Source organism: Chiloscyllium plagiosum, unplaced genomic scaffold (genome assembly GCF_037043375.1).
Source record: "Chiloscyllium plagiosum isolate Xiang-an unplaced genomic scaffold, Cpla_swu_hap1 HiC_scaffold_13, whole genome shotgun sequence".
Classification (NCBI taxonomy): Eukaryota; Metazoa; Chordata; class Chondrichthyes; order Orectolobiformes; family Hemiscylliidae; genus Chiloscyllium; species Chiloscyllium plagiosum.
The window spans coordinates 14,609,187-14,731,082 of NW_028270151.1; the positions used below are offsets into that span (position 1 = coordinate 14,609,187).

At 40.1% G+C, this 121,896-nt stretch overlaps 1 protein-coding gene across 2 annotated transcripts; it reads left to right on the forward strand.

Moving 5' to 3' along the window:
- The first annotated feature begins 32,786 nt into the window (after positions 1-32,786).
- On the forward strand, positions 32,787-121,533 carry tsc22d2 (TSC22 domain family 2). 2 transcript variants are annotated; one of them, XM_043702756.2, is made up of 4 exons: positions 32,787-36,129; positions 72,425-72,496; positions 117,256-117,307; positions 119,868-121,533. In XM_043702756.2, the coding sequence occupies exons 1-4, from the start codon at positions 34,301-34,303 to the stop codon at positions 120,141-120,143; spliced, it is 2,229 nt and encodes a 742-aa protein (XP_043558691.2). In that variant the 5' UTR covers positions 32,787-34,300; the 3' UTR covers positions 120,144-121,533. The 2 variants fall into 2 exon arrangements, with proteins under 2 accessions (XP_043558691.2, XP_043558692.2); XM_043702757.2 differs by lacking the exon at positions 72,425-72,496 and having other exon boundaries at positions 32,789-36,129.
- Positions 121,534-121,896: the final 363 nt, after the last annotated feature.

Here is a 121,896-nt window from a genome sequence, read left to right on the forward strand (position 1 = left end):
GTTTTTCTCAATATTATTGTTTTACACTGAATAATGCTGTGCATCGCCACCAACTCAAGGTCTTGCAGTTTCAGCTGTGTGTATGTTATTTCATCTTCTTCAAGCCGTTGGCCTTAATGTCTCCACCTCCAGATTGCAGATCCCCAGTCAATTCCCATTAGGGCTGACTTCGAGTGTACCACAATCCTGGGCTGATCCAGAGGGTACCCTAAAAAAGTGAATTCAATGGGAATGATGTGCCTGTCGGTTATATGTCTAATTCAAGGTACTGACATAAAAGCATTTTATGCCCATTTCTTCAACATTTTTTTTAAAAAGTCTATCAATGGAAATACAGGATTGAACTGCAATCATGTCAAAGTGATAACTTTGTAACTTGTTTGAGAGAAGGTGATTTGAGGAGAATAATTCGAATGTTGGATAAAAAATGGATTCCATAAGGAACAAGCTCTGAAGGGTTACATTCAACTTTGAGCTGTTAATATGCGAAAATAATGAAGTGATAGCATACACTTAGTTTAAATCAGAAATACACATATGGTTTTGGTTCTAGGCCACTGTTTCTACACATTAGTCATGGTCAGTTAGAACAGTTGCACCCTTTAGTACTTTTTGAGGTTTGTATTAGCCAAGGGTGTAATGGGATCAGTCTCTCTGCATCAAACCAATAAGATTGTATATGACTGTTATTCCAGAGACCCAGTTCTGTGGGCCCAGGTTTGAATCCCCCCACTGTAGGTCGTGGAATTTGAATTCAATAAAAATCTGGGATTAAGAGTCTGATGATAACCATGAACCCATTGTCGATTGTTGTAAAAACCCATCTGGTTCACTCATGCCATTTAGGGAAGGATACTGCCTCTGGGCAATTAGGGATGGACAATAATTGCTGGCTTAGACAGCAATGCCCTCATCCCATGAATTAATTAAAATAAATCCAGCCTTGCTGATCCATCACCAAGCAACAGGATTTTGCTTAAACAGGCTGAGTGGTATCAATAGTATGTCTAATTGGAAACAATGCAATGCCTATTTGGGAAATAGAAAAACCTTTTGTGGGGAGACATTGTCAGTGTGAGCACTGTGTCTCTTACAAACCGTGATGAACTTGAACACCTGTTGGGATTCTTTTATTGAATTTGGTTCTTGTCAATATTGTCATTTAACACTGAATTATACTGTGCACTCTTTGGGAGCTTGTCAACTTTGAAGTATTGATCTTTTGGCCAGTGCAATTACTGATGGGGCCCCAAAGAACAAATATAGAATAATGAATATCCAGGTCTGATTACAGTGTTGTAACTTTGCAATGGTCAGATTGCATCAGAAACTGAGATTGCAACGATTATAGCTTTAAATCACTCCCTTGCAACTGTTGATTTTTTTAAGAGTGCGTACTTTGGAACTTGTGGAAGCAATTTTACTGCTTTCTTTTAAACCAGCAGCAAATTTGTTCAGTGAAGTTGGTGGATAGGATTACTCCCATGGAGTGAATGGTATGTGTGAGTCCCGGAGCAGATGGCAGATTCAGGGAGCTTGGAAACGTGGAGAACAGACTGATCTTAGCAGCTGATATTACCATTAATTAGCTCCTCCATAGTCCTTAATCATTCACATTTTAAGAAAGTATTCTGAACTGACTTCCTTGGATTTGAAGCATATATCTTTTACACTTCTCTGTCTTAAACTTCATCTGCCACAGTTTTGCTGACTTACTTAATCTATCCACATCCCTTTATAATTTCCTGCTCCTAACCACATAATTTACTCGGCTACCTAATTTAGTTTCCTTTCCAAATTTGGAATGCTGTATGCAATCCTCTGTTTCTTCATTCAATTCATTGATAGACAGGGTGAAACGATGAGGCTTCCGTACAGCTCCCTGCTGAATACCACTATGCTTTGCCTGTTTTGGAGAGTATTAGCTATGAGGAGAGACTGGACAAACTTGGTTTGTTTTCTTATTGAACATCAGAGGCCGAGGGGTGACCTGATAGAGTTTTACACAATTATGAGAGGCATGGATATTATCGTGCTGTATTGTTCTTTGTTTTTTGTTGTCTCAAAATACAACTATTCTCGACGTACTACATACTATGCAACTTCCTGTTGGTTGAAAATGCTGAGACAGTTAGTTTTCCTTCAAACTGTACCAAAGAGCTATATTTGCATCAGCCAGCATCCACTTAGGCTCTGGAGTTTTTTTTAAAAATCCATCCACAGATTGTGAGTGTCACTGGCCAGGCATTATTTATTACATATCCCTAATCACCCAGATGGCAGTTCAAAGTCAATTACATTACTGTGGATCTGGAGTCACATGTAGGCCAGACTGGGTAAGGATGCTAGATTCAAAACGTGTGGCGCTGGAAAAGCACAGCCGGTCAGGCAGCATCCGAGGACCAGGAGAGTCGACGTTTCGAGCATAAGTCCTTCATCAAGAAAGTTGTGGTGTGGCCAAGGGGGCTGAGAGATAAATGGGAGGGGGGTGGGGTTTGGGGAAGGTAGTTGGAAATGCGATAGGTAAATGAAGGCGGGGAGGTAATGGTGATAGATCGAAACGGAGGGTGGAGCAGATAGGAGGGAAGAGAGATGGACAAGTAGGACATTTCAAGAGGGCAGTAAAGATGGTAGATTACCTTCTGAAACAACATTAGTGAACCAGATGGGTTTTTCATCACAATCAACATTGGTTACACAAGCATCATTGAGTTAACATTTTAATTCCAAATTTTTATCAATTCAAAGATTTACATTGATGTTGCCAGGGTTGGAGGATTTGAGCTGTAGGGAGAGACTGAATAAGCCAGAGCTATTTTCCCTGGAGCGTCGGAGGCTGAGGGGTAATCATACAGAATTTCATAAAATCACGAGGGGAATGGATAGGGTGAGTAGCCAAGATCTTTTTCCCAGGGTAGGGGATTCCAAACTAGAGGGCATAGGTTTAAGATGAGAGGGGAAAAGTTTAAAAGGGACCTAAGGGGCAACCTTTTCATACACAAGGTGGTGCGTGTATGGAATGAGCTGCTAGAGGAAGTGGTGGAGGCTGGTACAATGACAACATGCAAAAGATATCGAGATGGGTAGATGAATAGGAATGGTTTGAAAGGATATGGGCCAAATTCAGGCAAGTGGGACTAGATTAATTTAGGATATCTGGTCGGCATGGATGAGTTGGAGCGAAGGGTCTGTTTCCATGCTGTACAACTCTAAGACTCTATAATATTCACCAGCTGCCATGGTGGGATTGAGAAACCATGTTCCTAGAATATTAACCTAGAGTTATGATCACTAGTTTAGTAACATTACCACTAGGCCACTGCCTGCCTCAGTTAATGTATTCCTGAAACGAAACATCTCATAGAAACTTGTTGTATTGATGCCTGCAGGTGAACTTCAAGCGTTTACTTTTGAAAATGGTACAGTGAATGTGAAAAATGGAACACCTTGGAATTTTTCAGTTAATCAGATAGAGCCAGCACGGATTCATGTTACGTAGGTCATGCCTGCCAATGACCTCATTGAATGCTTTGAAGAGGTGATTGAGGGATTGAAGGAGGAGTATTGACATGGCTGGGAAATTGGTTGAATGGCAGGTGACAGAAGGTCAGTGAAGATTATGGGTAGGAACTCAAATTGGCAGATCTGATCGGTGGTGTCTGTGGATCTGTGATAGGGCTTCAATTATTCACATTATTTATTGACAACTTGGATAATGGCACAGAAAGTCATATAACCGAATTTGCTGATGACGCAAAGTTAAGAAGCATTGTAGACAGTGTAGATGATAGCAAATAAATTACAAAGGGATATTGACAGACTAAGCAAATGGGCAAACGCAGTTCAATATAGGCAAAGGTAATGTTATCCTTTTTGGATCGACAAAGCATAAATCAGGGAACTTCCTAGATGGTATGAAGTTAAATACAATGGATGTCTAAGGAGACTTGAGGGATCAAATGCATAGATATTTAACATGTCACAATCTGTGCAGAAAATAATGAAGAAAGCTAATGGAATCCTGGCCATTATATCCAGAGGATGAGAGTACAAGAATGCAGAAGTTATGCTGCAGTTATACCCTGGTTAAACCCCACTCAGAATGCGATGAGTAGATTCAGGTACCACACCGTAGGAAGGGTATATTGGCCTTGGAGGGAGGACAATGAGGGTTTACAAAAATGATACCTGGAATTTTGGAGTTGAATTTTGAGGAGAGATTATCCAAATTAGCCCTGTTTTCTCTAGAATTTAGAAGGTTAAGGGGAGATCTGATTAAAGTGTTCAAGATATTAACAGGAAAATACAGACTAGATAAAGGTAAACTGATTCCACTGGTTGGGGATTCTAGAATTAGAGGCCATAGTCTGAGAATTAAGGCCAGACTGTTCAGGCGAGATGTAAGGAAGCATTTCCACATACAAAAGGTATAAGGGTTTGGAATGCTCTTCCACAAACTGCAGTGGATGCTATGTCAATTGTTAGTTTTAAATCTGAGATAGCTAAATTGTTGTTTAGCAAAGGTACTGAAGAGAAAAAGGACAAAAGCAGGTACATGAGATTAGGCCAGAGATTAGCCATGATTTCCTTGATTGTGAAACAGGCTGGGTGGAATGAATGGACTACTCCTTTCCTATGTATTTGTTCCTACATTTGCAATTGGAGGATAGGGGAAGTTTCTTTTATATTTATTCACGGGACATGGGCATCGCTGGTTGGACCAGTATATTGCCCGTCACTAGTTGCCCTTGAGTTGGGCTGCCTTTTTGAACCATCGTAGTCCATGTGCAGTCAATTGACCCATAATGTTAGGGGGTTAATTCCACGATTTTGCTCCAGCCACAGTGAAGAACTGGCAATTTATTTCCAAGTCAGGGTGGTGAGTGGCTTAGAGGGGAACGTGAAGGTGGTGGTGTTCCCAAATATCTGCTGTCCTTGTCCACCTAGATGGAAGTGGTCATAAGTTTGGAAGGCGCTGTCTCAGGAGCTTTGGTGAATTTCTGCAGTGCATCTTGTAGATAGTACATACTGCTGCTGCTGAATGTTAGAGATGGAGGGAGTGGATGAGGTGCCTATTAAGAGGAGCTACTTTGTCCTGAATGGCATCATGCTTCTTGAGTGTTGTTGGAACTGCGCCCATCCAGGCAAGTCAGGAGTATTCCACCACATTCCTGGCTTGTGCCTTGTAGATGATGGACAGGCTTTGTGGAATCAGGAAGTGAGTTACTCAAAAGAGAGAGGGACTGAAGCATTCTATGTACCCAAACAGAAGCTCCTTTTGAGCATCAGTAAGTAACCTTGCTGTGTTCCAATACTTTTGAGGTATCAGTCTTTTAGAAGATTTGAATGAAGCAAGATTTGTGATTGCAATTTTCCTTCTTGTGCCCTTCTGTTGGAAAGAAGGAACTCCATTTTGATGCACACTCTCACTTTCCATTACATCTTGCTGTTCTTCAGCAAACTGCAAGATTGCTGATTGGAACTCCAGCATTGAGAGTCCACCCACACCTACTTAATTGGACAGAGACCCTGTGTTCATGTCAATTCAGGGACAGGACCTATGAAAATCCCAATTAGTATTTTCCCTGGATAGGAACATTCAGGACTTGGGAACAGTCCAGACTTCTGTATCCTGCACATAAATGGAAAAATCCAGCCCAGAGTGTCTAAATGGAGTAGAGTAGCAAAAGATTCTCTGGATACGGGTACATAAATCTCTGAAAACAGCAACACAGGGTAATAAGGTCTGGTAGTATTTGTGGACAGCTTCAGAACTGAAGGAAGGTCACTGGACTGGAAATGTTAACTCTATTTCTCTCTCTATAGATGCTGCCTGACCTGCTGAATTTTTCCATTAATTTCTGCATTTGTCTGTTTCAGATCTCCAGCAGTTCTTTTGTTTATTGTCATGAAAGGAAGACCTGTGCTGACTGATACCCAAGAAGATGTGTGCTTGCAGTGGTAACTCGATAAATGTATTTAAACAAAGAATGAGAATTACTCAATAATGGAACTTTTTAAATGAAAGAGTATGAGGAATAAAATGTAAAAGAAAATAAATCTCTAATTTAATTTTTAAAAAATGGTCTTAATAGAGTCATATAGTTGTCCAGCGTGAAACAGACATTTTGGTCCAACTCGTCCATGCTGACCAGATATCCCTAAATTAATCTTCTCTCATTTGCCAGCATTTGGTCCATATCCTTCTAAGTCCTTCTTATTCATGTACACATCTAGATGCCTTTTAAATGTTGTAATTGTACCAGCCTCCACCACTTCCTCTGGCAGCTCATTCCATACCCGCACTACCGTCTGTGTGAAAAAGTTACCTGTGTGTCTTGCTAGGCCATTTCTGAACGAATCTCAGGTAGGGATGGCAGACTTTCATCCCTAAAGGACATTAGTGAACCAGATGGGTGTTTACAACCATCAATAGCAGTTACATGGTTGTCCTGTTGGCTAGAGCAGCTACTGATGAGGAGATCCAGCATTGCCTCCAGAGTGCTAGCACAGCCTTCGGTCACCTGAGGAAAAGGGCTTTCGAGGATAACAACATCCGACCTGACACCAAGATCACAGTATATAGTGGTTCCCACCCTCCTATATGGCTCTGAGATGTGGACTGTCTACAGCAGACACCTCGTGGTGCTGGAGCAGTACAACCAACGTTGCCTGCACAAGATCCTATCAATCCACAGTGAAGACAGACACATCAACACCAGTGTCCTTGACCAGGCCAACATCCCCAGCATCGAGGCACTGACCCCCCCTCCCCCCCCCCCCCGATTGGCTGCCATGGGCTGGGCACATTGTCCACATGACTGACGCAAGACACTCCAAGCAGGTGCTCTGCTCCCAGCTTTGAAATGGCAGGTGAGCCCCAGCTGGACAGAAGGAAACACTTTAGTGATACCTTCAAGGCCTCACTGGCAAAGTGCAGCATTGCCACTGACACCTGGGAATCACTGGCCCAAGGCCTTCCAAAGTGGAGGAGAGGCATCCAGGAGGGTGTCAAGCACCCTGAGATTTGTCATCAGGAAAAAGCAGAAGCCAGGTGAAAACAGCATAAGGAGGGTGCTGCCACACCAATGCCCCACCCACCCTTTTCAATGATCACCACCAAGTGTAGCAGAGCCTGTCGTAGACACATCGGTATGTACAGCCATTTACAGACTCACACTGAGAGTGAGAGAGAGTCATCCTTGTCTGCGAGGGACCGGCATTGATGGCTATATATTTTATTGAATTTGGTTTCAACATCCCCATGGCACTTTCAAACTCATATCCTCAGAATATCAGCCTGGAGTTATGAATTACTAATGACAGCACCGTGTCCTTCAGGGTATAATTGTACAAATGTAAATGTTACATAACATCAGGAATAGGATCATGAAGATTATTCTATTGGAATATCACACTTCCATCATTGAGTGATTCCTACTTTCTATAATCCCAATCCTCACTGTCATTCCCACCACAATTTCTCTTCTAGTTCTTATTTTCTGGCCTGTGTGTCTCCTGGTTATTCCTTGGAAAGACATGACAAAGTCATTAATTCCCTGTTTATGAGCCACAAGTCTTTACAGTACCCTTATGTCAGTGCATGAGCAGAGAAAGATCTTTCAATGAAAGAAAGATTTACGCTTACTAAGAACTTTACACAACCTCAGAACCTCTCAAGGTGTTTGGCAGTCAGTGAAGTAATTCTGAGGCATAGTCGCTGTGTTGCAATTGGTTTGTTAATGTAAAATATAGTAGAGGTAGGTGAAATTGAGATAGCTGATTAGCCAAGATCTTATTAAAAGAGCTTTATCAAAAGATCAAATGGCTTACTCCTGTTCCAGTTCTTTAAGTTTATTGTGGCCTTATGGGTTGTAAGTTGTGAGTTATGATGAGATTTCTTCCTTTAAACTACCTTCATTCTTTAGCTTTTGATTTTATATATCTTTACATACTTCCACATTTTCAACATTCCATTTTTGTTTTCCACCATTTCTAGTCTTACTGAGCTTTAATTCCTGGCAAACCAGGTGCTTTGTGGTTTTCACTCAAATTTGTCTGTCAGCGCTCTCCACCCTGGGTGTTGATACATTAAAGTTCTTCAGACTCAGGGAGGTCTGACTGTATTGCTGTTCTCTTCAACTGTTGAACAATACTTCAGTCCAAAGTGGAAAGTTGAAGGTCCTTTTGTGGTCAATTTTCGCATCTTCTTTAGCAAATGCCTTCAATGCTGTCGGTTGTCCAGCCATATAGCATTCAGTATAATCACCCTGTCACTATGGAGTTAACTTTCAGCCCGCCATCCTGAGATTTCACAAAGGAACTGGACGTGCAAGATGAGAGATCAATGAGGGCATTGCATCAAGTTTGATCACTTCTGTGAACTATAGATTCCTCACAGTGCAGAAAGAGGACATTTGGCCCATCATGTCTAGGTGGTGCAGTTGGTCTGCGTGTTTGGATGTTAACCAGAAGCTTGGTGATTTGAGATGACCCAGAGCTAGAGCGATCTCTATCCTGAGTGGGTGGCACTGTGGCTCAGTGGTTAGCATTGCTGCCTTGCAATGCCAGGGACCTGGGTCTGATTCCAGACACGGGCGATTGTGTGTGTGGAGTTTGCACATTCTTCCTGTGCTCCATGCATTAGTCAGTGGTGAATGGAGGATTGGGGAATGGGTCTGGGTGGGTTACTCTTCAGAGTGTTGGTGTGGACCTGTTGGATCGAAAGTCTGTTTCCACACTGTAGGGATTCTATGAGTCTGCACTGACCCTCTGAAGGGTGTCCTCACACAGAGCCAGCACCAATCCCTGCCCGATAAAGCGGCACAGTGGTTGGTGCTGCTGCCTCACAGCACCAGGGACCCGAGTTCAATTCCACCCTCAGGCAACTGTCTGTGTGGAGTTTGCACATTCTCCCTGTGTCTGTGTAGGTTTCCTCTGGGTGCTCTGGTTTCCTCCCACAGTCCAAAGATGTGCAGGTTAGGTGGATTGGCCATGCTAAATTACCCATAGGGACCAGGGATATGTAGGTTAGGTGCATTAGCCATGGGGAATGCATGGTTACAAGGATAGGGTAGGGAGAGGCTTTTTGGAGAGTCACTGTGGATTTGCTGGGCTGAATGACCTGTACTGGAAATGTGTTGCTGGAAAAGTGCAGCAGGTCAGGCAGCATCTAGGGAACAGGAGAATCGACGTTTCGGGCATTAGCCCTGAAGAAGGGCTAATGCCCGAAACGTCGATTCTCCTGTTCCCTAGATGCTGCCTGACCTGCTGCGCTTTTCCAGCAACACATTTCCAGCTCTGATCTCCAGCATCTGCAGACCTCACTTTCTCCTGAATGACCTGTATCCAAATGTAGAAATTCTAAGATGAAGCCCACATTTTCCATGGTTACCCCATCTACCCTGCTCATCCCTGGACACGATGGGCAATTTAGCATGGCCAAACCACCTAACTTGCACATCTTTGGACTTAGGAGGAAACCCATGCAGACTCTGAAAACTCCCCTCAGACAGTCGCCCGAGGCTGGAATCAAACCCAGGTTCCTGACACCCTGAGGCAGCAGTGTTAACCACTAAGCCACCACGCCACCCAAATGATCCCCTGTTTTGCCATGCTTAGGAACCTAGTACAGTATGCATATGCTTGTACATGGTACCTTAACAACCAGGTGCTAAACATTATGGTCCTTGAAAGTTGCCAATATTAATATGTTTATTGGAAACATTAGAGCTATGATTCATTAATTGTCAAGAAGGCCCATTTTAGCTCCTCTGATGCATCAGTTTCCATAGAAACAGAACTTCCTAAACTTGGTCTCAGATTTGGTGTATTAGATGCGTTGCCATCAAGTTCAGGAGCAAATGAATCCTCTCCTGACAACAGGCTGGTGACTTTGGTTGAAAAGTGCACTACTACAGAAACACTGAACTGTTATGGTGCAGAAGGATGCCACTCTGCCCATTGTATCTGTACTGGTTCTCTGAGCATTTTAACTTAGAACCGATCTCCTCCCTTTTCCCCCTAACTCTTCATGTAATTTCTACTTAAACAATCAGCCTTGATTGAATCTGCCTCCTTCACATTTCCAAGCAGTGCATTCCACACTCTACTCGCTGTGTGAAAAAAGGTTTCTCTCACCTCACATTTGTTTCTTTTGCAAAATGCTTGAAAACAGTCCCCTCTGATTCCTAATCCTATTTTTTAATTTGTGGGAACTATACGCTGTTCCCTTCCAGATCCCCTCATGATTTTAAAAAGTTTTATCTGTCTAATTTCCTCTTGGCCTCCTCATTTCCAAGGAAAATAGTCCTATCTTCTCCAATCTATCCTCATAACTGAAATTTCTCATCTCTGGAACCATTCTTACAAACCTCTCCTGCACTCTCTCCAACATATTTGTATGTTTCCTGTAGTGTGGTGTTCAGAACTATACAATACCCCAGCTGAAGTCTAACCAACGTTTTATATAGGTTCAGCATAACCTCCCTGCTCTTGTATTCTTATGTGGCTATTTATGTAACTTAGAATGCTGTATGCTTTATTAAGTTTACATGTCCTGCCACATTTTAGTGATTCACATACATATAGACCAAAGTCTTTCTGCTTCTGCATAGTCTTTAGAATTGTACGCTTTCTTTATATTATCTTTCCATGTTCCTTGTACTTCAAGATTCTCCACACTGAGCTTTATCTGTCGCCTATTAAACTACACTACAAACTGCTCAGGTTCCATGAAGTTATCATAGAACCATGGAATCCCTTTCAGTGTGGAAACAGGCTATTTGGGCCAACAAGGCCACACCCAACTCTCTAAAGAGTAACCCACCCTGACCCTACCCTATTACTCTACATTTACCCTTGACTAATGCACCTAACCTACACACCTCTGAACACTATGGGCAATTTAGCATGGCCAATTCATCTAACCTGCACACCTGTGGATTGTGGGAGGAAACCAGAGCAGCTGGAGGAAACCCACATAAACACGGGGAGAATGTGCAAATTCCACACAGACAGTTGGCTGAGGGTGGAATTGAACCTGGGACCCTGGTACTAGAAGACAGCATTATTGAAGGTAAGGTCTCCATTCTTATATATTGAAGTAAAGCTCTCATTACCTGCCATGCCTATATGTTGAAAGATCTCAGTAGCTGTCATAACTCATTCAATTATACCCTCTGGCTACTCTCCGAAGAACAACTAACATTTTTTGTTCTCTCTCTTCCTCTGTTGCAAAAAAAAGACAGATTAATTTATCCCTTATGTCTCACAGCTCTGTTAAACTTGGTATTGTAATCAGAAGTTAGAATGTAACCCTCCTTTTCATGTATGTAAGGAAAGAGAACAAAGGATTCACATTGATATTCTTGCATAAAACCTGCAGGCAAATATGAGGTAAGAATGTCACAAGAAAGAGAGAACAACCACAACAAGAGAGATTCTGAAATCAAGACAGAACATTCTGGCAAGTCATCAGCACTTGAAAGAGACAGACAGGTTAACACTTTGGATGAGATCCCTTCACAACTAAACACTAAGTCTTCACCGATCTCAATTGCACTGTGTTTTATTAGTAATGCCTTTGTATTAACACCTTCCTAGAACAGTGAAAAAGATGAATGCTAACCAAGCAGATTGCCATGTTGATTACCCTTACCGCATATACTGACTTGGAAGTGCTGTTGTGGGACTGGGGTGGACAAGGCTAAAAATCACACAACACCAGGTGAGAGTCCAACAGGTTTATTTGGAAGCACTAGCATTCAGAGCACTGTTCCTTCATCAGGTGGTTAGGCAGCGCTCCGAAAGCTAGTGCTTCCAAATAAACCTGTTGGACTATAACCTGGTGTTGTGTGATTTTTAACTGTATGTTTTGATTTCAACCTGAAAATATTACAAATTATTAACAACACTTTCAGTCCAACAAATCCATGCTGGTATTTCATTCTTATAATCTCGAACATATTCTATTTTTGTTTTCTCACTTGTGTTATTTCATTAAACTTCTTAAATTTGTCTGTGCTGTTGGCTGCAGATCTTCCACATGGTAGCAAATTCTGCAGTGTAAACACTCAATGTTTGTCCTGAATTCCTGACTGGTTTAACAGTGATTATCTAATACATTTATGGCCCCTAGTTTTGGCTTCACCCAAAAGTGGAAATTTCATAAAACCCTTCCCTAATCTTCAAAGGCTCCATTAGGTCACTCCTCAAAATCTATTTTACTACGGAAAAGATTCCCTCCCCAAGCTGTACAATAAAGCTTTCATATGTTTTAAACTTTGTCTTTATCGCAGAGTCTGACTAACATCGGTACTGGGATCATTACCGAAAACTAATTGTATTGATTGATTAATCAATTCTGCGGAAGGGTCACATGACCTGAAACGTTAACTTTGATTTCTCTCCACATATGTTGCCAGACTTACTGAACTTTTCCAGCAATTTCTATTTTTATTACAGCATTTGCAGTTCTTTCCGTTCCTAATTGTATTAATGTTGGTTATGATAAATCTTGTTAATCAACTAATGAAAAATAAGTTCCAGCCTTAGTTGAATAAATCTCAGACATTCGGAGTGAATAAAAATCTAGCCACAAATTACACCATGGCAGGTGCAAGTATGCGCACTTAATATATTCATCTGAAATTCCAGCCTTTGTTATTTAAATGGAGACCTTAACCCTTTTAAAAAGAGTGCCATGGAGTGATTTCTAAGTGCAATGTTTAGAGCCTGACGAGGAGATTGCTGGGTAAACCAGCTGGTTTATAAAATGAATGATGGAGCCATTTCAATTAAGAAGGTTACAGGTTTCATTGCTGGCCATTGTTGGAAGAGTTAAACTCAGCCAATGATGTAAAAAGGTAGCCGCAGCTGGCTTCTATACTTCTACAACAGGAACTGGAACAATCAGTTAGTGTTCACACTCTTGATCATTATCCCATTGAAGGTGTTGCATGTACAACTGATGGTCAGCAACTGCATAGGACTTCGTTGTGATGCAGTTGAATAGCCAGCTCACATGAGTTGTGCAAGGACCATACATGAATAATTGACAACTGGGTGAGGCACAGGATTGGTAAACCTGGAACTATCCAGACTCACAGCAATGTAGTTGACTCTTATCTAACTTCTGGGCAATTAAGGATTGGCAATAAATGCTGGCCTCACCATTGACGCCCACATCCCATGAATGAATAGAAAATTCTTACGAACATGATAATAAAGTTTCTAATTGAAGATTTGGATAATATTCCCATTGATAGATTGTTCCAGTTTAACAGATTAGGGAAGACTGTGAATGTGTGTTTGAAATCTGCAGAAGGAGGAATGGAATGGACATTAGGTAGTTTATCTTTTTAGAGAGAACAGTGAGCTTCTGAAATGCTGTTCCCAATGGTATGATGGTGCTGATTCTATGGGTGCCTTCAACAAAGGTGTGGGGTAGGGGCTGCCTGTTGGGAAGGTAAGGAGGGAGGCTAGGAGTGAGGAAGGGATTTGTTATGATGCTTCAACCTCAATAGGCCAGTTGACTGTTCCCAGTCCATTACTTTTCAGAATGGTAGGGGAGAAATATTGAATGTTGAAGTATTAAAAGATATTTTCCTAAAGCTGGTATTAAGAAGAATGAAATTGCATTTATATAGCACCTGTTCTGCCCCAAAGTGGTTCACAGCCAAGTAAAATTTTGGTCTTAAAATTTCAGTCACTGCAATTTTTGTAGGCATTGAAAAAGTAACTGCACACGACACCAACAACAGCCATAAATGATCTGTGAATTTGTCTCTATGATGTAGTTATCAGAAGAGGTGTTGGTTAGCTCAGTTGACTGGATGGCACATAACACCAGGTTATAGTCCAACAGGTTTATTTGGAAGTACTAACTTTTGGAGCGCTGCTCCTTCATCAAGTAAATAGTGGGGCAGAATCTTAAGACACAGAATTTATAGCAAAAGATCACAGTGTCATGCAATTAAAACGATATAGGTTTGTTCAATATATTGTTTCAGTTGCCTGACACTGTGATCTTTTGCTATAAATTCTGTGTCTTATGATCCTGCTGCATAACCACATGATGAAGGAGCAGCGCTCCAAAAGCTAATACTTCCAAATAAACCTGTTGGACTATAACCTGGTGTTGTGTGATTTTTAACTTTGTCTGCCCCAGTCTAACACTGGTACCTCCACATCATGGAAAAATATTAGCCAAGTCATTGAGAAAACCAAAAGATCTGTTGATGCTGTAAATCAACAGAAAAGCTCAGTAGATCTGGCAGCATCTGTGGAGAGAAATCAGAGTTAACGTTTCAGGTCCGGTGTCCCATTCTCAGAATTTGAGAAAACCCTTTGTGTTTCTTCAACAATGCCTCAGGAAAAACAAATGGCCCCGCCTTCTAATGCCACATCTGAAAAACCGCTTCTGCAACAAAGCAGCACTCTCTCAACACTGCCCTGACATGTAAGCCAAATGCTCAGGAACACCATTAAACCTGTGATTCATTCCTGAGGAATTGCTAGTTCAACAGAATGAGAGCCCGACATCACCTCTACAAAATTAATAAAGCTTTGGTGAGGGAGAATTATATTGCTGCATTTATCATACTGATCCCAGCGTGTCCTCAAAGAGTGGTTGGCAGAAAAATCAATAAACCATTGTTATTTAATGACCTTGTTTCCAGCTTATCATAGCCTGCTGATTGAAATGAAATGGTTTGTTAGACAGGTACAGCAGTGTTGCATTGAGAACTGACTGTAACAGCTGTTTTATCATTTGATCTCCTTTGGTGCTGTTCATGGGGGGGGTCAAGACCAAGGTCGAGATTCTTTTCTTTAAGCTGGCGTTCTGCTGCTATGTGTCACCTGCTTATCTACTCTGAAGGGATTTCCGTCCTTGGCTTCCAGGCTCAGCTTGAAATTCTGTGCAATTCCCAGATCAGGCTTTGGATCAATTATACCAGCAATCCCCAGATTTTAGTACAGACCCCGCTTTCTGCAGGTCTTCTCCATGCATCTTGCTTCCAGGTTGCTCTCCACTTCATCTCTGGTCTTGAGGGCTCTGAGACCTTTATGGAAGCAGAGGGAGAGCTAAATTGGAAAGAGGCACTATAGTGGAGTTACTCTGAAATGGCATTTCTGATAGATTTAATTCTGGAGCAGATCATCTAAATTAGAAATAGAATGTCTGCCGTCTTCCCCAAAATACTTCAACGCTAATGCTGCCACTAGCCTCAAAACCAAATATTCTGTCACTTGAGGCAGAATCATGAAGGAGAATGCCAAAAATCTTAGTCTTCAGGTGAAAAAGAACAGTGAATAATATTGGGGTCATGATTTGGAGACATCGATGTTGGACTGGGGTGTACAAAGTTGAAACTCACACAACACCAGGTTATAGTCCAACAGGTTTATTTGGAAGTACTAGCTTTTGGAGCATGGCTCCTTCGTCAGGAGCTGCTCCACAATCACCTGATGAAGGAGCAGCATTCCGAAAGCTAGTGCTCCCAAACACACCTGTTGGACTACAACGTGGTGTTGCATGATTTTTAACTTAACATTGGGGTGGCACTATGGCTCAGTGGTTAGTACTGCTGCACCAGGGATCCAGGTTCAATTCCATCCTCAGGCGACTGTCTGTGTGGAGTTTGCACATTATCCCCATATCTGCATGCTCTGATTTCCTCCCACAGTTCAAAAATGTGCGGGTTATGTGGATTGGCTATGCTAAATTACTCATTGTGTCCAGGGATATGCAGGTAGGTGGATTCGCCATGAGAAATATGGGGTTATGGAGTGGATCAGGGTGGGATGCTCTTGAGAGAGTCAGTGTGGACTTGATGACTTGCTTCCACATTGTAGGGATTCTTTGTATAATCAAACTTTCCATGTAGATGTAATTCAGCCTTTTTTTATATTTCCATTATAAATTCAAATACAGAAACTATCTATGTAAACGTGCCACATTGCAATTATGCATTTCTGCCAATGATGTAATCCTGGTTAATTGATGTATTGACTTTTTATGTCTTATCTGGGTCCCTCATTAAAGTGTCTCAAATTGCAATTGATTTTCATGATCACTTATCGATTGGACACAACAATATAGGATTCACACAGAACCACTTGAATAGCAAATTACACTTGCTTCATATGGTAGTGGGGCTTGCTGCTTGCCTGTGGCGTGAATAACTAGCTAGCTTTGTGTGTAATCCAAGCATGCTACCAGATTCAGTATTAACATTTCAACCCAGAACTTTAATTCTGATTTTTCTCCACAGATGCTGCCAGACCTGCTGAGATTTTCCAGTAATTTTGTTTTGTTACAGATTTCCAACATCTGCAGCTATAGAGTCATAGACTCATAGAGATGTATAGCACAGAAACAGACCCTTTGGTCCAACCCGTCCATGCCGACTCAATCTAGTCCCACCTGCCAGCACCTGGCCCATATCCCTCCAAACCTTCCTATTCATATACACATCCAGATACCTTTTAACTGTTGCAATTGTACCAGTCTCCATCACTTCCTCTGGCAGCTCATTCCATACACGTACCACCCTCTGACTGAAAATGTTGCCCCTTCGGTCTCTTTCATATCTTTCCCCTCTCACCCTAAACCTATGCCCTCTCGTTCTGGACTCCCCCACCCCAGGGAAAAGATTTTGTCTATTTATCCTATCCATGCCCCTCATGATTTTATAAACCTCTATAAGGTCACCCCTCAGCCTCCGATGCTCCAGGGAAAACAGCCCCAGCCTAGTCAGCCTCTCCCTCTAGCTCAAATCCTCAAACCCTGGCAACACCCTTGTAAATCTTTTCTGCACCCTTTCAGGTTTCACAACATCTTTCCGATAGGCAGGAGACCAGAATTGTACGCAATATTCCAACAGTGGCCTAACCAATGTCCTGTACAGCCGCAACATGACCTCCCAACTCCTGTACTCAATACTCTGACCAATAAAGGAAAGCATACCAAACGCCTTCTTCACTATCCTCTCTACCTGCGACTCTACTTTCAATGAGCTATGAACCTGCACTCCAAGGTCTCTTTGTTCAGCAAAACTACCTAGGACCTGACCATTAAGTGTATAAGTCCTGCTAAGATTTGCTTTCCCAAAATGCAGCACCTCACATTTATCTGAATTAAACTCCATCTGCCACTTCTCAGCCCATTGGCCCATCTGGTCCAGATCCTGTTGTAATCTGAGGTAACCCTCTTCGCTGTCCACTACACCTCCAATTTTGGTGTCATCTGCAAACTTACTAACTGTACCTCTTATACTCGTATCTAAATCATTTATGTAAATGACAAAACGTAGACGACCCAGCACCGATCCTTGTGGCACTCCACTGGTCACAGGCCTCCAGTCTGAAAAACAACCCTCCACCACCACCCTCTGTCTTCTATCTTTGAGCCAGTTCTGTATCCAAATGGCTAGTTCTCCCTGTATTCCATGAGATCTAACCTTGCTAATCAGTCTCCCATGGGGAACCTTGTCGAACATAGAACATAGAACATAGAACATAGAACATAGAAGAATACAGCGCAGTACAGGCCCTTTGGCCCTCGATGTTGCGCCGATCCAAGCCCACCTAACCTAAACTAACCCACTATCCTCCATATACCTATCCAAAGCCCGCTTAAATGCCCATAAAGAGGGAGAGTCCACCACTGCTACTGGCAGGGCATTCCATGAACTTACGACTCGCTGAGTGAAGAACCTACCCCTAACTTCAGTCCTATATCTACCCCCCCCTTAATTTAAAGCTATGCCCCCTTGTAATACCCGACTCCATACGCGGGAAAAGGTTCACACTGTCAACCCTATCTAACCCCCTAATCATCTTGTACACCTCAATCAAGTCACCCCTAAACCTTCTTTTCTCTAATGAAAACAGCCCCAAGTGTCTCAGTCTTTCCTCATATGATCTTCCTTCCATACCAGGCAACATCCTGGTAAACCTCCTCTGCACCCGTTCCAGTGCCTCCACATCCTTCCTATAGTATGGCGACCAAAACTGCACACAATATTCCAGATGCGGCCGCACCAGAGTCTTATACAACTGCATCATGACCTCAGGACTCCGGAACTCAATTCCTCTACCAATAAAAGCCAGTACGCCATATGCCTTCCTCACCGCACTATTTACCTGGGTGGCAACTTTCAGAGATCTGTGTACATGGACACCAAGATCCCTCTGCTCATCCACACTACCAAGTATCCGACCATTAGCCCAGTACCCCATCTTTTTGTTATTCTTCCCAAAGTGAATCACCTCACACTTAGCTACATTGAATTCCATTTGCCACCTTTCTGCCCAGCTCTGCAGCTTCTCTATATCCTGCTGTAACCTGCCACATCCTTCCTCCCTGTCAACAACTCCTCCGACTTTCGTATCATCCGCAAACTTGCTCACCCAACCTTCTAACCCCTCTTCCAGGTCATTTATAAAAATGACAAACAGCAATGGTCCCAAAACAGATCCTTGCGGAACATCGCTAGTGACGGCACTCCATGAAGAAACTTTGCCATCAACTACTACCCTCTGTCTTCTTCCATCCAGCCAATTCCTAATCCAAACCTCCAACTCACCCTCAATGCCATGAACGCTTTACTGAAGTCCATATAGATCATGTCTACAGTTCTGCCCTCATCAATCTTCTTTGTTACTTCTTCAAAAAACTCATTCAAGTTTGTGAGACCTGATTTTCTACACACAAAACCATGTTGACTATCCCTAATCAGTCCTTGACTTTCCAAAAACTCAATCAAGTTGTTCTTTTGGTTTGTTTTTTATGCTACCAGTCTTGAGGCAATACGGTAGTGAGCAATCAAAGTAGTGAAGGTGCAGCCATGACCCCCACTTCATCAGAACTTATCAGTTGGGCATGAAATGGGCAGAGTTGTTTTCCACTCCAAGTGCCTCCAGAATGACATTAACGAAAATAAAGTGGAAGTTCGATACTTGTGGTTGCATACTTTGATGATGAATCTATGTATTTCCGCAGTCCTCAAATTCTATGATGAAATTAGTTAAAGGATTCTGTAATGTGAAAAGCTCACACAATCAAAAGCATATTTCAAATCTGATGGAGAAACTGAGCTTATGAAGAAATTAGATTTTGCAGTGGCATCTGTGGTCTTTCTTGGATCTCTGACTTAGCCTCCCTAAATAAGTTGCCTTCTCATTCATACTTTTTCATTTTGACTTAACTTTTCATTTCTTTCTGACTACATAATCTTATATATATATATATATATATATATATATATATCCTGTTTGGTTTAGGGGTTTATGATTTAAAACAGCTTTATTGTCTTTCCATGTCCAAATTCCATACAAAAATGACTAATTGAAAACCTCTTCCATGCAGAATAAAAGTTTAAAATAAGCTTTTACACTCACAACCCAATTCTCAGTGGGTGTGGACCCACAGCATAAAACCAACCACAATGTAGCACAAATTGACAGTCTCGTTCAAAAATGCCATAATGATGACTGATGTGGGAAGTACATATATTCAGACCATTAGAATATATGGTTTAGATTTCAGAATTTGACTTTACAGGAAGTTTTTGCTGGAATGTAGTCTGTAACCCTTGCTCTAATTGTCAGTAACCCCCAAGACCTCTGCCATCTAGAAGGACAAGGGCAACAGATAAATGGGAACACCATCTCAAGCAAGTTCCCCTTCAAGCCACTTGCCATCCTGACTTAGAAACATAATGTCATTCCTTCACTGTCAAAATCCTGGAATTCCCTCCCCAACAGCGTTGTAGGTCTACTTTCAGCATTCAACTGCAGCAGTTCAAGAAGGCAGCTCATCACCACCTTCTCAAGGGCAATAAATGCTGGTCCAGCCAGCAATGCTGACATCCCATTAATTGAATAAAAAAATGTGTTGGAGGCTGACACAAAATAACAAGATTTTGCTGTATTGACACAGAAATATTGATATTGTCATTTTGCTGTATTGACACAGAAATATTGATATTGTCATTTAATGAATTGAAAATTCTCTCAAAAAATAGGTACATTCAGATTCAAAAATGATTACAGAGAAAATAAATTTTTGGGAGTTGGTCTTTGAGAAAAAGGTGATGGTGAAAATAATGGTACTTAAGATAGAGAAGTTCCCAGGAATCAATAGTTTGCACTGTAGGGTATTAAAAGAAATAATACAGGGAGAAGTAGCCATTTGGATACAGAAATTTGGGAAATATGCATTCTGGAGTTCAGTTACTATTGAGGTACCGCAAGGATCTGTTTTGGGTCCACTATTGTTTGTCATTTATATAAATGACCTGGATGATAGGTTAGTAAATTTGTGGATGACACTAAGGTCAGTAGAGTTGTGGATAGTGTCAAAGCATGTTGTCGGTTACAGAGAGACATAAATAAGCTGCATAGCTGTGCTGAGAGGTGGAAAATGGAGTTTAATGCGGAAAAGTGTGAGGTGATTCACTTGGGAAGGAGTAACAGGAATGCAGAGTACTGGGCTAATGGTAAGATTCTTGGTAGTGTAGATGAGCAGAGAGTTCTTCGTATTCAGGTACCTGCCACCCAGGTTGATAGGGTTGTTAAGAAGGCATACAGTGTGTTAGCTTTTATTGGTAGAGGGATTGAGTTTTGGAACCATGAGTTCATGCTGCAGCTGTACAAAACTCTGGAGTGGCCACATTTGGGGTATTGCGTCAAGTTCTGGCCACCGCATTATAGGAAGAATGTGGAAATTTTGGAAAGGGTTCGAAGGAGATTTACTAGGATGTTACCTGGTATGGAGGGAAGGTCTTACGAGGAAAGGCTGCGGGACTTGAGGCTGTTTTCATTAGAAAGAAGAAGGTTGAGAGGTGACTTAATTGAGACGTATAAGATAATCAGAGGGTTAGATAGGGTGGACAGGGAGAGCCTTTTTCCTTGGATGGTGATGGCTAGCATGAGGGGACATAGCTTCAAATGGAGGGGTGATAGATATAGGACAGATATCAGAGGCAATTTTCTTTTACTCAGTGAGTGGTAGGGGCATGGAACGCACAGGCTGCAACAGTCGCGGACTCACCAACTTTAAGGACATTTAAATGGTCATGGGATAGGCATATGCACAAGAATGGAATAGTGTAAGTTAGGTGGGCTTCAGATCGGGTCCACAGGTCAGTGCAACATCAAGGTCTGAAGGACCAGTACTGCTCTGTGGGGTTCTATGTTCTAGAACTGGCTCAAAGGTAGAAGAAAGAGGGTGGTGGCGGAGGGTTGCTTTTCAGACTGGAGGCCTGTGACCAGTGGAGTGCCAAAAGAATCAGTGATGGGTCGACTGCTTGTCATCATTTATGTAAATGATTTGGATGTGAACATAGGAGGTATAGTTAGTAAGTTTGCAAATGACACCAAAATTGAAAGTGGAGTGGACAGCGAAGAAGGTTACCTCCGAGTACAATGGGATCTTGGGCTAGTGGGCTGGGAAATGGCAGATGGAACTTAGTTTAGATAAATGGGAGGTGCTGCCTTTTAGAAAAGCAAATCGGAGCAGGGGGACTTATACACTTAATGGTAAGGTCCTGGGGAGTGTTGCTGAACAAAGAGATCTTGGAGTGCAAGTTCATGGTTCCTTGAAAGTAGAGACGCAGGTAGATAGGATAGTGAAGAAGGCATTTGGTATGCTTTCCTTTATTATTCAGAGCACTGAGATTAGGAGTTGGGAGATCATGTTGTGGCTGTACAGGACATTGGGGAGGCAACTTTTGGAATATTGCATGCAATTCTGGTCTCCTTCCTTTCAAAAGGATGTTGTGAAACTTGAAAGGGTTCAGAAAAGATTCACAAGGATGTTGCTAGGGATGGAGGCTTTGAGCTATAGGGAGAAGCTGAATTGGCTGAGGCTGTTTTCCCTGCAGCATCGGAAGCTGAGGGGTGACCTTATAGGTGTTTATAAAATCATGAGGAGCATGGATTGGATAAATAGACCCTGGGATGTGCAAGTCGAGAACTAGAGGGCATAGGTTTAGGATGAGAGTGGAAAGATATATATGGGGCAACTTTTTCACACAGAGGGTGTTGTATGTATGGAATGAGCTGCCAAAGGAAGTGGTGGAGGCAGGTACAATTACAGCATTTAAAAGGTTTAGAGGGATATGGGCCAAGTGCTGATAAATGGGACTAGATTAGGTTAGGATATCTGGTTGGCATGGACCAAAGGGTCTGTTTCCATCTGTTTCTATGACTCTAAGTGAATTAGACACAGTTTTCCAATTTTTTTTGGATATAAGAATTGTATCATTGGATTGAAAATTAACATTACTATTTAAAAAGGAAGGCAGGATAAAATAGAGATATGTCACTGTGGGGAAGCTATTAGAAACTATTATTAGGGATATGAGGACTTCAATAAGTATGGTTGATTAAAAAGAGTTATTGTAAATTTGAACAGGGTAGGTGATTTCTGACTAATATATGCACATGTAAACATGAAAGCAAAAGATAGATATTCCTCTTTGGTAGTGGGACATAAAATCTAGTGTAGTGGAAGTCCTAGTGGCAGGTCAACAGCTGTCAATTTACAAAGGTTTCCTATTAAGTATTTTGAGGGGACTTAAATTTGAAGGATTGTGAATACCTCGATACTTTTATGAGGACAACAAAAGGACATTGGAATTTTTGTTTTAAACAAGGCACTTCCTGGTCATCACACGTCTTGTGAAGATTATTGGTTTACTGGAGACCCCTACCAGGGTCAGGTTGCAGTATCTGCTTTGGATAGAAGAGTTGGCGGCCATCCTGCTGAAGGAAAGGAGCTGTCCAATTTAGCTCCCCTATTTCTAGGGAATAAATACTTGCTGTCAGTCCAATGTGGCACTTGGATTCCTGGTCAACTGTTCTCACATGAGAAGCCTCTGAAAGAGTGTGTTGTTACTTCCTGAACAATTGCATCTGCAAATATCCCCATTGATACGATACATTTTTTTCAGCAACATCCATCTTTGTGCTCTGGAATGCCAGACTGACAGCTATCTGAACTTTTCAATCTTACTTATTTTGTCATCAAGAACTAATCACATTGGCCAAAACTTTGGAAAAAAATGCAACGTTTCCTCCTTTACCCTAATGAGTGCATGTTTTAGGTAATTGCTAGCTTATTAACTGTGTATATTAATCAGCTTCAATGAATAACTTTTATTTTGTAATAAGTCAATAATAGTGTTTAATAAACAAACATATTTGATGGATCCTTTTATTTTAAATACAATATCGAGAAAGTATGTAATCATTTATATTGGGAACCAGGTAAAACGATTTCATTTGCATAGTAACCAAAGACATAGTGGAACAAGAGAAGGATGGTACATTTCTCCCATCTCCCATTTTATCCAACAAAACAGACTTAAGAATATGAGCAACATATGCCAAGTCTTGAAAATAAAAGTCTTTGCCCTATGTGAAGCATCTATAACTGCATAGAACAGTAAATAGAACATTAAAGTTACAGTGGTAAGTGTAGATTTGATTGAATTGACCGTAATACTCAGCACTGCAATGGATAGTTTTGGCCACTGAATTTGGGTTGAAGGACTGAAGGATACTGAGGGACCTCTGCATTCTTTGAGTTCTGTAATTTAAACAATAATGACTTGTCACAGATCTTCGGAAATATGTTTCAATATAAAAGCTGCTGAATAATTTGAATCCTCCTCAGCTCATACTTGTGCATACATTTTATATACCTGTTTGACCCAGAGGAGAGAGAGGCAAGGAACTTGCTACAACAGTCAAAGCAACTGGTATAGATAAATTGAAGGAAACTCTGGACAAGCATGTGAGGGGAGAAGGAAATAGATCGTTACAGTGGTGGATTTAGGAGAAGATAGATGGGAGAAGGCTCAAGCCTACATTATTAGGTCAAATGGTATGTCTCTGTGACATATATCCGATGCAGTCCTATTTCTCACAGTGTATGCCTTTACTTTGTTGGTTGTATTGAGTCAAACCCCAATAATTGTTTGCTTCTTCATATGCTACTGTACAGAAGTGAAGTGCTTTAGTGAGTATATCTGTACATAAAGGTGCTTTTATGAATAAAGTATTATTTTGAAATATAAAAATTCTACCAGTGTACATGTTCAATCATGTTTGTGAATGTGTATACTAATGCATACTAATGTGTAAATATGGATATAGAAACTTGTATATGTGCAGACCTGGCTGTTAGTTATGTGTCTATGTTGTTATGATCCCAGCTTTGAGAATATTGAACAAGCTAGACCTTTATGATGATCTGACTTGACAGACCATAATCTTCTGAAGAACAGAATGAATGGAAGAACGGAAGGTTTTTAAAAAGGCAACAGGGTTCCAGGGTTGAAGTGAAATATCAAAAAGAAGTTTTGATTGCACAATAAAAACAGAAAGTGCTGGAGAAACTCAGCAGGATTAGCAGCATCTGTGGAGATGAAGAAGAGTCGTATCAGACTTGAAATGTTAATGCTGTTTTTCTCTCCACAGGTGCTGCCAGACCTACTGAGTTTCTCAAGCACTTGCTGTTTATATTTTAGATTTTCCAGCATTCACAGTATTTTGCCTTTATTTTTAAGATACAAATATGAATAAAGCAAACATAAGTAATAATGACTAAACAGATAAGCTAACAATTCCTAACAGGTATACTGAACAGGTAAGCTAATAATTCCTAGCCACATCATTGATATAGCTTACACTCAAACTATACAGTTTATACTGTAACAATCAGGATTAACATGAAGTAAATGTGAGTTTACAGACAAACTGCCGTTGAACCCCCCACAGCCTAAGCTTTAAATGGTTGATGTGGTCAAGATAAATCCCAATCCAACATCCGTGGCACTGAAAGTCACCAAATCTAATTAAAACTCTGTCCCTTTTACAAGGGATTGCAATTCTTTATTTTTGAACATTGAACCTTTGTCTCAGACTGACTCAATGACTGCTCCAGTCAAGATAACTGATCTCTCTTCCCAAGACTGAATTCTCCTGGACACTTAAGATTGCTCCCAAGCAACTAATTATCAGCTTTTATCAACACTCGGCTACACTGAACTGCTGCTGAGTTTTTCCTTGTTGCAATCGTCCTCAGCTGCACCAAGCAAATACTGCTTGTGGACTTCCTTCATGTGATTCCCAGTTGCATTGAACTATCAGTGGCTCAAAAGACTTTAGTTTAGCGTCAACTTTATTTCCATACCACATGGACATCACTTCCTGGGAGTTCTCCTGATCCCTAACTGTTTGAGGCCTAACTGTTTGAAGTCTGCCAGCTGCTGCCTGGAACTACTTATTCATCTTTAGCACTGTCCCAACTCCAAACCACAAATCACTTTTTCCAGGAAACACACATTGAGGTGTACACAGTTTTCAGGGTTTCTTGAATATTTTTAACCAAAGCTTTAACTTCTCCTGGAAGGTAATTACTGCATGTTTTGCAGACAGCCACATCTCCAGCTATGTAAGCCCACTTGCTGTTTTGTAGCTCCACCTCTTCCAATACAATTCATTTTCGATCAAACATGGATAACTTTCCGAACTGTCATTTGTTTTTGTGTTCTGGCAAACACTAAACCCAGCATTCTAATTAATCTACCTTTGCAGCTGTTAACCTCTTATAAGAACATGACCCCAAACTTTCAAGTCTCATAGAGTCATAGAGTTTTTACAGCATAGAAAGTGGCCCTTTGGCCCATCATGCCTGCAATGATCATCAAACATCTGTCTATTCTAACCCCACTTTCCAGCACTTGGCCTACAGGCTTGTGCTATGGTGTTTCAAGTGCTCATCTAAATACTTACAGGCATAGAGTCATAGAGCTGTACAGCATGGAGACAGGGTCATTGTTGCAACCTGTCAATGCTGACCAGATATCCTAAATGCATCTAATCCCATTTGCCAGCATTTGGCCCATATCCCTCTTAAACCCTTCCTTTCATATACCCATACTGATGACTTAAAGTTGTTGTAATTGTGTCAGTCTCCACTACTTCCTCTGGCAGCTCATTCCAGACACACACGCCCTCTGTGTAAAATAGTTGCCCCTTAGGTCTCTTTTTAATCCTTGCCCTCTCATCTTAATCCTATGCTCTCTCGTTTTGAACTTTGCTATCCTGGGGAGAAAACAATGGCTATCTAGACTCTCATGATTTTACAAACCACTGTAAGGTCACCCCTCAGCCTTTGACGCTATAGAGAAAATAGGTCCAGACATTTCAACCTCTCATTATAGCTCAAACCCTCCAACCCTAGAAACATCCTTGTAAATCTTTTCTGAACCCTTTCAAGTTTCATACCATCCTTATGAAAGCAGGAAGAACAGAATTGAACACAACATTCCAAAAGTGGCCTAAACAATGTCCTGTACAGGCACAACATGACCTCCCAACTCCTATACTCAATGCACTGACCTATAAAGGCAAACATACCAAACACCTTCTTCACTATCCTATCTACCTGTGACTTTACTTTCAAGGAACTATGAACCTGCACTCCAAGGTCTGTCTATTCAGCAACACTCCCCAGACCTTATCATTGCCTTACTTCCTTACTGGGAGCTTACTTATAGAGTCATAGAGTTATAGAGATGTACAGAACGGAAACAGACTCTTCGGTCCAACTCATCTATGCCAACCAGATATTCCAACCTGATCTAGTCCCACTTGTCAGTACCTGCCCATATCTCTCCACACCCTTCCTATTCATATACCCATCTGGATGCTTTTTAAATGTTGCAATTATACCAGCCTCCACCACTTCTTCTGGCAGCTCATTCCATACACATACCACCCTCTGCATGAAAATGTTGCCCCTTAGGTCTCTTTTATATCTTTCCCCTCTCTTTCTAAACCTATGTCCTCTAGTCTGGATTACCCCACCCTAGGGAAAAGACTTTGACTATTTATCCTATCCATGCCCCTCATGATTTTATAAACCTCTATAAGGTCACCCCTCAGCTTCCACGCTCTAGGGAAAACAGCCCCACCCTATTCAACCTCTCCTTATAGCTCAAATACTCCAACCCTGGCAACATCCTTGTAAATCTTTTCTGAACCCTTTCAAGTTTCACAACATTCTTCGGATAGGAAGGAGACAGAATTGTACGCAATATTCCAAAAGTGGCCTAACCAATGTTCTGTACAGCTGCAACATTACCTCCCAATCCCAGTACTCAATACTCTGGCCAATAAACGAAAGCATACCAAACATCTTCTTCATGATCCTATCTACCTGCGAATCCACTTTCAAGGAGCTATGAACCTGTACTCCAAGGTCTCTTTGTTCAGCAACACTCCTGAGAATCTTACCATTAAGTGTATAAGTCCTGCTAAGATTTGCTTTCCCAAAATGCAGCACCTCGTATTTATCTGAATTAAACTCCATCTGCCACTTCTCAGCCCATTGGCTCATCTGGTCCAGATCCTGTTGTAATCTGAGGTAACCCTCTTCGCTGTCCATTACACCTCCAATTTTGGTGTCATCTGCAAACTTACTAACTGTAACTCTTATGCTCACATCCAAATCATTTCTTAAATGTCTGGAGGACTATTGCTTCTATCATCATTTTAGGCAGGGAGTTCCAGATCCTACAAACCTTTGGTTAATTTTTTTCCCCCAAATCCTCTCTAAAACTCTTGTTCCTCCATTCTAGTACACAAGACTTTGAGGTGCTCAATTGCATTTAACCTATTTTCTCCTGTTAAACTTCAATTTCTAACAGTAATTATTATATACTAAAATTCTGGAACCCTGAATTACATAGTGGCAATGTTTACATATGTAAATATGTTTATGTAAGCTCTCTATATAAAGATGGTATTATGTCAAAAGACATTACATTTATGACTGCATCAGTATGAAGCAGAAGTTGCTAGGAGATTTATTTCAGGTCTCCATAAACTACCACAGTATTTTGCTTTTATTTTAGTGTTTGATTCACTACCATTTCTCTTCCAGGAATACCCACCTTGACGAGATTGTTCTTCTCTCTAATGGGATTTCCATTTGTCTACTTTGTTTTGTTTACTTACATTGAAATCCTGCACCCTTCTAGCCTTTCCCGATCCTAATCTTCGGTTCCATTTTTCTGTTCCAATTTTTCCACAACATAAGACTAAACACATTTTCTCCTGTTTTCAGCTCTGAAAAAGGCATATCGGATGCGAAATGATAATTTTGTTTCTTTCTCAAAAATTGCTGCCAGACTTGCTGAATTTCTCCAGCACTTTCTGTTTTGATTTCAGATCACCTGCAGCTGCACTATTTTAAATGTATATCTGCATGTTACTTATATGTAAACACCTGCGTGCAACCTGGCTGTTGTATTTTTGACATTACAACAATGACTACATTTCTAAAGTACTTTATTGACTGTAAAGAGCTTTGGGACTGTGTTCTTTCAGCCTCCTGCTTGTTTACCTTGGGATGTTCTGTGGCCATGAAAAGTGCAATGGAAATTTGAGCCCTTTTTTCCTGAGTTGTTGCAGAATTTCACAAAAGAGTATGAAACAATTGTTCTTTTCCTTTAGTCATTCATGGGGTGTAAGCATTACTGTAAATTTCAGAATTTCTTATCCCTCTCTAACTGGCCTTGAACTAACTGGTTTATTAGGCCTTTACAAAGGGCAGTTAAGAATCAATCACATTGTTGTCGGACTGGAGTCACATGTATACCAGGTGAGGTGAGGATGGCAGATTTCCTTTCCTAAAGGATATTAGTGAACCAGATTTTTTTTAAACAACAATGAATTGTTATCACTATCAATGAGACTAGCTTTCAAGTTCAGATTTATTCATTGAACCTAACTTATACCAGCTGCCATTGTGAGAATTGAGAGGCATTGATAGGTTACATAGGTTGAAACATTTCCCCTTAGTGGAGGTAACAATATCCATTGGGCACAGCTTTAAGGTAAGGAGCAGGAGGAGACAATGACCTAGTGGTATTAACACTAGTCTATTTATGCAGAGTCCCCAGGAATAATCTAGGGACCTGGGTTTGAATCGTGCCATGCAGATGGTGGAATTTGGATTTGATTAAAGATCTAGAATTAAGTGTCTAATGATGACCATGTTACCATCGTTTTAAAAACCCACCTGGGCCACTAATGTCCTTTAGGGAAAGAAATCTGTTCGCCCACATGTGACTCCAGACCAACAGTAATGTAGTTGACCCTTTAAAATTAGGGATGGACAAAAAATGCTGACCGACCTATAAGTGGGCTAAGCAGTGGAAAATGGGATTAAAATATATGCTTGAAGGATGGCACAGACAAGATGGGCTGAACTCCCTCTCCCACTCTGCCGAGGACATGCAGGTCCTGGGCCTCCTCCATCGCTGCTCCCTTGCCACCCGACGCCTGGAGGAAGAACGCCTCATCTTCCGCCTCGGAACACTTCAACCCCAGGGCATCAATGTGGACTTCACCAGTTTCCTCATTTCCCCTCCCCCACCTTACCCCAATTCTAACTTTCCAGCTCAGCACTGTCCTCATGACCTGTCCTACCTGCCAATCTCCCTTCCCACCTATCTGCTCCACCCTCCCCTCTGACCAATCACCTCCATCCCCACCCCCATTCACCTACTGTACTCTTAGCTACCTTCCTCCACCCTCCTCTCTGACCTATCACCTCTATCCCCACACCCATTCACCTATTGTACACTTTGCTACCTTCTCCCCAGCCCCACCCACACCCCCCATTTATCTCTCCAACCTAGAGGCTCCATGCCTCCATCCCTGATGAAGGGCTTTTGCCGATTTTCCTGCTCTTTGGATGCTGCCTGACCTGCTGTGTTTTTCCAGCGCCACTCTAATCTAAACTCTGGTTTCCAGCATCTGCAGTCATCACCTTTGCCTAAAAGAAGAGCTGAAAGGCCTATTTGCTGGGCTGTAAAATCTCTCTGAGACTCTATGTCCACAGATCTTCAGCCTGGGTCTCTGGATTATCAGTGCAGCAACATTACCACTCTGCCACCATCTCAGAATCATAGACTTGTTATGGCACTGAAGGAAACTATTCACCCATCGAGTCTACACTGGTTCTATCACCTAACGCCAATCTCCTGCTTTCCTTCATATCCCTGCACATCATTTCCATTCAAATCATCATCCAATGCCCCCCTTGGGTGTCTCAATTGAACTTGCTTGCTTGAATTTCCAGCAGAGCATTCCATACCCTAACTATTCACTTTGTGAAAAAACTTGGGAGACTGGTGAACAAGGTTAGATCTCATGGAATACAGGGTCAACTAACCATTTGGATACAGAACTGGCTCAAAGGTAGGAGACAGAGGGTGGTGGTGGAGAGTTGTTTTTCAGACTGGAGGCCCATGAGCAGTGGAGTGCCACAAGGATCGGTGATGGGTCCGCTATTTTTTGTCATTTATATAAATGATTTGAATGTGAGCATAAGAAGTATAGTTTACAGATGACATCAAAATTGGACGTGTAGTGAACAACAAAGAAGGTTGCCTCAGATTACAATGGGATCTTGATCAGATGGAGTTTAATTTAGATAAATGTGAGGTGCTGCATTTTGGGAAAGCAAACCTTTGCAGGGCAGATACATTTAATGGTAAGGTCCTGGGGAGTGTTGCTGAACAAAGAGACCTTGGAGTACAGGTTTATAGTTCCTTGAATGTAGAGTCGCAGGTAGACAGAATTATGAAGGTGGTGTTTGGTATGCTTTCCTTTATTGGTCAGAGTATTGAGTACAGGAGTTGGGAGGTCATGTTGCGGCAGTACAGGACATTGGTTAGGCCACTTTTGGAATATTGCATGCAATTCTGGTCGCCTTCCTATCGGAAAGATGTTGTGAAACTTGAAAGAGTTCAGAAAAGATTGACAAGGATGTTGCCAGGGTTGGAGCATTTGAGCTAGAGGGAGAGGCTGAACAGGCTGGGGCTGTTTTTCCTGGAGCTTCGGAGGCTAAGGAGTGACCTTATAGAGGTTTACAAAATTATGAGGGGCATGGATAGGATAAATAGACAAAGACTTTTCCCTGGAGTTGGGGAGTCCAGAACTAGAGGGTATAGGTTTAGGGTGAAAGATACAAAAGAGACTTAAGGGGCAACTTTTACATGCAGAGGGTAGTACGTGTATGGAATGAGCTGGCAGAGGAAGTGGTGGAGGCTTGTGCAATTGCAACATTTAAAAGGCATCTGGATGGCTATATGAATAGGAAGGGTTTGGAGGGATATGGTCCAGTTGCTGGCAGGTGGGACTAGATTGGGTTGAGACATCTGGTCAGCATGGACGAATTGGACTGAAGAGTCTGTTTCCATGATGTACATCTCTATGACTTTATTTCCTCTCTGCCTTCTTCTTTCAAGGGAGAACAGTCTGAATGTCTTCAATCTATCCTCATAAGTTAAGTTTGGTCAGAGGAATGGAAAGGCAACTTATTATGTAAATAGAGAGAAACTTCAGGGTAGAGGGATGCAGGTGTCCTCATGCTTGAATCACAGGAAACTAGTACATATTCAGGCACAGCAGGTAATAAGGAAGACAAATAGAATTTATTGCTAACGGTATAGAATACAAAAGTAGAAAACTTTTGTTACTGCAATGTTCAAGACATTGATGCGAGGTTATCAAGACATTTATAAAGTATTCGTACAAGTTTGGTCCCCTTATTTGAGGGAACAAAAACAGAAATTGCTCGAGAAATTCAGCAGGTCTGGCAACTTCAGTGGAGAGAGAAAACAGAGTTAATATTTTGGGTCTGGTGACCTTTCTTCAGAATGGCCCAGGAGGGATGTACTTGCATTGAAGGCAGTTCAGAGATGGTTCAGTCGGTTGATTCCAGAGATGATGGGTTTATGTTATGGAGAAAGACTGAGCAATTTAGGCCTTTACGCTGGAATTTAGATGAATGAGAGAAGATCTAATTAAGGTGCATAAAATACTAAAGAGGTTCACAAAGTAGATGTAGAATGGATGTATCCTCATGTGTGGCAATCTAGAATGAGAATTCATAGTTTTAGGATAATGGATGAGGGAAAATTACTTTTGTCACATTCTCCACGTGTCTGTGTGAGTTTTTGCAAGGTGCTCCGGTTACCTTTCAAAGTACAAAGCTATGTGGGTTAGGTAGATTTGGCCATGCTAAATTTCCCTGTAGTGTTCAGGGATGTGCAGGTAAACAACGGCTTACTTGCATTAGCCGTGATATATACAGGGCTATGGGGATGGCTAGGGTTTGAATGGGATGCTGTTTGGAGGGTTGTGCAGACTCAGTGGGCTGAATGCTTCTTACTTCACTATGATTTTTAATTAGGCACAAGTTGGAAGGGTTACGGGGAGGGAAGTGAAGCTAAGGCCAAGCAATGAGATCCGCCATGAATCTTATTGCACAGTGGGCCAGGCTGAAATGCCTACTCCTTGATATTATGTTCTCCGCACTGCCCACAACTGCCCCAGGTTTTGTGCCAAGCAGAAGGCTGGAAGAACACAGCGAGCCAGGCAGCATCAGGAGTTGGGGAAGTCTACGTTTCGGGTGTAACCCTTTGCAAATTGTGCCCCGTGGTCCAGTTCATTAAGCCTCCCAACGTATGGAGCTGGATAGGAGCAAAGGGTCACTCAAGAACAGTGGGCACAACGTGCCTTTGGGGGGGGGGGGGGGGGGTTAACCACATGCTTGGTGCCCAGGTCTGGATTTCAAGTTGATACAAAGAGGGCGGCGCGGTTACGTCAGCGCGCCGTGCGTGCGGGAGCACGTTCCCAGAGTGCCGTGCGGCGGCTCGGCCGCCATCTTGGTTTGAGTGCAGTCAGAGAGAAAGTGAGAAGCTGCTGGGGCTCCGTGTGTCAGAGATAGAGAGAGTGAGAGAGCGAGAGACAGAGGCAACTGTGTCCCGACCTCTTCCCCCACCCACCTCCCTCATCCATCATAAATAAAAGAGAAAATAACCGAGCCTCCAACCCACCCCCCCCCCAACTCTCCTCCATCTTGTGGTGGTGAAGGGAAAGGGGCCCACTTGCTGCTGGGCTGAAGGCCCCGGGTCCAAACGCAGCCCTCTCCCACCCTCCTGAGCCTCTTCCGAAGGGAAGGCGGCGAATGGCAGCGCTCGGCAGCTCCGGCTTGTGAACGCACCCTCCCTCCCTCCCTCCCTCCCTCGAAGGGGGAGGCTCCCCCCTCTCCTCCCACCCCCAGCCTGAGGAGGTGCAGCGAGGAGCAGGCGGGGGAGGGGGTGCGGGGTTAATCGAGGGACCAGACAACTCACCGCTGGATCTGCGACACCGGCCTTGACTCTCCCGGCGAGCCGGTCACCCACAACCACCACCCTCCCTCCCTCTGCTTTCTCGTAGGGGAGGGAGGGCAAGGCGAACGAGAGGAGGAAGGAAGGAAGGAAGAAAGAGAGACAGAAAGGGCGAGAGTGCCACTGCCGCTTGTTCTGGACAGGACCTGACTGGGCAAAAACCCCGGGGTTTTTGCTTTCTCTATTCGACCAGAAGTAGCTCCTGTCTCCTCCCCCTCTTCTGTGTGTCTCTCTGCATTTCATCGACCTGTGTGTAAAGAGTCAGAAGAAAAGAATCTGAAGGATATAATTGGGAGTTGAGTTTTTGAGGGGAGGGAGGTAGGGATTTTTTTTCTCTCTCTTCCCTTGTAATGAACAAGAGGACCTGAGTGAGCAGCCCGCAGTGCTTGTAATTGGAAGGAAGATGGTGTGTCGTGGTGACTAATAAGAAGGAGCTTGGAGTCATCCACACGTTGCTAAAGTGCGACCGTTCCCTGCAGGAGGAGGAAAAGTAAAGCGAGGATAACGATTTTAAGTGCCAGAGTGGGAGGAAAGAAGCAGAATTCTTCATATCTCCCCTCCTCTGCCAAAGGATGTTTCGGTTGTAACCCAAGAGGAGTAGCAGACATGGCTTGCTTCAGACATTGTTCCCAACTCTGTTAATTCGTCGTTTTTTTTTCTGGGGTGTGTGTGTATGAGAGAGGTTGAAAAGGAAGGAAAGAAATAACCTCTTTACAGAACAATCTACGAACTCTGAAGATTTACGTCTATTTCCCTAATTCAAAAGCAAGATAACTTTATTTTTTCTCTCTCATTGCTCGGATATTACCACCGCAACGAGGAGAAGATGGTCTCTTCGAACTGTGAATTATTATAAAAAAAAGTTGGATTTTTTTTTAAAAGGACTTACGAGCTGAATTGCAAACTACAGACTTTATTCTCGCTGCGGCGGTGGAGGGAAGGGAGAGAGAGGCGAGAAGGTAAAAGGTTTGACGTTCTTTCCTCTCTCTCTCTCTCTCTCTGTATATCTCTATTTTTGTGAATTGTTCAAAATGCCGGTTAAAAAGAAGAGCGGTTTCCAGATCACCAGCGTGACCACGGCTCAGGTAGCGGCCAGCAGCATCACCGAGGACACTGAGAGCCTGGACGACCCGGACGAGTCCCGCACCGAGGACATCTCCTCGGAGATATTCGATGTGTCCTCCCGGGCCACCGACTACGAGCACGGCGCCGAGGTCTGCGACCGCAGCTCTTCGGACGAGACCCTCAACAACGTGGGCGAGGCCGACACCCCCGGCGCCACTTCGCCCAACATCCCTCACGACCGGGACGTGGTGGCTCAGGCTTTCGGAGGGCGGCTGCCGGCGCCCGGGGGGACGGTGGCGAGCCCCGGGCAGCCTCCGGGAGCCACCCCTCCTCCTCCTCCTCCTCCGTCCAGCTCTGGCAGCGGCACGTCCGGCGGCGGCCCGCTCACCATGCAGCCGGCGGTGGCTTGCACCTCCCGCTTCAGGGTCATCAAACTGGACCACGGCTCGGGCGAGCCTTTCCGCAGAGGCCGCTGGACCTGCACCGAGTTTTACGACCGAGACTCGGACGGTACCATGCTGGCCCGGTCCGCCGACACCATCAGGCACAACAGCACCACTGCCTTGGAGCAGCAGCAGCAGCAACAACAGCAACTGGCCGGAGACAGGGACAGCGGCCTTGGAGCCACCAACAGCTCCCTCATCCTCCCCACCCTGCACACCGCCGAGTCCCTGCCAGACGCTTCCCTCAGCGCCACTGTCACACAGTTGGCCCAAGCCGAGCTGATAGCCCAGCACCAAAGTTTCTCCAAAGGACTCCTGCCAGCAGGCGGCCTGCCGGCCTCGCAGGCTGCCTCCTCCACTCAAATCTACAGCACCCCCGCTGTGGGTGCCCAGCTCCATCAGTCACAGGTGAACCTGCACGCCGGTATCAATGGCAAGGCCCTGCATGCGCCCGGCGGCTCGCTCCCCCAGCAGACTGCTCACATCCCCGCTTCCCAGCCTCAGCAATTTCAGTTTTCTCCGAGCCAGGGTCCACACTTACTGCCGTCTCAGCCCACCGTGGCGAACAGCCACGCCGAGTATATGCAGCATCTGCCGGTCATGCAGGGTCCAGGAGCTTCACCGGGGACGGTAGCTCAGAGCTCTGCAGCGACAATCCTACCTGCCGGGCAAGCGACAAGTCATGGTCCTTCGCCAGTGTTGCAGTCTTCTGTCGGTGGAGTCCAAGTGTCAGCTCAGAGCTGTGATTTGGTCAGTCAAGGGATACAGAATATCCAGCTGGGTTCTACGCAGGGGCTGATGCTACAGCAGCAAGCCTTGGGGTCATCAGGTGTTCAGCAACAACATTTAACCCAACATCAAGCTTCTGGTCTCCAGTCTGCGATGGTCAGTCAGGTGTCTGGATTGACCACTGGATCTCTCAGTGCGGCAGCTGGCATCCAAAATGTGCCTAGTACTGGTGTTTCAAGCGTGTCTGCTGTGGTGCCCAGTGCATCGGCTACTTCTGTTACTATGCCAAGTGTTCCAGTGACCATGGGTCAATCACAGCTAAATGCCCAGACTCCGATAACTGGGAGTAGCGGCCTAATGCAGGGTTCACTCAATGTATCCTCAAACATGTCGCAGACCAACCTCTTCCAGCTACAGCAAGGTACGGTCCAGCTAGAGGAGAGGCGGAATTCGGAGCAGCTTATACCTCAGACATCACAGTCCAGTGAAAGCAGACCCTCTATGAAGCCTCTTATTCCTGAAATTCTTGGTAACCCTCTGCATTTGCAAGTGTCTAGCCCAATGAACAGCCTCTCAAATTCTGTGTTCTCTATACCTATACAGATCGATGGAGATGAAGACAGGTATGATTTATTTTTAAGATATATTGAAGAGACTTGCTCTGTTTCCATTCTGTGGACATGTAGGCTATCTGGTATTGAAAATAATATATCTCTAACTTTGTATTTGCTTGCACTTTTCTCAAAAGTGGCAACTTGTACTGCAGTATGGTTTCAAAAGTGACCATCACACTTGGTATCCTTCTGAGCAGTAGCTGATAGACTTTGAACCATAAATGTAGGTGGATCTAATGGACTCTGGGAGTCATTATAGCTGAGCATCAGCATGACCATGTGGGTACTTTCCAGCATGGATTGCTAAATAACATTTGTCAGAGTGGGAACAATGCTTTGTTTTCCTCATGGGAGTGGGAGGTGCTGAAGCAAATTTAGTAACTTTTTTGCTGCCACTGTTGACACAGCAAAGACAAGGGATCAGACATAACTGTTCTAAAATGAACTAACAGCTTTTGTGTGTGTTGATTGAAGAGACAGCCAGGAAATTGATCATGACAATGAGCCATGCTTAATGATCCACCTTTTGGAACTGCCATCAGATGGCCTGAATGAGCAGGTGGTGACATGTTACAGATCCTTGGAAAAATACTCCATTTATGATTTGAAATTAATGATGTGATTAGATTCAGTAGCTTTTTATAAACTTTTACCAACTGGAAAGCGCATATTATAAATACAGTTATCACTTTTAAACATTTAAGGATAGATTGTGGAAATGTTTTTACCACCTTTTAATATGGTTGAGGCTGAGTTTTGGTCTATTTCAGTTGTATTATGCTTCATTAAAGTCAAATTAAAATTTACCCAGGCTTAATTGTTGAATATGCCTTGGAATTCTCTGCCACAGAAAACGGTTAAAGCCATAACATTGAATGTTTTCCAGAAGGAATTAGTTATGGTTCTTGGGTCTAAATGATCGAACAGTATGGGGAGAAAGCAGGAACAGGGTACTGAGTTGCCTGATCAGCCATGCTAATAATGAATAGTGGAGCAGGCTTGAAGGGCTGAATGGCCTATTTTCTAAGTTACTATTGTATGCTAATTGAAAACCCAGTATTTAACACTTCAGTTACCAAATCTTTGAATATTATAGTTTAAATATATTTTTAAAATTCAGCTCTTAACTGCATCTGAATGCTGTATCCAACTAATTTAAAAACCCAATAACTTAATTCACATAGATGTATTTTTATTCTATACTCAATTGAACTTGAAGTGATGATGTATTGATCTTGAAATATTTGGAATTGTCCCTCTGGCCCCTCATTGGATATTGGTGTCTGTTAATGTTCTCAGTACTGATTTGCTGCTAAAAATACTAAATCCATTGTAATTGTCCATTAGTTATGATTTTATCCTGTATGATTTTTGTTGGTCTAACTAGAGCATATAACATCAGTCTTGAGCATTTTCTCCTTTCACTTGGGAGAAATATCACTGGAGAGCTTTATGGTGTAGCAAAACTGAAAATGGTTAATTTTTTTTTTAAACATTAATTACTGATTACTCAAAGTTTCCAGAGCAATTGGAATACCAAGAAATCTTGAGTTAAATGCTGTTCTTTACTTTTTCACTTTATAAACTTGTGTACAATAACAGATGATTTTATAACACTCATTTACATGAAACAACATTGGTGTTAGGTTACTTTTCTTGACTAACCACTTCACTTGAACTTAATATACCCATACAGTTCTAATGTACATTTTACAGTATGTTGAAATATTTCATATGATTACCACTTAATACAATATTCCTACTTTAATATTGTCCCAGCAACACAATTTGAGGCCTTTAAAAGTCAAATTTTAATGGTAGACTTGGCAAGAAGGTATCTTGGTTGACAATCAATAATGAAAAATCAAAACATTAGAATTTTGCACATTAGCAACCCTTATACAACATTCAGTTTTGCTGCAGTTTATTTGGGAGAGTTATCCACTTCCATAAGGTTACCCTTGACCATGATGCGTCTCTAGTCATTATTGGATTATCAGTTTGTTAACATCTCGTTATTCACTTTGTGTATTCAAATTCAATATTGTTGTCTTTCACTCCATGTGATGTACATGTGCAGAAATATGATATATTTCGTAGATCTGCCTAAAGTGTAGCCAGCGGATTTTGTGGTTAAGCAACAGTATTATTTCCATATTCAGAATGAATAAAATTGAATCTCAAACACGAGCTCATTCATAACAGGATGAACCGGAGTACAGCTGACTTTGGTTGGAACAGACCCTAATCTGTGCCAAACTATTGAGTAGTGGTAAATGAAAAGAATTGACCGTTATTGGTCAATGATTGCATGATTTATTTAAGCTACATATTGATGTATTTGTCTGTTCCCACTGAAAAAGCAGTCAGAGCTGCTGTGAACTTAATATTACTAAGTTGCATGTATACCTACATTATAGAATGAAATAATTGAAGAATTGGATCTGATTAGCTGTTTCTAGCACCTTTCAGTAGCCATTTTGTATTAAATCCACAATTTAGTGTAACTGCTACTTTTAAAAGTGAGGAACAGCTGATTATAAAAGAACAGTCCCCAATTAATTTTATAATTACTCACATTCCCTAATAAATCAGTATGGTCACCATTGTATTCTGTGTTTGCATAGACGTTAAATGTTGGGCTTGATCTACTATTGTCCCAGGTTTTCTAAATCAATTGCGACAGTTTGGTGTTTACACTGCATTTGCCAATTTATTCCAATAGAAACTTTGGGCTCTTGGAGAGAGACTGTACTAGTGTTGGGCATAGAGTGTCACTCATTTCAGGCCTTAAGCCTGCTATTGAATGAGATCAAGGTTGATTTATCTCAGCCATGCAGTTCTGCAGTATCCCTAAATCTGCCTATTTGGGAAACAACAGATACTCAACTGTACTCATTGAACTTTTGCAAGTTTTTCTTTAGAGATTTCTAAAGGTTCATAGTTGTTTAAATGAAATTTTTCATCTGTGATGTAATGACCTTCACAAGGTATGGGGACCAAAATGCATACAGCAGTCCAGGTGCAGTCTATCCAAGCTTCTATACAATTGAAGCAAGACTTTGCTACCCCTCTACTCAAATCCTCTTGCAGTAAAGAACATTGACCTTCCCAGTTTCTTACTGCGCCTATAGGTTGGCCTTCAGTGACTTATTGTGAGAACTCTTTGGGCATGTACTGATTTAAATGGAATTTGTGTAGAATGCTAATGGTAGTTTTCTTTTTGAGGATTGGAAGATGTGTCACTTTTCTGTTGCTCTTGTGCAATGTAAAGTGAGCCTTTCAAAATGTATGTCTGTGACATTCAGGTGACTTAAAGAGCATGCTTACATGTACATGTCCAATGTGCCTGCTGTTTCTTTGTGTGAGCTGAATATTTCAGTTGTGAGTATGTGCCAGCTGGTCATCACTGTCCAAATGAGGATGAAGACATGGAAGAGATAACAACTAACCCCTGTGAACACTGTGGGCTGCATTCCAGGATCAGTGATTGCAATTATGAACCCTGCAGTGCAGCAATTGGAGTCCCATGTCTTATGTATATTAGTCAGTTAGCTGTAATTGAGGGGTGTGGTTTGTATTTATTTCACTAATAAAATGCAAAATACATTGTTGCTGACCACTTTTAATGGCAGAGAGGATGTTTATAATTCTTTAAATAGATGAGTCACCTCTTGAAACTTGATATTTGGTGGTTGATTAGGAGTCTTTGAGATGTTATATGAAAGAAGGAATGTAAACATTAGTGTGTAACTCCTCTGCAAAAATCAGCAGTTAAACTTGAGTGCCCCAGGAGGTTTATCCATTTCACTGTACAATGTCCTTTTTTCTCAATTTATTGTATAGTGAGTCACATAGATGTGTGAGCTGCTTTTGGTTGTGACTTAGATGAACGAACGTTATGGTCAGTTGCCTGTTAGAAGGGAACTTGAACTTTGCAGGGATGTTACCAAGATTTTCATCTTGTTGTAATGACTGTTAAAAACGAGTGTTTCTGCGAGTTGGCTCGCTTTCAGCAATTTGGTCAGTAGTTTGCTGGACGTTTCATATAGAAACCTTGGTTCTCAGTTTGTCATTCTTTGACCCTGTCCCCTCTCCAGTTGTCACTCTCCTTTTAAAGGTACTTGAGTGCAGTTGTCTTTCAGGACTGCTTGCCCTCTGTTATCTTGCCTAGCTGTTGGATGCTAAGATAGTGTACAAGTAGCATCATGCTTGAGCTTGATACTCCCTTGTCAAACAGCTTTTGTTTGACTCCAACATTGAAAATTTCCAGACAAGCAGTTGTAGAATTAATTTGGCTCAGTTTAACTTGATACTTGGGACAACTGGGTTCCAGTGAAATAAATGCTGAATGGATATGGAAAATGAATTGCGTTCTGTGCTTAACTAGATCTTGGACAGTCAAATCACAAAATGTAGTGCAATCTTGTTACATTTCTTAACATGTATGCATAACTTCTGTGAAGGTCATAGAAATCTTTAGAAATGAATGTGGCTAAATATCATTAATGCATCAACCAATTAACTAATTTTATTCAGAATTTTTTTCTGTTAGACACTCCATTGACGTATCCTCCCCTTCATCACAAGCTAAGAAAGATGGTTCTTTTTAGATAATTATAGCATGGATTTTTACAAAGATGCATTAGCTACCACTTTGACTAATCAAAATGTCTTTTTGTTGACTTTATCAGTTAATACATTTCATTTCTGGGAAAATATAAATTCAGTGTGTAACTGTCATTGATACCAGGCTACTGGGTACCTACTGAGTTGTTTCAAAGAAGTTCACCTGTTTGTAGCTTTTTTTAAACTTTTCTAAACTGAAAAGTGATATTAGAGATGATACCTTTCACATGTTATGGAAGTTTTTAATCTTGAATTCATCACGATAGAAACGTGAATATCAAATTTGAAGCAATTGCAACAGTTTATACAGAAGGGGAAAACTGTGCTGTTTGGTTGTCAAATCAACTTGAGCCGAAATATTTCTATAGAGAAAGTAGTGGGGGACAGTTAGCTATTTACTGAGCATAAATGGGAGATATTCCAAGTTCCATTGACCTTAAATTGGTTATGTAGTTGTTAGCACATTCAGGATTGTTCAGGTATTGATCAATTGCAGCCACCAGATCTAACATAGACTTTTGGTTTTACAAGTGAAAGTTAGTTGAGCGCAATTTGTACTTTGCCTATTGAATTCAGCTGAAGGAACATGTTTGAGGCAGCACCTCAACTAGTCAACAAACTTTAGCAACGTACCTTCTTTTCAGTAATGTGCCATTTCTGCTCTGTTCTGCCAAAAGACTGAATTAAAAAATTACTTTTGGGAATCATGGCAAACATTTAAGATGTTCAAAAAGTTTTACTGTTTCCATATAGGAAGGGTTTGGAAGGATATGAGCTGGCTGCTGGCAGGTGGAACTAGATTGGGTTCGGATATCTGGTCGGCATGGACGGTTTGGACCAAAGAGTCTGTTTCCATGCTGTACATTTCTATAACTCTATGTAGGGCAGTCAAATCAGCCTCTCTAAACGAGTAGATTTCTTGTGGTGTTACTCAGTTTGGATGTTTCTCCAATGATGGCAACATGTTTTTTCCTTTCAATTTTGTAGGGATTTGTTTGTCCATTACTTTGAGTATTGGAGCCCTTGGGGTTGAACCTGGAGCATGCGAGGGGGAGATAAAATTAGATTTTATGCTCTGTAAAGTATCTTTTGGGGCTCAGGAGATTTCACCAGGTGTATTTCATTTCCCTGTCTTGGAGACACCTGGCACAAGGTTTCAAACAATAAAAACATAAAATTAACAGAAGAACACTGATTAAGCTGTGAGAGCTTAGTCAGGAGAGGTGATCCAAAAGTTTAGTTTTGAGTAGGATTTTCAGGTAGGAGCCCGAGGCAGAAAGGATGAGGTGACTTTCCACTAATGTTGAATGAAGATTGGAATACAGAAAAGCTAAACTTTGAGCAGAAGGACATGGGATTATGCTTTCAGACAGTAGGATGTTCTGGAGATAGGGTTTACAAAACCATTGAGAGATTTGAAGGAACATTATTTGAAATAAAATGTTGATGAGACTTTGTGCCATCATAAGACCATAAAATGGAGCAGAAGTAGGCCATTTGGACCATCAAACATGCTCCACAATTCCATGGTATTCATAATTGATCTGATTATTCTCAGCTCCCACTTTCCTGCCTTAATTTCCATCACCCTTGATTCCCTTACTGATTAAAAATCTGTTTTGAAAATCCTCAAAGACCCATCCTTGACAGATCTGTGTGATAAAGAATTATACAGATTTGCTACCCCCTCAGAGAAAATGTCTTCCTCATCTCTGTTCTAAACAGGCACCCAATTCATTTTGAGATCATGTCCTCTGGCCTTAGACTCTCAAACAGCCTCTCCGTGCATTACTTTTCAAAACCCCCTAGAGTCTTTTATGTTTCAATATAAAGTGTCCTCCCATTCTTCTAAATTCCAATGAGTACAGGTCAAACCTGCTCATCTCATCCTAATAAGAAAATCCTTCTATGCTGGGAACAGTCTGGTGAACTCCTCAGCACTGCATCCAATGCATCTTGTAAGAGGACCAAATTGCATAGTTTTAGCAAGACTGCTCTAATTTATATTCCATTCCCTTTTGAAATTAAGTTGTGTGTGGTGCTGGAATCCTGATGAAGGGTTTATGTCTGAAACATTGACTCTCCTGCTCCCTGGATGCTGCCTGACCACCTATGCTTTTCCAGGACCACACTCTCTACTCTGATCTGCAGCATCTGCAATCCTCACTTTTCTACCTTTTGAAATGAAGGCTGACATTCAATTTGCCTTTCCTATTATCTGCTGAACTTAGATGCCAGTTCTTTGTGATTCATACATAAAAAACCCCCAAATTCCTCAGTGTGGCAACTTTTTTTGGTGTCTCCATTGAAATAATGCATTTATGTTCAAAGTGCACAACCTCACATATTTCATCTGGAAGTTATTGCCTACACACTTAACCTATTTACATCCATCTGTAGCTCTTTAGATGGTCAGATAAGTAATGCAAATTACATATTTTTGTCATCCACAGACCTGGTGATGCTGCATTCACTTCTATCAACCAAGTCATTAATATACAATACAAGTAATATACCCAGTGCTGATCCCTGTCACACTGCACTAATTATAGAATGCAATCCTAACAATACCTCCCTTACACTGATTCTCTGCCTTCCATCAGTTAGCCATACCTCTATTCATGCAAAAATACTTCCCTAACACCATAGTTGTCTTAAGATAAGAGCTGTATGTGTGGTATCTGATCGAATACTGCTTGGTAATCCAGATATATTACATCCATTAATTCCCTTGATCTATCTCCTTAAAGATTAGATTCCCTACAGTGTGGAAACAGGCCCTTTGGCCCAACAAGTCCACACCAACCCTCCGGAAAGTAACCCACCCAGTTCCATTTCCCTCTGACTAATGCACCTAATACTATGGGCAATTTAGCATGGCCAATTCACCTGACCTGCACATCTTTGTGATTGTGGGAGAAAACCGGAGCACCCGGAGGAAACCCACACAGACAGTCGCCCGAGGCTGGAATCGAACCTGGGACCCTCGTGCTGTGAGGCAGCAATGTTAACCACTGAGCTACCGTGCCATCCAAATTTGAATGCATGGTATTCACCCCATTTGAGTCCACATCAACCCTCCAAAGAGACTTTTAATAACTTTATGATTTCCCCTACATGAAGCCATTGTGACTCTGTTTGGTTGTGTTATGTGCTTCTAATTATTCTGATATTATTTATATGATGGATTCCTAACATTTTCCCAATGAGGATATTTGGTGACTATAGGCTAGTTAGCTTGGTTTGTCTCCGTTTTTGAATACAGGTGTTACATAGGCAGTTTTCCAATTTTCCATTCCTTTGGGATTTTACCAGAATCTAAGGATTATTGGAAGGTTACAAATCTACAGTCTCTGCAGCTACTTCCTGTGCAATCTTAGCATGCAGAATTGAAAATTATTAAGCTGGAAAAGCACAGCAGGTCAGGCAGCAGCCGAAGAGCAAGCGAATCAATGCTTCAGGCATAAGCCCTTCATGAGGAATGGTAGGGTGGGGAAGGGGGCTGAGAGATAAATAAGGTGGGGTTGGGGGGGTGTGGAGTAGCTGGGCTGGCGATAGGTAGGTATGGTGGGAGGTGGTGGTGGTGGTAGGTCAGAGAGGAGGTTGGAGCGGATAGGTGGGAAGGAGGATGGACAGGTAGGACAGTCAAAGAGGACGGTGCCCTTATCAGATTCATGGGACTCAACAACCTTTAGCTTCATTAGTCTCCCGAGTACTTATTCTCTAGTGGTTGCTATTGTATTTACTTTCTCTCCTTCTCGTGCTCTCCCCTAAAAAAAGATCTTTGAGTTTTAAGTATTTTTGGAATGCTCGTAGTGAGTGGTGTCCAACAGTGTGGCAATGGAAAAGCACAGCCGGTCAGGCAGCATGTGAGGAGCAGGCGAATCGATGTTTCAGCATAAGCTCTTCATCAGGAATGTTGAATCCACTACATTCCTGATGAAGAGCTGGTGCTCACCGTTGACTCTCCTGCTCCTTGGATACTGCCTGACTGGTTGTGCTTTTCCGACTCCACACTTTTTGACACTGATCTCCAGCATCTGCAGTCCTCACTTTCTCCTATTAGTGAATGGTGAAGACTTTTGCAAAGTACTTGCTCAACTCTTTTGTAATTTCCTCATTCCCTGTTATTATTTTCCCAAACTTATTCTGTAAGGAGCATTTGTCAACTTAGGCCTCAACTCTTTTGTTTTTATATTGAAAGAAGCTCTTGCTGTCTATTTTATTATTACCGCCAACTTACCTTCATTTTAAAAAAAAAACCCTTAACTTTATTTGGAAATCTTTTGTTTGCTGTTAAAACTTTCCTGGTCATCTGGCTTGTGATTAATCTTTGCCACAAGAATGCTTTTTTCTTTCAATTTGATATTATCCATAACTTCCTTTTTTAAACGAATCCCTCCTGTTCACTGTGATATATTTTGTTGTGAGCCATGAAATATTTTGAGAATCTGCCATTGTTTCTCAATTGCCTTTTCTGTTAAACTCCTTTTCCAATCCACTCGAGTTGTAATTTGGCTATACGTAGACATGTACAGCATAAAAACAACCCTTCAATCCAACTAGTCTATGCTGACCAGATAGCCCACCTAAATCTAGTTCCATTTGCCAGATGTCATCCTGACTTGAAACTAAATTGCCATTCCAACATTGTTGTTAAGTCAAAATGTTGGAACTATCTCGTTAGCAGCACTGTGCTCACCCCCACTCTGGATTGCAGTGGTTGAAGAAGACTGCTTGCTGCCATCTTCTCGGCAACTAGGGATGGACAGTAACGCCCATATCCTGTGAACAAATGTCTAAAAATGTGAGGACCAAGGTGTAGGCAAGTAAGAATATTACTGCAAAGAATTTTGTGTGTATTAAAGAGAATCACTGCTGGAGTAATCTATATGGCATCATAAAGAAGGGGTATGTTGATATTCTGGGGCATATTGATGTGGTGGTGGTATTTGGTCTATGTGAAAACACCAAAACAGATGGGCCTGATGGGATCTATCCCAGAGTACAGAGGGAGTCGAGAGAGATGATTGCTGGGATCTTGACAGAGACCTTTGTATTCTCTTTAGCCGTAGGCAAGGTCCCAGCAGACTGGAGAATAGTCATTGTTGTAACTTTGTTTCAGAAGGGCAACAGGGATAATCCAGGAAATTATAGGCAGATGAACCTTAGATTATTAGGGAATTTAGTGAAGAAAATTGTTAGGGGCAGGAATTATTCGGAAAAGAATAGACTTATTGGGGATATTCAGCACAGCTTTGTCTGGGAAGGTCATGTTTCTCAAATTTGAGTTTTTTGAGAAAGTAATAAAAATGATGATATGTAGGGCAGTGGATGTTGTCTACATGGAATTTACTAAAGCTGTTGACAAGGTCCCTCCTAATAGGATGAAGCAGATGATTAATTCTTTGGGATCCATGGTGGGTTGGACATAAAATTGGCTTCATCACAGAAGACTATAGTTGTGAAGGGGTGTTTTTATGACTGGAGGTCTGTGACCAGTGGTCCCACAAGGATCAGAGTTGAGACTCTCTTGTTTGTAATACGTATAACTGATTCAGATGAAAATGTAGGTGATCTGATTAGTAAGTTTGTTGGCATGAAAATTGGTGGAATTGTAGATAGTGAAGAAGGTTGTCAAAAAATATAACAGGATATAGATCAATTGGAAAGTTGTGGGAGAAATAGCAGTTTAATCTAGGCAACTATGAAGTAATGCATTTTGGAAGGTCAAATTCAAAAAGAAAGTATGCATTAAAGACATTGGTTAGGCCACTTTTGGAATATTGCATGCGTTCTGGTCTCCTTCCTATTGGAAGGATGTTGTGAAATTTGAAAGGGTTCAGAAAAGATTTACAAGGATATTGCCAGCGTTGGAGGATTTGAGCTATAGGGGGTGGCTGAATAGCTGGGGCTGTTCTCCCTAAAGTGTTGGAAGCTGCGGGGTGGCCTTTACAGAGGTTTGTAAAATGAGGGGCATGGATAGGATTAATAGGCAAAGTCTCTTTCCTGGGTTGGGGGAGTCCAAAACTAGAGGGGCTTGAGTTTAAGGTGAGAGGGGAAAAATTTAAGAGATCTAAGAGGCAATGTTTTCATGCAGCGAGTGGTGCATGTATGAAATAAGTTGTCAGAAGAAGTGATGGGGGGCGGTGCAATTACAATATTTAAAAGGCATCTGTATGGGTATATGAATAGGAAGGATTTAGAGGGATATGGATCAAATGCTGGCAAATGGGACTAGATTAGGTTAGGATATCTGATTGGCATGGGCGAGTTGGACTGCAGGGTCTGTTTCTGTTCTGTACATCTATGACTCTAAATGGCAGGACTGTTAGGAACATTTATATACAGAGAGATCTTAGGGTGCAAGTCCATAGTTCCTGGATAAGGTCGTAAAGAAGACATACAACATGCGTGCCTTCAACAGTTTGGGGCCTTGAGTATAAAAGTTGGCAGGTCATGTTGCAAATGCATAAGACTATAGGCCACATTTATAGTATTGTAAGCAGTTCTGGTTACCACACTGTAGGAAGGAGGTGGATGCTTTGAAGAGGGTGTCAAAGCGGTTTATCAGGACTTGATTCTATTAGCTATAAGAAGAAATTGGACAAACTTGAGTTGTTTTCACTAGTGTGTTAGAGGTTGAAGAGTGATGTAATGGAAGTATGTAAAATGAGAGGTATGGGTAATCACTTTCCTTCTTAGGGTGAAAATGTGAAATATTAGTGGGGAAGAGGACATTGATTTAAGGTGAGGGGGGCAAGTTGAAAGTAGATGAGGCAAGTTTTTTTTTAAACATAGCATTAGGTGCCTGAAATGTGCTGCTAGGGAAGATGATAACAGATACAATAGCAATTGTTAAGGGTCATTTAAACAAGCAGGAAATAGAGGGATCAATAATCATGTGCAGGCAGATGGGATTAATTCAGAATGACAAGGTGGGCTGAAGGGCCTGTTTCTATGCTGTACTATTCTAAGTGTTGTCACATTTTAAAATGGCTGTCTGTGCTGCATCAAACCATGTGAATGTATCGGTGCTAGACTAGATGTCATCAGATTGCTTCTATTACCTCCATAACAGTGCAGGGGATTTGCTGATCCTTTCAACCTTAACAATGACTGTTGAAAACTGCTCCTTTTCAGAATTGATAGGTAGCAGAAACTGGTTTGAATAAATTATTGTGGCTGCGTTATACACTGAAATGTGGACAGAACAATCTGAAACAATGATGTCAGCATTTCTGCCCTAAGTTCCTGGAACAGTGCAAACCATTCACTATTAAATTGCAGATTTTTGGATTAAGATGGTATACCTTAAAACATTGCTCTAAAACAAATTCTACATTGCAGTCATATTGCTTGCCCAAAGCTGCTTATACTTGGAGACACTTCATTGTTAAAAATAAAATACAATTTTGCAAAGTTCATTTTTGTCTACCATCTTTCACCTTTATCTGATCGATATGATCAGCTTTCAGACAGTTTGCACCAGTTATACTGATGTAAGTGGAAGAAGAATTTATTTCTGCTTTGATATCTCCAGTGAAATATGACAGAGTTTTATTTTGTTCCTGTATTCAGTAAATTGAGTTAAAGCAAGCTATTGAAGTTCTAAAACTTTGAAAGCTATTGGATTGCAAGTTAATCAGTTTTAGTTTGTTCACTGAAATTGGCTGTAAATACAAGTGCAGCAGCAACTGTGAAGAGTGAGACAGAGTTATTGTTTCACACTTTTTTAGTCAGAGATGCAGGAGGAGAACATTAGGCCAATTGAATGCATGTCAAATCCTTGGGAGCAAACCAGGCAGTTCCCATTTAGTCCCCATAGCCATGGAAGTTTATTTCCGTCAAATGCCCATCCAGGTTTGCAACTGTCCAATAAAATACACCCAGATCAAACAATAGGATTACAGAGTTTGATGTGGACAGATATCAACCCCACTATAATAAACTCCAGGATATGTTGCACTGCAGAGTCCTATCGAGTATCCATCTCGTCTCTATTCAGCAGGCCCCAGGCATTTCCAACAATCCTCCATTTCTCGTTCCAGCCGTGGGTCTGTGAGCTTGTATCAGAATGTAGCCAGGGACACTTGGTAAAAGCGATGTGACTAAGAAGGGAAATAGAAAGCAATGAAGGCGAATGAGGTGAAAGAGACCAATTGCAATCCTGGCACGTTCAAACTGAACTTCAACATAAACATTCCTGGAAGAGAAGTGACAATGGATTAAACACTAATACTAAAATAAAATATCTATGCAGAAATAAAAACAGAAAATGATGGAAGTACTTAGGTCAGGCAGCATTTATGATCTATGTTCTAGGTCTATGTACTGTCCAAAGATTAATTCCTGGGTACAAATATTTGTTTTGATGAAAGGACATAGACATACACTTGGAACACTTATACTATGGAGGGGAAAACAGACTGTTGCTTGACCTGCTGAGGAACTAGTTTTGATATTCGCTGGTTAAAAAATTGCATGTGCCAGGCAAACTTGAAACTGACATTCCACAGGTTCCTTGCTGCAGGTTTAGTTTGAAATATTTTCTTAAGTTCTTCGGTCGAGCTTGCATAATGCCCAAACTCTTGTTCCTTCATTTTGGAATTCTGAAACCAGTTGTTCTCCAAATTTTCCACATTTGAGAAAGTTTGAGAAATAACGAAAACAGTATGTTAAGAGATTGCAGTGCCCTGAATGCAGAGTGATCTGAGTGCTTATTCATTAGTTGCAAAAGGCCTGTATGCAGGTACAGCAAGCCCTTACTAGAAATGCTAATAGAATGTTAGCATTTATTGTGAGAAGGATTGAATTAAAAAAAGAATGTGCTTCAGTTGTTCAGAGTGAGACCTCGGGAGTGCTGGATACAGTGTTGGTCACCTTATTTAAGCAAGGATGTAAGTACATTCGAAGCAGTTCAGAGAAGGTTTACCAGACCAAAACCAGATCTGCATTTGTTATCTTAAGAGGAAAGATTGGACTGTGTAGGCTTGTATCTGCTGGCATTAAGAGGAGTAAGAGAGAACTTGTTTGAAACTTTGGAAGATTCTGAGATGACGTAACAGGGTAAATGTGCAAAGGGTGCTTCCTTTGGTGAGAGAATCTAAACGAAAGGATCACGATTTTAAAAAAAAATTGTAAGCACTCACTTAAAGCATTATTGTCAATTTCTTTGCAGAAGATTCTAACTTTTGAACTCCACTCTTTGAATATCCTTAAGAGGTTGATAGATTCTGATTGAGCAAGGGGGTAATAGGCAGCAATGTGGCTTTGTGGTTATAATAGATCAGCTGTGATCTTATTAAATGGTGACACAGTTTCAAAAGGCTGAATTGCCTACTCCTTGTCCATATGTATAATTGTATGAACTGGTATTTCCCTGGTCTTTGTATTTTGGGCATTGTCCCATGTTGGCTTGTTTGCTACTCATTCACTTTAGTAGTCAGGATATTTAATCAAGCTAATTCTGAAGGAATACTTCAAAAGAATCGCAACCTTTGAATTTAGCAAGCAGGTCATCACTATTAGGTCACCACTGTAATAGACACTCAATAAAAATTGACAATGGAAACAGTCTTTTAAAAACAGCTGTGTGAACCTTTTACCAGATAGCATTCCAGTGGTCTAGCATCTTAACATTCATTAGTCTTGTTGACTTAAAGAATTGATTGGACTCTGGTTAACCACTAAAGTTTGAGCTCCATAAAATCAGTATATTTCCATTGAGTTATAAAGAATAATTGCAGGATAACTGCTTTGCTGATTATGTTAAAGCACATTTTCTGAAGTGTGCTTCTTAGAAGATTTCTTTTCAGAATTGCTCGGATGCTAGAGAAACAGTAAGGTTTCAATCTGATAGTCTACATGAACGTACAAGTTTGTGTTTCTCTGAATTGAAAATGAAATACAATTATCTGGTCGAATAACTATGCAGTTTGTTTTATTGACATTTTTATAGACTAACTGGCTTTTTTACAGTGGTTCAGTTTTTGAGATCTATAACTATTTTGGTGGTTCTTCACTGTTATCCTAACCATCCTTGTATAGAACAATTAACCTGTAAACTTTTATATTTATAAACTTTGAGTGAAATATTGCTGGTCATTTGGTTGTCTGTCAATTCACAAGTTAGAAGAATCAAAGTACAGAATTTACTAATTGATTCCAATCTGGAATGAACTGAAGCATCTATCAGAATGTTTAGTTTTGAAGAGTTTTTTTCCACCCTCAGTTGAATGCAAGAATATTATCAGTTGACTACAGCTTTTAAGTGACTCTTTTCATTACACAGTATTATTTGATAGGGCACTTTGGTTGCTGTGAATCAAGAGTCAGCTCAGTTTGACAAAAATTGTTTGCAGATGCTGGATGTTTTGAAATTGCAAATGCACATAATCAAGTAGAATTTTCAAAGTTAATAGTGAATTGTTAAGGTGCTTTTATTTCTCACTTCCTTTGAATTGAAAAGGATAAAGGCAAATGAGAAATGTATAGCCAACCTGGACATAAGTAGAATCATGATAGGAGTGAGTGGTTAGTAAGATGTAACATCTAAATGTGCAAAGGAATTGCTTTTAATTGTAGCTGTGTTGTTCCTAGAGAATGATTTGATCATATCATACCAAAATATGATGCCCAGCATTGGCCAACAAGGTCCTTGCAAAATATTTTTGGTCAAAATTGTACAGAGAAGAATTTTTGGATAATTCCTTGCTATATGATTGATTCTCTAAAAATATTTAAAACATTGGATGCTTAATACATGAAAGCAGGTAACCAGAGGACATGTTTTTAAAGGTGCATCTGAGATGAGCAGTTTATTTGAGGCTTGTGTTTGTGGTTCTTGAAAGTCGTAATCCATGCTTGAAGTGGATTTAGTTTTACATAGTGAAGTCAATTTGGATGCAATTATTTGAACGACTATGGCTTTCTACAACCTTTCATATCTGTTGTTATCTTGTGGAACTTTGTGATAGTGTCTGGGTTGGAGATTAATCAGTTAATTCAAGGTTTTCTCATGCTCTGCAGTACATGCTGTCCTCATCCTCCCAGTTTCATCTGCAATGCAGCTCAAACTCCATTCTTGGCTGTATTTTTGCTGCTGTTTGAAACTGGTAGCCTGTTTTAAAGAGGACCTGATGGATTTTTAATGTTGTATGAGCACTATTTTTGTAAAGACGTTGATGGGTTTTTCCTAGTCTTTATGCATAACCTAATATTAGATTATTTTTAGGATTCTTGCCATTAATAAAATATCAAATGATTGTTAAAAAAATTAGATTTTAACATTAAGTTTCAACACCCATGGAAATGTTTTAGCTGTATGGAATGAACTGGAATTTGAGTCCAGCAGGGTACAAATTTGGAATTGATATCCTGAGTTGAAACTGAATCTGGATTGATGACTACCCCATGACATTGATTCACCCTTATTTCACACTTTGTTACAATAAAACTTTGTTCCATCCATTCTCCACTCCCAAATTAAGTCATCAGCATTTGACAATAAAATATCTCACATTTCTATTGAAAACATTCAACAAAACTTGATTGATTATATTAACTATCCAGAAGACCTTCATAACCAAGTGCATCACTTTCTCCGTCTTTCCTGCAAACAGTGTTTTACTTCCACAGGGAGAAATAAAATGACATACCAGGTCAGGCCTTTTGGAGGTGTGGGAAGTTGGCCCTGAAACTTGATGAGCAGGTTTCTTTCTTTGAAGGGGTCAATTCAGATGCCATCACTAAGTTCAAGTGTTCTGACCTTGTGGGAATATTGGGCCCAAATCTGCTGCACCTCCTTCTGTATCATTGTTTGATCCCCAGTGTATTAAAATGCTCCATTCATTTCTATAAATGGGAAGAACATGTTATGGTATCTCACATGTTTGGTATATTCTGCTTTTACCCCCAGATATTACATGCTAAATCCATATGTTGCCTTTCTCTGAATCTTTTCCTTTATAAATATCCATATTAGAGTGAATAGATCGAATGGATATATTTATCGTCATGATTTACTGTTCTTTCTCAGCTAGTTTAACTGGATAGTTCAAATTGAATCAGTCCTCCAACTTCTGTACTGAATATGATGAACATTTTAAAATAAATCCTTGTATTTATGCAATGGCTTCTGGCAGTGCTTAAATGCCTCAATCTATTTTGTGCAGAGCGATTACTTTCAGGTCCAACTGACTACGTTGAGATGAATGACCAATCTGTTTTTGTGTTGATTTGAGGGGTAATGTTGGCTGCTAGACAGAATTCCTCACCTTTGAATAAATGCTACAAAACCTTTTCAGCAATTTGAATGGGTAGAGAGGACTTTAATACTGGCTACACTTTTTTAAATTCCTGAATGAGGGTGTCGCTGGCTAGGCCAGCATTTATTGCCCAGAGGGCAGTTAAGAGTCAACCACATTGCTGTGGGTCTGGAGTCGCATGTAGGTCAGACCAGGTAAGGATAGCATTTTCCTTCCCTAAAGGACATTAGTGAACCAGACGAAGTTTTCTGACAATTGACAGTGGATTCATGGTCATCAGTTACTCTTAATTCCGGATAATTTTTCAAAATTGATTTCAAATTCTACCATCTACAGTGGTGGGAATTGAATCCGGATACCTAGAACATTATCTGGGTGTCCGGATTAACAATCCAGTGAGACTACCACCAGCCCATCGCATGCCCATGTTGTTTTGTTGTCTTTGACATCACTGTAATAGTTGATCTATTGATTATCAATTTGTCAACTATTACCACTCTTACGTTGTCCAGCTCCACGGAACTGCTCACGCTTGTCCCGATGTGGCCAATGTATGAATAGTGACTTTTTTGCCTCCACCCTATATTACCCTATTGAGTTTTTCAGGAATCCATTCTTGTATTTTCCCAGTGCTCTTCCTTGTCTGCATGCTCTGATATTTGGTGACACTAATGACACACTTCATCTTTATAGTACATCCTGTAGACAACCACCATCTTCAAGCACTGTATGTTGCCTGTTTGTCTGACAGGGTCGTGAATGAGCTAAAGTTCCACCAAATGAAAATTGGGAAAACTAAGGCCATTTTTCTTAATGTCATTTATGTAACCCCGTTTGAAATACTTTTTCTGAATATAAACTAGTCCTTATGGACTATTGTACCCCACAGTGAGAAGGCTGTGTTCAGGTTCCACTCCAGGATTGTGTTCAAGTCACACCTATTCCAGAGATATGTCAGTGTCTCTGAACAGGTTGGCGAGAATTTTTTAAAAAAAGTCAAGGTTTTACACTTAATTGTCATACTGAGTGCATGCTATGGACATGTCATCTTTCAGATGAAATTTTACTCCTGTCTCCTCCAGATAAATGTAAAAGATCCCGTGCACCATTTTGAAGAAGTACTGTGTTTAGGATTAAAAAAAAAGAGAAGTTAAGATGACAAAAAAAATTGAAACTCAGACATGAAGGAATGGGTGAGCAGAATTAATTTAGCTTTTTAATATGTTGCAGCTCAGGTTTAATTATAATTGTCATTTTGAGTCAGATAACTTGGTTTGTTTTTGTATCGCATGAACTGAAAAACTAGACTAATATTTGACCCAGGAAGACTTTCATTCCCTAGATTTCCCAGCAATCTAAGCGCTGTGTTTATATTTTAAGGACAGGCAGGATGTGACTTACTCATTGGGTTTCACCACCACATTAGAAATTTCCTCGGTACTTCCCCCTCTGAACTCTTTGCTTGAGAACCTTCTCAGACAGCATTTTGGCCACATGTGTCGATATGGTAGGGGAGACAGCGGGGCAATGCAGTGGTCAATGATTTTCTTTCAAAAAGGATTTGTTCACATTTTCTCGCACCTTTTAAATTAAAGGTTGTACATTTTGTGCCTTTGAAGCACCGCCTCACTACTTCAACAATGTATAGATTTCTTATGGTAGCATACACGATGGACCTTAGAAAATGAGCATTTTTCCCTTAATCTTGATCTTAAATGGCAAATTGAATTTGAGATTTGAATGCTTATAAATGTCCCATGATTGACCAGAAAGTAAAGAGATTTTGTAGCTTAGCTCTACAAACTAAGAAAGACTTTGTCCATCCTGAATTGACTGATCTTTTTGAGCACTGATGGGGTATTTCAGGTATCCTCTGCCCACCAATTAAGAGCTTGATAAGTTGACCAGGTGTCTTGCTGTTGCTTATATTTCACTGCATTCAAATTAGGTGTGTTCAAATATCCATCCCTTCCTGCTCCTACTCCTCACTCCCATTCCAGTGGCCTGCTGATTAAGTCTTAAGACTCATATCTGTGTAGGTTAGTCATTTGGGCCAAGGTGTCATATACTCGATGTTGACCTTGAACTGTCCTTGCAGGAGTTGGCATTTTTATGTGATCAAATGAGAAGTTTTAATTTTCCTTTCTTTCTGCATCAATTAAGTGTCAAGGCAAGTGGTTACATTTTACAAGTTTCTTTGTTATATTGTGATTTTTTTTTTGTTTCAGAGCAGTACTTATACCCAAGCAAGCATAAAAATAATGCTCACCTGGTTGTTTATTACCTGCAGGAGATAATCATACATTGCTTTCACTTTGCCCTATTTAGAAATAAATGAGACTAATTAGATAACTCTACCAAAGAACTGGCAAAGGCATAGTGAGCTGAATATTGATATGTTCCGATTGACACCATTTGACTGAGGGAGGAAAATATTCACAGATTCTACTCCTGATTTATTTCTCCTCCACAGCCCCTCCCAAATTTGTATGTTAACACCTAATGAGAATAGAAGAGTGCAGTGCTGGTAAAGCGCAGCTGGTCAGGCAGCATCCGAGGAGCAGGAGAATTGGCGTTTCAGGCATAAGCCCTTCAGAATAGGTTGGGTTTGACAGGCTGCACACCCTTTGCATTCAGCCTCTCCTACGGATAGTACTTGTGTGTTACCACAGACAACAATGGGAAGTTGTGCATTCGGGTGATGTGTCAAATTTGGCAAAGTGGAAAAATAAAAGCTGGTAACTTATTGGGTTCCTCTATCAAAAATACAGCATGGAGCAAATGAGTTTGACTTCTGCATTTGATTACGTATGCAAATTAGCACTTTTCAATGACAGAGAGTGCAGCAAGTAGAATAATCATGTTGGTTGAATACACCACTAAAGGGGTTGATGTCAAGCTGAAATGCACCATTAATCTTCTAGAATGGCTATTCTGCGAATTAATTTTGAGCTCCCTGTTCTATGAATTCCTGAAGAAGGGCTTATGCCCGAAACATTGATTCTCCTGTTCCTTTGATGCTGCCTGACCTGCTGCGCTTTTCCAGCAACACATTTTTAAGCCCTGTTCGATGAAGGCCAAGTTCCTAAAATCTTAAATTTGACTTGTTGCACAGCAAGTCAAAATGTGCTTGAGGAGTGGAGCAGCCCTGATCTTACCTGATCTCCTGATTTATAATGAGAAGCTGTTAAATCTTTCATGAAATTTATCGACCTTTAACAGTTGAAAAGCTGGCTGACCCAGAAGCTTTGACTTTACACTAGAGTAAACCAGACCCACCTCCCACAGTTGGGATTTTATGTACTCTTTTATCTGGTTCCACAAGTCAGTTGCTGCATTCACATTATAGCATTAGATCAGAGCATAAAAATGCTTGGTATCCTCTGCAGTTGTGCACTGCTTGCAGATCTACTGGGATTATTCCTTGCCAAAGTTGTGAAATGATGACTCCAGAACCAGGTTGAGTTTTAATACTTGATCATATCAAATCCAGCAATATGGGACACTTTAATCTGAACATAAAGGCGTTTTCTGTTCTCTGCTTAAAGTACTTCTTGTTAGTGGGTAAAAGATTAATTTTTTTGTATTCCTGCTTTCTTTGGGTCTCACCAGCCCTTCAGTATACATTTTTTGTTCATATAAAAGATTGCATGGGGGTGTTTAAATTAGTCATTAACGCCTTTGTAGGTGAAATGTTTTCTGCATAGTGGGTACAGTTAAGTGGAACCAATCCATTTTTAAAATGTTAAATTGTAAGTAACTCAGCAGCAGTTTTAGCACTTGTTTTTGAAGTCGTATTTAGATTTATTGAATGTATTGTAAAATCATTCCTTTGTGAATCTTTGGTATGCAGTAAGCATGATTCATGTCCTATTGAAAGATTTGGTTCCAGGCAAAGAAATACTTAAAACTTTCTTGTTTGCAAACTGTGAACATTTAAAATGTTTTGAAGGAAGAAACAAATGGATCTCATTACACAGGAATAAAGTTAGACCATTCAGCTCCTAGGCCTATTCTGTTCTTCAGTCAAATCATGGGTGAATTATCAGTGTCTCTACTTTGTCTACCTATTATTGCTTCATATCCCTGATGCTGTTACCTAACAAAACTCTATTGGTCTCATTTCTGGTAACCCACGTTTGTGTTGTGATGGTAGAGTTCCTGATATCCACTGTCCTTTTGCGTGAAAAAATTATTTGTGATTCCACCCTTAAAATTTTGGCTGCCTCTTTGGATTTTAATCCCTGAGGAAATAGTTCACCCCTCCCCATAGCTGCCCCTGCCCTTCCTGAGGGGGCCTCCATATCCAAATGGGGGGGCAAGGCAAAGAGGCATACTTGCATGAACTACCATGGATTGGTCCCGTACTGTTAGCATCATTCTGTATTGCTGCCTAGCCATGTAACCAACTGAACTAATCACCCCACAAGAGGACAGCAATTTTGAATTAAAGTTTGTATAACTTAATCATTGAAGAGGCATCAGTTTCATTAATACCCAATCTTCCCCATGGGTTTGCAAAGGTTGTTTAGAATTTTGCTGCAATGAAGGATTAATAGGTTGAGTACAATGTAGTGTTGTTTATAGTATATGGGACAAAATGAATCAACCATATATTGGTGTGGGTTACAAGGCTTAATGCAGCATGAAAATTTTAAAAGGAATTTTGGATTTTACTAATGTATTAAGATTTTTGCAGGCTAAAGTACATTGGAGGCAACTTTGTGTTTAAATATCAAAAGCAAAATACTGCAGATGCTCGAACGCTGAAATAAAAACAAAAGTGCTGTCAGACCTGTATTTCATTGATCTTTTAATACTTTGTTACAGTTTAAATGAATTTCTGTTCTGATAAAATTATATTTATAAAACAACATTACTTACAGTTTGAAATCCAAAGCTTTTGATAAAGTGAAGTTTAGAGCTATGTAAAGGCGCCTGATATTTTCTGTAATTCTTAAGTCCATTGTACAAGACAGAGTGAATCCTGATGAATGTGCATGGTATATGGTATTCTAAATCCGACTGTACTGGTCACTTTATGTAGAGTGTGTAAAATCTTTTGATTATTTATTTTGGCATTTTTTAAATAACTGGTGAAAGTGGCATGATTGTCATCTGCATCAAAATCTTGAGCTGATGTCTCATGAGGCATTTGCTAATAATGGAAGAATTGTGTACTGCAGTTGCATCATTTGTATGCTCGATAGTAGACAAATTATTGTACCACATTCTGAGGAAGGGTCACTGGACCCGAAATGTTAACTGATTTCTCTTCACAGATGCTGCCAGACCTGCTAAGCTTTTATAGCTATTTGTTTTTGTTTCTGATTTCCAGAATCCAAAGTTCTTCCCGTTTTAAATTATTGTACGATTACATAGTTACCCATTTAATTCTAATTATAGAACATAGAAAAATACAGCGCAGTACAGGCCCTTTGGCCCTCGATGTTGCGCCGATCCAAGCCCACCTAACCTACACTAGCCCACTATTCTCCATATGCCCGTTTAAATGCCCATAAAGAGGGAGAGTCCACCACTGCTACTGGCAGGGCATTCCATGAACTCGCGACTCGCTGAGTAAAGAATCTATCCCTAACATCTGTCCTATACCTACCACCCCTTAATTTAAAGCTATGCCCCCTCGTAAAAGCTGACTCCACATGTGGAAAAAGGTTCTCACGGTCAACCCTATCTAAACCCCTAATCATCTTGTACACCTCTATCAAGTCACCCCTAAACCTTCTTTTCTCCAATGAAAACAGCCCCAAGTGCCTCAGCCTTTCCTCATACGATCTTCCTACCATACCAGGCAACATCCTGGTAAACCTCCTCTGCCCCCGTTCCAGTGCCTCCACATCCTTTCTATAGTATAGCGACCAAAACTGCACACAATACTCCAGATGCGGCCACACCAGATTCTTATACAACTGCAACATGACCTCAGGACTCCGGAACTCAATTCCTCTACCAATAAAAGCCAGTACGCAATATGCCTTCTTCACTGCACTATTTACCTGGGTGGCAACTTTCAGAGATCTGTGTACATGGACACCAAGATCCCTCTGCTCATCCACACTACCAAGTATCCGACCACTAGCCCAGTACCCCATCTTTTTGTTACTCTTACCAAAGTGAATCACATCACACTTACCTGCATTGAACTCCATTTGCCACCTTTCTGCCCAGCTCTGCAGCTTATCTATATCCCGCTGTAACCTGACACATGCTTCCCCGCTGTAACCTGACACATCCTTCCTCACTGTCAACAACTCCACCGACTTTCGTATCATCCGCAAACTTGCTCACCCAACCTTCTAGCCCCTCCTCCAGGTCATTTATAAAAATGACAAACAGCAATGGTCCCAAAACAGATCCTTGCGGAACACCGCTAGTAACTGCACTCCAAGATGAACCTTTACCATCAACTACTACCCTCTGTCGTCTTCCAGCCAGCCAATTCCTAATCCAAACCTCCAACTCTCCCCTCAATGCCATACCTCCATATTTTTTGCAGTAGCCTACCGTGGGGAACCTTATCAAATGCCTTACTAAAATCCATATACACCACATCTACCGCTTTACCCTCATCAACCTCCTTCGTCACCTTCTCAAAGAATTCCATAAGGTTTGTGAGGCACGACCTGCCCTTCACAAAACCATGCTGACTATCCTTGATCACATTATTCCTATCCAGATGTTCATAAATCCTATCCCTTACAATTCTCTCTAAGACTTTGCCCACAACAGAAGTGAGATTCACCGGCCTGTAGTTACTAGGGTTATCCCTACTCCCCTTCTTGAACAAGGGAACCATACTTGCTATCCTCCAGTCTTCTGGCACTATTCCTGTAGACAATGAGGACATAAAAATCAAAGCCAATGGCTCTGCAATCTCCTCCCTTGCTTCCCAGAGAATCCTAGGATAAATGCCATCAGGTCCAGGGGACTTATCTATTTTCACCCTTTCCAGAATTTCCAACACCTCTTCCCTACATACCTCAAAGCCGTCCATTCTAATTAATTGTGACTCAGTATTCACATCGGCAACAATGTCCTGTTCCTGAGTGAATACTGACGAAAAGTATTCATTCAGTGTCTCCCCAATCTCTTCAGCCTCCACACACAGCTTCCCACTACTATCCTTGACTGGACCTATTCCTACCCTAGTCATTCTTTTATTCCTGACATACCTATAGAAAGCCTTTGGGTTTTCCCTAATCCTACCAACTAAGGACTTTTCATGTCCCCTCCTTGCTGCTCTTAGCTCTCTCTTCAGATCCTTCCTGGCTACCTTATAACTCTCAATCGCCCCAATTGAACCTTCACGCCTCATCTTTACATAGGCCGCCCTCTTCCCTTTAACAAGGGATTCCAATTCCTTATTAAACCACGGCTCCGTCACACGACCCTTTCCTCCCTGCCTGACAGATACATACTTATCAAGGACACTCAATAGTTGCTCCTTGAATTCTATCAAGTATGTATCCTTACCAATATTTTACACTGGATAAATAATGGCTTCAGTTAACATTTGAATACCACCTCTGCAAGCATTATCCAGGACGTGAAATAAAATAACCTAAGACTGGTGTACATCTTGACCCAGGTTTTATGATCCGAGATGAAGTAATGGTGTATCACCGATCTCAAAGAAAGCCACCACAAAGATCGTGATTTGGAGATGCCGGTGTTGGACTGGGGTGTACAAAGTTTAAATTCACACAACACCAGGTTATAGTCCAACAGGTTTAATTGGAAGCTCTAGCTTTCGGATCATTGCTGACAACCTCCTGATGAAGGAGTAGCGCTCCAAAACTGGTGCTTCCAATTAAATCTGTTGGACTATAACCTGGTGTTGTGATTGTTTTAACTAACCACAAAGATCTAGTAAGTTCTGTGACGTGAATTTCACCTTTCCCGATGTTCACTTCATCGTATATAGTGTTACCAGGTGTCTTAACAAAAATGATGATACAATTAAACAGGCTGAGCAGCCAATCGTATTGAAGAATTCTCAGACAGCAAACCAGGAAGTGAGAAGCAAGTTCTATCAATCACTTTATTCCATCCTCTGAAAAAGTAATAATGGGTAGCATCTACACCTGGAATTGATATCTGGATAACTGCATTAACTGCACATCTGTGGGTGCCAGAAGTTGCCTTCAGTTTCATAGAATAATGACAATGAATGGTGATATTTTTTGCTGTCATTGCAGCCACAACATTTGAGTCTGTGTATTTCACTGACAAACCTCGGTCACTGGTTTATTGTGCAATATTTTCTATTTTTAAGAGAATTTCTGGAGCGAATGAGTTAGAGAGATTTCAAACTAAAGTTCAATACCTCAGGAAACTGAACTTGAATGTTTCAATGATCTATAATATTAAATAATCTTTAAAAAGCAAAGTTAAATAGCAAAGTTAAATGATAAAGGAGCTGTGCTGTGGCACAGTGATTAGTCACTGCTCCCTGACAGCGCCTGGAACCCAAGTTCAATTCCAGCCTCAAGCGAAAGTCCTGTGTGGAGCTTACACGATTTTCCTGTGTCTGCATTGGTTTCAACTGGGTGCTCCGAATTCTTCCCCCAGTCCGAAGATGATGTGCAGGTTAGGTGGATTGGCCGTTTGTAGATGCACATTTACAGGGAACTGGATGGGATGCTCTTCAGAGGGTTGGTGCACACTCAATGGGCTGAATGGCCTTTATCTGCACTGTAGGGATTCTATGATGTGTCTCTATAGATGCTGTCAGACTTGGTGTTTTCATCATTTTGCATTCTTTTCTCAGTTTGTTCGAGTCTGTAGTTATTTTCACTTTATGGAGCAGTTAATGTACATCAATGTATTGCAATTATGCGAAATGACTGTGACAATGAGAGGAAATTATAGTATATATTTATTTTGAATGGTTTCCTGGGGAAGAGGTTTTTTTGCTTTTTTTTAAACCTCTGTCGAGAATTGACGTTACATTTTTTGACTGATAACAAGGTGTCTAGTTTCCTGTATGCCCTTCAATCCGTGAAACTCTTTTATTTGGTGCATTGTATCAACCAAAATGGCCATATATAGACTTTAAATAGATTTTTTCCTGAGTTCTGTTTTGACTTCTTGCTAAAGCTTCACAGTTTGAACTTGCAGAATAAAATATTTCTGACCGAGTCACATGAGGAAAATGTAACTGACAGTAGTGAAAGCTGCATAAAGAAATGGCATGGCTGTAACGTTTTGAAACTTCTGTTTTGTCTAATAATTACCACAAAGCTTTAGGTCAGTATTGGACATCTGACAAAAATAATGTGGATGCTCCCATGTGTAGTCTGAGAATCTCTTTATAAGGCGTTTGCCTGTTTACAATCCACTGCCTAAATGGTTATGCAGTACAGAGGTGTAACAATATGATCCCCTAATGAGTCAGAATTGATATTGTATCTTGTGTATATATTTCCAATCTTTCTGAGCCTGTACTGAAACCCTTGATGTAGTGCTGTCATAGATATGTACAGCATCGAAACAGACCCTTCAGTCCAACTCGTCCATGCCAACCAGGTATCCTAACCCAATCTAGTCCCACCTGTCAGCACCCGGCCCAAATCCCTCCAAACCCTTCCTATTCATATACCCATCCAAATGCCTTTTAAACTTTGCAATCGTACGAGCCTCCACCACTTCCTCTGGCAGCTCATTCCATACATGTACTACCCTCTGAGTGAAAAGGTTGCCCCTTAGGTCTCTTTTATATCTTTCCCTTCTCACCCTAAACCTATGCTCTCTAATTCTGGACTCCTCCACCCCAGGATAAATAGACTTTGTCAGTTGATCCTATCAATGCCCGTCATGATTTTATAAACTTCTATAAGGTCACCCCTCAGCCTCCGATGTTCCAGGGAAAACAGCCCCAGCCTATTCAAACTCTTCCAAGAGCTCAAATCCTCCAACCCTGGCACCATCCTGTAAATCTTTTCTGAACCCTTTCAAGTTTCACAACATCTTTCCGATAGGAAGGAGACCAGAATTGCACACAATATTCCAACAGTGGCCTAACCAATGTCCTGTACAGCCACAACATGACCTCCCAACTCCTGTACTCAATACTCTAACCAATAAAGGAAAGCATTCCAAACGCCACCTTCACTATCCTATCTACCTGCGACTCCACTTTCAAGGAGCTATGAACCTGCACTTCAAGGTCTCTGTTCAGCAACACTCCCTAGGACCTTGCCATTAAGTCCTGTTAAGATTTGCTTTCCCAAAAATGCAACGCCTCACATTTATCTGAATTAAACTCATCTGCCACTTCTCAGCCCATTGGCCCACCTGGTCCAGATCCTGTTGTAATCTGAGGTAACCCTCTTCGCTGTCCACGTCACCTCCAATTTTGGTGTCATCTGCAAACTTACTAACTGTACCTCTTATGCTCGCATCCAAATCATTTATGTAAACGACAAAAAGCACATCTCAATCAGATCCTCTCTCAGCCTTCTCAACTCAAGCGTATACAAGCCCAGTGGCTCAAATCGTTCAGTGTAAGATAGTCCCGCCATTCCGGGAATTGACCTCGTGAACCTATGCTGCACTCCCTCAATAGCCAGAATGTCTTTCCTCAAATTTGGAGACCAAAATTGTGCACAATATTCCAGGTGTGGTCTCACCAGGCCCTGTACAGCTGCAGAAGGACCTCTTTGCTTCTATATTCAATTCCTCTTGTTATGAAGGCCAGCATGCTATTAGCTTTCTTCACTGCCTGCTGTACCTGCGTCTTGCTTTCATTGACTGATGTACAAGAACACCGAGATCTCGTTGTACTGCCCCTTTACCTAACTTGACTCCATTTAGGTAGTAATCTGCCTTCCTGTTCTTGCCATCAAAGTGGATAACCACGCATTTATCCACATTAAACTGCATCTGCCATGCATCTGTCCACTCACCTAGCCTGTCCAGGTCACCCTGTATTCTTCTAACGTCCTCCTCGCATTTCACCCTGCCACCCAGCTTTGTGTCATCAGCAAATTTGCTGATATTACTTTTAGTGCCTTCATCTATATCAGTAATGTACATTGTAAAAAGCTGCGGTCCCAGCACTGATCCTTGCGGCACACCACTGGTCACCGCCTGCCATTCCGGAACGGAGCCGTTTATCACTACTCTTTGTTTCCTATCAGCCAACCAATTTATAATCCATGTCAGTATTTGGCCCCTAATACCATGTGCCCTAATTTTGCTCACTAACCTCCTATGTGGGACTTTATCAAAGGCTTTCTGAAAGTCCAGGTATAGTACATCCACTGGATCTCCCTTGTCCATCTTCAGAGCTACATCCTCAAAAAATTCCAGAAGATTAGTCAAACGTGATTTCCCCTTCATAACTCCATGCTGACTCTGACCTATCGTGTTGCTGCTATCCAGATGTCACTGGTTGTTAATTATCAATGTTTAGGGCCAAATCTGAAACTTTGAAGATAACTTTGCATTAGGTTAGTCTTGCTTTCAGGAATGGTTCAGGAATTATATTTCCCCCATAAAAGGAGTTAGAGCATATAGATCTCTTAAATCTAGTGTTAATAAATATTGCATATTCCTGTAAGGCAAAAAGAGGTGGTCAAGAGCATCTGAGATTGTACTTAGTTGAGATGTCAAGCTAGATTTGACATTCCATTTATTCATCCTGCGTTGACTGAACAGATTGATCAGTTTGTCGTCTTTACTTGATGAAGTAATCGCATCCAATATGTTGGATGGTTTTAATGTCATTTTTATTTTGAAGAGAGAATTACAGAGAGAAATAAGCAGGATCAGTTTCCATTTTGGAAATGGGATTGAAGTCAAGCAGAAAAAGATTAGGAAAAGGATTGGGGAGTGGGCACTCGGAAGATAGGCAGTGGCGTTTCAGGGGTGTGGGAAGGAGTTGCAGGGGGTGTATCTCAACCACTGCTTTGTATTCATGGTCTAGATTTTTAGTGTGCAGGGGACAATTTCAAAGTTTGGTAAAGTTGGAAGTAATTTGAAAGGAGAAGCTAATGACTGACTTCACTAGGTCAGGGACTGGCAAGGAGACACATGGCAGGTAAAATTTAACACCGAGAAATGTGTAATTGTATATTTTGATGGAAGGAATGAAGAGAAGTAATGTGCAAGACTCCATCTCCTGGATCATTAACAGGGAAATGAGCACCTGAGGTTCAGCTGTTGCAAACAGGGCATTTAATTTAATCACCACGAATGAGAGGTACTCCGTTCTGACAGTATCTGTGGGGAGAGAGAGCAACAGTTAATATTTCTTTAGTTCAGTTCTGAAGAAGAGTCAATGCAGACTCAATGTTAACTTTGGGTCACTCTCCACAGATGCTGCCAGACCTGGGTTTCTCTAGCATTCTGTTTGTTTCAGATTTCCAGCGTCCATCATATTTTGTGTTATTCATTTTAATCACTTTGTTGATGAAACATGGCCAAGGTAAATATATGCTCATGAGTTAATCAAACTACCTTTTGGAATATATGAACAACGCCCTGATTTGGATCTATCCCTCCAGACAGTGGTGAGAGAATCCATGTGATACGGTATTTGTGTGTTCATAGTGCATGGGTTTTAGTGGACGAGCATCAGCAGCTGTGATGGAAAATTTGCTTGTGACTTCTTTTGCACCTTTTCCCTACCCCTCTCCCATCCATTTATTTAAGGTTATGTTTTGTTTGCTTTTCCTACAATCAGCCAAGAACTTTTCTTTATCCATAGCAGCATTTCCAGAAAAAGAGGAAATTTGAGTTGAGAACCAAAGTCTTACAGTTGGATAAGCCATCCAAGTACAGACTGAAAACTTATTTTGCTCTTATTTTAACTTTATCCTGGACTATCATTTAGCCATACTTAACGACCTCTAGTCTGTAATTTGTATTTTTGCAAAAGTATGCGCGTGCATGGGTTGCAAGATGTCAGGATATATGTTAATGCTTTTTTTAAAATCTGGGTCAGTTTATCCCATATTTGTTAAACTCAGGAAAACGTCTGACTAGTTGTTTATATTTAGCAAGTTACCTGCTTAACTACACAAAGTAAAATGGCAAGTGTTTCCTTTTTAAATTTGAAATGAGTAGGAAAAGAAGGGAGCCATCCAAAGTTGCCTTATCTGTACATGCAGAGTACATTTCTAAAATGGGTGAACCAAAGGACCATATGAAATAGGAACAGTAGATAGGCCATTTGGCCCCTTGAGCCAGCTCCACCATACAGTAGGATCATGGCTGATCTGATACTCCTCAGGTTTACTTTCTTGCATTTCCCCCATGAACCTGAGGATATATGAAACACCTTTGGAAGTGCAGGGCAGGTTGAGGAAACATTTAGTAAGTTCATGGATTCATGTGTTTTATAAATAGTGGCATGGAAGCTGTGGTGACCCTTTATAAAATACTTGTTCAGCCTTACCTGGTCTGTTGTGGTGAATTCTGAGCATCACCCTTTGGGGTAAGGATAATTGAAGATTTTACAGAGGATTCAGGAAAGTTATGAGACTGGGTCCAAGGATGTGGGACTTGGCTTGTGGAAAGAAGCTGGGATTGTTTAGATGGAGAAACACAAAGTTGAGAGGAGCTTTGACAGAGGTGTTCAAAATTGAGAGGCCTGGATAGAATAGGTAGAACCTGTTCCCATTGGTTGAGCACTAGAGGATAACTATTTAAGGTGATTTGTAAAGGAAGCAACATGACAAGATGGAAAACAACTTAAGCAGCAAGTGGTTAGAATCTGGAATGTCTGTCTGACAGAATAGTGGAGGCAACTTGAATCTTCTGTTCCAAAAGAAAATTAGATAATTTTCTGAAGAGGAAAAGAATGCATAATTACTGGGAAAGGGCAATTGTGTGGGATCAGCTGAGTTGCTCTGGCAACAAGGGCAGTCTGAACAAGGGCCTAATTGCTGTTATTCTGCTATGTTTCTATGATTGTGTGTTGTAGTACATCTTAATGAATGTGGTTGGAAAGTGTGTGTATTAGGTTATAACTTCTGTGTACCCGCCTCAACTAATGTAGTTTATCACTATCCATAGGCTTGTTTTACCAAGTGTTCAGTAGGTCTGCACTCCGATTCAAGGCAAAGATAGCAAGTAATACCAACATCCAGTCTGCATCACAAAGGGATGCTGCTGTTGAAACCACACTACCCTCCCCATGTTACATTATTGTGCAAGAGGATATCAGTTTGACACTTGACCCTTGAGAGAGATTAACTCCACTGAATCTAATAAAGGTACCTTGTGTCTGACCTGAATCTTGTTTACAGGAAAAAGAGTAATTACTGCAATTAGCTGCTTTGAAATCAATATTGTGAACGGGGAGAAGAGTGTAAATCTTTTGAGTTAATTTGCTTCAGATAATGTGTAATAAAATGGTCTGGTTGTAAGTTTGCTCGCTGAGCTGGTAGATCTGTTGTCAGATGTTTTGTCACCTTGCCAGGTAACATCATCAGTGAGCCTCCGATGAAGCGCTGGTGTTCTGTCCCGCTTACTATTTGTGACTTGGTCTGATGTGGTAGATGAAATCACTTCCAGCTCTTTTTCGGAGAGGTTGGTAAATTTGGTCCAAATCGATATGTTTGTTAACGGAGTTCCAGTCTGAATACTAGGCCTGTAGGAATTCCCGTGCGTGTCTTTGTTTAGCCCATCCCAGGATGGATCTATTGTCCCAGTCAAACTGGTGTCCCTCTTCGTCTGTGTGTATGAATACTAGTGATAGTTGGTCATGTCTTTTGGCGGCTCGTTGTCCAAATATCCTGCAAGGGCTGCAATAAACACTACACTGGACAGACGAGCAGGAAACTAGCCACCAGGATACATGAGCATCAACTAGCCACCAAAAGACATGACCAACTATCACTCGTATCCATACATACAGACGAAGAGGGGCACCAATTTGACTGGGCAATGCATCTGTCCTGAGACAGGCTAAACAAAGGCATGCACGGGAATTCCTAGAGGCCTGGCATTCAGGCCGGAACTCCATTAACAAACATCGATTTGGACTGAATTTACCAGCCCCTCAGAAAAAGAATTGGAAGTGATATCACCAACCACAACAGATCAAGATAGATAAATAGCAAGCGGGACAGAACACCAGCGTTTCATCGGAGGCTCACTGATGATGTTACCTAGCAAGGTGATGAAATGTCTGAGGACAGATCTACCAGCTCAGTGAGCAAATTTGCAACTTGAGCTACAAATCTTCTCCAAAATCATAATAAAATGGTGCTTAAGTTTCCAAATGCAGTAGCCTTTTCAGTTGATTCAGGATCTGCCACAAAAGCAGTACATATGACCATTTTAAAAATTATCATGGGTTAAACAGCTTAGATTAGGTTTTGTTATAACTGTACAGCTGTTCCCTTCAACTACCCATGACCGTAAACAATTAGAAGCCGAGGAGTGCAGCAAGGTCTTGCTGTCTTTCAGTTTTTGCACTGGTTGGTAGTTGTCACAAGAGTTTTTATTTCCTCTTGTAAAATTTTTTTTCATTTGGTTGATGGCAAGAATAATTTCTATTTGTTTCCTTTGAGAAGCATTGTATGAGATTTGCCTTTCAAGAATGAATCGCAAAGATGTGTCCTATGTGGTAACGGAAATGTAATTGTGTACAATTACGTTGGTCGGCGAGTATTCAGGAATGTCCTGGTGAACTCCTTTGCAGTTGCATAACTCATCGGTTTGCTTATCGAAAGATCAGATATGAATGTAACTTATTCCTGTTATGATAGGTGCTAGCTGCCACCATATTAGAATGGTAAAATAACCTCAACTGAAAGCAAATTCTGACTAATCAGTCAAAACATTTTTAACTACTTTTGATGGCAGTACTGAATTTAAGCCTTGATTCCTTATGCATTGAAGTGCTTTGATGCAAGCACATTTTTTTCTTTAGTTTTGTGGGTTGTGGACACTTCTGGCAAGGCTAGTATTTGTTGCCCATCCCTAATTAAAGAGAGTAGTTTAGGGCATTTCAAAGAGCAGTTAAGAGTCAGCCGTGTGCAGGCCAGATTTCATCTGTGAAAGGATATAAACTTAGTATGTCAGTGATGGTTGTTTTCATGGTCACCACCACTAGTTTTCAATTTATTGAATGAATTTAAATTCCACCAGCAGAAATGGTGGAACTTGAATCCCTTTCCCCAGAGCAATAACCTGATCCACTGAATTGTTTGCAGTGATATGACTACTCGATAAGGGATGCTCTCCTGGCACTTTTAGCGGTACTTTTTCTCAATAAACTTTGGATGACCGTCTTGTAGAAGACCACTGGTATTCACAATGAAACACCTGTCACCAAGAGTTGTTAATCCATTCTTATGTGGCACAGCTCTATCACTGATATTGTCACTTCATGACCTAATCTTAATGAGAAATGTGAAAACAACTTAATTGCTGCTGTTTATTTGAAAGGGCAGCTAGAAAATCTGACCTCAGTAAAGATCATCACATGGGATAGGGTGGTTTGGGATTAAATTTATTTTTGCTAGCTAAACTGTAAATGTTTTGAAGGAAAAATGGGATGGCATGAAAGAGGAAGGACACCTTGGTAGCCATGATGTGAAGATGGCAAACTAATTTAACCACAAATGTTTAGCTGTTCCCTGGTTTTAGTGAAAAGCAGCTCATTTTGTATAATTTATTTCTCATGAGTGCTTTTTATGTTAAAATAATTTGAATTGCCCAATAATTTAGAATCAAGCAATATTAGTTAAGGAACTGGATTTATCAATCCTAACAGCGTTTTGGTACACCCACCTCCCAAGGACTGGAGCGATTCAAGAAAGGGCCTTACCAACGTCTCCTCAGGGACAAATGAATGTTAGCCTGGGCGGTGTAAATGAATATAAAGGGTGACTATTTGAAATTAACTGGCTTTGAATTGAAAGCAGACTGAGGCGATGTATGGAATCATGGTGTAGAGCGTAAATTACAGTGAAAATCTAATGTAGTTTGACTTGATACTATGCATCAGTGGCCTTGGGAAGAAAGGCAGAAGGGGGAAAAAGCTTTTTGGCAATGTATCGTGCCCAAGTCATGGTTAGCTTTGGGAATTACTGGGTGAGGAATGCTGATTAATGTATCCAGGTAACTGAACCAGTGGTGGCACATATAATTTCATGCCTTTCATTTGCTGTCTCAGCTAAACTGTGCTTTCTGAACATGTAGTCCAAGTTTTCCAGTTTTGGTCCTGAAGAATTCTTTCTGGAAAAGAACTGATCTATATAATTTGAATGATTTGCTGCTAATGTGCATCATCTGATTTGAATAAGCAATCACTGCTTATTAAGGACAATAGTAATGCCTATGGTGGCTAAAATTAAACTGAAAAATAATCTTTGGATAGAATTACTAGTTTGCATTGATTTTCAGAAGGTCAGATCGGCCTTTATCATTCAGCTTCCGTTTCACTTTCTTCACCGGGAACTTTATACCGTATTTTGCCTTTTGAACAATTTAACATAATTCAGTAATTGCTTACCCTAATCTGCAACAGGCGAATATTTGTGACTTTCAGGTAGTAAATGGCTTGGCTGTTGAAGGGGTGGAATCAAGAACTCTGGCTATGCATGTACATCTAATACATTACTGAAATCTGGTGTTTTATTAAAAAAAGATGATTTCAAAAATCATCCCAATGATTTACCATCCCTTTATTACTTAGTGACATTGTATATGGTAATGATATTGTTATGCTGATTAAAAATGAAGTTCGTTAGTGGAGCAAGGTTTGTTTAATCAAGTCTAAAAGATACTGAAGTTGTCCTAAAATGATCAATGCATTTGTTAAGTTGAGATAGCTTGAATGGACAGCCTTTCCTTTCTGACGGGAAATTTCTTAAGTCAGTCGATGGAAATTTTCATGTACAATAAGATTGGGATCCTATTTGGTTCATGTGAGCAATACTTTGGTTGGCCTTTTCTTTACAATTTTAGATTTAAATTTTGATTTGATAAGCAAATATTAAGTTTTGAAAGTTATAGGAACTAAGTAATGGTAGCTGAGTGTAGATAACTGCAGGTAACTGGTATAATACCAAAAATCATCTTGCAACATAATCATTATTTATTGATAAAATTTACCATAATGCTTGATACTGTTCTAAGATTTTGGCACTAGATTGAGATAATATCTGGTCTCCATGTATAGAATCCCCAGACACACAACTTGTCAGATGCTAAACTGGATGTTTGAGACTTCTTCGACACAGCTTTGTTATTGGGGGTCATAGCATTATATGGATCACATGAAGCAAACTAATAATGTTAAAATTATGCTACAGCTATTACATTTTCATTAAGCAAGGACAAAGAAAATTTGAAGCATGATCTATTTCCCAAAAGCAGAAGTCCTGTAGCTTCATGTGGAGCCAAAGTGACCTAATGACAACAATAACTTCCCGTTTTCAAACCTTTAGCTCAGTTTTTTTGATGCGTGTAGGTCACCATTTCCTTATTGGTGGGGACAGGGCTTAACTGTTGAGGTAAATCCCTTCTGCAAGACTAATTTATTTAATTCTGGGCTGTAACATTACCATTGATTGCTGCTTTAGAAAATTCTATGGCATAAGTTGTCTTGAAATGAACTTGGTTGTTTTCCATAATTCTGGTTGTGTATGTAAGGAAGGTTGCAATTGTGTATGATTTCATTTATGCCAGTCCTTTTTTTTTATGCTTCCATTTTTTTTAGTTTGGAGACCATTGTGAAATGTAGAAGACTGTGAGGTGTCCAGTTGTAAAGGATGATTCACTTATGTCCTGTAACACATGGGTAGGATGTGCCAAGATATGTTATGTTAAAAGATGACTTTGAATCATGCCAGTCACAAATCTTCAGATTTGGCTCCAACACTCGCTAAAAGGTTGCATCTGTTGTTCTCTCAAGTAATACAATAGAACAGCAACTGGTTGTTTATAGATGTTTTCTAATTGACCTGTTAAGAGATATTATTACACACCTCTGGAGCAGACAGGACTTAACATGGGCCTCTTGGTCCAGAGGCAGGGGCACCAACACTGCTTTTCTTAGTTGTACGCAAATGTTTGATGCAATGAATTAAGAATTTTTCTCAAATGCATGTGAAAGCAATTGCTACAGACATTTGTGACATGAATTACTGTTGAAATGCTGTTTGGCATAATGTTCTGGTAACCTATTACTAAAATAGCTTAACATTTGGGTAACGGTCTGATCTAGAATTTAATAATGACTTCTCACTGCTCCCACCCTCCTCTCCCAATCATTTGTTCTGTCATATCCTAGTAATACTTTCTACTCTGTCAAATATGCTATTCAGTTTAATTCTGGGTAAAATTTATCTGATCTATATTCTGATTACTTTTGTTTTATTTACTGTTCTTTTGTTTCCATCTTTGATTCTTGAAACATACAGGAATCCATCTGCTGCTTTCTACCGAGCTTTCCCTGTAGACAAGTCTCGGGATGCAAAGAACCTCTACGATAGGTATGACTGTACGTGAAAATGCATACAGGCAATAGTATGCATGTGTTTGCTTTGCACTGTTCTGGTTTCTCGTCAACCACTTAGCTGCAAGAATAAGTGCAGTAGGACCCACACATGCAGTCATTTCAAATTTCGCCAGGGCACTGGCATTACAGCAAGGACTCTCAAAATATTATCAGAAGTTACTCGAAACTTTTGTCTTGTCTAGTCAGACTTTCAAGCAAAGTTACTTCCAACTGGATGGGAGCAAAGAGGAGAAAACACGCACCAGTTCTCTACCTCTCTAGAGGTTACAAGTTTGAGGTTTTGATATTGGGACACACTTTATAAAATCAGTGTTACAAGTTTTTAAAATTCATTCTAGGATTATATACTTTGCAGGTTAAGCCAGTGTTTATTGCTCAATTCTAATCGCCCAGGCAGTAGTTAAGAGTCAACTATATTGGATCTGCAGTCATGTGTAGGCCAGACTGGGTAAAAGAGCATTAGCAAATCAAATGTGTTTTGATGACAATTGACAGTGGCTACATGGTCACCATTAGGCTAGCTTTTTAAAACCGTATTTTTTTTAAATTATATTTCACCATATGCCATATTAGGAACATTAGCCTGAGGTTCTTGGTTACTAGCCTAGTAACATTAGCATAACATCACCCCCTCCAGTTTAATGATGGATCACTTTGTAAAGGTTAAGAGGTGCAGCTTTCATTTCCATTTGTTCAGTTGCCAAGAAGGTGTGTGAGCATGCTAGAATTTTTTTTCTCTTTTAGGGAAAGGTTTCTCCCTTAAGAGCCCATTTAAAGGTTTGTAGTTCAGTTGAAACATTTAGCAGAAATATGTATTATTTTTTAATGGTTCACTGAATTGTTATTGCTGGCAATCTGTTGAAAAGTGTCATACGCATCTCAAGTAAGAACTTTAATATTAATGTTGAACTTTGAAGGGGAAATCATTAAAAAAAAATACATTTTATTACACAGTCTAGGGAGACATTCAATACCTGCTGATTGTAATAGGTATTGTTTACTTGCTACAGCTCAATTGGCTGGATGGCTGGTTTCCGTTGCTGGCTGAGGTCACCATTAAGGCCCCTCCTCCTCAGCCTCTCCCCTCATTGAAAATGACCTGTCCTGTTAAACTACTGCCAGACTTCACACTCTGAGAGAGCAGCTGTGTGGTCTTCCGGACTGTGATGATTGTACTTGTTGTGTGATGGAGCAATGATGTTGCTGCTCTGTGCTGTAGTCTCTGTTAGCATTGATTTGTGCAGTAGGAAGTGATAAATTTGTAATTTAAAAAAAAAAGATTGGCGAGAAACATTCTTAATGAGTGTTATTTTCACATTAGCTAATCTGTCATTTGAGGTGGCCGTTGAAAAGCTGCATTACTAATTCTTACATTGTAGCTTCCTTCTCTTGCTTTGTTCAGCCTCAAAGCTACACCATAAGAAATAACTGAGTGTGCCTCTGCAAATGTTGCTTTTTTCACTGCCTGGTAATGCTTTTAGTGGGGCACAGAATAGTGCATACACTTCAAATGCTACTAGAAATCTGCTGCAACACTGTTCCATCTTATTTTCTAAAGTCAGCACCATCTGGCAAGTCTTTTAAAGGTCACATTTTTGAAAATATTGTTTGGCTTAAGCTATTTGACATTGTCCTTTTAAGCAGATCATGTGCAGTGTACTTGCGTATTTACATCTTTTTCCTTCTTCTACGTATAACTTGTGATTTGAAAATGGTAGCTCCAAACTATTTTATAAATGCAGTTACAGTAAATGAACCTGTCCTGATCTATTTTCCCAAGATCTACTGCAGGATTGAGGAATTTTCATCAATCATCACTTTTCTTTTTATGCAAACATGGAAACCAGAAGAAGTGAACTGTCAGATCTGAAGAATGGGTACTGCAGTTAAGTGTGTGATCAGAGTCCTCTAATAGTGGACAGAAACAAGAACTCAGCAACTTTGTTGGTTATGATTGGAGTAGCCACGTGAGTTGTCGAAAGAGTGTAATACAACTACCAATTTTAAAGAGGAGCAGTAGAACATGTGTTCCATGAATAATTATCCAGTTATCACTTCTTTAGATGACAAAATGACAATTTCCATTTGTATGGTATGTTTTAATGTGAGAAGGCGCATCCTGTTCAATAGGGAAAATTGTTCATTGTTACTTTAAAAGATTCTTAAACATAATGAATTATTTGGATGAGGGTAGTTGTGATCGGTTTGAAAATTCCTTTGCTGAGAGTTATTGTGTGGAGACATGGTTTGTCATTGCTGATTTTGAATGCCAATATTGCTGGTTAGATTAGATTCCCTACAGTGAGGAAACAGACCCTTTGGCCTGCTTCAATAATTTCCAAATTCTGGGTTTTATAATGTCTATTAATATCCATCTTCCATTATATAATAACTATGCCATTGGAAGTTTACTTTCTAGATGATTGAATGTTTTGTTGACTAACTGATTATTTTAATAAACCTTAACTGTCTTGGTTAAATGAGGATGTGGTATCTTCCCAGCTAATCTAAAATTTCCATGTAAGAAAGTTGTTTAATTGCAATTTTAGCAATCTTATTATACTGCATGTGATGCCCCTGTGAGGGGAATGCTGCACTTTACAGTTAAAAAGAAAATCCACCAGGGACAACTAACTAGTTAAGAAACAGCATAAAACTAAAAGAAAGGGCTTAGAAAAATACAGAAAACAGCACAGATCCTGCTGAATGGGAAAGATACAAAGACCACCAAAGGACAATGAGGTGGGGATCAGGTCAATTGTGTAATCTTTAAAATGTCACAAACAGATACAGAAAATAATTAAGAAAACTGATGAAATGCTGGCCTTTAGAGAATTGGAGTACAACAATTCAGACATTTTGCTGTAGTTATATGAAACCCTGGTTAGATCCTACTTAGAGTATTCTGAGTATATCTGCGTAATGCACTTCAACCAGGATGTGTTGGCCTGAGGGGGTGGGAGGCGGAGGTAGTGGAGTTACAATATAGTTTTGCACGAGTGATGCCTGGACTTCAGGAATTACGTTATGAGGAGACCCTATACAAATTACAGCTGTTTTCTCTAGAATTTGGAAGGTTAAAGGGTCATCTGATCAAAGTCTTCAAGATATTAACAGGAAAACACAAGTTTGACAAATAAACTATTTCCAGTGGTTGAAGATTCAAGAACTAGAACATTTTCTAAAAATTAGGCCCAGACCATTCAGGAGAGAAGTTAAGAAGGACTTCTCTACAGACAGGATGGTAGAGGTTTGTTCCTGTTTCACGAACAGTAATAGGTGCTAGGACAGTTGTTAGTTTAAATCTTTTGTTAAGCAAAGTTAAGGGATATAATCCAAAGGCAGGTTTATGGGGTTAGGCCATAGATCAGCTAAATTCATATTGAATGGTGGAACAAGTTTGAGCTGAGTGGCTTCCTGCTGATGCCAGTATAAACCAATAAAAACAGTTTTTGCTGTGAACAAGCAATCTAGTGTCGTGTTTTACTAGATGTGTCCACCTAAACTCCACTTGAGATCTTATTGTTAAAACTGAGTTTAGTCACTTTCACTCTTACTTAATTTCACTGGCTTTACTACTTTATTGATGAAGGAGTAGGGAATGGTCAAGAACTTAAAAAGGAGGAAATCTAAAAGTCTTCTGATAAATCACAGATTTAAAAAAAAACACAATGTGAAATGGGGCAGCATAAGACTCATGGATGCTTGCTTATCAGTAAATTTGATAACTTCTAAAAGTAGTGCTTGCTTGCTTTTTTTTTAGGTTAGATTACTTGCAGTGTGGAAACACTCTTTGAAGCCACACTCTTTACTTGGCAGTGTTTAACAATGTTAAAGTTTTAAACTGTAAAATGAGGTGGAGCTAAAATAGCAACTCAAAAATATAGGCGTAGTCACTTTGGTAGTTCACCTTTTGCGTTTTGGGAAGCTAGTAACTGAAATAAACTTTGTATTACTTTTAATCTTTATTTCTTTCTCGTGTGTACACCTAGTCACATGAGGCCTTTCACTACAATTCTTACTTGTAAGACCTGTTTACCGATAATGGAATGTTGTCATTCATTACAAGAGGAATGGAATATAAGGGTAGGGAAATTTTTTTTATTGCCACTGTACAGAGCATTGGTAAGTCCATACCTGGAGGATTGTATACAGTCTTGGTCACCTTATTTAAGAAAGGGTAAAGTTGAGGTTGGAAGCATGTCGGAGAAGGTTTACTTGACCCTACCTATCACAGTTAGCTTATTTTATGAAGAAACCTTGAACAGGTTTTATCTTACCCATTGGAGTTTGGAGGAAGAAGAAATTATCTTATTGAAGTGTACAAAATTCTGAGGGAGCTGACTGTACTCCATATGTGGGGTCTTACCAGTGTCTTGTATAACTGAAAAGCATAACCCTCTGCTTTTGTATTCAATTCACCTTGCAATAAATGATTATATTCTATTAGCTTTTCTAATTGTTGTACCTTCATACTTGTGTTTTGCAATCGTTCACTCGGTCACCCAAATTGGACTGCAGTCTCTCACCATTTACATGGTGTGGTTTTTTAAAATTCTTCCTACCAAATGGGCAGTTTGGCATATTTCCACATTATACTCCGTTTGTAGGTTACTTGCCCAATCATTTAAACTGTCTGTATCTCTTTGAAGCCTCCTTAAGTCCTCTTCACAACTTGCCTTAAAACTCAGGAGAATAAATGTTGATGTTTTGAAAGGAGGTCTTAGAAAACATAAAGGTGGATAAATCTCCAGTACCTGATCAGGTGTATCCCAGGACATTATGGGAAGTTAAGGAGGAAATTGGGAGGCTCCTAGCTTAAATATTTGTATCATTTTAAACACAAGCGAAGTACTGAAGGATTGGAGAGTGGCTAATGTGCAATTGTTTAAAAAAGGTTGTAAGGAGAAGCCTGGAAACTGTAGACCTGTGGGTCTGACATCAGTGGTGGGTATGTTATTGGAGGTGATTCTTAAAGGTAGGATTAACATGCATCTGGAGAGGTAAGGATTAATTGGGGATAGTCAGAATGATTGATTTTGTGCGAGGAAAATCATGTCTGTCAAACTTCATTGAATTTTTTAATGAATTAATCAAAAAGATTGAAGGCAAAGCTGTAAATATTTGGACTTTAGTAAAGCCTTTGACAAGTTTCTGCATGGTAGACTAATTAGTAAATTTAGATCACATGGGGTTTAGGGTAAGCCTGCCAATTAGATACAAAATTGGCTTTATAGTAGGAGACCGGATGATGGTAAAGGGTTATTTTTCAGACTGGAGGCCTGTGACCAGCAGTGTTCCACAGGGATCGATACTGGTTCCACTTTTGTTTGTCATTTATATAAATGATTTGGATGAGAATATAGATGGCATGGTTAGTAAATTTTCAAATGATGCCAAAATTGGTGGTACAGTGGACAGTGAAGGTGGTTAGCTAAGATTACAAAGAGATCTTGATCAATTGGATCAATGGTCTGAGTGGCAGATGAGTTTAATTTGGATAAATGTGAGATATTGCATTTTGGTAGTACAAGCAAGAACAGCGCTTGTACAGTTAATAGTAGGGCCTTGGGTACTGTTGTATAACAGAGAGACCTAGGGGTTCAGGTACATAATTCTTTGAACTTTGTGTCAGAGTGGTTATGAAGGGTTTAAGCATGCTTGCCTTCATTGCTCAGACCTTTGAGTATAGAAGTTAAGAGGTCTTGTTGAGGTTGTACAGGACATTCATGAGGCCTTTTCTGGAATAGTGTGTCCAATTCTGGTTGCCCTGTTATAGGAAGGACATTGTTAAAGTGGAGAGGTTTCAGTAAAGATTTACCAGGATGTTGCTAGGAATGGAGGGTTTGAATTATAAGGAGAGGCCGGATAGGCTGGAATTTCTTTTCTGCTGAAGCATAGGAGGGTGAGGGGTTAACTTAGAGTTTTGTTTCAATCATGAGGGGCATAGATAAGGTAAATGACAAGGGTCTTTTCCCTAGGGTGGGGGGCAGGTGTTCAAAACTAAGGGGCATATTTTTAAGGTGAGGCGCGAAACATTTAAAAAGGATATTAATGGGGGCAACATTTTTTAACATTATGGTTCATATGGAATGAACTTCCAGAGAAAGGGCTGGATGTAGGTACACTTAACATTTAAATGACATTTGGATAAACTCATGAATAGGAATGATTTGGAGGGATATAGGCCAATTGCAGGCAGATGGCACTAGTTTAGTTTGGGACTGGTTGACCCAAGGAGTCTGTTTCCCTGCAGTATGACTCCATAAGTAGGAACTGGAATAAGCATTCAGCCCCTCGAATCTGATCCATAATTCAATAGGATTGTGGCTGAATGCCACAATCCTATTGAATTATGTTCACTCATTCCTCATGTTCACTTTTCTATCTTTTCCCTATAACTCTTGATTTCCCTACTTCATGAATTAATCTATCTCAGCCTTAAATATGCAGAAGAAGTCTGTCCCTGAAACACTCAGATGAGGTGTTCCAAAGAGATACAGTTCTCTGAGAAAATAAGTTCCTACTTTTCTTAGCCTTAAATCGGCACCTCTTTTTTTTTGAGACTGTGCACTCTGGTCCTAGATTGTCCCATGTGGGGAAATCAACCTCAGCATTTACCCTGTCAAGCCCCTTAAGAATCCTGAATTTCAGTGAGATGATCTCTCATTCTTCTAAATTCCAATGAGTAGAATCGCAACCTGTCTTCGTTCGTAAGACAATGCCTCCGTACTAACGATTGTCCCGAGTGAACCTTCTCTGAACTGCCTGCAATGAAATAACATCCTTCCTATAATTTACTACTTTTTGTATCTTCTGCAAATTTGACAGCTTTACAGTCTGTTTTTGAAACAGTCATTCGTATAAGTTGTAAACAGTTGAGTACCATCACTGATCCCTTTGGGAAGATGTACTAAGTATGTGCCAATCAGCAAAAGACCCATTTATGTCTATCTCCACTTCCTGTTAACCTATCAATCTTCATGTCAATACATGGAGAGACAATATAGACTCAATGGTACATCTTTGAGGGGAGTACAAGAGCCAAGGGACCTTGGGGTTTATTTACATAACACTCTGAAGGTGGCCCAGCAAGTGAAGCATGTTCAGGTTTATAGGATAGTTTGGTTTATACATAAAAGCAAGGAAGTGACGTTACACCTCTACAAATCATTAATCAGACCACATTTGGAGTATTGTGTTTAGTTCTGGTGCCTTATTTAAAGAAGGATTTTAAAGCCCTGGAGAGTGCGTAAAGGAGATTTATTTGAATGATATTAGGAATGAGGGGTTTTGGATACAAAGAAAGATTAGAGAAATGGGGCTGATTCTCATTGGAGCAGAGAGGATTAAAAAGGTGACCTCATCGAGTGATGAATTTCGAGGGATTGGGACGAGCTGGGTAGCTCTTTTAGGAGCCAGTACAGATATGATGGGTTGAATGGCCTCTTGTACTGTAACATTCTATGATTCTAATACATTTCCTCTGAACCATAGGCATTTATGTTCAATGATCTTTGTGGCATTTTATCAAAAGCGTTCTGGAAATATAAATGCAGTACATTCCCAGTTACTCTACCTTTTGAGGTACTTCCTCAAAAAACCTCCAATAAATTGGTGAGACAAAATTTTCCTTTTACAAAACCATGTTGATCGATCTGATTACTTTGAACTTATCCAAATGTCCTAACAAACCTTTTACATTAGCTAAAAACATATTCCCTATGACTTATATTAAACTAAATGCCGTGTTCTTTCCTGCTTTCTGTCTCTTCTTTCTGCATAATTACATTTGTTATCATTCGATTTAAAGGGCACTTCGCTAAATGTAGGAGTTTTGGAAAATTAAACCAATGCATTAACTTTTAGCTTCCACTCTTTTTAAGATCCCAGGATTAAATTCGTTAGGATCTGGGCATTCGTCAGCTGCAGTGCTGACAATCTACTCTATTACATACTCTAGTGATGGTAATTTTTCAGAGATTTCCTGTTTTTTTTTAAACTGCTTCAGGCTTATTACTTATATTTTCAACAGTAAAAATGGATACAAAATATGTGTTCAATTCATTTGCCATCTCTCTTTTTTTTGTCAATTCTCCAGACTCAGTTTCTCTAGGTCCAGTGCTCTTTTTAAAATTAAATTTGAAGGGCTGTTTGTCCTTCATAAAGATGTAATTGTATAGAATATGCAGATCAGAATCAGACAATTCAACCCATGCAAAGATTCACACTCTATTGAACCCACTGCCATCTTTCTCCCCTTTCACGCAAATGCATTTACTGGTCTCAGACATTCCCTATGGAAATCAGTTCCACACTGTCTACCTCTGGTCATAGATTCATAGAAATGTACAGCACAGAAACAGACCCTTTGGTCCAACTCGTTCATGGCATTCAGATATCATAATCTAATCTAAGTCCATTTGCCAGCACTTGGTCCATTTCCCTCTAAACCCTTCCTATTCATATACTCATCCACATGCTTTATAACTGCTGTAATTGGACCAGCTGCCTCCATTTCGTCTGGTAGCTCATTCCATACATGCACGACACTCTGCATGAAAAAGTTGCCTCTTTAGGTTCCTGTTATATCTTTCCCCTCTCGCCCTGAACCTATGCTGTCCAGGTCCTAGACTTCCCCCACCCCAGGGAAAAGACCTTTGTCTATTTATCCTATCCATGCCCCTCATGATTTTGTAAACCTCTATAAGGTCACCCCTTAGCCTCTGATACTCCAGGGAAAACAATTCAGCCTCTCCCTATAACTCAAATCCTCCAAACCTGGCACCATCTTTGTAAATTCTTTCTGAACCCTTTCAAGTTTCGCAAAATCATTTTGAAGGAAGGAGACCAGAATTGCATGGAATATTCCAAAAGTTGCCTCCCCAGTGTCCTGTACAGCTGCAACATGACCTCCCAACTCCTACACTGTGCTCTGACCAATAAAGGAAAGTATGCCAAATGCCTCCTTCACTATTCTATCTATCTGTGATGCCACTTTCAAGGAACTATGAAGCTGCACTCAAAGGTCTCTTTGTTCAGCAACACTCCCTAGGACTTTACCATTGAGTGTATCTGTCCTACTTTGACTTGCATTTTCAAAATGTAACACCTCGAATTTATCTCAATTAAACTCTCATCTGCCACTCCTCAGCCCTTTGGCTCATCTGATAAAGATGCTGTTTTAATCAGAGGTAACCTTCTTCACTGTCCATTGCACCTCCAAATTTGGTGCTATCTACAAACTTAGTAAGTATACTTATGTTCACATCCAGATCATTTATATAATTGAAGAAGCGTAGTGGACTCAGCACCGATCATTGTGGCATATCATTGGTCACAGGCCTCCAGTCTGAAAAGCAACCTTGCACCGCCACTTTGTCGTCTACCTTTGAGCCAGTTCTGTATTCAAATGGCTAGTTCTCCCTGTATTCTATGCGATCTAACTTTGCTAACTAGCCTCCCATGAGGAATCTTTTCGAACACCTTACTGAAGTCCATATAGATCACGTCTACCGCTCCGACCTTATCAATCCTCTTTGTTACTTCATAAAACTCAAACAAGTTCGTGAAACCTGATTGCCCCCACACAAAGCCATTTTGACTATCGCTAATCAGTCCTTACCTTTCCAAATACATGTATATCCTGTCCCTCAGGATTCGCTCCAACAATATACCCACCACCGATGTCAGGCTTGACTGGCCTATAGTTTCCTGGCTTTTCTTTACCATCTTTCTTAAATCGTGGCACCATGTTAGCCACCCTCCAGTCTTCCAGCACCTCACCTGTCACTATCAATAATCCAAATGTCGCAGCAAGGGGCCCAGCAATCGTTTCCCTAACTTCCCACAGAGTTCTAGGGTACACCTCTGGGGATTTATCCACTTGTATGCGTTTCAAGACATCCAGCACCACCACGCCTGTAATATGGACATGTCACCGTCTGTTTTTCCCATATTTTATATCTTCCATGTCCTCTCCACAGTAAACACTGATGCAAAATACTCCTTTAGTATCTTGCCTATCTCCTGCGGTTCCACACACACTGTCTTGCTGTTCGTTGAGCGGTCCTATTCTGTCCCAAGTTACCCTTTTGTCCTTAATGTATTTATAGAATCCCTTAACCCTATTTGCCAAATCCATCTCATGTCCCCTTTTTTGTCCTCCTGATTTCTCTCAAGTATACTCCTACTGCCTTTATACTCTTCTAAGGGTTCACTCAATCTATCCTGCCTATACCTGACATATGCTTCCTTCTTTTTCTTAACCAAGCCCTCAATTTATTTAGTCGTCCAGCATTCCCTATACCTACCAGACTTTCCTTTCACCCTAGAATTATGGTCACTGGCCCCAAAGTGCTTCCCCACTGACACCTCAAGTCACCTGCCCTGCCTTATTTCCCAAGAGTAGGTCAAGCTTTGCACATTTTCACAGGTACATCCACATATTGAATCAGAAAATTATCTTGTACACACTTAACAAATTCCTCTTCATCTAGTCATAGAGATGTACAGCACGGAAACAGACCCTTTGGTCCAACTTGTCTGGCAGCTCGTTCCATGCCACTCTCTGCATGAAAAAGTTGCCCTGTAGGTCTCTCTTATATCTTTCCCCTCTCACCCGAAGCCTATGCCCTCTAGTTCTGGATTCCCCCAACCCAGGGAAAAGACCTTGTCTATTTATCCTATCCATGCCCTTCATATCTAAACTCCTAACACTATAACAATCCCAGTCTATTCGCAAAATTAAAATCCCCTACCATAACCATCTTGTCCTTTCAGATAACTGAAATCTCCTTACAAATTTTGTTTCTCAATTTTCCACCAACCATTAGGGGGTCTATAATGCGACCCCAATAAGGTGATCATCCCTTTCTTATTTCTCAGTTTCACCCAAAATCTTCCCTGCATATATTCCCAGGAATATCCTCCCTAAGTACAGTAGTAATACTATCCCATGTCAAAAACGCCACTCCCCCCATCTTCTATCACACCCCCTTTCTATCCTTCCTAAATTCTCTAATTGTTATTATTAATAACTATCTTATGCTAATGCCCTTTAGTTTTGTTCTTCTCTACCAGTGAAAACATTCCATGTTTGTTCTAATCACAACCTCTTATAATCTTAAAGACCTCTTTTTGGTCTCATGTTAGTCTTTATCCACAAAGAAAAATGCCTACCTGTCCATTGTTTGCTTATGGGATTAACCTCGCATTTTCAGTAGTATCATGCAAATCGTTTTTGCCTTGGTGTCTTTGAATTCTTTTCAAAATATGACAACCAGAGATGTATGTAATTCTCCAAATGTGATCTGATTGAGATTTGATTCACATGACAAGGGTATCTGAAGGGTTGGAGGGTTTGAGCTATAGGGAGAGGCTGGATAGGCTGGGGCTATTTTCTCTATTTATGGATAGGGTAAATAGGCAAGGTCTTTTCTCTGGAGTGGGGGGAGTCCAGAACTAGAGGGCATAGATCTAAGGTGAAAAGGGAAAGATTTAGAAGGGATCTAAGGGGCAAGGTTTTCATGCAAAGGGTGGTGCGTTTATGGAATAAGCTGCAAGGGGAAGTAGTGGAGGCTGGTCCAATTACAAAATTTAAAAAGCGTCTGGGTGGAAATATGAATAGGAACGGTTTAGAGGGATATTGTCCATATGCTGGCAAAAGGGACTAGATTAATTTAGGAAATTTGATCAACATGGACGTGTTGGACCGAAGGCTCTGTTTCATGCTGTACATCTGACTCTGACCATTCTCAGTTTATGAACGTTGGCTGATCTTTGGTTTCTTTCTTGGGTGAAGAGGGTCTGACTAAATTTTGGTTATTAATTGTAAATCATTAAGAACATTTTTAATAACTTTTATTCTTTCTTTTGCTGTACCTTTAAAGTTGCACCACCTGATTAAGTAACAGAGTAAATAGACAGGATGGTTCTGCATCTGAAAAGACCAACAAGAACAAGTCAGAGAACAAAGCAACGCTGAAGAATTAAACTGCATTTGTTTCAATGCAAGGAGTCTTGCAGATCATGCTGATGAACTCGGCATGTTTGAGAAAATGGGTTTGGGACAACGTAGCTATTACAGAAACCTAGCTGAGGGATGGACAGCTCAGCGTTCCGGGTTTCAGATGCTATCGGATAGATAAGGAGGCAAAAATGGAGGGGTATAAACAGTGACTGCAGATGCTGGAAACCAGAGTCTAGATTAGAGTGGTGCTGGAGAAGCACAGCAGTTCAGGCAGCATCCGAGGAGCAGTAAAATTGACGTTTCGGGCAAAAGCCCTTCATCAGGAATCCCTCAAGGGCTTTTGCCCAAAACGTCGATTTTACTGCTCCTCGGATGCTGCCTGAACTGCTGTGCTTTTCCAGCACCATTCTAATCCAAAAATGGAGGGGGCATGGTGTTTTTCACTAAGTACAACTTTGCTGTTGTAACTGGGGAAGATATTTCTGAAAAATCCTCCAGTAAAAAAAAGTTGAAATTAGAAATAAAGGAATTATCACTTTGGGATTGTCCTATATGCACCCCCAATAGTCAGAAGGAAATTGAGGAACAAATATGTGGAGAGATCTCTGATGTAACAATAATAAGGTTGTAATATTAGGTGATTTTAATTTTCTAAACATTGACTTGAACTATCATAAGTTCAAAGTTTGGATAGTGAAGGAATTGTTAAATGTGTTAAGAAAATTTTCTTCAATATATAAATGTTCCTGCTAGAGAAGGAGCAAATCTTGACCACCTCCTGGCTAATAAGGCAGTGCAAGTGACTGAAGTGATATTGGGGGAGCACTTTGGGTCTAGTGATCATAACTCTCTTTTTAAAATAGTTATGGAAAAGAATAAGCCTTCCATAAAAGCTAGTTTTTAATTGGAGTTAGGCAAATTTTAAGGGTATGAAGCAAGAGCTTTCAAAAGTTCATTGGAGTAGATTCTTTGTTGGTAAAGGAACGTCTGGTAGGTGGGAAGCTTTCAAAAGTGTGAAAATGAGTTCAGAGTCATTCGGGCTTATGCCCGAAACGTCACTTTCCTCATTCCTGAAGAAGGGCTTATGCCCGAAACATCGATTCTCCTGTTCCTTGGATGCTGCCTGACCTGCTGCGCTTTTCCAGCAACACATTTTCAGCTCTGATCTCCAGCATCTGCAGCCCTCACTTTCTCCTCAGAGTCATTATATTCCTGTGAGAGTGAAGGTAAGGCCAGTAGGAACAGGGAACAATGGATGAATGAAGATATTAAGGTTTTAGTTAGAAATAAAAAGAATCATATTAGATACAGACAACTGAGTTCAAATAAAGCATGTAATGACATTTTTGAGAGAGAGAACAGGAAGGTAAAGAGGGGATTTGAGAAAACCTTTGCAGATAATATATTTGCAGAATCTCTTTGGATTTTCCTTCATCTTAAGAGCAACAGGGCAACTAGAGAGAGAGAGAGAGAGAAAAAGAAAAAGGGTCCTTTAAAGATCAAAGGTGTCGTCTTTTGTTGAACCTCAGGAGATGGGAGTGATATTAAATATTTCATGTCAGTTTTTACTGTAGAGAAAGAAACAGACTATAGAACTCAAGTATTGATGCTTTGCAAACAGTTCATATTACAAAAGAGGAAGTGCTGCAGGTTTTAGAAAATATAAATGTGGATAAATCTCTGGGACTTGATCTAGTGAATCCCAGGATGTTGTGGGAAGTTAGGGAGGAAATTGTGGGGCCCCCTTGTAGAAATATTTGTTTCATCTGGAACTATGGGTGAGGTGTCAGATGACTGGAGAGTGGCTAACAGTCTGCCTTTGTTTCAGAAGGGATGTAAGGAGAAGCCTGGTAACTATAGACAAGAGTGTCTGACTTGGTGGCTGTTACGTTGTTGGAGGTGATTCTGAAATATAGGGTTTATGTGCATTTGGAGAGGCAGGACATGTTTGGGGATAGTCAGCATGTTTTTGTGTGAGGAAAAAGATGTTTCATAAACTTCAGTTTTTTTTGAGGAAGTAACCAAGAAGTTTGGGGGCATAATTTTAAGGTGACAGGAGAAAGATTTAAAAAAGACATATGGGTAGCTTTTTTTCACGTTTCGTGTTTTTTTATGTGTGGATTGAACTTCCAGAGGAAGTGGTGGGTGCAGGTACAATTACATTTTTTAAAAGACATTTGGATAAGTCCATGAATAAAAATATTTGGAAGGATATGGGCCAAGCGTGGGCAACTCGGACTTGTTTACTTTGGGATTATGGCCGGGATCGACTGAAGGGTCATTTTGCCATGCTGTATGACTCTGACAATGACTATTACTCTGAATGCATAGGCATGCAAATTTCAAGCTTCAGAATATTAAATGCTAAGACAATGTAAGAAAAGAAGCTACTTGTTACAAATTGAATCAGTAAAATTTTGAAGTTAGTGCATCCTACTTTGCCGGTTTGTATCAAAATTTCGATTTTCTTTTTTTTTTGTTCAGCAGAATGGTGCAATTTCAGATGTTACTAATCATGCATGTTAATCTAGTAACCAAATACTTGGTCAGTTTAATGTGAAAGATTTCTTGTCAATAAATGTGCTTGGTGAAAAGGATGTGAGAAAGGGTTATTCAGGCCATTGAGCTTGTCCCCTAAAGTAATTTGGTTTACTTGGCTTTTCATCTTGAACTCCACTTTCAGCTTGGATTTCCCCCATATTAGCTATGCATTCCAAATGTTTCCACCCTTTGAGCTGTCCTATTTCCTAAGATTTACATAACATAGAACATTACAGCGCAGTACACGCCCTTCGGCCCTCGATGTTGCGCCGACCTGTCATACCAATCTGAAGCCCATCTAACCTACACTATTCCATGTGCGTCCATATGCTTGTCCAATGACGACTTAAATGTACTTAAAGTTGGCGAATCTACTACCGTTGCAGATAAAGCATTCCATACCCTTACTACTCTGAGTATTTATTTACTTTTTTACTTACTTTTCAATAATGCAAAATAATAAATAATGTAAGTTCTGTTGTTTTAGTTCAACATAATATTGATAACATACATGTGACTCAATTTCTAGAACTCAATGTGCTCATGAACTAATTATACTCTATGTACTGTAGACCCTTAGTTTCTCAATTCTTTCCCTTCAGCTCATGAATAAACCACATTCACAATGTATCTGCTAAGTACAGTTGACTTGCATAATTAAAAATCTGTGGTAGTTTTTAAAACATTTGAGCGAAGAGTGTGAATTATCTTAAAATACTATGCTATTGCAGAAATCAAAATGCGTTTACCTCCTCCAGTGCCCCTTCATTCTCCCATCAGTTGTTCAGTGAGTAGTAGTGAATGTAGGATTAAGTGTTGAACTATGCTGTTAATTAATATGTGACAATCTTTCTTCTAACTTTGTAAAGACACTGAATTAGAAATTCTGCTATTAATACAATTTGCATGAGTCCATCAACATCCTTTACATTTCCTTTGCTGCATTCAATAGCTTATATATCTGTTTTTCTTCTCCACTTTACACCCACACAATTTTTACATGCCTAAAGTGGAAATTATGTAAAAAGTTGTCAGTTGTTCCCAAAGAGTTGTTAACCTAACAAAAAAAACTTTTATCAAACATTTGCAGCAATACGCAACCATTCCTACTTGTCATGCAGAGGCAAAGTTAAGGCCATTAATTCCGTATTTCATTGCCTCCTGTTGCATTCTCAAATTGTTACTCACTAACCACAATAGTGGGGGAAAGAATTATTTAGAAAGGCATTTTTGCAATCCTGTGGAATTCAGTAAAACCATTTGCCCTAACTAATGACTTTCCAATTTGAAACAGGCATTCCTATGGGAAAAAAGTTTTAGTTTTCAATCTTGAGAAAATTTTGTCCAAATTTCAAAACTGCAGTTCCTTTTACAGTGTGATAGCAAAGCTGCATCATTGCTTGGTGAATATTTGTCAGCATAAGGAAATAGGAATAATTGGTAAAAATTGGTAACCTCTTCTAATTGTGGGCTAGCTCGGTGTTTCAAAAGGTTGGAGTCATTTCTGGATATGTGACAGTTTTCCCAACTTATTTCAAAATTTGTGTACGCTGCAGTTACTGTGAAATTCTCCGCAGTGTAAGTAGGGAAGTCTGTATACTATCAGATATCAAACTCTGTGCTTACATTTTGTTTAACATCTGCTCCTGAGTTCAGACAAGGAATTGGAGTCGACCACAACATGCACAGCCATAGCAACTTCAATGTAGTATATTGCAACAAGGCATTCCAGAAAAAAAAAACATAATAGGGCTAAAATTAACAAAGCTAAGTTAGGAGATATCGCATAGGTGGTTAAAAGCTTTGATGTAAGAACCACAAACAATAGGGTGGATCATTTGAGATTATTTTCCCCATTTAGTTAAGTCTATGTAAACTTATTTTCCCACCCTAACCCCAGGATCTTTTATTCTCACCAAAAATATTTCAATCTTCGTTTTGAATAGAATTTTCAAATGACCATCCACAGCCCTTTACATAGAGAATCCTTGTCAATGTCTCTTCATGAGACGCCTCCTCCATCTCAAGAATCAATATAGTGATAATTTCCTTTCAAAGGCAAATAGATCCTTTGGTAAGGAGACTAAAACTATGCTAAGTAATCCATTGTGGTTTCACTGAAACTCAGTAAAATTGCATCAAGGTACTCTCAGTCTTAATTTCAACTAAATTGTACATTAATTAATGCTGAAACTTAATGAAATGTACAAGGAGTCCCAAACCCCTCTACGTATCAACCTTTAGTGGTCTACTTTTTAAGTAGTATTTTGTTTTTTCTTTCATTCCTCCAAAGAGAATAATTTCATATTTCAGCCCACGTTATGCTCCACTGCTGCCACCTTATTCACTCATGTAACCAGGCTCTATCCCTTTGCATCCTCTTGTGTTCTTGTCATGGCTCACTTTTCCCATTTAGCTTTGTATCCTCAGTAAAATGAGAATCATTACACTTGGCTGCATTGAAAGAAATTATATGTGGCTGAGATCTAAGTGCTGATCCTTGCAGCACTCCAGTAGTTGCACTTTGTTGTTGTGAAATTGCCTTATGTTTGTTCTTTTCCAATTGATTATTTTATGTATAGTCCTTTTTGAATTTTGACGTCAGCTTCTACTCTATTCATCAATAACTGTTATATTGCCTCTTGCCTCTGTCTTTAAGGAGCCCATGTTTACTTTAGCTAATTTCTTCCTTTTTACATTTGTGTATAAGATCTTGGCACTCTTTATGTTGCTCATTTACACTCATTCTTATTGGTTTTATTCAATTTTTGTTCATCTTTTGATTTTTAAAATCCTCTCAATTCTATTATTTGTGGCAATATTGCATGTCCCTTTTTAAGTCTATTGCTATGCCTGACTTCTACAGAATTCAGGGCTGTACAACTTTTCAAATTGAGTTTTTTTTCCTTCAAGGCAATGTATATTTGTAAAAACCTTCTGAATTAAAATATAAATGTCTGCTTATCGAGCACTATACCTTTTTCAACCTAATGTCTGAATCTACCTCGCCCAACTCAACGGATAAACCTTAAAGTGAAAGAGGTTTGGGGGATCTCTGGTTGGGTGGCACGTTGGCTCAGTGGTTAACACTGTAGCCTCACAGCGCCAGGCATCCAGGTTCAATTCCAGCCTCGGGCGACTGTCTGTGTGGAATTTGCACATTCTCCTCATGTCTGCATGGGTTTCCTCCAGGTGCTCTGGTTTCCTCCCACAGTCCAAAGATGTGCAGATTAGATGAATTGGCCATGCTAAATTGCCCATAATGTTCAGGGATGTGTAGGCTAGGTGCATTAGTCAGTGAAATGTAGAGTAATAGGATAGTGGAATGGGTCTGGGTGGGAAACACTTCGGAGGGTCGGTGTGGACTTGTTGGGCCAAATGGCCTGTTTGCACACTGTAGGGATTCTGTGATTCTAACTCCTGCCTCATACCTCCAGAATTGGTTTTGTTCAAATGTAAGCTCCTAATTTCAGACTTCACTTTCAAACTTAATTTGAAATCTTAATAAATACTGAGATGACACGTTCCCGGATTATTCTTTATTATGAAATACGAATTGAGATTAATTGATAAATGAATTTAGCTCAGTTGGCTGGTATGCAATGCAGTGTGATGCCAACAGCATGGATTCAATTCCCAAACTAGCTAAGTTTACCATGAAGGATTCACCTCAACGTCTCCCATTGCATGAGGCATGGAGATTCACAGACAAAGCTACTACCAGTCATCTCTCTCTCTAATGAGATCTGGTAAGATTATGTCAACTTTATCTTGATTTACCTAAATTGTGACTGCTGTATACCTTAACTTTGAATTCAGATTTATTTGCCTTTACTTATCTACCTTCTACTACCACCCTGGTTATTTGTTTTGCAATATTTATTTGGTCAGTGAATTGGTTATTAAAAGCATAGTTATAACACCTGAGATGGTGAGATTTCTGTACGTGAATACAGAGTGCACATGATTGTATTAACACCAGTGATGAGGACAAATTAAGTTGGGTGCACAACAGTTGGGAGGAGCACACATTCCAGTTATGCAGCTGCTGTCTTTGTTGCAAATACATAGTGTGAGACTTTTAGAAGTTTATACTTTGGCTCGTGATTGTACCAGCACTGAGTTTTGTTGTATGCGTTGAACATTTTCCAAATCATTTTCCTTCCTTTATTGTGTGCATCAAGAGACAGCAAGCTGTTGGGCTGTAAATTATTCCATTAATCAAAATACTTGTAAGCTTAATTTTAAAAATTTCTGTCAATGTTGAATTCCAGCTATTGGCTATAGTGCATCCTTTTTATTGAAGCTGGAGTCTGAAATTTGAAAAAAGGGTGTTGAGAACAGCAGTAGTTTGAGTAATTCAGTTTGTCAATGAGTGAGTTCTGTGAATTGCATACGTTTTAAAAACCAATTAAACTTCTTTAAGTATGTAGAATGAGCTGCTAGTGGAAGTGGTTGAGGCAGGTACATTAACAATATTTAAAAGGCATTTGGACAAAAACCTGGATAGGAAAGGATTAGAAGGATATGGGCCAAGTGTAGGGAAATGGGGTTAGCATGGACAGACGTTTTGGTTGGCGTGGACCTTTTTGGGCCAAAGGGCCTGTCTCCATGCTGTAGGACCCTGACTCTGTGACCCTATATGGTAAACACTAAATCCCAACATAGTGATTTGATGTCTTAATTGTCTTTTCTGCCTCAGATGGAATTCAGCAAGTTTTTATCTGATGTTTGAATGAGAACTTTGCTTTTTGTGTTGCTGGATTGCTCGTCCCATTTTCCTATTCTGGAAAAATCAGAGCTTTGGTAAATGATGATAGAGGCAACCTTTATTATGAAGAGAGGATTTTATCTATTTGTTTAGGGGGCAATTGCTGAGACAAGCTCCCGCTACCTTCAAGAACAGGAAATGATTACGTTTCTGATATTCCAGTAAACTAGTTTTGAGAAGATGTGAAGCTCAGGTTGAGGTTCTGTATATAAGTTTGCTCGCTGAACTGGAACGTTCATTTTCAGACATTTTGTCACCATCCTAGGTAATATCAGTGTGCCTGTTGTGAGGCACTGGTGTTCATGACCTGGTTTCTATTTATGTTTAGGTTTCCTTGGGTTGATGATGTCATTTCTTGTTCTTTTACTCAGAGGGTGGTAAATGGGGTCCAAGTTTGCAGCTGTACAGGACGTTGGTTAGGCCACTATTGGAATATTGTGTGCAATTCTGGTCTCCTTCCTATCGGAAAGATGTTATGAAGCTTGAAAGGGTTCAGAAAAGATTTACAAGAATGTTGCCAGTGTTGGAGGATTTGAGCTAGAGGGAGAGGCTGAACAGGTTGGAGCTGTTTTCCCTGGAGCGTTGGAGGTTGTGGGGTGACCTTATAGAGGTTTACAAAATCATGAAGGGCATGGTTAGGATAATAGACAAAGTCTCTTCTCTGGGGTCAGGGAGTCTAGAACTGGAGGGCATAGGTTTGGGGTGAGAGGGGAAAGATATAAGAGATCTATGGGGCAACTGTTTCATGCAGAGGGTGGTACATGTATGGAATGAGCTGCCAGAGGAAGTGGTGGAGGCTGGTACAATTGCAGCATTTAAGAGGCATTTGGATGGGTACATGAATAGGAAGGGTTTGGAGGGATATGGGCCAGGTGCTGGCAGGTGGGACGAGATTGAGTTGGGATATCTGGTCGGCATGGACGGGTTGGACCGAAGGGTCTGTTTCCATGCTGTTCATCTATGACTCTATGACTCTAAGTTGATGTGTTTGTTGGTAGAGTTCTGGGTGGATTGCCATGCTTCTTAGAATTCTTGTGCATGTCTCTGTTTGGCTTGCAGTAGGATGAATATGTTGTCTCCATTGAAGTGGTGTCCCTTCTCATCTGTATATAAGGATACTAGTGAGAGTGGGTCATGTCTTTTTGTGGCTAGTTGATGTTAGTGTATCCTGGTGGCTAGTCTTCTACCTATTTGTCCAATGTAGTGTTTGTTATAGTTCTTGCAAGGTATTTTGTAAATGACATTAGTTTTGCTTGTCCAAGTGGGGTCTTTCAAGTTCATTAGCTGCTGTTTTAGTGTGTTTGTGGGCTACCATGATGCCATGAGGTCTGAGTAGTCTGGCAGTCATTTCCGAGATGTCTTTGTAGAGGAGAGTGGTGAGGGTTTCTGGATGAATTTTGTCTGCTTGTTTGGGTTTGTTGCTAAGAAATCGGACTTCGTTCTTTGAGTACCCATTCTTTTTGAATACAAGGAAATTGCATCACAGGAACTGACATCACCATGGGAAATGACATCACCAATCCAAGGAAACCTAAACACATAAATGCAAAGTGGGTCACCCAACACCAGTGCTTCACCGGAGGCTCGCTAATGTTACCTAGTGTGGCGATGAAACGTCTGAAGATGAATTTTCCAGCCCAGCGAGCAAACTTACATACATGGTCCAGTAAACTATTCAGCTGGTGTCCTGCCTTGTAACTGAGGTGTTGTATTAATTTAAAAAAGCACTCTTTAAGTTGCAGAAAGAGGGATTATACTGAATCCTGTTTCGCACAACTGATTAAAATCTACAGAAGCTTCTCATTGGCCTTTCTGTATTTTGCACATCCTAGTATTTAATTTGAGATAATTACAATGCTGTGTTAAATATTTTTGTGGCTTTTTTAAAAGATCACTGGCCTTCATATTTTTCTATTCATGATGTATGTCTTTTAATTTCCTTTAATTAATAAAATTATGGTCTTGTGCTTTACTTTAGTTTGAATGTTTCTTCTCATAACATTACACCTATGATTCATTCTGGTGTATAATATTGAACTGGATAGAACCATTCATTGCCACATGCTCTCATGGTTCAAGCAATGAGTAATGTGGCATTGTTTCTAATCCACCTATTTTGATATGTCCAACCCTATTACCTGGGTGTCTTATTCAATTAAGTCACAGTTATAGCTATCTTATTATCTTGAATTGAAATTAATTAAACAAAAATACATTGTGTTTAACTGAAACTGTCTGTGTGCTACTTCCATACTGGTAAACTTTATTTCCTCAAAGTATAGATCACTGGTTTAATGGAACAGTTAAGGCTGAAGAGGAGGAAAGTTGTGACTGCAGAATTGTTGATAAATGAGTGCTGGAGCAGTGAAATGTCGCTGTTTTTCTGAAGATAGTTGATGATGGAAGGAAAATATTTTTAAATGCAATAAGCAAGGTTCTGTGAGAGATGCGAAGCTGAAATTTCTACTATAGTCGGTTATCTTCAAAATAATTGTCTAATAAAATGGGAGCGGAGTGAAGGTTCACCTTGAATAAATTTAAGAAAACTAAGTTACGATTATTTGAGTTAAAACTATTATGTCCTTGACTTTCTAACATTAGGAACTTTGTACCATGGAACATTGAGCCTGTTGCTAAGGTGGAACACATTTATAGGTTTGACTGCCTGTACCTGAAGAAGGGCTTATGCCCGAAACATCAATTCTCCTGTTCCTTGGATGCTGCATGACCTGCTGCGCTTTTCCAGCAACACATTTTTCTGCCTGTACCTTTTAAGGCTACATTTACTAAAGTCTCATAGTTTAGAAATTGTTTTGTGATGAGGGAAGTAGAAAATTACTTTTGTTTTGAAGTGATAGATTTGCATTTCTGACATATTTCAAAACTTGAATTGAAATAGCATGCAGCTAGCAGTGGCTAAGTTCCACTCAAAAGAAAAGACAGCTCTAAAGTCAGTCTTTCAAGTTGTAATGTGTGAATATGGAGTTATGTTCACTTGCTTGATTATACCCTGACTTTATTATGCTCAGCTACATACTTAGTAACATCCAAGCACCACCTGTTTGAGGAAATAACCAAGTTGGTGCAAGAAAGGATGGTTGTACTTGGTTCATTTCAATTCTGTTCTGGGCCAGCTCAGACCTATTTTTCTTCCTCCTCCTCCCCAAACCCACATCTGTGCCACATGTGCATTCCACAAAGTTTTTTTTTGCTGCTTTTTCTCCCTGCCATGCCATTCTTCTGAAGTCATCAACTCTGCCTGAACATGATATCACTGGAGTTACTCATGTTCTGTGAACTTGCCTAAGTAGCCATAGTTTCTGAGAAACTTTAAATGAAGTGCCAAGAGGCTATTGGGTTGCATGGCAAAATCTTGATGGCCTTGGTTACATATTTCCAACAGAGTTTGACATGTAGTAATGAGCAGTGAGAACTCTAGCTTATCTTTCTCCTCAAACCCCATGTCTCCATAATGTTGTAACCCAGGGTCAGTGAATATAGTTACCCAGTTATTCTCAGGACACTGAGATTAGACTGCTGTACAAATTCAAACAGTGCATTGCCAACTAAGAAAGGTAGAATTCTGCAAATGGGCCATCTGCATTGCCCCTCACTTAAAATTATGAAGTCAGAGACTTTGTTTCCAGGAGAGTGTGCCTTGTTCCAAATTCTGTTTGCTTCAAGAACTTAGCATTTTTTCTAGTGCTTTTAAAGCAATGTGTATAATCAAAATACTTGGCTAAAGCAGCATGTTACTGTGTTCTTTTAAACATGAAATTCTTGTTGGCAAAGGTGCCAGCAGGTTACTTCCATACCTGCAGCAAAATCTGTCTCCAGTGCCAGTTGGGTACAATTTTGGGTCCCTTTACAGCTATTTAATTCTGTTCAGTCGGATCTGGAAATTGTTTTAATATGCACTATCCAGTAAGTTGGAGCTGTATCCTTAAATATCAAATAGAAAGGAAGTGTTGTGGCTGGTGGTTACCATAAAAGGGTTAAACCATTTTTCTCTGATGCATGACTGTTCCTCTTAAAGAACATGATCAGAGGGAGGGAGGTTGGTTTCCCAAATGTTAATGCAGTGACTCATTTCACATTGGCTCATTCTAACCCCTCCTTTTCCTGTACATTAGTAAGGTGTCATTGTTTGCTTTGAATCATTCATTGACTCAGTGATCTCTGTGTATCTGGGAAAGTGGATTCCCATAGAGATTAAAGAAACCCTATAAAGGTTAGTTACGTGATTGTAGGCCTGAACCACCACAAGTATTTTACATTCATTTATACAACACCTTTCAAATTTCATTGTTCCTTCATGAATAGAATAGTTTTAAACTGTGATCATTGTGTTAGTAGAAACAGGGAACCTTGAGAATTATGGGGTTCCACAAGCTGCTTTGGGAGAATGGCCAAACAATCTGTTAGTTGGTTGAGGGGTAAGTACTAACCACAGCACAATGCAGACTTCTGCTGTTCTTTTGAATTTTGCCTAGGATCTATCTGATCCAATCATGAGATTTGTCATACCTTAGTTTATTGATTTGTCTGAAAGACAGCACCTCCAACAGTGTGGCAGCCTCTTGTTGCTGCACTGGGTTTATCGCCCTTCATCCTGAACACCTTCTTTATGTGACCTCAGTATGAGCTGTAAAAATTGCCATGACCGCACAAGGACAGATGTTCAGTGGGTGGTAGGGTGAATATTTTGGTGCTGGATAGAGATCTGAGAGTCGGAAGGCAGTGTTTAATCTTCAGATCTTTTAAAAATCTATTCATTTAATCTTTTGGAGCAGTAATCAGGAATGAAAGTTCACTGTCATTTATATAAACTATTTTGATGAGAATATTGGTGGTATAGTGGACAGTGCAAAAGCTTATCCAAGAGTACCACAGGATCTTGATCAACAGGGCCAAGGAATGGCAGATGGAGTTTAATTCAGATTAATGCGAAGTGTTAAATTTTGGTGAGGCAAACCAGGGCAGGCTTTGCACCTGGGAAGTGTTGTCGAACAGAGACTTAGGGATGCTGGTACGTTGTTCCTTGAAAGTGGTGTCTCAAGGAGACAAAATGTTGGGCACTTGCTTTCATTAATCAGAGCATTGAGTACAAGAGTTGGGACATCATGCAAGGTTTGTGAACATCATGTTACAGCTGTACAAGACTTTGATAAGGCTACATTTGGAGTACTGTGTATAATTTGGGTTCTCCAACTATAAGGAGAAAGTGAGGACTGCAGATGCTGGAGATCAGAGCTGAAAATGTGTTGCTGGAAAAGCGCAGCAGGTCAGGCAGCATCCAAGGAGCAGGAGAATCGACGTTTCGGGCATGAGCATTCCTGAAGAAGGGCTCATGCCCGAAACGTCGATTGTCCTACTATAGGAAGGATGTTAAACTAGGAAGGGTCGATAAAAGATTCACAAGGGTGTTGGAGTTCGGAAGGTTTGGGGAAGCTCGATAAGATGGAACTTTTCCCCCCCTGCAGCATAGGAGGCTGAGGGGGATGACCTTTTAGAGGCTTCTAAAATCATGAAGGGCATAGTTGGAGCTTTTTCCCCAGGTATCCGAAACTAGAGAGCATAGATTTAAGGTGAGGGGAAGTTTTAAATGAGACCTGAGGGGCAACTTTTTTTCACGCAAATGGTGGTGCATATATGGAATGAGCTGCCAGAGGAAGTGGTAGAGGCGGGTACAGTTACAACACTTAAAAGATATTTGAGTAGGCACATGGATAGAGAGATAGATGTTTAGAGAGACCTGGATGAAAAGCAGGTGAATGGGGCCAGTTCAGTTTTGGAAACCTGGTCAGCATGGACGAATTAGGCTGAAGGGCCTGTTTATGTGCTGTATACCTCTCTGACTCTATCAGCCAGTTTTACTCTGCCTTTTTAAATGACCCTTAGATATTTACACAGAATTGGTGCTCCGTGGCAGCCATTGCTGTTATAGAGTACATGATGTCAGAATTTTATGCCTCACTGGGTGTTGAAACTCTGCTCAAAATAATGTGCTGAAGTCTTTGGAGTGGAGATTAAGCAGTCTGACTTGAAAGTGCGAACAGTAGCTGAGGCAAGGTTGACATCTATAGCTCAAAACTAGTCAGCCTATATCTTGTCAGAAATTTTCCTTCATTGCCTCATTCTCCAAGAATAATTCCAAACTGGGGTGTGTCCAAATGCCTGCACATGATTTCCTCTCTTCTATCTTTTTTCCCTTGGTGTTACGTAACTAAAATATATTTGCACGTATTATTGACAAGCTAAAGAAAGCTGACAGTAGCCAAACGTAGAACTAGAATACTTGTAGAATTCTGTGCGCACTCAGCTTTCCAATATTCTTATGTCTTCTCTGAAAATTAACTAGTAAATGTTCTGGCATGTCTTAATACTTTGTCAAAAAGACTACTCATACTTTCCTTTGGAAAGAGATAAGTGCAACTTGCTCTGAAACTATTGAAGCCATATCAATAAATACAAGCTTGGACTACGTAGATAAACCTGACCAGAAATGATAAGTGACTACTGTTCACGAGCAAACTGGGAGCTTCTAATCTAGAAATGTTGCTAAATCTTTCTTTTAAAAGCTAGAACTGTTATTAATTTAGCATCTTGGAAATGTTGCAATGTGAGCAGTGTAACAAGCGAGCAAGCAATTCGTAGAAAGCTGAACCTATTTGTGCTCTCTGCAATGAATGGAGGTTCTTTTTTTCAGAAAGCAAGACATAGCTGTAGATACAGCCTTTCTCAACTAAAGGACATTCCAAAGTGCTTTCCATTTAATTCATGTAAAGTAAATAGTCAATTTGCAAGGTGCAAAATCTCAAGTGTTAAACAGAGAAAATCTGTTTTAGTTTTGTTGCTGGAGAAATAGCAGCCAGGGCAAGAGAGGAGAATTCTTCAACTTTCCTTTCAGATATGTCTAGGGAACTTTTTTGCCCATCTGACGGGGCAGCTGTAGTCTTAGTATCATGTCTCTCATGAAGGTTGGCCCCTCTTTCTCTCCCCAGAGAGACTAACACTAGACTGTCTTCCAAGATCTTATACCGAAGTCTTAGAAGTGGGATTTGAACGCACAGCCTTCTAAACTTTGAGACTAGAGTGCTAGCATCGAGTCACATCTTGTGAGCATATTAGTAAAGGTTCTGTTTTTATAAAAGTACTTTTGTCACGTTACTTGGTGTGAAAGTCAATTTGGTGAAAAATTCAGTGCTGGCATTGCAAAAATGTATTAGTAAAAATCCTTCGAAGCTCTTTCTAATCTGTTGTATTTGGTTACAGTGCAGCTGCTAAGAATAGTCACTTCACTGGAAAATGAAATTGGAGGAGAAGTTCCCCCCACCCCCGTTTCCACCCCAGCCCCCCGCCTTTTTTAATGGAATCTGGTCTTTGAAATTTCTTTCATTAAGGGATCGTCCTTTGTCATTGAATACAAACCTAACACTTTGCTGTATCTTGTAATATAGTGACATTTGTTATTTAAGCAACTGAAGTTACCATACCTACTGTTGTGTCCTTTTTATTAAAATGTATTTGAAATTGAGTTCAAAACTTCTGTTTATCTTATTATTGCAGATGTTGTCACTTTGCATTCCAGGCCAGAGTAGCAGCTTTTTTAATCAACCTGTTACAGACAGAGCAGGTGGGACTTGAGCCTGGGCCTCTTGGTCCAGGGGTAGGGACACTACCACTGTGGCACAAGAGGGGTCCTCAGCAGCTTTTAAAGAGCAACATTAAAACAACTCATCTGTTCACAATTGTCTCTCAAAGGATTTTAACCAAAATGGCTGGGCAACAGTCTATGCAGAACAGCATTGCTGCTTTGCTGACTGCTAAGGTGCAGGCGTAAAATTGCCCATTGGCCAAAAGCCATGTACACCTCTGCAAAAGAACTTTGACTTATAGTTCAGGTGAAGCATAATGCTGATGGGCCAGACCTAAACTACATGTTGCAAAGCTTTACTTGCTTTGACAATTGATGTCATGTCGAGGGTGCTCTTTATGATGAACAGCTAAGGTAAATACAATATTGAAGAGAGACCCTACTTTTTACTGACCACTGGGCCATTTTATTGGCGCACTGAAACCTTTAAATATTTTGTGTATTAACTTGTATGTTGTGCCCTTGTTTAATCTATGTTCATGGTTTTGTGTATTTGGAGAATGCTGATGAAATGTAATTAGGTGGCTGTGATATGGTCAACAATGTTTCAATATAGTTTTTTTTATAAATGTTCGAGATTTATTATCTCGGTTAATGTTTGGGAAAGAGAAGGTACACTTGTTTATTTGTTTTGTGTTGTCTTTTTTGGGGCTGTAGATGATCTGTGACTAATCTTCATTAACTAGTATTATTAAAATTATTATCTGTTACAAATATGCAAGGTCTGTCTTTTATCAGTACTTGCTGGATCATGGCTAATCTTCCCAGATCTAATTGTTAACTAACAGAGACTTTACATTTGTTAGAGCCTTAATTATATGCATTGTCTATTTTTTGAAATGTCTTTAGTCTAAAATTACATGTTCGAAATTGAAATTGATCTTCTTGAACAAAACTTAGAGTATTTCTAGAATTTTTGTCTTTGTTTCTTTATGGATGACATCCATTTCTGGAAGTTATGCAACAGTGACATGTTAAATGCAGAGTAAACTTATTGTGTCAACTTCTCAAAAAAAGAGCTAATGCATGTTCTTGTTTGAGGGTCAAGATTATTTTATCAGCTTAAGTTTTACTCTTTAGAATTGTCGCATATGTGCATGTAGAGGCAGGATTACAAGCTATATCCACTAGAGGATGCTGCTGTTATGAGTCAGCTGATGTTTTGCCAATCTTGTCCTATGCAGTAAAAACAGAATATGCTGGAAATTTTCAGCAGGTGAGGCAGCATCTGTGCATTTTGCAATGTTGTTGGCTAAGTACTGTTGGAATTTGCAGTGTTCTGGAATGCTGAACTCTTATGAGGAAGTTTGAGGAAGTACTCTGAAAATAGAGTTTGGATTAATACACCACTTTGCAAAAAAATCAAATTTTGCACAACTTGTGTTTATCTATTGCAGAAGAGAGAAAAGTTAATATTATACAAAGAGCATTCCTTGAAATCATTGTCTGGTATTACACTATTGTGCAGTATGCATCCCTTTGATGTACAGCCAGACCACAATTTAAGATATTTTTGAGGCTTGTTACAGGACAGAATGCTACGTTATGATTGACCGTATAAAAAGGTATTTTTGTAATTCACTTTTTGCTCTGCAGCAATATCTCACCACTTATCGTAAGTTGTAAAAATGCCCAGCCAGCATTAAAAGGATGAAATAAGAGCATTTGTCTGTTTTTTGTTAACTACAAATGTAAATTAGATTGAAACACTGGGGAATCAGCACCCTAAATGTAGATGTTTTTTGGCTAATTTAAGCATTGACTGATAGATAATCAAATTTAACCTGTAACCTCAAGATTATAGAAATACAAAATGATCGGTCTTAAGTACAGAACTGTTGTCCTATTAAACAGACATCTCTCTTCATACACCTTCCAGAACCCCATCTTTAAATATTTTTCTTCAGTATCTTTGTAAATCCTGAATTGACCATTTGGTATATGTTTGAGGAAGAGGTGAGTGCCTGTCAATTCTTTCCTTTACTGTCTCTTACTCAATCTCTCTTCCTCTCAAAGTGGAACGTTTGACTGCATTATCTCTCCAAGATTTCGCTGAAGGCCATGCACTGAGTTGGACAATTAGCCATATTAAAGAAAACTTGAGCAGGTGATGGGCTGCATGGTCCAATGGAACTATCTGGCTTGTTAGGCTCTTTGAGAAATCATTTAAGACTCAAACACGTTGCAGAGCCGGGTAAATTCAATAGATTTACTTGTCTAATTAACTTCAGACCAGATAACAATCTGTTAGCTTTGTGGACTGGTCACCATTACTGATGCCATTCCAGATTTTATTTAATTAACTGACTTAAAATTCCCCAGCTGTCATGGTGATTTGAACATGTTCCTAGATCATTAGTCCAGGGTCCCTGGGTTACTAAGATATGCTACCATTCCCCGATTGAAATAAGCAGTAGTGAAAAGGGATGGGGTGGGAAGTGAGAGGAACCTTCCAGATCATGACTGTTATTCCCTAATTCCATCTAGTGAGTCTATGCAAATATTTAAACAGCCACATTCTGCAGTGCAGTAGAGATACTGCAGTGTGTATGTGATGTGAAAATCTTTCCTGTATGAGTGGTGCTGACTGTTCATGCATATTGATTTTCTGAAACTGTATGTAAAAGGAGCTGGATATGGCTCCTACTGATGCAAAATTGCTTTCTTAAGATTTTTTCCCTGTCATGTTATGCTTGTTTAATGTGAATGCATGCCATTTATTCTACATAACTATTTCTGTGCAGTGCAGACATTACTTAAGAATGGAGATTTGGCAGATTTCTTGGATCCTATATATTATGTGACATTCTAGACAACATTGTATCTAAGTGCACAGCTGACTACAGTTTGATAGTGATGCTTTTGCTGATTATGAAGCAACATGCCCAAAAATAGCTCCTAGCTTCAGATTACTGACTTGTCTTTAATCATTAAACAATGACCATGTTGTCCAGCCTGAAATGTCCAGTTTTCAGCAGCTGTTCAACCATGCAGACAAACTGAGTTCATTTCGTCTTCATCTCTACTATCCTCACTTCATGGTTCCAAGCTATCTTCCTTGTGGGGGTGGGGCAAAGGGGGAATAAACTAAATTGTCATTACATTTTTGTTCCCTGTCTGCACATTAGCTCTCAGATGCATTCATTGGGTGGCTGGCCTAGATTGTATGCGTGAGCATTATAATTATCTTTTGTGGCAGTGTTTTTGCTGATGACTATGACAAGACCATCTCTGTTTTTTTTTTCGCTGTTGTGAATACAATGAATGCACATTGTCTTCTGTTTCAACTTTGTGAAAGTTTGAAGGGATTGAGTAATTAAGTGCAAGCATATGGAAGCAAAGCTGTTCTTCTGTAGCTGTACAGGGCCCTGGTGAGACCACACCTGGAGTATTGTGTCCAGTTCTGGTGTCCAAATTTGAGGAAAGACATTCTGGCTATTGAGGGAGTGCAGCGTAGGTTCACGAGGTCAATTCCTGGAAAGGCAGGTCTACGTTACACTGAAAGACTGGAGCGACTGGGCTTGTATACCCTTGAGTTTAGAAGACTGAGAGGGGATCTGATTGAGACATATAAGATTTTTAAAGGATTGGACACTCTGGAGGCAGGAAACATGTTTCCGCTGATGGGTGAGTGCCGAACCAGAGGACACAGCTTAAAAATACGGGGTAGACCATTTAGGACAGAGTTGAGGAGAAATTTCTTCACCCAGAGAGTGCTGGCTGTGTGGAATGCTCTGCCCCAGAGGGCACTGGAGGCCCAGTCTCTGGATTCATTTCAGAAAGCGTTGGATAGAGCTCTCAAGGATAGTGGAATCAAGGGTTATGGAGATAAGGCAGGAACAGGATACTGATTAAGGATGATCAGCCATGATCATATTGAATGGTGGTGCAGGCTCGAAGGGCAGAATGGCCTACTCCTGCATCTATCGTCTATATAAAGACCAAGTTGGAGAAAGACTACTGGTCCATTAATTCCCCTCCTCCCGTGTACAGAATGGTTAAACTTTAAGCATTCACTAATGATGCTGGTAGCTGTTGAGCTGCTTTTAAGGACATTTCTGGACCAACTTAACTAATCTATACCCTCTCTATTCTTGTCCCTTGAATGTTTAAGATCCTGAGGCAGTAAGTCGTCTTATTTTAAAATCTGATAAATTAAACATGTTTACATTTTTTCATTTCAATGGATAAACTGTGTTGCACAACAGAGAAACTTTAGCACAAATAGCCATTAAAGAATAAAATTCATCAATATAATTTCAAATTGTTGTGGAAAATTGTTTTAAGCTTTCAATGCTCCATGCAACAAGATCATATATGGAGGTGATTTAGCTGCAGGGTATCTTTCAATCACAAGTCGGATCACCCTTGTATAACCCAAAATCTTTTTCTGTCCACAGAGACTGCCAGACCAACTTAGGAACTGCAGTGTTTTCAGTTTTTGCTTCACATTTCCAGCACCCAGAGTATTTTGCATGCTGCCATGTTCTTAAGTCCTAAAATAGCATGGCATATTCCAGTCAATGTCCTGATTTGGGAATGCGTTACCATTCTCTCATTGTCATTGGGAATTCTGAATACAGATCCATTATACTGTATCATTGCAGTGATAGAGTCATAGAGATGTACAGCATGGAAACAGACCCTTCAGTCCAACTCGTCCATGTCAACTAGATATTCCAACCCAATCTAGTCCCACCTGCCAGGACCCGGCTCATATCCCTCCAAACCCTTCCTATTCATATACCCATCCAGATGCCTTTTAAATGTTGCAATTGTACCAGCCTCCAACACTTCCTCTGGCAACTCATTCCATACACGTACCACCCTCTGAGTGAAAAAGTTGTCTCTATTACATAGAACATAACATTGCAGTACAGGCCCTTCGGCCATTGATGTTGTGCCGATCTATATTAGTTTGCTTTTGGTCTTGTTAATGATTAGTGACTGACCTGCAACCATGTAAAGTTTTGTTTTACAGTCATTTGTGGGGTGAGGGCGTTGCTGGCTAGGCCAGCATTTATTGTTCATTCCCAATTGCCCAGAGGGCAGTTAAGGATCAGCCACATTGCTCTGGGTCTGGAGTCACATGCAGGCCAGATCAGGTAAGGATAGCAGTTTCCTTCCCTAAAGGCCAATAGTGAACGAAGTAGGTTTTCTTGGATGTGGGCGGGTAGATTACACTATTGGTCTGGAACAGGGATGACTCACTCAAGGCTTTATTTATTGTCAACCACAGTTGCCCTGAGAAGGTAACTAGACTAGTTAAGCTCCTGCTATGCTTTTCAGAAGATTCTCAATTGGAATAAAAACAAACTGCAAGGAAATCTCTGGCAGCATTTGTAGAGAGAGAAATAGATCATCAAGTCAAACAGGGCTGTTCTTCAAAGCCATTCCTATCAACTGTTTTCATGTCATCGTTGAGATCGCCATTTCCACTTTGACACAAACCAAATTGGCCCTGTCTCCGCTCATCTGTTGAAGCCCTCATTCAATACTTTGTTCCTTTTAGATTTGATGATTTCAGTGCACTCCTGGCCTGTCTTCCCCCATTATACCTTCTGCAAACTCAAGGTCATATCTTCTCTACCTCTCTACCTCACTGTCATCTAATGCCAGCCTAAAAATCTACCTGTTTAACCAAATCTTCGGTCACCTAATCTAATATTTCATGAAGCAGAGTGTAGTGTTTTATTTTGTAATGTTCATGTGGAGATTTTATGTTAATAGTGCTAATATAAATGAAGTTGGTCATTGGAATAGTCTTTGTAGCTGAAATATACATTTATATTGGGCTTTTAACATCAAGCCAAAGGAAGAGGCATTAGGACAGTAACCAAACAGCTGATTGCAGATTCTAAGCATTTTCTTAAAAGGTGGAGAAAGAAGTAAAAATCCAAGATGTGAGAATCTCAATGTTTGAGGTCAAGACATTTGAAATTATGGTCCGCTATGGTGAGATGAAGTCTTAGAAGAAAAGACCAGACTTTGAACACAAAAGTTGTCAATTTGATGCGAGTAATGTTAATTAAGATACTGGTGAGCCATATCAAATCCCTAGGAGATCTGCAGTTGTTTGTATGACTAAATATTTCTGTCCTTATAGAAAATTGCATGCTTTTGCTTGATGATTTTCTGTCAATAGATGACATATGTACAGTCTCACATTCATGCTTTGGCATTTGGTAAGATCCTAAATTGTACCAGCTATGATATATCATATTAGAGCTCCAATGTACTTCAACACCCTAAAACTTGCTGTTAGATAATGTTAAGCTGGTTGTTTCATATACATAAAACACAGGAACAGGTCACTCTGTCTAGCCAGTCCATAGTGCTGTTTAATGTTCCAGTCGAACCCCTCTTCTTCCAACTCTTATTAGGATAATCTTTTCATCACTTTCTTTTTGTCCTGTTTCCCCCACCCCTTAAATGCATTAATATGTTCCACTCCAACCACTCTTACTGCAGTGAGTTGTTATTTTCAATACTTTAGACAAAAGCTGTTCCTTCTAATTTATCTATTTGATTACTTGGTGACTATTGATCTAGGTTGACTAAAGTTAATGACTTAGTTTGATATATCCTTGCTAACATTTCACCTAGATATTTGTCTATCTTTCGGGTTTTGGTTTCTCTAAATGTTGCTAATTCCAGTCCATGGTTTGCAAATGCAGAGAAAAATATGCTCCTGACTGGTTTATTTTTAATTGTAGATCATTGTAAACAGTTTCTTTTGTCTTTGCTCCCTAAGGCAAACACTATTCACTGTTGCTTCTTGTTCAGCTCAGACAGCTTTATAGTGCAAAAGAAATTTTAACCCTGGGTGTGCGTAAATCTCAATTTAGGTAAAGTGAATTTTACAAGAATCGAATGTACTATATGAAGAGTACAGGTGTTTCGTAACATTTAAGTATTTTGAGTACAATGGAGTGTTGTATGAAAGAGTAGGTTGTTTTAAAATGGATAGCCTTTTGCATTGAAGGAAATGGGTAATATTTTGATGTTTCTAAGGTTTTAGCTAACATATTAGTATGGACATGTGCATGCTGCTACTCAATGTATTCACTACAGTCAGATTTCAGTAGACTGCGAGAACTTAAGGAATGGAAATAAACTGCAACCTTTCAAGACGGTTTCTTCATTCAATAGGCTGTACATCAACTCGCTTTCCTGCTCTGTACCCATATTTCTCAATTCTCTGACGTGCCAAAATCTATCATTTTCATGCTTGAACACACTCCTCAACCAAGCATCCAGAGCTCTCTGGATAGAAAATCCAAAGACTGCAAACACTTTGCAATGCTCCTGTGAATCTCCTTGTAATATTATAGTTGCTCTATATGTACAAGTTGATGTTTTTATTGCTTTCAGTTATATATTCACACTCCTAACTACATATTGGCCTTCATTCACTTACAACTTATAAAGTTGTTGATTTGATATTTTCACCAACCCTTAGACCCCCCCCACCCACTCTGGAATTCACTGTCTAAATCTGATCATTTCTGAATCTTACTTTCCTTTCAGCCTCTCTGTGATTCACCTCTTTAATGTAGCTTTTCACCTTGTCTCTGAACTTTTTTCCCCCTCGAATAGTCTGTTTTTGCATTTACTTTCCAGCTAAACTTTTTTTGCCACATATGAATCCCCCTATTTTTTATACTCAAATTCCCATGATAATTCTGAATCCTACAAGAAAACTACTTGAATTACTGGACGATACTGAACTGAGTGTGTATAGCTGGGAAATCCCACCTATGTCAGTTATGGTTACATATTCCTCTGAGTCAGTAAAATGAGAGTTCATGAGCCCTTCAAAGAAATGAGTATTTAATTCAGGCTGACTCCCATGAAGGACTGAGGAAGTATTCAAAGTGCCAGTTTGACTTTAGACATGAAAGCAAAGTCTCACCTGTCTTCTCAGCTACAAATGATGCTGTAGCAGTATTCAAAGACACAGTGTTGTTCTGTCAAATTTATCTTTCATCCAGTAGGCCTTGCGGATTATCTGGTCATTTTTCTCATTGCTGTTTGTGTGAGCTTTATGCAAAACTAACTGTTGGTACACTTAATTTAAAAACTTTTTGTTTGGGAAGCAGTGGACCATCCTGAAAGTATAAAGGTGCTATTTAGATGCTATATAGCATCCTTTTGATTTGAAGCCTGTTAACTTGAATCTCATGTTCAACAGCAGTGCACGTGTCAGTGATCTGTACAAATGATTGTTTATGGCCTGATTTTGAAAATGGTGGTGGTGATGATGCTTGCTGCTGACTCTAAAGAAAGCTGATCTGCCAAGTTCTGGATCTGAATTTAAAATTCCCCAATGTTAATTTCATTGTGACGCCATCTGCAGGAAATTTCTTGCATCCAGTTGTTGTAATGTCATTAAACTGAGGAAGGGGCCAGGGCATAGCAGCCTGTGAAACCAGTGCAGGTAATGGGATTGGTGTAGTTTGCTTATTGGTCGTCATAGACACGTTGGATGCTGTATTGCACTGAAAATTTCTCTCTGAATATAGTGCAGGAGGCAAGTAGATTTCACTATTCAATTTTTAAAATAAGCTTTCAAGAAGAAAAATAGATTGGGGCATATGTAGGGAAGCAAGATAGATGAAATCAAAAATGAGCCTTAACATAATGTTTTTTAAAACCTTTTAGAATGGAATGGAGAAATTTGAAATTGCATAAATGTAAAGTAATTTTTTGTTGCCAGCGAGGTTATTCAACAGAATTATTACTTGGGTCAGCTGCTTAAAAAAACTCAGTTGAAACTCATTTGTAAAAAGTTAGACACTTCTGTCAAATCAGTGATTTTGAGTAGTTTTGCAGGTGTCAGACTTGAACAGTGCACCCTGTGCAGGCGTTTGGAAGCAGAGTGCAGTTTTAGCATTTCTGCATCTAACCGCAGAGTTCAAAGGCCAGAGGTTGCTGTCATTTTCAGAAAGTAATGGTGGTTAATGCTGTCAGCTGCCAAATTTGGTTTATTATTTGCACCTTTGGCTTGAGATCCACCTTTCCTTTGCATATCTGCAAACTGCTTAGGATGTTGATCCGCATTAAGGACAACATAAATGCATTTTGTAGTTGAGCCATAACTTCAAAATTAAATTCTTTCTTTTGATTTTTTTTTAAAAATGCACACTTAATTTTATCTTTATTCCATCTGGTTTAGCTTACGTATCTATCTTTTCCTGTTCTATTAATTGTAGCCTCAACTTTATAATGTAGGCTACATTATAAAAATTTAGTTTTAAAATTTAAAATTTAGTTCCAGATTGGCTGAACTTTCTTTCTAAAGGCAAAACATTTTAGTGTGTGCGAAGTGTTATAGTTCGCTTTTTATGCAGCATCTTTACAGTCAAATTTGGAAATTGTAATCGGGAAAGGGAAATGTGTATTTTCTAGCATCTTCCGTGAATACCAACTGTGCAAACACACTTTATAATCACCAAGGTGCTTTGTCACTGTTAAGATGTAGGAAATGGCGCGATCGGTTTGCACACAGCAAGCATCCACAAGTCGTAAAGTGGTAATGACAAATCATCTGTTTTGAGTGATGTTGGTTGAGAGATGAACATTAGCCAGGGTACCAGGGAGAACTCCCATGGTCATCTTTGAAACCATGCTTTTGCATCCACCTGAAGACCATAAAATGCGAGAGAAGTAGTAGGCCATTTGATTCATCAAGTCTGCTTTAACATTCAAATGAGATCTTGGCTGATCTTGCATCCTCAACTTCACTTTTGTATCTTATTCCTATAACCTTTGATATTCCCTTCCTAATGTGTGTCTGGGGGGAGGGGTACAGTAGTAGGCGCACCAACTCTACAACGCTAAAATCAAGTGCCAACTCATGGTCACTCCCTCGACCACAACCTCACCTCCCATCTCCCAGACCATCTACAACCTCGGGATCTCCCACCAACAGCCTCCAACCTCACACTCCCCGGTTGCTCCACCTACCCAAAATTAACAAACCTGACTGCCCTGGTCGACTCATCATCTGAGCCTGTTCCTGCCCCACCAAACATATCTCTGCTTACCTTGACGTTGTCCAGTCCCCCTTGGTCCAGGACCTCTCCACATCTGTTCGGGACACCATCCACGGTTTCAATTCTTCCATGACTCTCATTTCCCTGGCCCCAATGCCTTCTCTTCACCATGGACATCTCGTCCCTATACATATCCATCCGCCATGACTAAGGCCTCCAAGCCCTCCGTTTCTTCCTCTCCTGCCAAGCCAACCAATACCCTTTCACTGACACAAACATCCGATTGGCTGAATTGGTCCTCATTCAACAATTTTGCCTTCAAATCCTCCCACTTGCTCCAGACAAAAGGGGTAGCTACAGACCCGCATGGGCTCCAGCTATGCCTGCCTCTTCAGTTACATGGAACAGTTCATCTTCCGCACCTTCACCAGGACCGTTCCCTGCCTTTTCCTCCACCATGTTGATGACTGTATCAGCACTACCTCGTGCTCCTGTGAGGAGGTTGAACAGTTCATCAACTTCACTAACACCTTCCACCTTGACCTCAAGACACTGGATCAATGTGGATTTCACCAGTTTCTTCATTTCCCTCCCCCCACAATGTCCCAGATCCAAGCTTCCAACTCAGCGCCACTTTCCTGACCTGTCCTACCTGTCCATCTTCCTTCATACCTATCTGTTCCACCCTCCTTTCCGACCTATCACCATCGCCCTCTCTCGCCCCCTCCTACCTGCCCCAACCCCCTCCCATTTATCTCTCAGCCCCCTTGAGCCACCTCCTCATCCCGGATGAAGAGCTTATGCTCAGTGTCGAATCTTCTGCTCCTCAGATGCTGCCTGACCGGCTGTGCTTTTCCAGCACCACACTTTTCGACTCTGATCTCCAACATCTGCAATCCTCACTTTCTCTTGATTTTAAAAATTAACTCATCTCAACCTTGAATACATCCAGAGACCCAACTTCAACAGCTTGTCTGGTAAAGAATTGCACAGATTCACTACTTAAAGCAAAGAATTCTCTCTTCATCGCTGTCTTAAATGTGCAATCCCTTATTCTGAGATTTACGCCCTCTGATTTTAGACTCTCTCACAAGAGGAAACAACTTCTCTGCATCTACCGTATTAAGCCAACTAAGAAACTTCTATGTTTCAATAAGTCTGCTGTCATTCTTCTAAATTCAAATAACTGCAAATCCAACCTGCTCAACCTCTCATTTTTAAAAAGAAAAAGCCCAAGTTCAACCAATGCCAGTATATCTTTCCTTGGATAAGGAGATCAAAACTGTTTGCAATATTCAAACTGTGGTCTGACTAGTGCATTATGTAGTTTTAGCAAGACCTCCTGTTTTCGTACCTCATTCTCTTTGAAATAAAGGTCAACATTTTATTTGCATTTATTACTTGCTGAAGTTGGATGCTAGCTTTTCACAACTCACGTCCATGGGCCCCTAAATCTCACTGTTGTAGTTTTCTGGGGTTTCTGTCTTTAACTAATATTCAGCTTTTCATATTCTTCCTGCTAAAGTGCACAACCTTACATTTTACCACAACATATTCCATCTGCCAAATTTGTGTTCTCTCTATATTTCCTAAACTTTGTCTTCCTCACTACTTGTACCTCCACCTATTTTTGTGCAAGGGCAGACCAGGCTTCAGATTAATGTCTAATCTGAAAGATAGCACTTCTGGCAATTGAATACTTCCCTCAGTACAGCATTGGGGTCTCGGCCTTGATGAAGTGCTGAAGTCTCTAGTGTGGGCTTGAGCCAACATCCTTCTGACTTGGAGGTGTGTGCAGTACCAGCTGAGCCTGGTAATAAATATCTGTGTAACAATGTGTAAAATTGGGGCGGGAATGAGAATCAGTGGGAATTGCTATCCCAAAACGGGTAATCCCATTGGCAATGGCCCATGTGGGTTGAGTAGAACCCACTATGTTAAAATATAACTGATTTTTCACATACCAACATAATTTGGCCTTCCAATGTCTCTGAACCTTTATTTTTCGTGAGGCATCTGCTTTTACATTGTTTGTTTGCTAGTTATTCTTTCTGTACCAGCTACAGAGAAGAACTCCCACCTCACTTTTCACTACGATTCTGCTTTTTTTTTTGGCAATCTTTTCGTACTATAGAAAGCTCTTGGCTGAAATGTCATAGTTAATGGAAGATACTGAACTGCAAGAATATAGCTGGGGAAAATTCCTCTTTCGTGTCAGCTGTTGTAGTGCTTGCACTGTTGGCTGAGTCATAGGACGTAGAACAGCACAGGGACATGTTCTTCATGTCTGTATTAACTGTAATGCCATTCTGAACTAATCCCATTTGCTGGAATATGGTCCAGATCCCCTTCCCTGCCTGTTCATGCCTGTCCAAATGCTTCTTAACCTTCTGTCCTACAATAGCAATGTTTAAGAGCTCATGCTCCCTTTAGAAGCATGAGCAAATAATCTAGCCTGACACTCACGTGCAGGATTAAACTGGTGTCAAATGCCCATCTTTTCCTTTGAGATATTAAATCAAGATATCAGTTAGGACCTCTGGCACAAAGATACCATGGCATTGTTTAAAAACTGGTGTTCTTGCAGTGTCCTGTCAACACTTATCCAATGCCACTTATCTGATTATTTTTCTCATTGCTACTTGTGGGACCTTTCTATGTGCAAAACTACCTGTTAGTGTACTTCGCCTAAAACCTTTACTGTCTTGGAAACATTTTTGACAACCCGAGGAAATAAGAGTTGCTATATGGATAGAAGTTATTTTTCTTTCAAGACTTTTATTTTAATAACATGTTTTATAGCCGTGTGCCTGGAAGTGATCTGTACAAATTGATTTTGACCTGATTAATTATTACCGAAATTTTGGTTGATATTGTGATTTTAATTGTGTTAATTGCATTGTAATTGGAGGGAGAAACAATAATTGTGAACATGCAAATTGACAGAGGAGTACAATGCAAGCAGTGCTTTAAAGCTGCTCTGGTACAATGGGAGTGGGGGAAAATGCTTTCTTAAAATTCATTATGGGAGACTTGAGCTATATGCAATTACTTGAATAATTCTATAATAATTAGTTCTAACTGTGGTACTGGAGTCACCTGGAGAGGATGGGTGTAAGCTGAGGCATGGAACTTAGGTAATTAAACCATTTTTTTTAAAGGTAGTAGGAGATGCTCCTAAAATAACTATAAATGTTTCTAACATTTTAAATAGCAACCAGTTGGACCTGCTTTCTGTGAAGGTGACTGAACCTACTATTTATTGTGTGTAGATAAGTATCGATTTTTGCATGTCTTTCTCGATGTTGTCAACTGAGATATGGTGGTTTGGAATGCACCGTGATTTGTGTCTCCTCGTCATCAGTGCCGATGCAAATATAATGCCAGAGTTTGTTTCAACTTGCCTTTTACTGGTTATGACGATGCCATTTTTGACTTTGTGATGCTTCCGGCTTCAGTAACAGGATGTGTGTAGTATATATTAACAGACAGCTTTTGCTGTTCTCTCGCATTAATTTGGAGCTTGAGCATGAAGGGATTGCACGCAATGTACAGAAGTCGGAATTCTCACAGAATAAAAAAATGGACTGTGAGGTAATTATTTTGTTAATGGGGTCTCTCTTGTCAGAATAATAATTGTGACTTGTATGTGAATATCTCTTCCACTTGTCTTAAAGGTGTTTGTTTTAAGATTCCAGTGTACAACCATTAGAGCATGTTTAGAATTAGCAAAGTAATTCAGTTTCTTGAGGTCTCATATCTATTGTACTTCCAGTTATTTGAACTGGAGCAATGGAAGGATTTCTGAGTCAAATTCATGTATGAGGAACGTTCTAATAACTGAATTTATTAACCCTTTCAAAAAAAAGTGTAGAAATAGGTTAAGTTGAGATGTATTATGCTAAATACTGTCTGATTGGGAGAGAGGATAAAAGGTGAACATAGAAAACAATGAGTTTATCAAATTTTCTAAAGTAGTTTGCTGTATTTGTGTTCACTATTGTGTGACATGTTCGATTATCCGCTACCATTAAACTTCAGAAGAGATTAATGACATTTTGTTAATTGCACGCTTAATCCATTTTTTTGAGCTGATTTTGTTGCTACAGGGCAGTGGGGAAAAATCAGACTATAAAATTTAATTTTTGATGAGGCAAAAATTACAGGGTGGTTTTTCAAAATGCCACTCAGAGCCTTGCCTGGGTTTTCCTACCTGGCTGGCTGGACTGCTAACAAAGTAGTTATGTCAAAGGGGGCTGTGCCCAGTAGCTGCATCGTACAAGTGATATTTTAAACAACTAATTTCTCTTCGGATCCAGATGAAGTCCCTGTTTGATTCAAACCAGAGACAGCTAAAGGAGATGAATGTAGATTTAACATTGGCAGCATGGGCAAATGGATGCAGTTGATGACAGTTTCAATGCACATAGAAAGTTGCCCTGGCACAAAGGAACATGATGATTGAAATGAAAAAGAACAGAGAGAAATGTATTAGTAAACACAAGCCAGTTTGTTCGAATATTGAAAGGTTTTACAGAACTAGCCTTCATCTCAAAATAGGTCTTGAGGGCTTCTGATAGCTGGTTCTGTTTAAAAGGACTTCTGCATATTTTGTTTAGAATAATTCTGTTTTTGTTTGCCGAAGCTATTTACTGTGTTTTATACAAATATATTTTACTAGTTACCACTGGGTGTCAGCAGCACAGATTGAGGAGCTGTGCACATTCAGGTGTTTTTTGGAATAATTTCATTCTAGTTCAGTCAATGTTCCTCTCTTACTCAATAAAAATTAGTTAGTTAATTAGTTCTGTGTTTTGAATTGGGTTTCTGGCAAACTCTGGACTAGTATACCTAAAGGAATCGGTTGAGCTCAAGTATGTGGCAATTGCAGTTTAACAGATGCATTTTATATTTAGCGCAATAGGTGACTGAAACAGTTCAGATTTCACTTGCAAGGCAAAATGAAATTCGTTTTACAGCTGTCAATCTAGGTGAATTAGCTGCAGCTTATTTTAAAGATTATAGCATAAATTTTGAGGGGAAAAATACAGCTTTCAGCTCTTATGTGCTCATAATAAGTGAACCTCAAAGAAAATGGAAGTCACTACCAACATTTTCAATGTCTATGATTTGTGCTTGGTGCCTTTACTGGATCGGGTTCCTTCCATTTTGTAACCTCGAATTATGTTAATACTGTGGCCATCTGCTTTCCCTAGCCATGAGTGTTGAAAAATCCCATGGCATTACCCAAGGATATTTGATGCGCTGGCCAACATTTCTTCTCAACCAATTAAGTTCCAGACATGAAATTGTAGAATGAGCGCAGAAAGAGACTTTTCCATCCTGTATGCCCATGTGCAAATTCCCCTTTGAAAGTTACTATTAACTCTTCTTCCATCACCCTCTTCAGACGATCCATTCCAAATCACAGCAACACATCTGAGTAAATTCAAAAGCTCATGTCACCTATGGGTTTTTTAGCCTAGTCATTTGTTCATGTTGTACAGAATGTTTTGTGCATTTGACTGCACGATATTCCCAATACTCATACACTTAATTATTATTATTATTAATTATATATACTTAATAAAATGCTTTTGAGATGAATCAATATGATGAATCTGTGTAAATTGCAGGTTTTGATAATAGGATGTCCGGTGTGACTAATAGGCTTCTGAAAATATTCCACCTTTAATGATATGCTTGACCGTTCTTTAGTAACTTCCCTTTTCTTTGTATTTGTCCTTGTTGATCCTGCGTTTTGGATGATATGGGGAGAGGTGAAGAATAAAGCCAATAGTGCGAGCATGATCCAGATTCACTTGGGCAATATGTTACGTTGTGGGGAATTGAGCAGTCAAGAGTTCAAATTCTTAAATATTTCAACTTACTTTTAGATACAGTAATATTAACACATCCAGAGTGTTCTAAAAAGTTTTAACTTCCTTCCAGAGTTTCCCTCTCCACAGTATGCAATACGTCATGATCTAGCAATGTCAGGAAACCAGTATAAGTTGCTGTCACAATAAATTTCCTCTTATGTGGAAGACTTAAAGTATGTTGAGAATAACCTGATCAGATTGCAGATTTTCCAATCTAAATCTAATTGCACTGCTTGTCCAGAATACCTCGCTGCAGCCTTTGAATTCAAGATTCAAGAATACTATATTCTGACTGTGCTTGAATGTGCAAATTGGTTCTTTAGGCACTATTGCTATGTTCTGACATCCTATATGCCTTGGTCCCAGGCAAAATGAGGAAGAAACTGGCACTGTGGTGTTGGCATTAACCACGTGGCACTTTTAATTTTAATATTCTGACTGGTGAGATGTGAGTGTCAGTGCACAGCTGGCACAAGCCAGTACGCTTTAAAATCAAAAAGGGAAGTGTTTCTAGTCTGCAGCTTCCTCAACATGCTAAGTTTATTCATGTGTTGCGGGTTTTAAGTGCATTGTGTTTCAGAAGCCGGTGGTGCTAAGATCCAACTAAAGCCATTATTTTTCTCTTCAGTTTAAATTTGTTAAATACCTTCCACAGTATTTTCAATGCAAATGATCCTCAGGAGATTTTATAGTCTTTCTGTTGTGACATTACTGCTTTAGCTTTGTTACACGTGTGCTGACTACTCCCATTAAATTATTAGTAACTGTTTTCCATGTACTTAACAATAACCCAAGTGTGGAAAGATGTGTTTAGCATAATGCTGAACATAATGGATTCAAAACAATTTGACCAAACTTTGTGTTACCAAATACAAATAGACAATGTTGGACAAACTCAGCAGATCTGGCAGCATCTGTGGAGTGAGAAATACAGTTAGCCTTTCAAGTCGGACTTTTTTAGAATTAACATGTCAGATCGGACTCAAAAGAACAGAGTTAATGTTTTGAGTCCGATATGACATGTTAATTCTAAAAAAAATTCCGACTTGAAAGGTTAAGTCTGTTCACCTCTCTGCATATACTGTCTGACCTCCTTGAGTTTCCCCATTCTCTGCTGAGATTTCCAGCCTCTGCTAAATTTTGTTTTTACAAAATATAATGGGGTTTGTTGTTTCTTAAATGCTATACCACAGTTTGCCTTAACTACACAGTATACAGTTTTTTTGGACAGTATGCTCAACTCCGAGAGATGGAATTTTGTGTCACTGTGTGGAATTTATTCAATGACCCAGCTTCCGCTGCTCACAGTGGAAGAAAATTCTGAAGGTGTACTACTTCCTCATCCGTGTCTTAAGTGGAAGAGAGAAATTAGTGTCTTCACCCATACCTAATCCGCTCGCACTTCTCTCTCTCCTCCCCCCACCCACCCCATTTGTCAGTATTCAGTATGTCACTGCTTAAATAAGGAGACCAAAACTGTACACACTCCACATACAGTTTTCCCTTGCACTGTATCGGCTTCATTACTTTTATATTCTTATCATCCCAAAAGATGTAAATTCCTCTGATAACTAGATTATATTGAAATGGAGGAGTTTGAATAAAACTGCAGCTGTCCTTTTGGAGGAAACTGCATTAAAACTTAATTTGCAATCCTCTCCAGTGGTGTAAGCTAGATGTTTGTGCATATTTTACAGCATGTGCTGGTTGCTTCACTTTAAAATGAAGAGGCAATCTCAATACTTTACATTCTAGTGTGTGCTGCTACTGAGGGCTGAGGAGACGCACTGTGAAATTTTCCACCAGCATCTTAAACTTTTAAACACCATAACCAATCAAATTTTGTAGTTCTTCATTTAGAATAGTCAAAAAATGTTGTACGTTATATTTCATGGTGCTCCTTTCTATTACAGTGCTTCAGGAGCCAGTGTGGTAGCAATCGACAACAAAATAGAACAGGCGATGGTAAGTGCAATGAATCCTCCAATAATCAATTTGCTCCCTCTTCAGGTTAGCAATGATGGGTTTCTTAGGTATTTTCTTTCTCATTTACAATATTAGTATGCAAATTTTACTTGCATGTTCAACTTGCCCAACCCCAAGGAGAGATTAACTTGTCACAAGGTAGAACAAATCAAATTGGTTTATCTAATAGTCATGATGTATTGGGTTTTTTGTATCCAAATACAAGGTATGGGCGAGGCCAGCAATTTTTGCCCATCCCTAATTGCTCAGAGGGGCAGTTAAGAGTCAGCCACAGCTGTGGTTCTGGAGTCACATGTAGGCCAGACCAGGTAAGGATGGCAGTTTCCTTCTCTAAAGGACATTAGTGAACCAGATGAGTCTTTCTGATAATTGGCAATATTTCATGATCATCATTAGACTCTTAATTCTAGATTTTATTTTAATGAATTCAAATTTCAGCATCAGTTATAGCAGGATTTGAACCCAGAACACTACCCTAGGGTCTCTGGACTAATAGCCTAGCAATAATGTCAGTGGGCCATCATGTTCTCACAGAGGGCATTTGTTGAAAAGCATTTTTAGAAAATTTAGTTGAACTGCAATAAACCTGATGAGCGTGTTACAGCTGATAAACTTGGGGGTGGGGTGGGGTAGGGTAGGAGAGGAGTGTCAACATCGCAACTAATATCCTCGTTTGTACAGTTTCATTTCTTGCTGAAAGTTGACTCTGGAGCATTTGAGAGATGACATTCTGCATATAACCTTATGCTCATCATGTACCTGATCTCAATAAGAAACCAATTGGAGTATTTTCTTCTGATTCACCACATGGAAAAATCACCAATGAATTTATTGTTGGAAATTGATAAAATATTTAATAATCTCCAAAAATGCCCGTTGCTTTGCCTGTGCTTTAATATTCACTTTTTTAAAAATCCTGTTGAACTCTTGGGCTTTCTCTGAAATAGATCCATGCTTCAGTTTGGTTCTCCACTCTGTTATAACCTTCAAGTGTATTTTCTCCCCTTCCTCTGCCCAACTGTCTCCATAGTCCATTGATTGCTCTCCTATTTTCAACCCAGCTAAAATCAGCAGATAGTTTGCTGCAAACCAGGAATATAGAACCAAAAGTTTTCTTGTCCTGTACAAGATAGCAGTGTTCTGCACATAACCAGTTTGACCATCTGTATCTAGAAGTAATCATATCCTGTGTAGTTGAACATTTATCTCAAAATCATTGCATTCTGCTGACCAGGTGGGGTGATTCAATTGCAAGTTCTTGTCATGAGTGATTCAGAATCCTGCTACCAAACAGTTCTGGAGTTCTGCTGTGCCTTGCCCCTTAAGAAGCAGCTACTTTCACTGTGCCATCTACATGTAGCTGAATGCAACATGGTTTCTCCAGTAGGTTGTCATAGATATCATTAAGGTAGTCAAATAGAAAGATATCTACAACTGATTGTAGACGAACCCAAACATTTATTAAGTGTTGATTTGTGTCTCAAATTATTTTCCTGACTAAAGCAAAACATGGATAGGACACTATATGGGTGAAAACAAAGTAAGCTGACCATTTTTGTAAACAGGTGGTGGCACAGATATTGCAGTCTCTACAGCTCTTCAAGCCAAGAACACAAACAGTGTCTCTGTCTCTCTCCTCCTCCCAACATATAGTTGAATGGAATGTGTCGTCATTGGGAGCAATTGAATTAGAGACAATTGTATCTGGTGAAGGAACAGAGTACAAATATGAGAAGCAAAAGGTGATATGGGGTCCCAGCGTAGTGATATTAGTTTAGGACAGCTCTGACAAAACAGCAAGAAATGATTAATCGAATGGCCCTGTGTGCTGTAAACCTCATTTGCACTTTGTTTGCCAGACTGTTTTATACCTGCTGATGGTTTTCGCTAAAGTGGCAGTTTTTGGAACTGAAGCAGTTTAATTCTCCTTCCAATCACCTGTTTGTGCTTGCATTGCTAAGAATCACTTTTCTTGCTAAAGACACTGTTTAAGTAAATCTGGTAATATGGTTTTAGAAATGCAAGCATTGCCATTGCAATCAGAATTTCATGAATTATATTTTAAAATGTCTTGGAGTGTTTTGGGAATTAAGCTGCACATTTGAAAGATGTTCTGCAGTAGAAAATAGTCGTCTCAGGAGTTGCACATCTTACTTTCCTTGCTGAAATGTCACTTACCAAGTCTGGCTACATGATTTAAAATACTACAAATTGCAAAGAGTTTCCTTGCTAACTGCAGCCTGTTTGAAATCATAGCCCTGATTTTCTCCATGTTATTCCTGTACTTCAGTGCTTGGCAACAATTGATGCCTAACATGATATCTCAAAGCTGCCAGGTAAATAGGCTTTTCTATTTAAAAAAAATATATACATTTTAATTTGAGCCCTTTTTTTGTTCAATGTACAAAAACGCTGCAGAGTTGACATCATTTTCTCGTACAAGGACTAAATGAATTGGATTGTTCTGTCATGTTGAAGGATTCCACTGTGAAATCTGTTCGTAAGTGCAAGTCATTGATTATGTTTTTGTTTAATGCAGGATTTAGTGAAAAGTCATCTGATGTATGCAGTAAGAGAAGAAGTGGAAGTCTTGAAGGAGCAGATCAAAGAGCTGATTGAAAAGAACTGTATACTAGAACGAGAGAATTCATTATTAAAATCACTAGCGAACAATGACCAGCTGTCTCAGCTTCAGACCCAGGTGACCAATCCCAGTAGCACTTCGCAAACACAGCAGCCGGCAGCAGTAGCACAACCTCAACAGAGCGCACAACAGACACAGCCTCCACCACAGCCTAATGTCCCTTCTGCATGAAACTTGTTCGCCTGCATAGGAAAAGAAATCTTCAAAAAAAAATACAATGTGTGCCACTGGTGTTCTTACCACTCTACATTGAACAGCAAATAGCCATGCTTAAATGTGTTTTTTGCTCTTTGGCCTTCTCAGTATTAGACAATCACCCGCAAGAGCTTTCTACGTGCGATGTTGCAGTTGGCATCCGCAAGTGTATGACAGCGCGAAGAGAAGTGGTTGAAGGATTAATGTCTTGTAGGAGGAAAGCTGATTTTCATCAGGTTTATGGACAAGTGGGTACCTACATCTTTCTGGCTTACCAAGGTTTTATACATAATTATATATGTATATATACACATACATATATGAAAAATAGGAATCTCTGGGTCGTTGCACCTGTCTAACATTAAGACCTGGTTAGCAGCTCTGTCTGAAAGGAGCCACCATTCTAGTAACTTTTTTGCAGACATGAATTTTCATTTACTGTTTGTTTTTATTTATTACGGGGCTGCTATTTTCATATGTAAATGAACAATGTCATAGAAATCTTTTTTTTGTAAGTTTGAAATTAAAGATTATAAGATTACTGGTAAAAGCAAGTGATGGTTGGGATTGCGTATATTAGTTTGAAAATATAGGCAATAATAAAATTGCAAAAAAAAATCCTGGCTTAAAGAGTTCTAACACTAATGGCAGTTTTACCATGGGGATTTTCTTCTGCGATAGTCGAATCCTGGTTTGAATGTAAATTTTGTATAGAGTGTAAGTATTATAAGGAAGAACATAGAAGACTTGTACAAGTAGGCATCGGACATTGTGACCTAACACCTTGAAAGGATATTTGGGCTTTTTTTTTTGATGAAGAAAAATAAACTGTGCTCATTTCTGTTGCTGATTTTTTGATGTCTGGAAAAAAAAGAATTGCCATGATTTTTCTGTTTTTTTTCTTTTTCCCTCAAGAGTTTTTTGGGGGAGGGGAGGATAATAAAAAGCTGTGAAATTGTTCAACCTACTTTGTAACCAAAGAAGCTAAGCTATGTATCTGAATTCATTTATTTTTTACAGCTGTTCTGTATACATTATTTTAGATTACTTTATTCTTTTGAGCTTTAATGAGCATTTTTTCTTTACACTCTTCGCATGTTCTGCATGACCCCTTTATCAAACCAGTTTCTTACCTCATGTTTTTACTGAGCACTCTTACTGTAAAAGTTTAGTCTGTGAACAATGTCCAATTAAAACTATAAAAACAGCTGTTGGATTCAAGCTAGTGTTAAGTGCTAGTCAGAAAAAAATGGAGTGAGCCATCTTTTGTTCATTTAAATGGTGTTTTGAATTTCATATGCATAAAGTTTTGTTACATTGCAGATTTTATTGTATTTAATAAATGCACCGTGCCGATTCAGATGTGCTATTTGTCTCGTGTTTGAATTAAAGTGCGCAATACTGCAAAAGTAGTTTAAAGAAACCTTTCCCTCATTGTGTCTTCACATTCTTTTAAGTAGGACTGAAATTGATGACTATGGGAATGGACATTGTTTGCGAAACATTAGGACTGAGATGAGACTTAACGTATTGCCAAGGAAGGCTGTGGAGGTAAAGTTGTTGAATGTATTTAAGATAGGTCCTTGATTGGTAAGGGAATCAAGGGTTACAGGGAAGAGGTAGGAGAATGTGGTTGAGAAACATATCAGCCATGATTTGAATGGGCTGATTGGCCCAATTCTGCTCCTATGTCTAATGCTATTACCTGATTCATCCCCAGAAGATTAGA

Coding starts and splice junctions, on each gene's coding strand:
- tsc22d2 (XM_043702756.2), top strand. CDS start 34,301: ATGCCGGTTAAAAAGAAGAGCGGTTTCCAGATCACCAGCGTGACCACG. Junction 36,130..72,424: donor ATCGATGGAGATGAAGACAG/GTATGATTTATT, acceptor TGAAACATACAG/GAATCCATCTGCTGCTTTCT. Junction 117,308..119,867: donor ACAAAATAGAACAGGCGATG/GTAAGTGCAATG, acceptor TGTTTAATGCAG/GATTTAGTGAAAAGTCATCT.